Source organism: Pinus tabuliformis, chromosome 2_1 (assembly GCF_031772625.1).
Source record: "Pinus tabuliformis cultivar Carrire ecotype Pingquan chromosome 2_1, CPIR1, whole genome shotgun sequence".
Taxonomy (NCBI): Eukaryota; Viridiplantae; Streptophyta; class Pinopsida; order Pinales; family Pinaceae; genus Pinus; species Pinus tabuliformis.
The window spans coordinates 744,740,792-744,884,970 of NC_142299.1; the positions used below are offsets into that span (position 1 = coordinate 744,740,792).

At 40.1% G+C, this 144,179-nt stretch overlaps 1 pseudogene; it reads left to right on the top strand.

Moving 5' to 3' along the window:
* Positions 1-55,910: 55,910 nt before the first annotated feature.
* On the top strand, positions 55,911-117,410 carry LOC149202728 (CDK5RAP1-like protein pseudogene; annotated as a pseudogene).
* Positions 117,411-144,179: the final 26,769 nt, after the last annotated feature.

Consider the following 144,179-nt stretch of genomic DNA (forward strand, 5'->3'; position numbering starts at 1 on the left):
CTTTCTCAAACTGATCTTCTCACACCCGGAGTTTGTGGCTCTTCATCTTCTGATTCCTCCTCTGCTGTAGAGTCTGATTCTTCCTCCTTTACCTCAAACTCTATCTTCTCAGGTTCCTTTGGTTGGACTTCATGTTTAATAACATCTTTTACTTCTCTGAACACCACATCTCGACCGTACACAACCTTTCGTGTGACTGCGTTCCAAAGCTTATAACCTTTTAAACCATCCTTATACCCAATAAAGATGCACTTTTCAGATTTACTATCCAACTTGGTTCGTTTCTCCTTTGGAACATGTACATATGCATCACATCCAAATACCCTCAGATGTGAAAGAGAGGGTTTCTTACCAGTCCATACCTCTTGTGGAGTTTTATCCTCCAATGCTGATGAAAGTGACCTGTTGACTAGGTAACATGCAGTATTCCTATCCTAACATGGCACCACTGAGCATACTTCTTGCCCTTTCCATCAATGTCTTATTCATTCTTTCTGCAACTTGATTTTGCTGAGGTGTATATGGAGTAGTCTTCTGTCGTGCTATACCACACTTCTTACAAAATTCTTCAAATTCCTTGCTGCAGAACTCTCCGCCATTATTTGTCCTCAGCACCTTTATCTTCTTCTCTGTTTGATTTTCCACGAGAGCCTTAAATTCTTTAAACCTGTCAAAGGCTTCAGATTTCTTCTTAAGGAAATATATCCATGTATTCCTTGAGAAGTCATCTATAAATGATACATAGTACACAGACTTACCCAGTGATGGAACCTTCACAGGTCCAAACACATCACTGTGCACAAGTTCTAATATTTGTTTCGCCCTCTTACTACCAGAGGGGAAACTCACCCGATTCTACTTCCCATATACACAATTTTCACAGAAATCAAAATCTAGAGAGCTATTACTCATACCTTCTACCATACCTTTACCATGAAGTATTCGAAGGCCCTTCTCTCCAATATGTCCAAGCCTTTGATGCCACAACATGGTCTTCTCTCCAGAGACCACTAGATCTTCTGCTCCACTTTCAAGAACCACAGAACTATTGCACCCATCAATAACAGTGCTACCTTGTAGCTTGTACAGAGTTCCAATCCAAACTCCCCGCATCAATACCAGTGCTCCCCGAACCATCTTGCAGGTATCCTTCTTGAACACTGTTTTTACACCTGCATCATCCAGCTTGCTTACAGAAATCAGATTTCTGGCCAATGCAAGAATATGCAGAACACCTGGAAGTGTTCTAACTCTTCCACCTTGCAATTTCAACTTTACTTTTCCGCGACCAACGATTCTAGCCTTCCTATCATCCCCTAAGAAGACATCACCACCATCGTATTTCTCATACTCGCAGAACCACTCTCTGTGGGGAGTGAAGTGAAAGGATGCACCTGAGTCAATCAACCATGCCTCATGATCTACATGTGTACTTGAAGAAGCCAAGTACACATCCCCACCTTCATCTGAGGTGGTTTTTACCTCTGCAAAAGGAGCATCATTAGATCCCTTTCCTTTGTCAGGAGCTTTAGCTTTACAATCCCTTTTGAAGTGCCCTTCCTTTCTGCATTTCCAGCACACCACCTTTACAGGTTTTCCTGGAGATTTAGATCTCCCACTCGATGACTTATTTTTATTTCTGTTCTGGGACCGTCCTCGTACAAACAAGACATCACCATTCTGGCTATCCATATTTTTCCGTCTCATCTCCTCCGTCAGCAAGGCTGAGACTATTTCATCAAACTGCAAGGCAGTTGCATTGCTACCTATTGCAATAACCAGACTATCCCACAAATCTGGTAGAGAACACAACAAACTGATGCACTTATCTTCATCTGAAATTTTAATATCAACAGACGCTAACTGACTTACCACTGTATTAAATGCGTTTAAATGCTCTATCACCGAGTCTCCATCTTTCATCCTCAAGTTATACAATTTTTTTCGTAGGAACAGTTTAATCACCAAAGACTTAGATTGGTACAAAGTCCCTAACTTGTCCCACAAAGTCTTCACCGTAGCTTCCCCGGATACATTCAGCGATACTGAATCTGAGACACATAATCATATTGTGCTCTTTGCCTTCCGATCCAACTTTTTCCATTCTTCATCAAACACTCCTGTTGGTTTAGTGCCTGGATCTACTGTGATCCACTGATCTTTATCCACTAACAGATCCTCCATCTCGAGTTTCCATAACTCAAAACTCTGACCATTAAATTTCTCAATCTCTATCTTTCCACTACTCGCCATCTTCTTTCACCACCAGAATCGATCTCGCAGATCTCCCACTGAATAGGGTCTACCATAGGCCCGAGCGAAACCCCTCAGCAACAAAGGCGTCCCCTTGAAACCAAAACTGCTCTGATACCAAATGTAGGTTTTAACCCCGTACAGAAATTACCTGCATACGAATTCTAAAACACATAAAATAAACAATGCGAGAGCATAACACATAAGACACATATACACAGAGATTTTCCACTGGATCCCAAAGCCGGGACTACCAGTTTGATTTTTCATTATGTTCATTTCAATGTTACAATACATATTTATACATGCCGAAGCATCCAATACCATGGACCGAAAACCATCGCGTCCAAAAAACATGTGCAAAAATCATGCACAAAACCATCGGTGGGTCCGCCCAACCTAACATAGGGTCCAAAACCAAAATTTTCTAGGGCGCTACCCCGGACCCCATAAAGTGGGGTTATGGGTACACCTCAAAACCCTTGTTAACTACATGGATGAATATAACACAACCCAACAAAGTGCATGTAGTATTGCCAACATTTCCTTCTCATAAATAGCTTTGTGTAAATACTTTCCCTTGGTTGGATGCCTTTCGAAAGTAATGGGTCTTTCATCTTGCATTGGTATTTCATCTATGGGGCATACTAATAACAATATGGGGATAATAGGGGCACAATAATAACAATAAGGGATACAATGACAATAGTAATAGGGGAATCACTAGTATTATAAGGGCCTAACAATTTTATGCTAGTTATAAGCATGGCTAAATGATTGGTTCAAGTCATGTTTATTTCATGTATTTACTTGTAACTGTTAAATGGATGGATGAAAGACCTAATTGATGATGCAGTAGTTCAATGTAGAAGGAGGTGATCCTTTTGGTTATATTCTGTAAGTGGTTTCTATCATTTATGCTCTGTCTTGTACCCTAGCCTATAGGTTGCATTGATTCCAAGTGTTTGGCATAATTTCGGTCCCGGTTGGGGATGCTCAGGCGTAGTACAGAGGGTGGTTTTGATTGATCAACATTTTTATTATGTATTTATTGAATTCTGGAAGTTATAACAAGTTATGGGCAAAGGCCAGGATTCTGGGCTAGAAAAGTGGCGTAAATCCTGGGGTCGCTAGCACAGAACTAGCAATTTTGGTCCACAGTCGCTGACAGACATGCTTGTGAGATTGACTTTGGGTTTATGATCGCTCCCTTGCCCATAGCATGAGAGCGACTATGGCCTAAGAGCTGTAGAATAGCAGTGGGATCCAGGGATAAGCTGTCTAAGTGGCTAACTTGTCTCCTGAGGGTTCTGTTGATGATGTTGGATGATTGTATATGATATTCCATCGATTCCACTTCCTTAAGGTGACATTGAAGGTTGAATCTGATCATGGTAGCATCTCTCCTCATGTTTACCCCGGTTGGCATGATTACTTTGGGTCTACCTAGGAGGGGGTGTTACAGATTGGTATCAGAGCATGGTTGCGCTCTCTTTGGGTCATATCTGGTGCTACAGATATGGGTGAATGTGTTGGTCATGCATGCATGTCAGTTGTGTGTGTGGCTCTTACACTTGCGTTCCATGTGCTTTTTGCATTGCATAGTTGGTTGTAGTAAGGTTATTATGAGGAACTTGATGTTGATTTTATGGAATGCATCGTCAAAAGTATATGACTAGTTAAAGGATTATATGCAGCTTGATTACATCCTTGTATGTTGGGTTGCATTTTTGGTTATTCAATTACATGCATCAGTCTTGTAGGTCTATTACAAGAATTGATCACTTATGCTCAACTACATGTGTTCATGTGTATGTGTAGTTGATTAGGAATTGCTTATGCATGTCGATGGTTGCATGTGGCAATATGTACAATGGACCAATGGTTGTTGTCATGCATGAGGTCATGGTTTGTGTAGTTGATATGGTCATGCATTCATGACTGGACTCTAACTAGAATGATGTGTATATGGTTTGGTACTCATGTGCTATATGTATATATGCAGTTGTTATGCATGTATGGTCTTGGTTATAGTTATGCATGAATAGTAGGTCAAACATGCCTTGTGAAGTCATGGTATGCAATTTAGGTCATCATGGCATTATTAGTTGTTATGATGCTAATGTGTTGGTTGAGATAGAGCAGGAGATGCAAATAATCACAATGAGATTGCAACATTGGAATTTGGGGTAAGAGAAGATTGTCATACATGTATTGTATGTTTGGCATGCAGGTATGTAAGTCAAGGATCGTTATATGCATTAGGTTTATGTACATGTCTTTTGATGTTATGGTTGCATTCATGATAGATGTTAGTTGATTAGTGTAATCATATTCACATGTGTCAGATAGTCAAGAATGATGGTATCCTATGGTTGTATGCGTTTCCATTGTTGTTTTATGTTAGACAACTCGATGATTAGGTTATATGTTGTTGATGAACATGATATATAGCTTGTTGTTGTTATATTCTAGTAACTTGATGATTAGGGTATTATGTTAAGATCTTGATGTTATATGTATCACACTAAATTGGACTGGCCTATGCAGGTGGTTAGAGTTACGACATTCAAATATGAGTTGACTTATCATGTTGCATTGTGTTGTACTAATCTAGACCGATTGTACATATGTGATTGCCATGCATAAATGATATTTGTTTATGAGCTTATGTTGCGAACATGTTAGTTAGTGATTGTTATGGATAACATTATCTTATTTATGTTTAAGTTGATGTGTTGAGAATTTATATTGTGCTGACTAGCTCAATTGTGCAGACAAGATTGCCTCCCCGGAGATACAGTAAGATATGAGCTCGCTCATGTTGTATATTTGGTGCTTGATGGTTTGATTAAGTCATCTAGTTGATTTATTTAATATGGTATGTTTGGAAGTTGTTTGAACGTTTGATGAATTGCATAATATGAGTATGTGTTCAAATGATCATGTTTTGAGATGATTGCACCAATACATATATGTTGAGACAATTGATATGTACTTGAGTATAGTAGGTCATAATCATAGCATTATGTCTAAGGACTATGGGTTGACTATGGATTATGACATGATTGTTAGTCTTGGTAAAGGTTGATTTCAAATTGTTAGATATGATTGTTTTGATCTTTAGAACGTGAGGCTGACATGTGTGAGCAAGTTGCAGGGAAACATGCTTGTTATTAGTGTGACAAGGTAACAATTGATGTGCTTATATAACTAACAGTTGGGTGATGTGACAGTACACAGTAAGCCTCGATTGCAACAAGGTAAAAAGGGTAAAAGAAGGGATTTGGACAAGAATTCCTTTGGCTATGTTTGGAATCCCTAATTCCAAATGAATGAGTATTTTGAATATAGGGAGTCTATTAACCTTGATTTTGTTGACATTATGTGGATATGTGTTAGATTCATGAATATGTACTTGACAGGTAGATTAGCTAGTCTCTAGTTACAGGTGGATCTGTCAAGATAATTCGAGTCCCTTGAGAGATGGTGTGGATGTGTTCAGTTGCAAGGCAACGAGCTTGGCACAACAAGATAAGGTAACTAATGTATTGTTGTGTTTATTTATACACTGACATTATGTGTTTATGGCAGTATAATGCAGGGAGTTGCATGGCAAGAGAGATTGCCATGAATATTGAAGAAGGCTCGGGTTAAGCTTTCCTTTGGAAGCACGGGGAACCAGGGGGATTGAGTGATGGTGTATGTTGTCAGTCTTGGGATTTTGGTCTTTTGTGATTGTTGTGCTTGATTTGCGATTTTTCGTGTGTCTGGTGCATAGCTATGCCACTTTATTGTGGTGTCGTGTTGTTATTGGTTTTCATGGTTTTCTTCTTGGTTGTTTCTTGGGATTGTCTTTTGTGTTGAGTCTTGGGAATTGGTTGGGAAAGAGGAAAGTTAGTGGAGCTCGGGGAGAGTTGTGTGGTACCCAACAGGTAAGGTGAGACTCAGATGAAACTCTGTGCATGAGTAAGTGCAGTGCAAGGTAAGACTATGATAGTCAGTTGGACTGGTTGGTCCATAGTGGTAAACAGACGGTGGTAGCACAAACATGAGAAAGGTAACCAGAAAAGGTAAAGTAAATGTATCTGAGGTGTTAGATGCCTTGGCCAAGTTGGGAATTGTGGTTTTCAATGTTGTGCATGCTATACAAAAATAAGAAAGTTCTCTTAACCTAGACCTTATGTTATCTGGTAATTATGTTATGATCATGATTATGTCGACGTTTATACATGTATGCATGTATGTATGTATGTCGTTGTCTGACAAGATGATGACTTTTTTATGCTAATGATTATATATGTATGTATGTATGTTGTCATTGTCTGACAGGGTTGTTAGGGATTGTTCTTAAGGAGGAATGGTTTCTTATGCAAGTGAATGGCATGAAGAGATTCCTGGTTCATGAGGAATCAAGTGGGAAGAGTACTCACGACAAATATATGAGGTCAATATCATGTGGATATGAATTGATGTTGTATACTTGTATTATGCATAATTTTTATGACAGGTAATGTGGAAGGATACATCAATGAAATGAAAGCAGTGTGGTTTGCGACATGTTGAGACAAGCATAGATAAGACACTAGGAGCAAGGTTTCTTGGTAGAGACAGTGTGCTTTTGGATGTGAGGTACTATTGTTGTTCATGTTACATCTATGATGTTGTGCACATGCGATGTTGTGTATACATAGTGTGTGTACATGTTGTTTATGCAATGTTATGTATAGGATGGCATAGATAGCGTTGTGTGAATATTGCATATGCAGTGTTGGGTATAGATGGTGCTATGTACATGATGGATATGTGGTGTTGTGTGCATATGGTGTTGTGCACATGTTGGATATGTAGTGTTGTGTACAAATGATGCTATGTACATGTTGGATATGCAGTGCTATGTACATATGGTGTTCTATGCATGTTGTACATATGGTGTTCTATGCATGTTATACATATGGTGTTGTGTGCATGATTGTACAAGTGGTGCTGTGAGCATGTGGTGTTGTGTACATGTTGTACATGTGGTGTTGTGTGCATGTGGTGTTGTGTACATGTTGTGCATGTGATGCTATGTACATGTGGTGTCGTGCACATGTCGTGCATGTGATGTTGTGTACATTTGGTATTGTGTACATGTTGTACAGTGGTGTAGTGTACATGTGGCATTGTGTACATGTTGTGCAGGTGGTGCCATGTACATGTGATTTTGTGCACACATTGTGCAGGTGGTTGCAATGTATAGGTGGTACTATGTATATGTGGTACATATGGCACTAGTGTAGATGCATGTATTGCATGGTGTTGTATGGTGTGTGTAGTTGTATGTGTTTGATGCACACTACGTGTATGTGGACATGGCGGAGGAGAAGGCAATCGGTGTTTGTTTGGTGTGGCAACCAATCCAGAGTGCGTACAGAATAAAGACAAAGGTAGAAACTAAGGATTAATCAAAGGATAAGTATCAACATTTTATTTCAGTTTATTATGCATGTGATTTATGATGTTGATCTATGATGGTTGTGTTTTGAGATAACCTGATGTGATATGTTTATACATGATTTTTGATCAAACAGTTAGTTTGACTTGTTATGATAGGAAGCGACCAAGATTACAAGTGTACCTTATTGATGAACTACAATGAGGTGTGATTTGAGGTTATTTGAATTTATATGAATCTAATGGAAATTATGTGCTTCGAATAGGAATGCATGAACATGCCAGGTTGGGTGGTTGAAATCGACTGCAAGAATTGGCAGCAACAGGGAAAGAAATTGGAACATTCAGCAGTATGTTGGTAAAACACTTCAAGAGTAGGGTCATTGTGGGACACTGGTACCCAATAGTGTCCATCAATTTCCAGGAGCATTTTATGGTTGGTATGATGGTTTTGAGGCATGTATATGCCTTAGTTTTGTATATTCCAATACGAGGAAGCCTTGCCAAGGGAAAGATCACCTGGGATAGGGGATTTCAGGGAACTTGAAAGGTGAGTGACTGCATGGAAGGGGGTGACTGGATCTCCCCAGGGACTGTGTAGCAGAGAAGGGAAGGTCGCGGATATATTGGTTTTGTTTATTAGCATTGCCAAATGGAATCAGATGCACATTGGGAGTGCGCCTTAGAACAATGAACTGATAACTGTTCACTGAGAGGACAAGTGGTGCAGGATTGTAGTGCTAGACATTGGATGCAACTTTGACTATGACAATGGGTTCTGGACTTCTTGGGAAGGAGGTGAATCCTGGTATTAATTTGAGGGTGGATGTGTGATCCTCTGGATTCCCTTGTTGATTGATACAACATCGTATCCCTTCATCTGTTGGTTTAGAAAATGTGCATATGTGTATATGTGGTTATTGTAAATACCATAATGAGTCGTATTATAAAGCTCCAGTATGTGGTATGGTTGTTATGTCGTCATGTTATCATGATGTTTTGCTTTTGAGTAGGTAATTAATTATAAATACTGCAACGAGCTAAGATATAAAGCTCCATGGGAAGTATGTTTGCTTTTCAATGGTTTTGTTGAGGTCTTGGTGTGGTCTAACACCGAGGACGGTGTTCCCCTAAGGGGGAGGGTTCTATAACAACCCTGGTGAAAATTCCATGTAATAAAGTAAATAAAGGAAAAATAAGACCACGGGTAATGGACACATATTCCAAGCTGAATGTTGGGCAAAGATATCCTAGTGCGCATCACTAGATGTGTGTGTTTAAGGAAAATTGGCAAACGCTGAGGCAAAGGCATAAAAAGGTAAAAAGGCATTTTTAGCACATTTATTTACGAAAATAAATGAAATTAGGAGAAAAGGAAAGGAAAAGGTCATAGGTTGCATGCGAGGAGGAAAATGAAGGAAAATAATGGAAAATGAAGAAATTAGAGGCCTCATTGATAAAAAGGCTTATGAGGATCAGTTGGCAAGTTGATCAGTGTTAGGCTTGCTCAATGTTAAGCTTTTGTTGGTTCAAGTTTGGAGCTCTCTTATTATTCTCTCTGTCTCTCTCACTCTTGGTCACTTAAGGTTTTATTGGAGCACTCTAGTTTGGAGCAAGGAAAGGAAAAGCAAGCAAAGGAAAGGAAAAGAAAGCAAGGATCAAGGAAAGGAAAGCAGGATCAAGTAGTTTCAACAGGAATACTTACAGGTAACCTTTTGCATGTGTGATTTCCCAGCTGGTTTGGACATGCATGGCTTTGCATGTTGGTGTATGGTTCTCTTGTTGTTGGTGGCATGGTTTTTCTGGGTTATGACAATGGTTCTCAGCCTAGCCTTGCCTTTTTCAGGATGCCATGGTGTGTTGGGATGTTGATCTCAGTTTTGAGCTTTGGAATTTCATAATCCATGGCGAAGGTGGTCTCAAGGTTCATTCCCAAAGGCCTAGGAATCCCTTGACCAGTTTTGGTGGGATACATGGTAAGCCTGAGGGACAAGTCTCGGTTTAGGGCCTAGTGAATCGGGTTTGGATTGTGGTAAAGCCTGAGAGACTAGTCTCAATTTAGGGCCTAGTGATCCAGTTTGGATTGCGGTAAAGCCTGAGAGACAAGGAGACAGAAAATTCCTCAAGGATAGTGATGGATTCAAGATGGTATTTCAAGTTTGGTTCGATTATGATCAGAGCACTGGTTTGGTGTGATCAAAGTTTGATGAGGGTCGAGGTGTTCTAACCTCTGGATTCCCTTGGTTGTTCTTGGATTGGTTTTTCTATGAGATCCCACATTCATGCTTGGAATATGGCACGGGGGTGACTGGGTGAAGGAGTGATTTGGTTCAGCCATGTCTATGGTCGGGTGGTACGTGGAAGTCCTAAACCTTGTTAGATTTGCCTATGAATAATAAAAGCTAAGTTATCTTACTTTTGCACTGGTTTGTACGTGGATTTAATGGTTGTCTTATATTTGATATTTACATGGTTTTATGTTAGTTATAAGCATGGTTAAATGACTGGTTCATGTCATGGTTATTTCATGTATTTACTTGTAACTGTTAAATGGATGGATGCAAGACCTAATTGATGATGTAGTAGTTCGATGGAGAAGGAGGTGATCCTTTTGGTTATGTTTCATAGGTGATTTCAGTCATTTATGCTCTGTCTTGTATCCTAAACCTGTAAGTTGCATTGATTCCAAGTGTTTGACAGAATTCCAGTCCCAGTTGCGGATGCTCAAGCCTGTTCCTGAGGGTTATTTTATTGATCAACATTGTTATTATGTTTCTAATGAATTCTAGAAGTTACAACAAGTTTTGGGCAGAGGCCAGGATTTTGGGCTAGAAAAGTGACTTAAATCCCGGGGTCGTTGGCACAAAACTAGCAATTTTGGTCCACAGTTGCTAGCAAGCAGGCCTGTGAGAGCGAATTTGGGTTTCTTGTCGCTCCCTTTCCCATAACATGAGAGTGATTATGGCCTAAGAGCTATAGAATAGCAATGGGACCCAGGGACAAGTTGTCTGAGTGACTGACTTGTCTCCTGAGGGTTTTGTTGATGATGTTGGATGACTGTATGTGATGTTCCGTCGATTCCACTTCCTTAAGGTGAAATATGAGGTCGAATCTTATTGTAGTAGCATCTCTCGTGATGTTTACCCTGATTGGCATGGTTTCTTTGGGTAGACCTGGGAGGGGGTGTTAAAGTTTGATTAACATTAGGGAATAGATGAAGGGAGGGATCGAAATCAGTTAGCATAATGTGGCCGTTTTCTTGGACCAATATGTTATCTAGCTTTATATCTCTATACACTATGTTATCACTTATATTTAAGATTGTATCTTATCTAGATATAACAGAATTCATATATGTCTGAACATCTATTGAAATTATAAAACATACCAACAAATATATATGTTTTTTTCATAACATATTTGTTCGTTCTCTTCGAAAGTAATAATACATTGGGCAATTAATCAAGGCCAAAACATTTATTTGCATGTCATGCTAATTTGACAATATTAATATGTTTATAAATGTAAAATGTCGAATTGTTAGTAGCAATGACTGTATTTGCACCCAAATCACAAGATGGGATCTTGTTTACTATAATGAACACTTTCAAGATTTGCAACTTCAATAAGATGTTTACCTACATAGCCTCCAAGGTTTTGTGTCGATGAATGAATAGAGAAGCTGGTGAAGAAAAGGAAATCATGGTAAAGCTTATGCCATCAATTACATTCGTTGCAAGATGAAAGCCAAAATCTAGATAAAGTCATTGTTATCGAACAATACAAATGATGTGGAACAACATTATCATTGGGTCACTAAATAGTTCCTAATTTCCTAACACTTGACATGTTCATTTTTCCTAGCTCAAGCGTTTATCCCAACCGATCCCCTTTAAGCCACAATCTACGTAGCACTAGGTCAAGCGTCATTGGTTCACTGCATGATCTCTTAGGGGTTTCTTATTGATTTAGCATTGTGTATTGTGGGTTCGTTTCTTTTTTGTTTTCAACAATTAATAAAAAACAATATTAATGATAAAAATTATATAGTTATATCTCTAAGCAGGGTTGTTCCTCCTTCCAACAGTGTACATTCATTGCTACAACACATACAAAGTTATTTTTATTGTGCGAAAGCTCATTATGTGGAGGTCCTCAACACAATGAACTTCCCCACAATTTGTGGTGGTCCCTACAACTGGCATCTTTATTTGTGTAGAATTTTGCTTGTGCAAAAATTTCCATGCACGGAAAGCTCTGCACACGGGAAACAAACTCCCATATAATGTGCAAGTAACATATTTCAACATATTTTGTTTCATGCAAAATTTTTCTAACAATGACCCTTGGTTCTAGCTTGAGTGTGTACTGCATTGAGACCACTACGAAAATCCTTTGATTAATGTCAATGGAGACCAATATTATCATATATTGGAGCCCTACATGTTGGCCAATACTAGCAATAAATCCATGACAATTGTCCACGCTAATTACTGGGGTGCTAAATGCGATCTTTCAACTAACTATAACTTACTATGGTCAAGTTCATATTTTCATATCCGCCAAAATACATCCACAAATCTCTCGCTTTGGGGTTACTGCGATCAAAGTGGGGTGGACAATAGTAGTACTACATTAGCGTTGCGTTAGGGAAGATTTTGTGACGATGTTTGGTATTATAACTTGGTACCAGGGGCCATGGAAACATGCCTCTATGAATCACATCTTCAAATACCAATTAGTGTGAACCTATCCATTGATGGTGACTCTTTATTGGGGCAAGAACAATTCAATGATATGAGTTTTGAGATAACATGGGATATTAATAAGAATAGAGATCAAAACTGTGGCGCTTGTTTGAGGAGTAAGGGTATTTGTGGTCATGCCATTTCTGAACCTGGAAAGTTTTTATTCTATTATCTCGATGTCTCCTCGTAGCTCAACAAATGTGTATAGAATCTAGGGATCCATGTAATCAATATCCATTACACTATGCATATTGATATCGCATTATCCTCGCACTATGCATAAGATCCGACAACTATAACCCAATTCTTTTCTTTAAGATGGTGTTAGGGTATTTTTGTTGGGAATGAAATAATCTCTCCAAAAGGCTTGAAACCATAAACTATCTTTGGGATGTGTGACAATGTTTGCAAGTCTTCTCAATTAATTTTCTCATTAGCCAAAACTAAGGTTGCCACGGTCTGAAAACTACCGTTCTCACCAGACCAATCCCATCGTTACACCGTGGTGTTTCCCACATCGATCTACACATAATATTCGCTCCATAAAGGTGTTTGACTCTAGATTCGAATGAGTTGATTTATTCTATTCAAAAGAAATTTGATGGCATATCATGTCAAAGATATGGGTGTGACTCTGGTGCATGAATCTTAAATCATTTTAAGAGGTTGCACGACCACATTCTCATCGTGTTCAATCCTTGTGAGGTAGCCATACATTCTATGGATTAGTACTTACATATATGCAGTTTATTGTTATGGCGTATTGAAAGTCCAGAGAGCAAAGAACTTCGAGCAATTTAAAGCGAAGGAGCACGAGATGCAGTGAGTGATAACTCAAGTTGTAATGCTACTACAAAGTATACTTTTAAAGTTCTATGGTAGGACGTGTGCCATGCACCATATATCATACATGTTGGCATGCTTTTATTCAAAACATATTTGCAATAATTATTATGCAGGTAGAAATGATTATAAGACAGTTTCCATTGGTAGCATATTGGTTTGATTATGGTCATATCATTTTCTATATAGTAGGTCAAACCTTTTTATTGCTTTTGGCTATTGCTATAGTTGATTGAAATTGTGACCTAGCGAACATTTTTATTGCTTTAGGCCATTGTTGTAGTTGATCGAACTCATGACCTAGCTTGTAGTATTTTAAATTTTAACCACTCTTGTAGTTGACGTCGAATTTTATAGGAATGACAGGGTAGGTTCCACGTATAAATTCAATTATTGTATAGTTCAAATGCTCTACATTGGAATACTTAAGAGGACGATGCAAGAGCGCTGCATCTATACTCCCATCATGTGGAATTGCTTAGCTCCAAAAACTCAGTGATAGAGTCAACCGAAAGAGTTTGTTTCTAGCAAAGTAAGCTAAGTGACGCGTTCAAGGGATGAAAAACAACTGGTGGAAACCATTAATTGTGTAGATCACTATAGGTTCCATAGAAAACACATATGTCATCACTGTGGGATACAACGAACATCATGTCAGATAGAGAATATCCTCGAAATATTTTGAATCTAAGACACTTTTAGATGCATTCCTAGTCTTTGCAATTAAAAATGGTTTGCCCCATGATTTCACAATCTGAAAATGGATGAACCCATAAGATCTTGGAATTGGAGATATGCATACACATGCCTTGCGCAACCCGGTGCTCCATCTCAGTGATTCTCATGATGGCATTTAAAGTTAATGGGATGGAAAGTAGAACACAATGAAGGTGATGTTCTCATACGTGAGTGATTAAAAATTGATCTCCAATTTAGGTCTTTGTACATCAAAATCGGTGTCGAATTTAGAAATTAGTTGTTAGTTTAAATTAGCTTGCCACGTGACCAAGTCTCTGTAAATCTTCCATATCTTTGATATCTAGTTCTATATATACAATATCGCATCACACTCCAGAATAATTACCTTGCCTTTTAATTTCTTACCATCATTATATTTTTCTAGTTTTAATCAATTGTTTGCGTCGTGACTTCTTTCCTCGACCTATGCTTTGATAGTGAAATGGTATTAAATTACTCTGCGCATTGAGGTTTTGTAGAGGACATTAACTTTGTTTATGATGTTACCGAGTCCTAACTTTTCGTTTGAATGTAAAGAAATTGAGTAGAGCTTACTGCCTTTTTGACATAGGCCATTGAAAATACATTATTTAAAACAATTATTAGTGTTGAACTCAACTAGTGGATAAAATGAATACGTTTGTTAGACATGGTTCACTTTTATCTGCAACAATCCACCACCATTGCCAGAACTCTTGGTCCTCCACACAAGGAAGTTGTGCGGAAAATGGTAACGTGTGGGGTGCAGAATGAGTTTGTGCGGAGCTCTGTACTCCTGCACAATGAGCTAGTTCATTGTGCGGGAGTGCGGAGCTCCGCACCATGTGCTAGAATTCTAATACGTGATTAATTCAAATTAAGTGTGTTGGAATCTGGTTAAGCAGTTCTTATAGGAGAGGAAGAGGTAGTTGCTTACATTGAACCAATTAATCTCTTTACCATCATCATCAAAATTGAGTTTCTCCACCGTCGACTTAGAATTCCAATCTTAAATGTAAATGCATTCCTTACATTTTGCAGACCTTTGGATTTGACAACGTTAGTGGATTCATTTTATATTAATGAATTTTCTATGCAGATAAAAGAAAAATAGTAAAGTTAATAATTATGTGAAATGCAAAATTGCTCAATGCGATGACTTGTGAGATAAGTCTGAATAGGCGGGGAGGAGAAAAATAAGTGATGACAAACTTTTCATGAAGGACCTTCGCACAATTGCAATTGGTTCAATGTGTGGGATACAACAGTTTGAGAATGATAGGTGCAACCCTTCCCCTAGCTACACCACCATGCACATTATGGTGTCGTCTTAACTACCAAGCTTCTAGTTTATTGTAAGAGCATCGACACAGATTAACCCTCACAGTCAAAACCCTAATCGACATCACAATGATATCAACGGTCTAAAACACGCCAAGCATATCAACGGTCTAGGAATCAATACTTTAATAATCAAATAATCGATTTATAGATATATATCCACTATTTTCCATATGCTACTCGATTTCGTCTTGCTAGGGTAGGTTTGAGAATAAGTCTATTAAAAACATGGTTTGATTCCATCAACTTGGTCTCTGCAACAACACCCCTTTGTTACTCCATTTCGTCTTGACAGGAGAGGTTTGAGAATAAATAAAAATGTTAAAGACATGGTTTAAGTCCATTGGCTTGGTCTCTACAATAACATTTATAAATAAATTCATTCCTTGTGAGCAACTAATTCGTAGATAATTATCACATGGCTTCTATAACCAGACTCCATGAGTCATTATGCAGAGCTTCCTTTGCATGGTGAAAGCTCTGCACAATGAAAAGCCCCCTACTATATAAAGGACTTGCAACCGACTCAGTTCTAGCATCATTGGGCAGAGCAACAACATAATATTGTCAGTGTTAGAGCACTCACCAAGGGAATGGTTACTCACATAATTAGTTTTTTTTTTTAATGAATTGTTAGGTATTGACAACTATTGAAAATAAAACACCCTCCAATAGGGGATTTATGTCCCATCAAAGCTCACGCAGGCAATAAAAAATTAGAAGTATTCTTTCCAAAAAAAAAAAGTAGAAAATTATTTTTGAATTTACGGGAAAATAAAAATAGTCAACATTTTCCCAAAACTTTGGTTAAAATTGCAAAAAACACACCCAAATAATTAGAGTCAACGCACTTTGACCACAAGGCGAATGTTATAGTCCCTACATGCAGGGATTAATAAAAATAAAAATACATTCGGTGGATAAAAATTATGGCATTTTACATCATATTTTTTTTAATTGTTTTTCCCACTTATTACACATTAAAAATTATGGGATTGAATAGATGTTTGACACATTAAATTTGTGTAAAAAGTATCAGTTTTATTATAATTCTAACATGTTAATTATTTAAAAATACGTGAGAATTAATATTATATAGAAATTGTTTATATAAATTAGGTTTATCTAATATTGTAATACATTTTTTTAGTTGTTATATATGATAATAAAAAGGTCAATGTTTCTATCGATATTAAATTTTGATAATTTCAATCAATTTAAAATTGGGAAAAATTCTCAAGGACATTGTTCCACCATGTAAAGATCTTGGATTATTGGTAGGACTTTGCTTATACTTGATTATTGGTAAGAAATAAAGTCTCTTCACTACAATATTAGCTTACTCTTACAAAAGCTTTGGCAATCCTTAAACACCAAACAAACTTGCTTAGATCTTAACACTTTCCCAAAAGCTTGTACATATGATATTAACCATACTAAGAGATGGAGGGGTCATAGATGCAAGAGGGATCATTATTGTTGTTGGAGGAAACCAAGAAACAAACTCTGCATGGGGTCTTGGATAATTTTCAAATAACCAAACTAAAGCTTGCACTTTTCTTTAGGGCCTACTCGCATTTGAATTGGGAATAAGAAGTTTAATAATTATCTAGGGTTCAAGTTTAATAATCATACAATGGTTTCAAAATCCCTCCCTTCTAATAATGGGATTGTCTCCATTATAGCTTGATCTCACGAGGAAGCTAGACATCTCCAAAAGATCCCATTCTTTCAGGTTCCTTGAGATCAAAATTTGCCAAGTAGATAATTAAGCTAATCAGGCCTCTCAACTTTGAGAAAGGATGTTAAAGAAAAGAGGGATGTTATATTATCACCTCATCCCTTAGTCTATCTCATTATCAAATCATCATTGATACCCTCACATTAAATAGCCACATGGCACACAATCAAGATAGATAGATTGCATTTGAGGTGAAGGGATTGAACAAGACTTGTGTATAACCCTTTCACATGCATGCTCTTAACTCTAGCCTACTCTTTGAATGTTGTTCATGAATTTATTTTAATGGTGGTGGGATAATGAAATCAATCATGGATGTGCACTCTATAGGAAGGAGCAATGGCAACAATCTAGTAAGAACCTTCCCCTATCTATGGATATTCTTTGGAACTTAGGCTCAAAGGATTCTAACTTAGGGTTACATGTTTTGGTTATCGGATATTAGCTCTTGTGTGTTGAATTCCCCTATTGGATTCTGAGAGTTGGTTGCATCTTTGAGGTTAAAGGTCCACTCTATTCATGTGTCATCAATAGTGTGGATGATATTCTTATTTGTAAGTGGTATTTCTTTTTTGGGGGTTATAGTGCGCCTATTTTTCTTTAGGTCCTTCGATCTAGGTTTTCCCCTAATTGATTGGGCAAGCAACAAGGTGTTTCGTGTGTTTAGGTATAACTACTTTTCTAAGAAATATTGGAAGGCCCACTCATTTACCAGTTTTATTGATTATAGGGATGCCTAAAACGTCTAGAGAGCCCTTCATAGGGACAAACAGTCCATCCATTGTAACAAGACCTCCATTTTCCCATTCACCACAAAGCTTCATGAGAATGAACATTAGTGTTCAACTTAGAATTCATAATTATGACAACCTTGGCACAACATAAATTGCAAATCAACTCTCTTGAAGTAGAGTGTAAGATGCTCAACAACCTGGTCCACAATTTGAGCAAAAGTAATCAATCAACAACCTCAAATTTGAAGATGTCCATCAGTTCTATACATCGATATATTAAGAGAATAACATTATACACCATATGCTTGATGACATGGACATTAGCAACCAAGAACCAAAACCAACCAATCTAGGGTTGGAAGAGGCACAACATTATCATTTTTCTCATGAAAATATTATACAATGCAAAGTAGTTTGTATATTAGTAGTTTTTAAGAAAATATACTACTAATAATATATAAGATGTAATTCCTAAATAATTTTATAGTTGTGGCAGATAATGAGTTGGATTTTTTATCTGAACGTTAGGGCTATTGAATTTTGTAACTCTATTACTTAGCCTTGTCTACAACCTTTTGTAAAATATTTTTTCTACAAATTTTTATTTGAAAAAATGATATCCTAAGAGATGGATTACAAAAATTAATTTGAGCAAATTTAACCGACATGTGCAGTAATTGTTAATTTTTATAGCTTGGGAGGTACTCTTATAGATCATGGGTACTTGAATTGTGAGGAGGTGTCTAAAGTACCCAAGTCATGTGTTCTAAGCCTAAGTGAGTGAGGAAATAACCCAACTTAATATTGTAAGGGTAAGTGGGGAAGCCTTAAGAGGATATAGAGTTTTCCTAAGAAACCCTAAAAGTGAATTATAAATAGAGGCCAATGGAGAGGCCTAATGGCACATTGTGCAAGTGATCATTCATGAGAGTTATTCATGAGTGAGAAGGAGATTTGTTTGAGATAGTTTTTGTAAGCAAGATTGTGGATGGTCAGGTCATGTATGGTAGACCTAAGGTCAAAACCCTAAGAAGGAGCCAAATATGTTGCAGGTGATCATGACAGAAGAAAAGAGAGGGTTTGATGACCTAGATCTAGCCACTAGAGAGGCAAATCTAGCCAAGTTTGTTGCAGGTGATCATGACAAAAGGAAAGAGAGAGTTTGATGACCTAGATCTAGCCATTAGAGAGGCAGATCTAGCCAAGTTTGGGTAGAGGTCGACTAAAGTGAGTGTTGGAAGGTCAAATTTGTAAGAGAAAAGTCATATATAACTGTTGGAAGGTCAAATCTACAATAAGAAAGTTAAATGTGAGTGTTGGAGGGCCAAATCTGCAAGCAGAAAGCCATATCTATGATCTAAAGAAGAAAATATAGCAGTTGAGAAGTTGTAGCATTATTGCAGAGGGATTGGTTGCCAAGGACAACAACAATCCAAGGACATTGAGTTGAAGGCACTATCTCAAGTATGCATTTGATTTATTTGGTAGATTGAAGATTTGAAGGAGCAAATCTTAAGCCATAGATTAGTCAAAGGACATATTGTGTATTTTGTTGTAAATTATCTATTTGTATTAGAGATCTGAAGGGTCATGATCCTTGGTATGGGAGCCCTAGTGTTTTCTTGTTAATGGACTGATAAGAAGACTAATTTGGGCCAATATTCTTGTGTGTTGTTGTTGATTTCACTGCTAATTTGTTCTGTTGTGCTAAGTTGTTAGTTAAGGGTTCTTGGTGTGTTTATGTGCTAAGATCAGTCATAGACCAGATTTAGGGCCTATGAAAAATTAACATGGTACCAGAGCTACTCTGAAGGCAGTTGGATCAAAGTGTGCATAAGAAGCAACTTAAGAGGGAGCTAGTTGACTTGTAGTTGAAGGACAAATTGCATGTCAAAGATGATTGTTGGCTTGAGGTATGAGGACTGGTTGGATGGCTTGTCCAACTATTTTCCATGGAAAGAAAGGATCAAGCTAGTGTTGATTGTGAACAAAATCTAGGAATTTATTGAAAAGAGAATTGTCAAACCAACAAATCCGACTGATTTGGAAAAGCATGAGAAGTTAGATGTGAAGGCCAAGCTGATCATCCTTGATGGAGTCAAGGATCACTTAATACCTCATATTTTAGGGAAGGCCATGACACATGAGATGTGGAAGGCTCTTCAAGACTTGTTCCAAAATAAGAACGAGAATCGAAAGATGGTATTGAGAGAGAAGCTCAAGGAAACCAGGATGACAGAGGGAGAAGACATGACTTTGTATCTCACAAGAATTCAACTAGTTCATGATGAGTTGAGTGCCATTAATGATGATGTTTTGGAACTTGAGTTAGTGAGGATTGCCTTGAACAACTTCTCATATCAGTGGAAGCCATTTATCAAAGGTATAGTCTCTTGAGAGAAGCTACTTGATTGGAACAAGTTATGGGATGATTTCATCCAAGAGGAAATCTGGGACAAGGACCTTCAACATAAAAATAATACCAATGATGAGAATGTTGCTATTGTTGGTAGGCTGGGAAAGGGCAAAGGCAAAATCAATGGCAAGAAGAAGAAATATCTAAGTAAGGTGAAGTGTTTCACCTATGGTGAGCTTGGTCACTATGCAAGTAAGTGCCCACACAAGATGAAAGGAGGGAATTAGAAGAAGAAGGAAATGAGCATGGTTGTTGTTGAACATGATGATTTCGCGAGAAGGTTCGATGAGGACTTTTCTCTAGTCTCTCATTTCTCTAAGAGCACCATTGATGAGGGTGCATGGTTCATCGATAGTGGAGCATTTAGGCATATGATTGGTTCGAGAGAAGTGTTTGATAACCTAATAGAATAAGAGTCTGACCTACAGGTGAAGATCAACGATAAGAGTCAGAAGATAGTCAAAGGAGAAGGGACTATACTATGATGGACATAGGAGGGATGATATGAGGTCAAAAAGTACTAAGGGTATCAGAACTCAAATGCAACATGTTGTCTGTCTCAACTATTGAGGCTAAGGGGTTTGAGATCATGTTCCAGGATGGAAAAGTGATCATCAGGCCCAGGGGCTCTAACTCCGATATAGGAGAGATGATTGGAGTTAAGGAGAGTCAGTTGTACTAGATAAAGGGAAAACACATCTACCAAGGAGAGAAGAAGGTTCTTGAGACTAAGAGGGAGTTAATTTTGAGAGGGTGTTTGCATACTTAGAGGGATATTCAACAACCCGAGAAGAGTGCAACGATAGAGGGAAGAATGGAATATTCTATAGCTAACAAGAAAGGGTCATGGAATGGTTTAAAGACCTATCAAGAAAAGAAGAGGCATGAAGCTTCAAGTAGTAGGTGTTAACACTCTGTAATTTCTGAGGCTGTGAAAGAAAACACAGAGGTAACCACAAAACCAATTTGGAGCTTAGGATCTAGCCTTCCTAAACTCAAAGAGCGATCTCTCTTTTAGATTTAACTTTGTTGTATTTATATGTTAGGCTAGTTATGAGAGTTCGGAGTTTGATTTTAAAATTGATTTGGTTGATCAAATGCCTAAATTTCCATTGGGCTATGGAGTCTACAAACTTAACATGGAGCTATCTCATATTTTCAAAGGAGTTTCATAGGGAAAAGTAGCTGAACTAACAGGATCTTTTAGATTTAAATGAAATGTAATGGAAGAAAAGATATAGGTTCAATTGAAGCTAAAGAGTAGTTAAGAATTCTTTAACTTGATATAAAAAAAAAAGTGTATCTTTCAACAAATTTTGTTCATCAACTTTCTGTAAAATAATTCAGATTTAAGAACACATAAGTATGGAAAGAAAGAAATAAACACATAGACAGTGACATAAGTGTTGGGTGTGGAGCCTGATTATCTTCTATATTCAAAGGTATCGCCACATAGGACCCCAGTTCGAAATGGGGGCGGCAACGCTGCCCGTAAAATATTTGCTGCAGGGGGGGTCCAGGGGAGGGCGAGCCCCCTCCTGGCGGGGGGTTTCGGGGGCAACGCCCCTGAAGCTAAAAACAACTGTAAAATGTCCTTGTAAAAGTATAGTAATTTCTAGTCAATCTGGGCCGTTCATTAGGCGGATGATCTGACGGTAGAACTTATGTTTAGTTTAGGGTTTTTTGCCCTAGAAGGCAACCCCTCTCTTTGTATGAGGGTATTGTATTTGAGGCTGTGTGATTGATGTGTATTCAGTGAGCGAGAAATAGAGAGGTGAGACTGTGAGAGAAAACAGAAGATATTACAACGGATTTGCTGTAGGTTGTGTCTCTTCATTTTGCTGGATAATAGAAAGGAAGGACTGGTTGTTCGGGGTGGACGTAGCCCAAACTGGGTGAACCACGTATATCTGTGTCTCTCTTGTTTTGTGCGTTTTTCTGTGTTTATATTTCTGCAATATTTATATGTTCCATTGCTCCGTAATATATAATTTTCTAACAAGAATCACTTCACCAAATAACCCAACACATGAATCCTGTGAAGAATGTCCTTTTTATTACTGATCAACCCATCAAATGGAAATAGTACAATAGCTTTCTGGAACGCAAAAATCAACCCTTCATACTTCAAAAAGAGAAGTATTTATAAGTTTATTTACAAAATATCCTGTCATAATTGACGAGGATGTATTTTAGGAATTCCTAAACATAATCTATCTAACGATTACAATAATTTAGGAAAATTAAAACTGCTTGAAGTGTTGGCACTAGATTGGTGAACTTCTGAATATTTGGCAATTCGAATCCTGTTGTGCTGTTGATGCTGAGCTGTACAACAAAATAATCTTCTTATTCCAGTAACTCACACAATTGATCCCAGCGTTGTTCACTAGTGATAGATGTATTGAGTAACTTCATGTAGACCTCGTCCACTTCAGTATATTTTGAAAAAGTTGGTTTGGAGATAATGATGTGCTTGATTTCATGTTGGATGTCTAAATCATATATCAATGCTTCTAAAAATTCTTTCTGTGTTATGTTGCCTTTCACTTCTGCAAACTTAAAACCATCTTTAGCAATGGTCATCAATTTCTGGCTGTAATCTGACCATGTGATCGGCTTGTCGTTTATCACTAGTAAACTGGGAAGTCCCTTTTTGTAGAGGACTTCAAAATTGTTGAAGAACCTTTATACACCAATGTCCAGAACTTGACATTTTTCTTCTAGCTGTCTGATCAAATTCCTTTTGGTCAACACATTTTCTACCTCTAGTATGGTCTCAGTCTTATGCTCAATCTCTAGTTCTTCTAGCTACGACTTGTTTCTGGAATTAAGGAACTTGATGAGTTTTGTAGCTTCACTGGGTTTATCACCCAAATGCTCTTTGATTTCTTCAATAACTTCATTATATTTCTCAATTAATTCTTTCTGCTCGAATATGATCTATATAGATGGCCAAATTTCTATCATGGATTCATCTATCCTTTTCCAAATGTTCTCCTTGACCTGGGCTAGCATATTGTAAAAAATCTAGTTCAGGTTAACCCAATAATGCAATGTAAATCAAAGCAGAATACTATAACCTACTTCTACTATCAAATTGCAGAAGCTTAAAGATCGAGCTAAACAATATAACCAGAAGAAGAAGAATCAATGCACAATACACATGAAAATACGTTGGGGAAAGCCTCAGCTAAAAACCCCACTATTTGTATTATCATACAAGGTGGAAATACATAGGAATTATACAAAGCCTTAGTTCTCACAGCTAGCCAACTCTCAGTACAATCCTCACAGATTCTCACAGGCAATATTGGCTTCTCTCCAACCTTCCTCTCTGCCCTCCAAGCTCCTATTTCCTTGCGCTATTCCTCTGGGATGATTCTCACCTCACCAAGTGGAACACTCTCTCACACACTGTCAGAATTGCGCAATCCTCAAGGAATGATTCCTTGACTGCATGCATGAGTTTTCTTTATAGGAAAACATATGCAACTGATGGTATACTGTCCTTCACATTAATCTCAACTGGGTCTTTCTCAGAATAGACATGCATGAGTTTCTGATGAGGGAATATTCAGTTAACTGGAGTAGCACTAGTTGAGTGCATGCATGCATCAATTGGCTGTCAACTCTCTATTAGTTCCTCAAACAGTTTGGAAATAATTTAACTGGACTTAACTCAGTAAACTGAGTTACCATCTAGCAATAAGTCGAAGAACAACGTGTATCGATGGATAATGAGGACCCATACTTACCATCAGGGGGTCTTTCAGCAAGCATGATCATGTGTAACCCCTCTTCGATTCGTTTTCTAAATGAGAAAAATAGTTACAACTGAAATATAACTCAATCTTATCTCCTTAATTTAAGGGATAGCTTTTGCATGACTTCAGAAAGACTTCTAACTTGAATTTCTCCAACTAATTAATTCAAAATGAATTAATTAATTATTTCCAAGTAGCCGTTAAGACTAAATTCGATTTTCATTCAAAATTTAATTCAAGGACAAATTAAATTGGAATATTCTTGTTCCTACATTTCAACACTCCCTCTCAACAAGAAAGGGATTATCTGCCACCCCCATCCTGTCTCTATGGAACTCGAATTTACACTTTGATAATGCCTTTGTCAAAATGTCAGCATCTTGCTCCTTGTCGAAATATACTGCAACAACATGATCCTCCTCGCTACATAGTCTCTAAGATGATGATACCGGATGTCGATGTGCTTGGACCTATTCTGAAATACTGGATTCTCAAAGAGTTTGATACAGCTTTGATTATCACAATAGATCACAGTTGGATCCATCCTCTGATCAAACAAACCAACTAGGATTTTCCGCATCCAGATGGCCTCACATGCTGCCTGACTTGCATCCATGTATTCTGCCTCTGCCGAGCTGAGTGCAACTAACCTCTGTTTCCTGCTGTACCAAGAAACTGTCGCTGACCCAAGGTTGAAAATCCCTCTTGATGTGCTCTTCCGATCTGATGGACTCCCTGCCAAATCTACATCAGTGAAGCCCTGTAGCTTCACTCCCTTTGTCCGTTTGTACCATAATCCATACTGAGATGTGCCTCTGAGGTATCTCAATACATGCTTTACCGCTTTCCAGAACATCTTGGTAGGATGAACCATCGCTTGACTCAACTAGTTCACCGCATAGCACAAATCTGGTCATGTATTCACTAAGTACATCAGTGAACCCACAAGCTGCCTATACATAGCAGCTTCCACTACTTCCCCTGAAGTAGCATCGTCCTTCCTCCAGTTACCAACCAGAGGAGTCTACACGGGATTGCACTTCTCCATGTGGAATCTCCTGAGTATCTCGTTGGCATACTTGCCTTGAGACACAAACAACTCCCCATCCTTCTACCATACTTCCATGCCAAGGAAGTAATGCATGAGACCCATGTCTTTCATCTCGAATTCTCTTGCAGGGTGCTCCTTGCAAGACACGATCAACTGATCATCACCAGTTAATATGAGATCATAAACATAAAGTATAATGATCAACAACTTACCTTTCACCACAATGATGTACAGGTTCGCATCTGCTTCACTCTTTGTGAAGCCCAACCCAGTGAAGTAGTTTTCTATCCTGGTGTACCAAGCACAAGGTGTTTGCTTCAGCCTGTATAACGCTCTCTTGAGTCAGCACACATGCGACTCACGATCGAAGGTCTCAAAACCTTCCGGCTGCTCTATGTACACCTCTTCCTCAACCTCGCCATTGAGGAATACAGTCTTCACATCCATTTGATGGATCTTCCAACCCATCTGTGCTGATAGTGCCAACATAGATATGATATATGAGTACCTTGCGAAAGGAGCAAAAGTCTCATCATAGTCAATCCCCTCGACTTGTGAAAAGCCACGAGAAACAAATCTTACCTTATGCTTCTCCACACTACCATCAACAACTTTCTTTACCTTGTGACGCCAACGGGAACTCACAACTAACTTGTTCTCTGGTCTCAGAACCACATCCCAAACACTATTACTAAATATGGAGTCATACTCCTCCACCATAGCATCAAACCAAATTAGCTACTACACTGCTTCCTCAAAGAAAGATGGCTCGGTCTCAACACATTCCCCAGTCAGGGTCATGTATCCAGTGTACCTCTCAGGTGACCTCCTCTGTCTGCACTAAGAAAATGGTGCTACCTCATTCTCTCTCACATCCTCCAACAATCTGTTAGCTTCTCTTGTGCGCTTTCGTCCATCTCTGGAAGACTCTGCTTGAGTGGATGTCTCCACTCCTAGAACCTCTGCATGCGACTTCTCCACATCAGTCTGAGGCTCCTCCTCCTTAGGAACCAATAGTTCCTCCACAACTTGTAGTTGGAGCTCCCTCTCAAGGGAAACTCGCATGGCCTTCTGCTCATCAAACTTGAGATCTCTGCAAACCACTGTCCTCCAACTGGTAGGCAAGTAAACCCAATAGTTGTGAGGTGTATCAGTGTATCCCACAAGTATCCCCAACTCTGTTGTTGGCTCAAGCTTCTTCCATGCATCCTTTATCACATGGAAATATACCGATGAGCCAAAGATCCTGAAGTGACCCACATCTAGTCTCTTACCGAAGAAAGCTTCCTCTGGTGTCTTCATCCCAAGTATTCGATGCGGGCTTCTATTATGCAAATAGACCGTTGTGTTGCATGCCTCAACCCACAAGTGAAGTGGTATGCCTTGGTCATGTAACATTGCTCGTGCTGCCCCTACAATAGCTGTTCTTCCTCTCAGCCACCCCATTCTGCTGTGGGTTATGAGGTGCCGTCAACTCTCGTTTAATTCCTTTTGCTGCACAAAAGTCCTTAAACTCTTGAGAGACATATCCTCCACCATTGTCACTTCTCAAGGCCTTGATCTTCTTCTGTGACTCTTTCTTGACCAAATCTTTGAACTCACAAAACTTTGTGAAAGTTTGGTCCTTCTTCTGCATGAAATAAATCCAACATTTACGAGAATAGTCATCAATGAAAACCACAAAATACCTTTGCTTCACCATGGATGCCGTCGAGAATGGTCCACACACATCAATACGAACTCACTCTAAGATAGCCTTTGCTTGACTGTCTCAATCATGAAAGGAAGACTTGGTGTACTTTCCCAAGGTACAACCTTTGCATGTGTCAACTTGCTCATGTTTACCTTTGGGAAGTCTTGTAGATATGTACTGCATTATCTTCAAAGACCCATGATGCAAATGGCCCAACCACTTATGCCAAAACTCGCCAATGTCTTGGCTTTGCACCAATTCTGCTTTCGTACTCAATGTTGCACAACCATCTACCTCTAGTTTATAGAGATTCTTCACCCAAATCCCTATCCTCTTGGTTTGACCCATGGCTATGTGTCATAGGAACGCCTTTCCTTTACTGAAGACAATTGTAGCCTTTGTCCTCCAACATCGCGACCGATACCAAGTTCTTCTTCAGTCCAGGCACATACACATCTGTCAAGGTGATAGCAGCTCCATGCTCCCTCTGAAAAGCAACCGTGCCCACTCCTGAAACACTATACCTTCCGTCATCACCCATCTCTATCCGCATCTTGAGGTCTTTCTCCTCCATGGCACTGAATAAACTTTTATCTCTGGTCATGTGGAATGAGGCTCCGCTGTCAAGATACCAGACATAACCCATCATCAATGACACCATGCATGTGATGAGGGTAAAGTCCATTTCGAACTGAGAGGCTAATGCCTCACCTTCCGATCCTTCCGAGGATCCCTTCTTAGACTTCTTTGATGGGTAATTAGTCGCATAATTTCCCATCTCGTGACAATTAAAGCATCTCACTTTAGACATGTCACCCTTCTCCCCTCCATGAGAAGAATTCGATTTGAAATGGGAAGCCTCCCCCTTCCCTTTCCTTGCCTTAGTTGCTAAGGCCATATTTCCTTCATCATCATTCTTGGATGAAGAACCATCTCTTGTGCTCCTCCTGATCTTCTCCTGCATAAGATCCAACCATAGTAATTTCCAATTCGGCAGTTTCTCCCTTCCATTCACAGAGTCTTGGTAGCTATTCCAACTCTTTGGAAGGCCAAGGACAACGAGGATCACCATATCATCATCGACAGTAGTTATTCCCACACTATCAAGATCATCTCTGCAGGTGGTGAGCTTGTTCAGATATGTGGAAATAGTATCGCCCTTTTCCATCTTGACTCTTCGAAGCTTATCCTTGAGCGCCAATTTCCTTTGGTCGCTATTGTTCTAGTAGAGGTCCTTCAATGTCTTCCACATTGAAAATGGAGTATCCTTCCCATGGAGAGTTGAGACAATATGGTCTCGAACTCCCTCAAGGGTGATCCGTCTCGCCTTCGCCACACACTTCTTCCACTCAACCAACTCTTGTACATTAGTTGAAGCTGGCTATGGGATTTATTTATCAACGAAATCCTTCAAGCCATTGTCTTCTAACGCAACCTCCATTCTATCTTTCCATGCTATGTAATTCAAGCTACCTTCCAAGGCATACTCGAGTCTCAAGCCATAGAACGCCATTAGCCAACCCTGAAGTATGATATGAATTCGATTTGCACCTGCAACCCCGAACTTCAAAATTCAAATTCTCTTCTCAGTATACTTTTCACAGCTCTGATATCATGTAGAATATTTCTACAAATCCAGCTCTGATAGCATGTAGAAAATCTGGTGCAGGTTAACCCGATAATGCAATATAAATCAAAGCAGAATACTATAACCTACTTCTACTATCAATTTGCGGAAGCTTAAAGATCGAGCTGAACAATATAACTAGAATAAGAAGAATCAATGCATAATACACATGAAAATACTTTGGGGAAAGCCTCAGCTAAAAACCCCACTATCTATATTATCATACAAGGTGGAAATACATAGGAATTATACAAAGCCTTAGCTCTCATAGCTAGCCAGCGCTCAGTACAATCCTCGCAGATGCTCACAGGCAATCTTGGCTTCTCTCCAGCCTTCCTCTCTGCCCTCCAAGCTCATATTTCCTTGCTCTATTCCTCTGGGATGATTCTCACCTCACCAAATGGAACACTCTCTCACACACTGTCAGAATTGCGCAATCCTCAAGGAATGATTCCTTGACTGCATGCATGAGTTTTCTTTATAGGAAAACATATGTAACTGATGGTACACTGTCCTTGACATTAATCTCAACTGGGTCTTTCTCAGAATAGACTTGCATGAGTTTCTGATGAGGGAATATTCAGTTAACTGGAGTAGCACTAGTTGAGTGCATGCATGCATCAATTGGCTGTCAACTCTCTATTAGTTCCTCAAACAGTTTGGAACTAATTTAACTGGACTTAACTCAGTAAACTGAGTTAACTAGTTACAACTCAAATATAACTCAATCTTATCTCCTTAATTTAAGGGATAGCTTTTGCATGACTTCAGAAAGACTTCTAACTTGAATTTCTCCAACTAATTAATTCAAAATGAATTAATTAATTATTTCCAAGTAGCCGTTAAGACTAAATTCGATTTTAATTCAAAATTTAATTCAAGGACAAATTAAATTGGAATATTCTTGGTGCCACATTTCAACAGGTATTACCCATGGTAGTTTCCTTTTCTATTTGTTGCACTCTCTGGGTAAGCCTCTAGGATTTCTGCAGCTCTGTTAGGAGAGAATTCTCATATCTGGTGTTCTGTTCCTGTAGGACCTTTACATCTTCTAACAATTTTTTTATTTTTTATTTATTTATTTATTTATTTTAAATTTTGTCTCCTTGTATCGACATATTTTCCATTGATTGGGCCAGTTTGATAGAATCATATGCAGTTGAAGTAGAGGGTACTGTAGAGGTGGATGCTCCTGTAGTTGTAGCTGATGTAGGAATGCCTGTTTGAAGTATTGATGCAATAGGCACTGCATCAAGAGGAACCATAGCGAGATGAGAATTATGCTCCTTTTCTTTGATTAGTTTATCCATCTTTGCCTCCATCTCTTTAATTTGTGCACTCTGTTCCACCAGTAGCTTCAACATTTCCTCTTTCTATATTTCTGTTTCTCCTAATTCCTTTGCCTGAGGATCTTCAGTGGCAGGGAGCTTCAATTGCTTTCTCAGGGATGCTATATCAACATTCTTCTTCTTAATAATCTCTTCCATGGCCTTTGAATTACTTGGATCAAAACCTGCTTTGATCACCATCTCCTCTAAATATTTGATTCTATTATCTTTGGCCAGAGAGGAAATTTTCTCCAGTTTGAGCTGTGATTGAACATTGTTCAAAGATAGTTGTAGCTTGGAAGTAGTAATGGCAGTCTATGTGAAATTTGAGTACACCATCTCTCCTGTTTGCCTGTGCATGTCCATCTGGTCCAAAGGATGGACATCTTTTGCCTCAAACTCAAATGTGGTCTGCTTGAAATCAGCTGCTGATTTAGGTTGAGGTACTTGGGCCTGCAAGAATGCCATGTGCATTCTCCCTTTCTCTATATCATAGGCTGAAATGAGCCTGTGTTGAATTGAGGAAGACTGTTTCCTGAATTGAGTATAAATGTTGTCATGGAGGGCTTCATTCCTCTGTTTGATTTCTTTATACCTTTGAAATATGTCCAACTGCCTCTATTCTGTAAATGACCCTATTGTATGAGGTGTTGTGGTTGGATTCTCTTTAGTGGTTGAGGATGATGGAGAATTAGTGGTACTACTACCAAATTGTAAAGTATGAAGACCAGAGAGTACAATAGTACCCTGTGTTTCCTCCCCTGGTGTGAAATCTACCTTGGAGCTTGTCTTTGTTTTCTTCGTGTAAATCTTGAATTCCTTTGCTGAGACTTCTATTACTAGAGAAGAATCATCTTCTCTTTTCCTTTTCTCAATTTTCTCTCTAGGGGTAGGAGTCTCTGAAGTGGTTCTAGACAACACCTTCTCCTCGGCCTCCTGCAATGTGTTCTCTACCCAATCCTATTGATTCATATATTTCTCAATTTCTGGTCTTTGGGTATGTACATAAGGGGTTGTCTTCTGCTCCACCCTTAGCTTAGAAATTACCCCAAAGGGGTCATAAGACCATGTGAAGCTGAGGGGAAAATTCATCTGTTTTAGAAGGAGGTCTACTTCCTCTCTTGCTGCTCTACTATTACAGATAAATGGCCCTATCTATGTTTTGATTCTGAACTGTGACTTTTTCTTGGCTGCCACAAAGTGAATGTTATCTGATTGGATTATTTTCCTAATGTATTCTAAGGAAAATATCCTCATAGGAAGGTATTTTGGTAGTTTATAGGGTGGCATTTCGAAGCCATAAACCCTGATCTCTGTATAATTTTGGTATAAATACCAATCACTTGCTCACTAAGATGCAACACCTTTTGAATGTCTTCACTGATCTTAGGAATTTGTTGGCTGCTCAACAAACAAGTTGTTGGATATATGAATTGGTCAATGAAGTCTTTAAACCTGTACTCTTGTGAATGCTTTCTGATAATTGAAGTCCAAAAAATTATAGATTGAGGCTCACCTTGCTGACTGAGTTTTTGGATTGCAAAAGGAAACCTATCTGTCTGGAAGAAAAGAAACATATACATGAGAATAGAAGAGTATCTAAACATTCATTCCGTTAGAAACTGAAGGAATTGTTCGCATATGATATTTGCAAGAAAGTGGCCCTAGTAAAAAATGACTCAATGTCCTTCTTCTGTGGAAAGGATGGACAGGAAGCCTAAAATAGGCTCATCTACCCATTCATCTGAGAAATATCCAAATAGGCAAGACAAAACAAAGATGATATGTATGGTTCTTTGGGGGAAAATAGAAGAGGGATAAGGAGGGTTCTTGGGCAATTGAGAATCTTCTGGCAGGAAGACTTCAAAAATCCTGGCTCTCTGGGGAAAAGTGAGCTTTTGGTAAATCTCTTTGAGAGCATCAATTGAGAAGGGAGTCAGGGATTCACTGTGTGGGATCTGCAACATCTAGTTTATACTCTCAGGGGTAATGGTGAAAAGGATTTCACCATTAGGGGATATGATGGCTCTTTTGCTTGAGAGGTAAGAGGCTTGGCATTTGAGAAAAAACTCAGGGAAATAATAAGATTGGGGAAAAATAAATAGGGGTAATCTGGACTGCCAAAGCCTAATCTCATCAGACTAGTCTAGATAGGTGTCTCGAAACCAACAGTGTAATTCAAAGAGGTCGAATTCACACTGTGTTTCGGCAATTTTGTAGTCTTTGTCGGCTAAGGGAATGTGGTCTAAATCCATAGAGGGAGAAAGCATAGGGTTTATCATAGTGGCATCAATTTTGGTTTTGGGGTTCATTGTGATAACGGGGTAAATTGCAAAATTGCAGAGGATGACAGTGTTAATTTCCCAGGAAAAACAACTTGGAGGTTATTACTTTGTCAGCAATGAATTCAAGGCGAGGGAAAATGAAGCTCGGATAGATACTACCAAGAGGATGCTAGAATGAGGAAAGAAAGTGATCACAGGTGAGTGCATGGATTTATAAGTTGGTGATGGAGTAGGACTATTAGATAAGACAGTTGTTTAGGGGATCATTTACTCTACAATGGGAAAACCGCAATGGGAGGGTGTAACAGCGAGAGGGTGTAACAATTAGTTGACATGGCGCCAAGCGATAGGCAGAAAAAGGCGCGAGACTGTTGGCGGGAAAGGGAGTAAGGGCTGAGCAGTTTTTGGAGGGGGGTATGAGCGGTAAGTGGGGGGGGGGGGGTACGAAATGGTGTGAGAGGGACACGTAGCAGTAGGGCCCGGTGGGGAAATCGCTTTTTTGGACCCCCCCGCGCCGATAAAGGGAGACACGACCGGGGGGGCGAAAAGGCTTGGGAGCCATTTGATCAAACATGTGATGCGATTGGGAGTAGGGAGATGTGCGCCGTTTAAAACGCCAACAAAAAAATGTCCCATCGTGCATAAATTTTTACAATAAGGTTCAAACTTTGGATAAATAACACCACATATAACACTTTTTATAATAAGCTCAATATCCCCCCTAAGCTAATCTAACTAAAACTAATTAGGGTCCCTTTATGAGTGAAAACCCTTATTTATTTTTACAATTTAAAAAACTAAATACATGTTCAAAATGTAAAACTAATCTAACAATTTATTAATCTAGATTATGTTTTTGGATTAATTTCTTCACCTAATCTACCTAATATAATCTTAGCCAAGATTACAATGTTTGGCTAAATTATTCATTCTAATCTAATTGACATAAATCGAAAATTGCTTGAACATGATTAAATAGTATGTTTCAAACAAGAAAAAGGATTGTGGCATGTTGAACAAGCTACACACAATTTCTTGAATTTATTCTTAAAAAATTATAATCAGTGGCACTTCAACTGGCATCACTTTCACATTTTTTCCTTTTCTGTGGGGTTCTTTTATCATTTCTTTTCCATTTTTTATATATATGCCCTCTTTTCATTTTATTTTTTGTTTTTTATATATCTTTTTTTTTGGAAATCATTTGCAATATACAATATTATTTACAATTGGAAATACTGAAAGACAACACTCAATCATCATTTGATCCTATGAATCATGGGACCCTAACAGTAGGGATGCTTCCAAGCATAATATTGTTCATGCTTCTGGTTATGCTGTTATGGTAGAGGTAGATAAGGATGCATGGTGGAAAGCATTCCTAGAGGAGAATCATGTTCATGTGTGGGCAGATGATGTACTTTTGTGCAATGGAAGTACCTCCCTCACTAAGAGGGAGTGTTAATTTTTGTACCTTGGGAGGTGCTCCCCTAGATCATGGGTACTTGATTTGTGGGGAGATGACTAAAGTACCCAAGTCACGGGTTCTAACCCTAAGTGAGTGGGAAAATAAAGCAACTTAATATTATAAGGGTAAGTGGGAAAATCCGTGAAAGTGTCTAGCGTTTTCCTAAGAAACCCTAAAACTGAATTATAAATAAAGGCTAATTGAGAGGGCTAAAGGCACATTATGAAAGTCATCATTTGCGAGAGTTATTCATGAGTGAGAGAGAGATTTATCTGAGATAGCTACTACAAGCAACATTATGGAAGGTCAAGCCATGTATGGTAGATCTAGATTTGAAGCCCTAAGAAGAAGCCAAGTTTGTAGTAGGTTGTAACAACCCCAGGTTAAAAGTTCATGTAATAAAGTTAATGAAGGAAAAATAAGACCAAGGTCATGGGACACATATTCCAAGCTAAATTTTGGGGAAAACATCCTAACGGGTGTTCACTTTAGTTTATTAATGGTTAAGGAAATTGGTAATGGCATTAAAAGGGCAAAGAGGCATTAACTGGCATTTTAATTATGGAAATAAGGGAAAATAGGAGAAAAGGAAGGTGAAAGGTCATAGGATTGCATGTGAGGAAAATTAAAGGAAAAATAGAGGAAAATGAAGAAAATAGAGACCTCAATAATAAAAAGACTTATGTGGATCAATTTGTAGCTTTTTGTGAGTGTTAGATACCTATACCAATAGGTTTCATATTTCATGATTGGCAAAGAAAGTTCCAAATATGCTCTGCTTTGGTGATGCAAAGATCCCATGTTTTCAAGAGAAGGTACTATGTGTACATAGCTTGATATTGACTCAATTTTGGATGGGTGATCCAACAGCTTAATCTGGATCATGCCATGTTTCAATTTCTTGTTGTAGAATAGAGAAAGAAGTCTGTCCAAACTGTTCAATCTTGGCAGACCAGTAGTTAGGTAGAGAATTAAGGTTCGCAACTGTTTAATCTGGGACCTTGGAAGCAATAAGGGTAGTTCTAGATAGAAAATCAAAAGAAAAAGCCAAAAGAAAAGAAAAGGCACATGAGAGTCTGCAAGTCTAAGTGCACCCTCCATGAAGAAACAAAAAATGCTAGGCAAGTTAATGGGTAGGTAGAGGAGGTTGTAGAAATGTCATTCCTTTCAATTGAATTTTGCTGGTCTAACATAAAGGAAACATCAGTGGATAGAGAAGTTCCTCTTCTCCATCATCTTGCAGCAATACATAGGAGCATGTCTAACTTCCTGATTCCCCCCCCTCACATTCACTATTAACATCCCATTACCAGTTATGTTCATGAAAGAAAGTCAAGGTCTTATGGTGGTTCTTGTCTCTTTAAAAGCCACATTTCTTGTGTAAAATTCTTTTCATTTTGATCTACTCCCTAAACTAAGTTGATTCCATATAAAACTTAGTGTTTCCACTCCTCATCCACCTCTTCACTCATATTAACCCCTAACTTCTACTATTTAACTCCCTATACCCCTTATTCCCCCTATTACTATGTAAATTATGCAAAAAACCCCGAAATACCTATGTATCCCCTTCCCCGAGCATTATAGCTCTAAGTTTGGTTTTTAATGATTTAAGCGCTAAAACATTAGAGCGCGACCCAAAGAGCGCTGATATATTAATCCTGGGATTAATCCAAGATCCGCTTGGATTAATAACCTTAATCCGGCTTTGTTAATAAACCCGCGCATAATACATTTTGCCCGTAACACAGCTTGAAAACCCACTTTTCTAAAGTTTCCGCCGGGCGCGCATTTCACAAAAAACATTATTTTATTCTCCCGCCCGCTGCCGTATCGCCCTGACAAGTTGATGACCCGTCGACCGTCGGATCTGGGCCTTCCCATCCGACGGCCCATATCCATATCGGGTCGGTCCCGATGTACTGCCGTTATCGCCCGAGAAACTGTCAGAGGGTGACGTCAGGCCTCTGCCACGCGTCACCCCCATATTCTCTCGGGCCGCCCTCTGACAATACTGCTTCCGTATCCAGAGCGGTCCGAGAACTTACCACTTACCACTTCTGGTTTTCGCTGACCAGTCACGCTCACGTCACGTCCTCGTCATCGCCACGTCGTGCACACGTCATGCCACATCGCCGCCGCATCAGCGCCCCCGTCCGACAATGCTCTGACCTGTCTGCCACCTCACCATTCCCCGTGGACCACTCACAGGCCACCACGTCACTCGATGACATCATGCTGACGTCACCCGACCCTGACCCCACCTGATGACGTCATCCAAAAAAGGCGCCAATGACCCAAAAGTCCATATTTTCGCCGAAAATTGCGTTTTTTGTCACTTTTGCCAAAACAACTATTACTCTGCTTTGCATGCATTTTACGACCATTCTGTCGCCAACCAGCAGAAATCGCTACAAAGACCGTGGGCGCGTCCAATCTACCTGCATATGTGACCATTGCCGGCAATACACAAGGTATTTATCCAAATCATTCCCTCTGCGCCTGGTTTTGTCCATAATTCTCCAAAGATAGCTTAAAACGAGTGAAGAACACTGTACCTACCAGCAAATTCCAGTAACCAGTGCCTATTTTCAATAGTTGGGTCGAAATTCATCTACAGAACCTGCATTTAATCAAATTTACCCAAATTCACAGTTAGTTCGCGCATTCGTGAACTTAAAGACCCGAGCTCCACTAATTCACCTTGGAGAGAGTTTACCAGTCCCGACATTCGCTCTATCAGTCCTCTGTGCAGTTTTTCAGTTGCTGCCACTACCAGTTACCCTCTGTTCCTTTGCAATTCACCTCTCTGTTCCAGAAATACCCCTCTGTGTTGCTCTGTTCAGTAACACCGGTTCACATACAAATCAGAGGCCTTATTAGCCATGGAAACACCAATAGCATTAAATATAGCACCTCTCAATGCCCCACAGAGAGAGTTAGAATGGAAGGCCCTGGGGGATAAAGATTATCAGATGATAGACTCATTTCCAATGAATTCCAAATTTAACATCCATCTGTTGAATGAGTTAAAGGCCCAACACCTCAGTGGAGCTGATATCTTGGGGATTTGGGACTCCAATTTGCCCATTTTTAACCTTCCTCAAGTCAACTCCCTTCCAGACTTGATCCATAGATGCTGTGAATGCTATGATCCATGTCAGAGAGCTGTTCTCAATCCCACAGGCTCAGTCTTGTTTCATATTACCCCTGAGGCCATAAAGGAGATGCTGCACTTTCACACTGCAAGATCATTGACTCCTCTCTCCATGTTGGATTTATTAAAGAAGGGGGGCAGCCTGTCCAGTGCCCAAATCATCAAAATTAATCAGTTATTCATTAAGCCAAGCTCTGAAACTGTGAGAATGCCTCCTATTGGAAATCCATATCTCAATGACTTGGGCAAAATGCTTGTAGATTTGATTAGCTATGTCCTGGGCTACAAGGGAGTTGAGGATGTTGATGACACCATTATGGCCATGCTGTCCATATTTTCTCCTGGGAAGCCTCCTGCTGTGCACTATGACTATGCTGAATACATTGCAAACAAGATTCATGAGCAACTGATGAATCTAGAAAGGGAAAAGGTGTTTAGATACACCTCATACATATATCATCTGTTCTTATTCTATCAACCTGACAGTTTCCCTATTCCTCTCAAGAAACTTGATGCCCAGGGAAATCCAAGGTCGGTTGTGTTTTGGACTTCAGTTTTTCATCACACCTCTTGCTCACCATACACATACTGTGAATTCATAGACCTTTTCATTCATCCAGCTTTGACCTTGTTATATGGTGTTCCTCCTCCAAGATTGACTGATGAAATGCAAAGAATTCTCCATCTCTCTAAGTCCTACAGCATTGGTGATTGGTACTTTTACCAACACCATACAGTAATCAGAATATATGGCTGTGAGTTGGACCCTTATAGGCTGCCAAGATATGTCCCTATGAGACTATTTGCCTTGGAGTATTTCAGGCAGTTTGGAAATGCAGACATGATCCATTTCCATAGTAAAAACAAGAAAGTGCAACTAAAAGTCAGGAACCAGCTAGGCCCTTTTCTTTACAACATAAGGGAGGAGGGATGGAAGGAAGCAGATGGCATGCTAGAACGCCTCCGATTGGAAACCAGTTTTCGCTGGGTACCTTATGACCCTAATCATTTCATTTCTCTCAGGAGGGTAAAACATAAATTGGGTGGCTATGCTCATGTCAGATTGCCTCACATTGAGAAGTATGCCAACTTATTGAGTTGGAAAGAGGGCACCCTAGAAGAGGCAGTTACTAGAGAGAAAATGATACAAAGAAATGCAAAGAATATTGAAAAGGAGGCTGACTTGGAAACTTGTGGACAGGTTTCCTCTTCATATCAAAGGCAACTTGGAGCAGCTGCCTCATCTTCAACAGCACATCAGCAAGCAGCCAAGGCTACTTATCAGGCTCCCAGCAAAGGCAAAGAGAAGCAGATGGAGCAGGAACAGCCACCTCCTGTAGTAGAACAGCAAGAAGAAGGGCAAAAAGAGGGGCAGCCAATACAGCAGCAAGAACAAACAGCTGAAGCCCCAATATCCACTGAGCAACAGGCTCAAGAGAATGTGCCTCCTAGGCAAGAAAAGACAGTGGAGGCCTCAGTGCTACAAACTCCACAAAAAGAAGAAAAGGGAAAAAAGAGGGATAGAGAGCAGGAGACTCCCCTCACCACATCCACAAATCAAGGGGAGAAAAGGCACAGAATGAATCCCCTCTCTGAGGAAGAAATGCCTATTGGGCAATCTTTGGGCATGGGCCCACCGAGTATGGAGGCATCTGCAAGTTCCTTTCAGCAGGAACAAGAAAGAACAGTTGGAGGAGAAGTCAGCTCCTCAAGCCACCAAAGGGGAGCTGAAGCAGGCATCAAACAACAATTTATTGATATCAAAAGGAGGAATGAGCCACTCAAGGTGCAGCTCTACAACCACTTATTAAAGATGGCTCCTACAAATCAACAGAGATTGATGTCTGCATATGATGTACATGAGGGCAAAATGATAATGAGTCATTTCATGCCAACCATGCTGCAGCCACAGTCAGCTGCAGACTACATAAGGACCAACCTTGAGGTCCTTGCAAAAGACATCCACCCCATGGATCAGATTGAATTACACAAGCAAACGGGTGAGATGGTATATGCCACTCTGGCAGACAAAACTTTGGTTAATTATAGGCTGGAAAATAGCCTAAACAACACAGCTGCCCAACTTGAGTTGGAGAAAGCATCCTCCCAGGCAAAAGACAACCGAATCAAAGCATTGGAGGATATCATCATAGAGCTTGGGCATGATCCCAAGGACACCAAGGCTATACAAGCGCTGTTGAAATTAAGAGATGCAGACATGGCAGCACTAAGAAAAATGATCAAGATCCCAGCAACTCTTCATCCTCAGACAGAAGAGGTTGCCCAGCTAAGGCATGACCAAGATGCAGCAGCTATGCTGGTGTCATTATACAAACAGCTGATCTAGACACAGGAGAAATTGGGAGAGTCAGAGGCTGCGCTGCAAGCAGCCCTACAACAGAAGGAAGGAGGCCAAACATCACAGCCCCCTCCACAAATAATCAACCTTGAGGAATCTCCTCAAACTACTGCTCCTCCTACAGAGCAGACAGCTCAAACAGCGCCATCTACATCAGCACCAGCACCAACAACGGAGCAGGCTCCAAGCCTTGATATGCAGAAGCTGAAGAATGAAATTCAGGCCTTAGAAGCCCAAATGACAGAGTTAAATGAAGCTAGGGAGAATTTAGCTAAGATGAATGAAAAATATGACAAGTCAAAGCAAAGCATAGCTGAAAAGGGAAGAGAAGTGAAGGCTCTCAAAGAGAAGATAAAGGAGCTGGAGAAAGAGCTCACCCTTGACAAAGTGGTGGCTGAGCTCAAGACAGTTCTATGGGCCAACATTGGCCAATCAATCACGGATCAGTGGCAGTATATAGAGACCATTCATGAGCAAATGGAGCTCATAGGCAAAGCACACAGGGAAGTCCAGAGAGCAAGGGCATCTCTAGGCAATATGCCTGAGATAGCCAATAGAATGATTAACGTGCTAAATAACCGTACAAGTCCTCAGCTGGCAGCAATAGGAATCCCTAACAGAACTGAAACTATCCTGCTGATAGAGAGGGTCCTTACATTGAGAAGCCTGGTACAAACACTGGAAAGAAGAAGCCAGGACATGCAGACAGAAGTAAACAAATTTATGGATAAGTTTGCAGCATTACAAAGCAGAGGTCTTCCTGGCTTACTGAACAACGCAGGGAGACTACTTTCACATGAGAACTATGCTAAAAGGGTCAATACATTTGCTACCAATCAGATCACTGAAAGACCAAGTACCTCAGAAGAAACAGGGCCAGCATCTGGGCAAAGTCTCTATAACAGAGTAGAGAACTTATTTTTCATTATGAATGAGATCAAACATTTGTTTGAAGTACCTCCAAACTTCTACAAATATACAGAGGCAGATGAGACCTTAGATGCAATTTTGAGACATCAATTGCCCACACAGGAATGGTGGACCAAAATGATACAGCTGATACTATGAAAAAGAGCCTCTCATCAGGTTTTTTATCAAAAACATAAGTCACCAGGATCAGAAAATGTGATGTATACACTATGACTGGAGAAGAATGGACTGAGCCAACTCAGCAAACCTATTCGGCCACTAAAGCAATACTGACAGCTGCAAATGACAGGGCCGAGAAAGCTACAGCATGACAGAGGATAAAGACACATCATTCAGCATTTATTCAGAACGCTCAACCGACTCAGTGGCCTCCAGAGGTCAAAAAGACTTCTGATAGAAATAAAGAGCATTCATTTTTGTATTTAGAGCAGCAATAACTTCCTTATCTGCTATTTTGTAAAGTTGGTAAACATATTTACTTCTCAAGTGACTCAGCGGTTCAGATATTTTTGTAGAACCGATTGTATATATTCCCCCTCGCATAAGCTTGCAGGGGTTGTTGTTACTTGTTCAGAAAGAGAACTCGGCTGTATTTTTGAGAGTTAATACAAAGAAGCTTCGGGATTTCAGAGATTGTTTTTTCTGATGCATGCTGTGTTGGAACCATTGAATGCTGCAGAATTCTAGTGCTATAGTTTGATACAATAAGTTTCTCTATCTCTGTCTGTGTTTAATTTTTGTTTATTTCATTTCTCATGTATGTGGTCTAATCTCAACAAGAAAGTAGAAGAATAACTCAGGATTTGTCCATGGAGACACCCTGAATTCAATCTTTCCTTGTTATAAATGTTTTCTTCAGGTTTATCTGTTAAATTGGAATTCTTAAATGCTCCAACTTACTATAAATCTTTAACAGTTTCTGTGCAGTAATTCTTAGATGCTACTGAATAGAATCTGCCCTTTTCAACTTACAGTCAGACTATGTATAAGTTTCCATTTCACTCTGTTTCATTTATAAACCAAAAATTGTATCATGAATAGCTGTCTAGCTCTGCAGTAAATCTTTCTCCATCACAGACATCAGGACCTACTCAATTTCTGACTCCATATGCCCAATGGACTAAAAATCCCTCAAACATTTCATGCCCTTCTCAAAACAACATTTCACAACCAAAACCTTAAAAACAAAAGCTGAATTCATAACTAGCCTGAATTTTCACAAACAGAGCTAAAATTTAAAGAGAGAGCCCTCTCTGATTATAGGTAGGCTAGGACCTATAATCCAAAGCTTGGTTAGTGGTTACCCCGGCCGTATTCCCTTGGGAGTCAAAGGGAACAACCTGGGTGTTAACAGTGAGTTTGGCTTTGGAATTAGTCTTAGAGAGAGAAGAGGACCAACATGAAAAAACCAAGCAAAGGAAAGACAAGGAAGGAAAGGAAAGCAAAGGAAAGACAAGGAAGGAAAGGAAAGCAAAGGACAAACATTGAAAAGTTGGATCAAGCAACTTCAACAGGAATACTTGCAGGTAACATGTTGCTTGATTTGAAATCTTGGGAAAACTTGTAATTGCTATGCAAGCTCCCTCATCATTTTAAAACATGTTTTGATTTGTCTCATTTACCCAGTTATGAAAGAGGTTTATGTGTCTTTTATATGTCATTTATGAGAAAATTATAAATTAATTATCTACTTAAATAACATGAAAAAGAAGTAATATTGTAGACATAACACATAATACACTCACAACACAAAACTGATCAAGGAGTTCACCCTCCAATACTGGGCCACATCTCCTAGGACCTCCTTCAATGGCTATTGGAATTATTGGTCAAATGTCTGATTACAAGCTTCTTCTCAACTCCAATTACTTTGCAGACTACACCATTGGGTTCAGAGGACCCAAAAACCCCAAAAATAACTATTAGATATTTGAAACCTGACTCTAGCTGAACCGTGATGGACCGCCTCCACTGGTGGTCATAGGCTTCATTAACTTCAACATGGGAATATCATGCTCAAAAACTCTCCTTTGCCTCTGTAACCTGAACTAATGAGTTCAAAATGTCCAAATTAGCCAAGAACACCTCTTTCTGAGCTCAATTTGGTCGAAACTTGACTTCTCTAGGGCTTAGTCAGTGTTTTCCTATAAAAGCTCCACTAAATTTGGAATGCCTCCAGTTAGCGCACTAATTTTGGAGGCAAGCCAGAATTTGGGGGCACCACCAAATCCGTCGTCGTTTTAAACTCGGAGTTAAATTGCACCTAATTAGAGTTAAACCCGGATTAGTGTTAAACCCTGTGATTAGCTCAACCACAGTCTTAACTTCCTGCAGTTTTTGTTGGCCTAGTCACATGCGATAAACATCACATTAATTGTTGGAGCGGAACCGTCGGAGTGACCGTTTGAGGTTAAAGTAATTGCATTCACATGCGATGTTTTAAACTGTCCCAGGGATGTTATGCCAGAGCCGCCAGTTCATAACCGTAACCGTTGCAGGTTGTGGTGTTGCATTCACATGGGTAACTGTTTGGTGTTTGGTGGATCGCCGCCATAACAACATGTAACCATTGTAATTTGTGACATTGCGTTCACATGGGGGGAGGGTTGGCTTGCGGGCTGGCCCTCCCCTAATCGCCAACTCATAATTCATTACATTTCAAATATACACAGAGTTGTAACATGGTAAGAACCACGGTGTAGAGGAAACGATTAAGGTGTATGGTTGGTGGGTAGGAGGTTGTGGGTTCAACCCCAACTTCCTGCAATATATTTTGCTCCACTATGTAGACCTCCAACCTGATCTTTGGGAGGTGCCACATGGCGGCCTCTGGGCTTGCCCCGTCGCATTCTTCCATTGGTATATAAATGAACCAATAGAAATGTGCCAACACACCACTGTACAAACCAACCAAACATTGCTACTTTTCCATCCTCGATTGACCATTGACCTGCATTGACCATGCCTAGTCACTTGCCATGTCAGTAGTCTGACATTTTTTTGTTGCAAATTTCACCTGTTCAGCAAAGCGATCAAAACACAATAACTTTCTCATACGAACTTGGTTTTTGGCGAAACAAGTTGTGTTAGGATTGTTTTTCTGAGACGAACGTGGTCGTTTAGGTTTCAAGCCATTATGAGAAAATTTATTCTTAAGCTATTTCTTGCCCCTAATCTAGATTCCGATCACTCCTTCCCACTGACAGGTTTTTGGACCCAAAAAAAGTTGGTTATTTGATGAGAGTTAAACACTTCTCCTTCCCAAGTTCTATCAACTAATTCTACTTGAAAGGTCTCCATGACAACCACTTGGGTACACTGACATGCCTTGCATTGCAAATGGTTGTCCCTCAACCACTGTTCTCCTACTGCTCCTAACCCAATACAACACTTGCTGGACACGTACTGGCTGAAAAATACCTTTGTTGTACCACATCGATCCCTCGGTGCTTGGAAAACTGATAAAATCTAATAGCCTTCCCACTTATGATCTTGGCGTCAATACACACAACGATCTACAATCGCTGAAAACTTTTGTATCTCATCCACTTTTTGCTTCTTGCCTCTATCATCCTCCAGTTCAACATGCTGCTCATGTCATGATTTTGAGAATGAAGGCTAAGCATGAGCATCTTGCTCAAGAATGGACCTTCCACAATCCTGTAACATCTTGTCACAAGAAACACCCATTAAATGGAAAAACACATTATGCAAGAAATTGTAAATTGGCGACCTCTTCTTTTGCTCCTTCGAAGTAACAATTGTCACATTATGTAACATCGCCATGTAATCTTGCATCTTGGTGTACAAGTCATCGATTAAACACAAATCGACAAAACATCATTGACCAACCATAAGTCGATAAAGATGCTCCAACAATTGACTTCATTTAAGAGCCAAACATAAGCATGCACATAAACTTTACGTTTCTTTGCATAAACAACAAGAATTCTACATTCTCATGCAATAATCTATCAACCTCTCCCTTTCATCTTCGGAGACAAAATCAACTCTTCCAAGTCGATATGACATACATGTGACAACAATCGACACAAGTCGCCACTCATGCATGTATCTAGTTTCATTGTTCACACACACACAAACTCTCATGTATGTGTACAATTCTTCAACTCTCCCTCAAGTACAACACAAGTACAATAAACCCAAAAACATGTATGGGTACATAAGAGTTGAATTAACAAATTTGCTGCAAGTGAAGTGAGTAACATACTCAACTTTCACACACCTTCATGGCGAAATTATGCAACAACAAGAATGCTTTCAAAAGAACTGCATTCACCTAAAAACTTGCAACCAAAAATTGCCTTCTTTGCTATATTAAAGTGAGTCAAATAGAACTCTACTTTCAACATCTTGCATCATACAAGTTGCAACATACTTTCAACAGAAAAGTAATGCATTCATAAGGCAAAGAAATGCATTTATCAACAAGCCAAGCTAGCATTGCAATGCTTTAAGAAAAACATTGTTGCTTATTAGTGATTTATTTATGAACATCACTTTTACAAGTTACCCAACTATGGGGCTATGCAACTAGGACAAACGAACATTTACAAACTTCACCTGGACAAATAGTCTGCCCATTTCTTACCCAACCATGTGAATGAACCCTCTATTTGAATTTTTTCTTCTTCTGCAGCTGTTTCAAGGATAGTCGCATCTTGCGCCACTTTTTCTGTTGTCGCTTCTTCTTTCGGTGCTTGCATGATCTATTTGCCCTTACTAGGATGAAGATGTGGAAACAATTTCCAACACTGCTCTGTTGAGTGATAAAAGGTGTCTTTTTAACTCCTAATTATCTTCACATTAGTTGTCAATCCGGGTAAGACTTTCTATTTCAAGAGTGTACACAGTATGTGGCGGTTATTTACTCAAGAGTAATGCTTCTAAATTGCAGTACAGTTCTTTCAAATATGAGAGTAAATGGATGCAGCTAGTGAACTCTAATTACGATTAAAAGAAAGATTATTTTGCTAATGAAACCAAATCAAACATTCATTCAAGTATCAGTCAAGAATACAATAACAATAACTCATTTCTCTTTGAACTGATTGATTTTCCAAATGCAATTTCTAATCTAAACAACAGGGATCTCGGTCTGAGAGTGTAGACAACAGTAGTCAATACTCGTTACAGTAAAGAGTCTCAAGATAGCGCACTGAGCTAAATAATTGGATTGGAAACAATGATAATAGAACACTGAACTAAATGACTAAATCTGAAATAACAATAACAGAGTGCTGAAGTAGATAACTAAATTGGAGATAAAAACAACTTGAATCAATATTACTGCAGCATGTAAAACGGAGTAATTTCGTTAACACTGGAAATATGAAATAGCAAAGCGATGTGATTACAGTAAGTGGAAATCAAACCAAACCATCACATGGTAGAAATCATAAAAGAATGGTACAGGAACAACAACTGAATCCACCAGGGCCGGGCCCTTAGCCGCCAATGAACATCGCCGGATTACTTCAGTAGATGAGAAGGAACAACAACTGCTTTATATATCAATCATTGCAAAACAATTACAGCCATTTCATACTTTACTTTAATTGCAAGAGTCGATGATCAAAGTTACAAATACAATAGTAATTCTCGAAAAATGTCTCTCCCCGTCTCAACTCAATTGTTTCATTTTACAATGGCAAATAGGTAAAAGATAAATTGTAAAAACGATCCCTCAGGATCAAGAGATCTTGAGGGATTCACACAATCTTCCATCTTTAGTTTTCTTTTCCTCCTTGCACTGATCCTGTGATTCACTTCGTTATTATCCGTAACTGCCACGCTCCTCGTTGGGCTTGCTGTCTCTTTGCTGTATCTTGGTTAGGGAACAACAATTGTCCCGTTTCGTCCATGACTCATCATAGGAACAACAATTGTTTCGTTTTGTCTTTTTCCTGCATAAAGAACGACAACAATTAGCTAAATCGTGATTACAGATAATTTCCTCATTCTTAGCATAATCCTTTGATATATTAGCACTTTGGGATATAAAAAGGATATAATTAAAGAAAAGGATGATGAAATAAATAACATATGCATACCTTTTCCATGACTCAACATACTCTCCTGCTTACCCTTTTTCATGTCCTCATGAAAACCATGTAGTTTGTATGCAGAGTAGTCAAGGAATAGGCTGGAGAAGGAATGTCATAAGATGGTCTGAACCCATGATTCTTGGCCAAGGTTTAAAAAATGTGTCCTGTCTGTCCTTCAGGTAATTCATATATAGCTTTATAGCCTTCTGCAGGATACCAGACAATAGGACTACGAAACCGACAGCCTAGCCAATATGGGCCTTCCCTTAAGATGAGGTTGCTATAAGTAACAAAGCGATCTGCAACCAATTTAAATTCTTTATAGTTAAATGGTTCTCTATCTTGTACATTACGATTGGAAACTGTCCATCTGAATTTAGCTGCAGCCAAGGAGCTGTGTTTAATAGAGAGAAAATACTCTACCCCCTACTGGACAATTTCCTTATGAACGAGACCCAAGATCTAGATTACTCATTCCTTCTACATCAAACTTTTGTGTTTGGCCAGCATTTGTAGTGGGTTCTTCTGTTCACCTCTGACCCAAAGGTTCAATCCATTTTCCTGCCTCTGGAATGTGTTATGGGCTTTAAACCATTTCAATTGGTTAGCAGCAAATGAAATGAAGGCTTGAAATTGTACATCCCCCACAAAAGGGCTGGGATTCTTCTCCAATTCTTCTTCCAATACAAAATTATGCAAGTAAAACTCACAGAGTAATCGTTGAACTTTCACTCCATGGTGTTTACAGCAGTTTATGAAATCTTCAACAATTTTCAATTCTATGGGTTTCCCTGCCCTGACAGCCTTGATTTTTAGCTGTAAATACCTTTCTAACAAAAATAAAGCGTAGTTATTGGCAGGGGATCTGCGTGCCAAAGCATTCGTGTATAGTGAACAAAGAGTATTCATTTGATGCATGACTGTCTCCAGTATGATCTTTATTTTCTCAGTTCTCTCTTTTGCACTTTGATATTTATCGAAGGCCTCACTTTTCGATGCATTGATATCCCGTAGTTGCCTTTGTAATTCTTGGTATATCTATTGGGGAACTGTTTCTTCCTCAAGACTTTCTATGGTCAGTCGAGCCTGTGTCAGACTCTCTTGAAGATTTGTTATACAAGGGTCACTGCACATCAAAATATCTTTGTCTTGGATATTTGTCTGGGTGTCCATGCTGTTGGAGGGTATCACCTCCATTTGAATAGCTATATTACAAAAATGTACATTCTCTGTTTGTGTAGCCACTTCTGCAACAGTTGCATGCTATTCCTTATCAATTTGAATGAATATGGGCTTAGCTTGAGTCCCAATAACCCTTGTATCATGAAATTCGGTTTGAACGATTACGTTCACCATTTCCAGGGTTCTGCTTGAAACTTTCCCTCTTTTTAATGTCTTTATCTTTTGACGAAGTCTTTTAATTTATTTTTGCAACCTCTGCTGTTCCTTTCTAAACTTTTCAATTTTGCTTTTCTTCTTTTTGGGAGGAACAACTGTTTCACTAACCGTTTCTGTTCTTAGCGAGCTTGGTTGCTCACTTGGGCTTTGCTCTCCAAGGGCTATGTCTTTGCCCTGACTGGTTTCTGATTCTCCTATTTGGCCCACATCCTTTGTGTTTAAATTGACCTGACTAGGTTCTTCTGGATGTGTACTCCTAGTTTGGTCTGCGTCTTCCTTAGTAACTTCTACCCTTGTTTCTTCCTCACCAATTACGTTTTCCATCATGCTCTTATTGTGGGCAGACTTTAATTGCTCTACTTCAACATTAAGGTTGAGTGGGCTTTCGGGTTGTATAAATTCACTCATGTTGGCCAAAATCTGGGCGAATTCAACATCATGTAAAAAGTCTTGTGGTGGACTTGTGTTGGAGTTAAGGGAAGTTCTGTTTCATCCCTCTCCTCTTCACTAGTATGCTCTGTTTCCTCCTCAAGTTCTGACTCTCGGTTATCTCTTCCTTCCAGCTATAAAGGTTGCTCATTTTCAGGGCTAGAGAGTTCTAAGGGCTGGCTGCTACTACCATCGAGGTTTTCAGCTGTTCCAAATCTTGTCTTTGCCGAGCGTCTACGTTTTTGTGGTATATTTGCTGTGCTGGTAGTCCTTTTCGTTTTTGGAGTGGGTAAGGCTAACCCCCTTTATAGTAAACACTAATTATTCCCAACTAGTTTGCTGCTGGGCAAGGTTGTAGCTTACTATCAACGTAATTAAACAATGATGACTTACAACAACCTCTATATGCCGGAATTTCTTTATGCTTCGAGGAGTGTCATGCAACAAGAAATTCAAATATGCAGGCAAGTTTACAGAACATTTCTGTTTTAGAACTGCTAATAATTTAAGGTGGCATGGCCTTACCACATCTTTTCTTCTGTCGCATGTGATATAGCTCTGAACGACTCTAGCCAGCTCTGTCCATGGTTCTCCCAGAGATGAAGGTTGAACTCCTTTGCCTTTGACAATCAGGTTCTGTCCCTCATCCCGAAAGGTGGAAATGGCGTCTTGTAGCCTCAATTTTTTATGCGTCCATATTGGTCCCACTGCTGGTAATCCAGATGCCTAAGCTATTACAGCATTCGTTACTGTCATTCGCCTTCCTCTTATTATAGAATTATCATCCTGTAAATTCTGTAAAAATTCGATAGCAATGGTTTCATTGGGTTGCCGCAGTCATGTAAAATATGCGACCCATTCGGACCGTGCTAGAATTTCTCGGGCGACATCAGAAACAACTAGTATGAGTGGCTCCCTGCACACTGATCGTCCTCCCATTTTGTCTGAATTCTGCACACTGTTAGCTTAACACAGGTAACACAACAATACACAGAGCCAACAATGGAACAACAAGCTATTAATATCGAATAATACTTTTTCAACATAGATACCGTTAAAACCTGCTATTATGAGATATCATGCAGCCCGGTACAACCAAATAAAGTACTGACACGCATGCAAAAGTGCTTTGAAAGTCACATGCACCCCCCTTAAAATGATAGGTCGCCTTCGACCGGTTAAATGAAGAGATGACGTACTAGCGGCAACGTACAGGAGTGGTAAAAATGGCAAGGTATACATATTTATGATAAGATCACAAAAATATCGGGTTGCTGAAATCGATGCATAGAATGAAAATTATGAATAAATGTGGAGATGTCGTGGAGTGATTCGAAAAGGGAGAAAGGAAATATGACGTGGATGAGATGTTATGCGGTCATTATTTCACTTAAACTGTTATGATTGACTTTTTAAACGATATCTCATGCATAAAGGTTCAAAAAATGAATTAGGAACATAATCTCTCTGTAATAAAGATAAAGAAATAAGAAAAGGGAGTTATAATCACTATTGATGTAGGAAATATGACTCCAATAGCATCAGAGCTTCTGTTACCCATAGGTGTTTATAACTTCGACAGAGTTGTTTTTTCACCCTTTGGAACAATGATCCTTTATGTATAATTAGGAAAGTGCCTTGTGATGTTAGAATGGAGGCCATTGCGCTGGCTTGGTGACCAGATGGATCACAATGCCATTCATTGAGAAGGAGTGAAAGGTGGGCAGGCTGGCTCGTGATGATACCTCCTGTTCCAAGGACTTATTTTTTTGATGTATCCATTGGATCATATCCCTGGTGTGGTGGCCATAGTGGGAATGCCACTTCACTGCTTCCTTATGATCATGGTAGGCTGGCTCATGATGAGACCCCCTATCCTCTATCTGACAAATCATAGAATTGTTAGTAAACATATATATATATATATATATTTTTTTTTTCTTTTTTTTTTTTCTTTCCTTCTTTTTCTTTTCTTTTAGATAGCACTTCCTATTTATATATAGAGGGTGGCTCAACACTCCTTAAGAGTAGGGATGGTGGAAGAAGTCTGAACATACCAATAGAAGAAAATATGCCCTTACTCTTATTCAATGATAATAAGCAGAGAGAATTATGGGGATTAGGGAAGAACCAGCATGGTACAAATAATCAATCAATTTGAGTTATAGTGAAGATAAGGACAACAAAGTGATATAGATGGTTGTGTCCTCCCCTTTTCTAATCAATACAAAGCAATCTCATTAAGGATGATAATTTTCTTTTTTTTTATTTGCTTGTTCCAGTAACCTTCAAATTTTGTATCTTTACATATACATTTGTATTCTTGCCCTATAGAGGATGATAGAGAGTAAAATAATTTTGACAAGATGCTTATTTTCTAAAAAAAACCCTCTCAAAAAGAGTGTTGTTCTTTAGAAGGAATAGTAAAAAGTACACCAAAAAAAGGTGTTGTTCCTTAAAAGGAACCACAGTTGTTCCTTAGGGGGAGCAACAAAAAGACAAAACTACACACGAAACTGCTGTTCCTTAGGAGGAGCAATCGTTGTTCCTTAAGATGAACATCAAAAAGAAAGAAAAATAATAGGATGCGAACTTGCTGTTCCTTACAGGGAACAATCGTTGTTCCTTAGGAGGAACAATAGAAAAATAGACGCAGGTGAAACTGCTGTTCTTTTAGAGGGAACACCATTAAAAAAAATCTAAATGAAACTGTTGTTCCTTAGAAGGAACAACAAAAAACAAATAATCGATGAAACTAATGTTCCTTAGAAGGAACGACAACTGTTTCTTAGAAGGAACGGCAGCTGTTCCTTAGAAGGAACGATAATTGTTCCTTAAATGGAACAGCGCGAAGCAATCGCACATGAAACTGCTATTTCTTAGATGGAACAGTTGCTATTCCTTTAAAGGGAACAACAACTGTTCCTTAAACGAAATAGTGAAAAGCAAATGTAAACAGAATCGTCGTTCCTTAGAGGGAACAATTGCTGTTCCTTAGAGGGAACAACAATTGTTCCTTAAATGGAACAACAAAAAGAAACACGCAAAACTATTGTTCTTTAAATGGAACAATAAAAAGAAGACACACGAAACTGTTGTTCCTTAGAGGGAACAATAGTTGTTCCTTATATGGAATAGCGCAAAAAACATGCAAAACTATTGTTCCTTAAAGGGAATGATTGCTGTTCCTTAAAGGGAACGGTTGTTGTTCCTTAAATGGAACAACAAAAATAAGACACATACAAAACAACTGTTCCTTAAAGGGAATGACTGTTGTTCCTTAGAGGGAACAACAATTGTTCCTTAAATGGAACATCACGAAAATCGTATATACAGGGAACTGTTGTTCCGTAAATGGAACGGTAGCTGTTCCTTAGAGGGAACAGTAGCTGTTCCTTAGAGGGAACAATAGCTATTCCTTAAATGGAACAACACGAAAATTTGTACACAAAATTGTTGTTCCTTTAGAGGAACGACATTTGTTCTTTAGGAGGAAACAACAACTGTTATTTAAATGGAATAGCAACAACAAAAAAAGAGTTTATTTACAGTTTATACAAGCAAATTCAAATAGAAAGAAAAGTTTATATACAAAATTCAAGAACAAATGAATTATGCACTGGATCGATGCTGAGGATGGGTTGCCTTCCTTTGCGAGAATTTTCATGGTGGAATCTTCCCGTAATTGTTGGCAAAAGGACTCCCTAGTAAGCGGTTTGCGATAAAGTCGTACTCGATGACCATTCGCTTTAAAAGAATAGCCAGATCCATCAATGGTTGCTAATGTGATGGTGCCATTATCATGGACCTTTTGTATCTCTTAAGGTCCTAATCATCTGGTCTGGAGTTTTCCGGGGAAATCCTGAAACCTAGAATCATATAGGAGTGCCCAATCTCCTTCGTGGAAGATCTTCTTTTTAATAAGGACATCATGCCATTTCGCTCTTTGTTGTTGGATTAATGTAGTGTGCTAAAGAGTTGATAGCCTGATTTCATCTAATTTGTTGATTTGCTATAATCTATTGATCTTAGCTTCATTTAGGTTCAAACCTACCTCCTGAGCTATTCTTAATGTCCGAATTTCGAATTCAATTGGAAAGATAGGCTCCTTTCCAAATATTAGTTGATATGGTGAATATCCCGTGGAATTTCTCCATGTTGTACGGTATGCCCACAAGGCTTCTGGCAATCTGGAGGCCCAGTCACGTCTGTGTGATGCAACTATTTTTGTGAGTATTGCCTCGATTACCTTATTAGTGCTTTCTACTTGGCCATTTGCCTATGGGTGGTATGGAGTTGTAATTTTGTGGAGAATATGATAATTTCTCAATGTTGCAGCAATTTTGTTGCCTAGGAATTGTGGTCCTCCATCTGTAATTATGTCTCTCGGCAGGCCATATTGCATAAATAGTTGGAAAAGAAAATGTATCACTGAATCTTTGGTTGCCCTTGGTAACGCCTCTGCCTCAACCCATTTAGTAACATATTTTGTTACAACCAGTATGTATGTTTTTTTATTAGATGATGGGTTGATAGGACCAATAAAATCTAGCACCCATCGTTCAAAAGGCTCGATTACTAATTGCGGGTTCAGAGGCATCTCATCAGATTGTCCAAGGCGTCCCACCCTCTGGTAGCTATCACATGCTTGAACAAACTTTTTAGCGTCTTTAAAGATAGTGGGCCAGTAATAACTTGTTTGTAAGACTTTGTGACCAGTTCTGCGGTCTGCAAAATGTCCACCGCACGGCCCATCGTGGCATGCTTTTAGAATTTCAAACACTTCATCTTCCCGGACGCATCTTCTAATGTGCATATCTGCTCCTGTATGGAATAAATAGCCCCCGATCCAAGAGAATCGGGTACTGCGCTGCACTATTTGTTTTCTTTCATTAGGCGTCAGGTGCTTGGGTAATTTGCCTACTGCCAAATAATTTGCAACGTCCGCATACCATGGCGTTCTGACAGTAACAAAGAATAAATGTTCATCAAGAAATTGATCCTCAACTACTGCTGCGTCAGCTGGCTTTGGCATGCGTGAGAGAAAATCAGCTACAAGATTTTCTTTTCTCGGTCGATCCTTAATTGTGATGTCAAATTCCTGCAAGAGAATCAACCATCTTGTCACTCTTCCATTTGTAACAGGTTTATTCGCTAGATATTTAATGGCAGAGTGATCTGTATATAAAACTACAAGATATCCAGTTATATAATGTCAGAATTTATTAACAGCATATATTACAGCTAAAAATTCTTTTTCAGTCACAGTATAATTTAATTCAGTAGGAGATAGATTTTTGCTGATATAATATATTGCATATGGCTTTTTATCTTCTTCCTGGCCGAGAACTGCTCCGATTGTTGTGTCTGAAGCATCAGATGAAATTTGGAATGGCAAATCCCAGTTTGGGCCCCTTAGCACTGGGGTTGTTGATACAAGCCTTTTTAAATCCTCAAAAGCGTTGTCACATTTATCTGTCCAAATGAAATCAATATTTCTTGTTAGTGCATATAATGGTGCAGTAATCTGAGAAAAATTCTTTATAAATCTTCTATAATAACCAGAAAATCCCAAAAAATTGCATACCTCTGTTTGTGTGGAAGGGGTAGGTATTAAAAGAATTATCTGAATTTTAGCTGGATCTACCTGTATTCCAGCTACTGAGATATAATGTCCCAGGATAAGGCCCTCGGTCATCATCATGTGGCATTTTTCATTGCTTAAACAGAGTCTGGTGGCAATGCATCTTTGCAGAACTTTCTCTAATGTTTCTAATGTTGGCTCAAAGTCATCTCCGTAAGGTGTAAAGTCATCCATGTACACCTTGAGCCCTTCATTTATCAGATTTGAAAAAATGCTGAGTATAGCCCTCTGAAATGTGGCAGGGGAATTGCACAGCCCAAAAGGTAGGAACCTGTAAGCAAATGTTCCCCAAGGGTAGGTAAAGGTAGTCTTATCTTGATCTTCAGGGGCAATCTGAATTTGATATTATCCGCAGAACAATCTAGGAAAGAAAAAAAAATTTCCTGCCAAAGTGTCCAAGACCTGTTCAATGAACGGAAGGGGAAAATGGTCTTTTGGGGTTGCTTTATTAAGCTCTCTATAGTCAACACATATACGCCACTTTCCATTCTTTTTCAACACCACTACTAATGGAGAGACCCATTTGTTGTCAGATATTGGGTAGATAAAGTTTACATCTAGCAATTTTTGTAGTTCGGCTTTAACAATATCTTTAAGATGAGGATTTAACCTCCGTTGAGGTTGTCGAACGGGCTTGGTATCCTTCTCTGTATAAATGTGGTGCATGCATAATTGGGGATCAATCCCTTTCATGTCCAGGTAATCCCATGCAAAGGCCTCTTTATATTTTCTTAGGAGTTGAACAAGCTTCTGCTCTTGGTCAGCAGTCAGGTTTTTGTTAATATTCAAAGTTTTTCCTCACTCAATTTCTATGGTTTTGCTGTTATAAACAGAGGTAGTTGGTATTGATTAATCGTTAATATCTTTTAGGGGATCTTCTTCTATTTTGCTATCGAATGCTGCTTCGATCATGTGACATTTTATATGGGATCCAGCATTTGGTTGGTTAATGTAGGTGTTAATGATGTCATCTTTTGTTTGATCTTTAAATTCAAGAGCATCTTCTATGGTTAGCGGTGATCTAATGTTTTCAGTTAGATATGATACAGGTTGTTTTCTGGTTTTGATTATTGTTAAACTTGGCTGAGCTGGAGGATATAAGGCTAAATTCTTTACATTGCTTCCTCTTACTATAGTCATGCTGCCTGTTCGACAACTAATGTAAGCATCTGCAGTTGCTAGCCAAGGTCTACCTAGAATTAAGGGGTGTCCATCGAGTCAGTTTCTAGGATTGATGATCAGAAAGTCTGCAGGGTATTCCTAAGAGTCTACAGACACCATTACATCAAGTAATATGCCTTCTGGTTTGACTATCGATCGGTCAGCCAATTACAAGATGCCATTGCCAACTTTCGGGATGAGGGACAGAACCTAATTGTCAAAGGCAAAAGAGTTCAACCTTCATCTCTGGGAGAACCATGGGCAGAGCTGGCTAGAGTCGTTCAGAGCTATATCACATGCAATGGAAGAAAAGATGTGGTAAGGCCACACCACCTTAAATTATTAGTAGTTCTAAAACAGAAATGTTCTGTAAACTTGCCTACATATTTGAATTTCTTGTTGCATGGCGCTGCTCGAAGCATAAAGAAACCCCAACATATAGAGACTGTTGTAAGTCATCATTGTTTAATTAGGTTGATAGTAAGCTACAACCTTGCCCAACAACAAACCAGTTGGGAAGAATTAGTGTTTACTATAGAGGGGGGGTTAGCCTTACCTGCTCCAAAAAGGAAAAGGACTACCAGCACAACAAATAGACCACAAAAATGCAAACGCTCTGCCAAGACAAGCTTGGGAACAACTGAAAACCTCCAGGGTAGCAGTAGCCAACCCTTAGAACTATCTAGCCCTGAAAATGAGCAACCTTTACAGCTGGAAGGAAGAGATAACCAAGAGTCAGAACTTGAGGAGGAAACAGAGCATACTAGTGAAGAGGAGAGGGATGAAACAGAACTTCTCTTAACTCCCAGCACAAGTCCACCACAAGACTTATTACATGATGTTGAATTTGCCCAGATCTTGGCCAACATGTGTGAATTTATACAACTCGAAAGCCCACTCAACCTTAATGTTGAAGTAGAGTAATCAAACTCTACCCACAATAAGAGCATGACGGAAAATGTAATTGGTGAGGAAGAAACAGGGGCGAAGTTACTCAGGAAGAGGCAGACCAAACTAGGAGTACACATCTAGAAGAACCTAGTTAGGTCAATTTAAACAAAGAGGATGTGGGCCAAATAGGAGAATCAGAAACCATTCAGGGCAAAGACACAGCCCTTAGAGAGCAAAGCCCAGGTGAGCAATCGAGCTCGCTAAGAACAGAAACGGTTAGTGAAACAACTGTTCCTACCAAAAAGAAGAAAAGCAAAATTGAAAAGTTTAGAAAGGAACAACAGAGGCCGAAAAAATTAATTAAAAGACTTCGACAAAATATAAGGACATTAAAAAGAGGGAAAGTTTCAAGTGGAACCCCGGAAATGGTGAACGCAGCCATTCAAATCAAATTTCATGATACAAGGGTTACTGGGACTCAAACTGAGCCCATATTCATTGAAATTGATAAGGAACATCATACAACTGTTGCAGAAGCAGCTGCCCATATAGAGAATGTACATTTTTGTAATATAGTTGTTCAAATGGAGGTGATACCCTCTAACAGCACAGACACCCAGACAAATATCCAAGCCAAAGATATTTTGATGTGCAACGACCCTTGTATAACAAATCTTCAAGAAAATCTAACATAGGCTCGACTGACCATAGAAAGGCTTGAGGAAGAAATTGTTCCCCAACAAAGATACCAGGAATTACAAAGGCAATTGCGGGATATCAATGCGTTGGAAAGTGAGGCCTTCGATAAATATTGAAGGGCAGAAGAAAGAACTGAGAAAATAAAGATCAGACTGGAGACAGTCATGCGGCAAATGGATACTATTTGTTCATTATACACGGATGTTTTGGCATGCAGATCCCCTGCCAATAACTATGCTTTATTTTTGTTAGAAAGGTATTTACAGCTAAAAATCATGGCTGTCAGGGCAGGGAAACCCATAGAATTGAAAACTGTTGAAGATTTCATAAACTATTGTAAACACCATGGAGTGAAAGTTCAAGGATTACTCTATGAGTTTTACTTGCATAATTTTGTATTGGAAGAAGAATTAGAGAAGAATCCCAACCCTTTTGTGGGGGATGTACAATTACAAGCCTTCATTTCATTTGCTGCTAACCAATTGAAATGGTTTAAAGCCCATAACACATTCCAGAGGTAGGAAAATGGATTGGACCTTTGGGTCAGAGGTGAACCGAAGAACCCACTACAAATGCTGGCCAAACACAAAAGTTTGATGCAAAATGAAGGAGTAATATAGATCTTGGGGCCCATTCACAAAGAAATTGTCTAGCAGTGGGTAGAGTATTTTCTATCTATTAAAGACAGCTCCTTGGCTACAGCTAAATTCAGATGGACAGTTTCCAATCGTAATGTACAGGACAGAGAACCATTTAACTATAAAAACTTTAAATTGGCTGCAGATCGCTTTGTTACTTATAGCAACCTCATCTTGAGGGAAGGCCCATATTGGCTAAGCTGTCAGTTCCGTAGTTTATTGTCTAGTATCCTGCAGAAGGCTATAAAGCTATATATAAATTACTTGAAGGATAGACAAGACACATTTTTGAAACCTTGGCCAAGAATCATGGGTTCAGACTGCTTTATGACATTCCTTCTCCAGCCTATTCCTTGACTACTCTGCATACAAACTACATGGTTTTCATGAGGACATGAAAAAGGGTAAGCAGGGGAGTATGTTGAGTCATGGAAAAGGTATGCATATGTTATTTATTTCATCATCCTTTTCTTTAGTTATATCCCTTTTATATCCCAAAGTGCTAATATATCAAAGGATTATGCTAAGAATGAGGAAATTATCTGTAATCATGATTTAGCTAATTGCTGTCCTTCTTTATGCAGGAAAAAGACGAAACGAGACAACTGTTGTTCCTATGATGAGTCATGGACGAAACGGGACAACTATTGTTCCCTAACCAAGATACAACGAAGAGGCAGCAAGCCCAGTAAGGAGCGTGGCAGTTACGGATAAGAACGAAGTGAATCACATGATCAGCGCAAGGAGGAAAAGAAAACTGAAGATGGAAGATTGCACGAATCCCTCAGGATCTCTTGATCCTGAGGGATCATTTTTACAATCTATCTTTTACCTCTTTTCCATTATAAAAGGCAACGACTGTAGTTGAGACAGGGAGAGACATTATTCGAGAATTACTATCGTATTTGTAACTTTGATCATCAACTCTTGCAATTAAAGAAAAGTACGAACCGACTGTAACTATTTTTCAATGATTAATATATGAAGTAATTGCTGTTCCTTCTTATCTACTGAAGTAATCCGGCGGTGCTCACTGGCGGCTAAGGCCCGACCTTGGTGGATTCACTTGCTGTTCCTATACCATTCTTTTATGATTTCTGCCGTGTGATGGTTTGATTTGATTTCCACTTACTATAATCACTTCGCTTTGCTATTTCATATTTCCAGTGTTAATGAAATTACTTTGTTTTACATGCTGCAGTAATATTGATTCAAGTTGTTTTTATCTCCGATCTAGTTATCTGCTTCAACATTCTGTTATTGTTATTCCAGATTTAGTCATTTAGTTCAGCGTTCTATTATCATTGTTTCCAATCCGATTATTTAGCTCAGTATGCTATCTTGAGACTCTCTACTGTAACGAGTATTGACTACTATTGTCTATGCTCTCAGACTGAGATCCCTGTTGTTTAGATTAGAAATTGCATTTGGAAAATCAATCGGTTCAAAGAGAAATGAGTTATTGTTACTGTATTCTTGACTGATACTTGAATGAATGTCTAATTTGGTTTCATTAGCGAATTAAGCTTTCTTTTAATCGTAATTAGAGTTCACTAGCTGCATCCATTTACTCTCATATTTGATAGAATTGTACTGCAATTTAGAAGCATTACTCTTGAGTAAATAGTTGCCACATACTGTGTACACTCTTGAAATAGAAAGTCTTACCTGGATTGATAATTAATGTGAAGATAATTAGGAGTTAAAAAGACACCTTTTATCACTCAACATTTTGGTGCCGTTGCTGGGGAGAGTGTAGCCATTTCTAAAGAGTAGTATACATCTGATGCTTGTCTGTTAGGAGAGAATTGGGTATTAAAAACAAAAGGTAAGAACCTGCGTACGAAGCACGTAAAATGCCTGCTCCCCCTCCCGCTTTCTAGCAGAATTGTTAAAAATTTAGGGTAGAGGTAAATATTTGAATTGTGTGTATGACTAAGAAGAAAAAAAACCTGAAAATAATCCAATTTCCCTACCCAAACCCAACAGATATAAGGGATCTGTGACCCTTGGACGATCAACTTTCATAGATGACATTATAAAGAAAGCCGAATCTCAGCCATCAGTAGGTCCTAGAAAAGTTGCTTCTAGACAACCTACTAGCTCCCTTCGGCCACAGGCTCACCATCTGTAGCCTTCACCGAGGTCCACAGCAAAACAAAAGAGACTGAGCAGAGTTTTCACGAAATTGAATATTCTCGCCCAATTTCTTTACAAGAAGGGAATTCTAGTAATCTTCGTGAAGGAGGAGGAGAAATAGGGGAAACAGAGGAACCAAGATCCCCTTAGGTAATAATTCAACAAGGAACACTCAACACCCCAGATAAAGGGAGTGCCTTTAAGTTCATTCAAGAAGAATCAGGGGAAACATAGGAGCCAAGATCCCCTCAGGTAGTGGTTCAGCAAGGAACGCTCATTATTTCCGACCAGGGAAGCATTGTTAAGCTCATTCCTACCCCTTCTAGTCATCCTAGGAATAACTCTTCAGAGATCCTAGAAGGGTATTGGCACATATTTGATCAAATGGCCAACAACCCACAAGCACCTCAGACTTCCACCCTACAGTATACCATCGTTGACACAACAGTCAATGCACCTATTAAAACCATTCCTCTCCAAAATATTCCTACCTTTCATGGGCTGACATCAGAGGATCCAGACACATTCCTGTTTGAGTTTGATGTATTATGTCGAGGGTATGATTATACCACCGATCCAAAAAAATAAATTTATTTCCCTCCACATTGAAAAGAGCAGCCTTACGATGGTCTATGGGATTAGGTGGAAGCACAATAAACGATTGGGATCAAATGAAAACCACTTTCCTAAAAAAGTATCAGGACTATTGTAGATCTAGGGAATTGAAAGATGAAATATTTCAGATGGTAGCAAGACCAAGTGAAACATTAGAAGAATATGTGGAACGATTTCAATATAACCTTCAGCGGTCTCCCTATGCAACTTTGCCTTTACCTGATAATGTGCTAAAAAATACATTAATTAAAGGGATGAAAGAACAATGGGTAGAAACATTAAATATTATGGGTAAAGGTGATATATATTAGGAAAATTTTGCTGACATCATTAATTTGTGTATCAGGTGTTCAAGAGGCAGCATAAGATTGAAGCCAGTAGAAAACGACATGATCACAAGGGATAACAAAATCTCTGGTGGAGGTATAATTCACGCAGAAATTGGTAATCTGCTAGAGGATTTCAAAACTGATATTCTAGGGACTCTAACAACGCAATTGGACATTATGCAAACCAAACAAAAGCAAGTAGAAATAGAACAAAACTTGGTGATATTCTATCCTAGATGCAGAAAGAAGCATAGCCACAAAGAGTGCCCGTTGGATACGTTCCAAATCTGTGCCATATGTATGAAAGATCATGCCACAGAAAGCTGCCCATCACTCCCAGGATTAAAAGCAGTTTATAAAGAAGCAGAAGAAGAAATAGAACTGGTATACCTGATAAATCAATGCCGCCAGTGGCAAGCATGAACAACAGGTATGCTCATTGACCCATCCTCTTCTTTCGAGCCTCCTCAGTATAATGCTCAACAATACCTGGGAACCATGGGGCAGAAGCAACCATCTTTTTCCAATTGGTCACAACAACCATTCCCTATGCCACCTTGGCCCGACCAACCGAATAAAAATAAAAATTGGCCAAATTCCTCTTACTTCCCACCGTTTTGGAAAAATAATGCATATCAATCCCAATGGCCACCCTCAACTTCACAGAATCAAAACTGGCAGTCAAGCTGGCAAAGACCTACAAATCAGCCAGCAAGAACAATCCCCCTACCTCAACCCACACTGCCAGCACCTTACACAGTGCAACAGAACCCCCAGACCAACTTAAGACCGTAGCTCCCCATTGACCATACCTTTTCCATGACTCAACATGCTCGACCCAATGTCCACTGATATTACAGTGAGTACAGAAGTTTATGAGAGATTTTTCGGCGTAAATCACATGATATTTCATTTATCGACGTGTTTCAAACCAACTAGTGTGGTTCATCGTCAGGACGATGAACCACACTGGTTGGTTCGAAACGCGTCGACAAATGAAATATCATGTATTTACGCCGAAAAATCTCTCATAAAAATGAGTACATAAGTTCTTTTGAGCTCCTCTTGGCTCACTTGCCTTTATCTTTGGATGAGATTTTCTCCTTTTAGTCTCACTTCCAATAGACATAAACAACTTCTTGATAATTGCTTTCCTCTTCCACACTTAGCTACACAATGGTTAGATTAAATGCAAAAGGTACATGGAAAATGTTTTCCTTAACACGTTATTCAAATCTGTGTTTTGTTTTCCACCATAAAAAGCATTCGATTTCTGAGCACTTGAATTAACAACACTCGAATTAACATAATGATTATACCCCTTTTTGGAGTCCTTTGGCTTACACCTCGTGCATGAAGAACTTGCATGGCAAGAAGAACTTAGCTTTGTTTCTTCCTCAACTCTCTTCTTTCAGCTCCTCGGATTTGGGTGCTGATAGAACCTCATTTTCCACATCATGCGGACAAGAGGTACAAACTTGTCCATTTGTCTTCTCTAAAGGACTTTATACACTAGCATCTTGCATAATAGTTGTAGAAAAGCATGAAGATTGTGGAGAAAATGGTGATTTATAACCACTCTTATTACCTTCTCCCCTTGAAGAACATTCTCCTCTCGGAGGTCTAAATCCTTCACCTTGCAAATTGGTATTCCTCTCTTCATAGAGGACTTTCACCATTTCTTCCATGTCTAAGAAACCCTTTCTAAAATCCTTCACATCCTCTGACATTCTTGTAGGTTCTTCTCCTTGGGACATGCTTTGTTTGAAGCTTCTACTGCAATTTGAGGTGGAACTTGGTGATAGAGATTGAAACAATCTTGCTCGCCTTTCCAAAACGTTCTCCTCAATGAGCTTCAAAACACATTTACTTGCAAACAACAATCAATTCCTCCTTGCACAAAGAAAAACCTTCTCTGATACCAACTTGTTATGAATTCTTGCGAAAACTTGTAATTGCAATGCAAGCTTCCTCATCAATTAAAACATGTTTTGATTTGTCTCATTTACCCAACTATGCAAGAGGTTTGTGTGCCTTTTATATGTCATGTGTGAGCAAATTATAAGTTAATTTGATGATTAAATAACATGAACAAAAAGTAATATTGCAGACATAACACATTACACTCACAACACCAAACTGATCAAGGAGTTCACCCTCTAGTATTGGGCTACATCTCCTAGGACCTCCTTCAATGGCTAAGTCCTATTTGGAATTATTGGTAAAATGTCTGATTAAAAGTTTCTTTTCAACTCCAATGACTTTTCAGACTACACCATTGGGTTCAGAGGACCCAAAAACCCCAAAAATGACTATTATATCTCTTAAAACTAACTCTGGCTGAACTGTGCTTGACCTCCTCCAGTGGTGGCCTTGGGCTTCATTAACTGCAACATGGGAATATCATGCATAAAATTTCTCTTTTGCCTCTGCAACCTACACCAATGAGTTCAGAATGTCCAAATTAGCCAAGAACACCTCTTTCTTAGCTTAATTTGGTCGAAAATCAACTTCTCTAGGGCTAAGTTAGTGTTTTCCTAGAAAAGCTCCGCTAAATTTGGAATGACTATAGTTAGCACGCTAATTTTATAGGTTGACCCGAATTTGGGGGCATCGCTAAATCCGTCGTTATTTTAAAGTTGGAGTTAAACTGTGCTTAATTAGAGTTAAACTCAGACTAGTGTTAAACCCTGTGGTTATCACAATCGCAGTCTTAACTTTCGGCGGTTTTTGTTGGCCTGATCACATGCGATAACCGTAGCATTAATTGTTCGAGCAGAACTATCAGAGTGACCATTTTACGTTACAGTAATCACATTCACATGCGATGTTTTAAACTGTCACGAGGTTGTTATGCCGGAGCTGCCAGTTCATAACCGTAACCGTTGCGGGTTGTGGTGTTGTGTTTACATGGGTAATTGTTTGGTGTTTGGTGGATAACCGCCAGAACAACCTTCTAACCAATGCGCTTTGTGACATTGCATTCACATGGGGGGAGGGTTGGCCCTCCCCTAACTGCCAACTCATAATCCGTTACATTTTAAATATACATGGAGTTGTAACATGGTAAGAACCATGGTGTAGAGGAAACTATTAAGGCATATGGTTGGTGGGTAGGAGGTCATGGGTTCGACCACGACTTCCGCCAATATATTTTGCTCCACTATGTAGACCTCCAACCCGACCTTTGGGAGGTACAACGTGGCGGCCTCCGGGCTTGCCACGTGGCATTCTTCCATTGGTCTAAAAATGAACCAATAGAAACGCGCCAAAACACCACTATACAAACCAACCAAACATTGCCACTTGTCCATCCTTGATTCATCTTTGACCTGCATCGACCATGCTTAGTCACCTACCATGTCAGCAGTACAGACTAGTAACTGGGCATTTCTTTTGTAAATTTCGCCCGTTTAACAAAGCAATCAGAACAAAATAAATTTCTTATAGGAAACTCTGTTTTCGACGAAACAAGTTGCGTTAGGATCATTTTTCCAAGACGGACACGGTCATTCAGAATTTGAGCCATTTTGAGAACTTTGATTTTTGAGTAATTTCTTGCCCCTAATCCGGATTCCAATCATTGCATGTGTGATTTCCTAGTTGGTTTGTGAATGCATGGTACATGCATGTGTGTATTTGGTTCTATTTTTGTCATTGACATGGGTTTTTCCAAGTGTGACAGTGGTTTCAACCTTGCCTTGCCACTTTCGGATAGCCATGGTGTGATGGGTTTCTTTCATTTGGTTGAGATTTGGAGTATCATATGGTTTTGGAACTAGGTGAGGTGGTCTTTGGAAAATTTCCAAGGGTCTAGGAATCCCTTGACCAGTTTTTGTAAGATTATGGTAAATCCAGAGGGCGGAGATGGACAAATCCCTCAAGGTATTGGTTAAGAAATTTGGAGACATCTAATATTGTTTTGGGCCTAGTAATCCCTTGATCGGTTTTGGCAAGATTGTGGTAAAGCCTGGTTGTTTATGTGCTTGTTTGGGTCTAGGAATCCCTTAACCAACTTTGGCGGGATTGCAGTAAAGCCGTTAACAAGGGATACATAAAGCCAAGTGTATTGCCTTGGGGTGCACCAGTATTGTTCGTGAAGGAGAAGGATGTACTCTTAGACTATGGATTGACTACATGCAGTTGAACAAAGTGACCATCAAGAAAAGGTATTCGTTGTCGAGGATTGATGACTTGTTTGACTAGTTGAAGGGAGAAACAATGTTCTCGAAGATTTATTTGAGATCAGGATAACACCATGTACGCATTAAAGAAGAGGACATCTACAAGACTACTTTGCATACCAGCTACATGCATTATGAGTTTTTTGTAGTTCCATTTGGTTTGACTAATGATCTAACTACTTTTATGTCCTTGATGAATAGTGTGTTGTGTCCTTACCTAGACAAGTTTGTTATTGTGTTCATTGATGATATATTGATATATTCTAAGAATGAGGAAGAGCATGTTGTATGCCAAACTTAGCAAATGTAGTTTCTTTTAGATAGAGGTACATTACTTGGGGAATGTTTTTTATAAGGAATTCATAGCAGTGGATCCAAAAAAGATAATGGCTATCATGGATTGGGCAACTCCTAGGAATGTGGATGAGGTAAGATCATTTATGGGGTTAGCAGGTTACTACAGGAGGTTCATTAGGAACTTCTCATAGATTGCATATCCTATCACATCATTGCATAGGAAAGGAAAGAAATTTGAATGGACAGAGGAATGTGCAACAAGTTTTGAGTAGTTGTTGACAAATGCTCCAATTCTCAAGATTGCAAATCCAGATAAAGAGTTTCTGGTGTGTACAAATGCACGCAAGAGAAGGCTTGGTGGAGTCCTATTGTAAGAGGGACAAGTCGTATGTTATGAATCAAGAAAGTTGAATAATCATAAGCATAATTATGTTATGCATGATCTTGTTGGGTTGTGTTATATTATTTCCACGACTACCCCACGCGTGGGGGAGTCACAGGGGGGCGGTAGCCCCCTTGCACCGGGTTTGGGGCAACGCCCTGGGAATTTTTTTTTAGACCCTATATTAGGTGGACGGACCTACCTATGGTTTTGTGCATGGATTTCACACTTTGGTTTGGGCATGGTGGTTTTCTGTCCATGGTATTTTGTAGATCCGGTCAAGGAAACTACGATTATGTTCTAAAACCAAGGTTAATGGATTGGGGTTTATGGATGCTTGGACATGTATATATATGTATTGTAAAATTGGAAGGAAAATAATGAAAAATCAATCTGGTAGTCCCGGTTTTGAGATCCAAGGGAAAATCTCTGTGTATATCTATTTTATGTTTTATGCTCTCGCCATTGTTTATTTTTTGTTGTTAGAATTCATATGCAGGTAATTTATGTACGGGGTTAAAACCTACATTTGCTATAAGAGCTGTTTTGGCTTCAAGGGGACGCCTTTGCTACTGAGGGGTTTTTGCTCGGGCCTATGGTAGACCTTGTTCAGTGGGATATCTGCGGGATCAATTCTTTTGGTGAGAGAAGATGGTGAGCAGTGGAAAGATAAAGATAAAAAAATTTAATGGTTAGAGTTTTGAGTTGTCGAAACTCAAGATGGAGGATCTATTGATGGATAAAGATCAGTGGATCGCGATAGATCTAGGTAATAAACCAATAATAATGTCAGCTGAAGACATGGAAAAGTTGGATTGGAAGAAAAAGAGCACAATACGATTGTGTGTCTCAGATTCAGTTTTACTGAATGTATCATGGGAAGCTTCGGTGGAGGCTTTGTGGGACAAGTTAGGGACTTTGTACCAATCTAAGTCTCCGGTGAATAAACTGTTCCTTTGGAAATAGTTGTATAACATGAGGTGAAAGATGGAGACTCGATGACAGAGCATCTGAGCGCATTTAATACTGTGGTAAGCCAATTATTATCTGTTGATATTAAAATTTCAGATGAAGATAAGTGCATCGGTTTGTTGTGTTCTCTACCAGATTCGCGGGATAGTCTAGTTGTTGCAATAGATAGCAATGCAACTACCTTGTAGTTTGATGAAATAGTCTCATCCTTGCTGTCAGAGGAGATGAGATGAAAAAATATGGAGGGACAGAATGGTGATGCCTTATCTGTACGAGGACAGTCCCAGAATAGAAACAAAAATAAGTTCTCGAGTGGGAGATATAAATCTAGAGGTAGATCTAAATTTCCAGGAAAACCTGTAAAGGTGTGCTAGAAATGCGGAAAGGAAGGGCACTTCAAAAGGGACTGTAAATCTAAAGCTCATGAGAAAGGGAAGGGATATGCCGATTCTCCTTCTGCAGAGGCGAAAACCACCTCAGATGAAGGTGGGGATGTGTACTTGGCTTCTTCTTCAAATACACATGTAGATCATTAGGCATGGTTGATTGTCTCAGGTGCATCCTTTCACTTCACTCCCCATAGGGAGTGGTTCTACGAGTATGAGAAATATGATGGTGGTGATGTCTTCTTAGGGGATGATAGGAAGGCCAGAATCATTGGTCACGGAAAATTCAAGTTGGATTTGCAAGGTGGAAGGATTAGAAAACTTCCCGGTGTTCTGCATATTCCTTCATTGGCAAGAAATTTGATTTTTGTAAGCAAGCTAGATGATGCAAGTGTAAAAACAGTGTTTGAGAAAGATACCTGCAAGATGGTTTAGGGAGCATTAGTATTGATGCGGGGAATTCGGATTGTACTCTGTACAAGCTTCAAGGTAGCATTGTTATTGATGGGTGTAACAGTTCTATGGATCCTGAAAGTGGAGCAGAAAATCTAGTGGTCTTTGGAGAAAATACCATTGTAAGTTTTAACCCCTTACAGAAATTAACTGCATACGAATTCTAAAAACAAAAAATAAACAATAGCGAGAGCATAACACATAAAACAAATATACATAGAGATTTTCCCCTGAATCGAAAAGCCGGGACTACCAGATTGATTTTTCATTTCGTTCCTTTCAATGTTACAATACATATATATACATGTCGAAGCATCCAATACCATGGACTGAAAACCATCGTGCCCAATACCATGTGCGAAAAACCATGCACAAAACCATAGGTAGGTTTGCACCACTTAATATAGGGTCCAAAAAAAAAATTCCCCAGCGCGCTGCCCTCGGACCCTGTAGAGGGGGCCTAACTACCCCCGTCTAACCCCCTGGTTCAGCTAGGGGGGCTAGTCGTGGAAAGAATATAACACAACCCAACATTCTCCCACATGTTGTCTTCTTTCCACAGGGGGCCACAGGAGAGCTTAGTCATTTATCTAGCCCTGCAATGCCCATTGTTTCTCTACACCAAGAGAACTTCTCAGAGCTCATAGATTTTGTCAATGCATCTGCAGTATTCTTCAAAGTGTCCACCTTTACTAGCAACACCTTTTTGTCTTCTATCATATCCCTCACAAAGTGATACTGAACATCAATGTGCTTTGTCTTTGAATGATAAGCAGGGTTCTTTGCCAAGAAAATTGCACTTTGGCTATCATAGTCTATCCTTATAGCTCCTTGTACTAACCCCATACTTGAACACAATCTCTGCAACCAAACTGCTTCCTTGCTTGCATGAGTGGCTGCAATGTATTCTGCCTCTGTAGTTGATAGTGCCACTACAGATTGTTTCTTACTCATCCAACTGACTGCACCTCCAAATAGGTTAAACACATACCCACTTGTAGATCTTCTCTGATCCAGATCTCTAGCCTAGTTTGCATAAAAAAAGCCACGAATATCCAAAACTCTGTCCAATCCTGGCCTTCCTTGGTAACATAAACTATAATCACTAGTGCCACGTAAATACCTGAAAACCCGCTTCATTGCTGTCCAATGCTCCTTCCCTGGTTTTGACATAAACCTGCTCAATACTCCCACAACGTTTGAAATGTATGGTCTAGTACAAACCATCGTATACATCAGGCTATCGACCGCACTTGCATATGGAACACGGGGCATGTCCTCTTCCTCTTCTTGTGTCTTGGGACACTGTTCAACAGATAACTTTACACCTACAGGAATAAGAACCTTCATCTGTTTACTATCATGCATATTAAACCTCTGCAGTATTGTCTCGACATACTTCCTCTGGTTTAACCAGAGCTTCCTCTTTGCCTAATCTCTTTTAATTTCCAAGCCCAAAATATAGTTTGCTGCACCAATATCTTTCATGTCGAATTTGGAGGAAAATTGGGTCTTCAAATCCTGGATAGTTTCTTTGTCATTTCCAACCAACAACCTATCATCCACATACAAGACCAAATAAATAACATGGTCACCAATTAATTTAAAATACACACTGTGATTTGCTTTGCTTCTGGTGAATCCAAGTCCCTATATAAATGTATCAAATTTATGATACCACATCCTTGGTGACTGTTTTAACCCATACAAAAACTTTTTTAACTTGCATACGAATTCTTTCTTACGCTTCACCACAAAGCCTTCATGTTGCTTCATGTAGATCTCTTCTTCTAGGTCCCGTGAAGAAATGTTGTCTTCACATCCATCTGTTCTACCTCAAAATCAAAAGTAGCAAAAACATATAAAATTAATCTAATAGAAGCTACCTTGGCAACAGGAGAAAAAATATCACCAATATCAATTCCCAACACCTGGGAATAACCTTTTGCTACCAACCAAGCTTTGTATTTCTCCACCTTTCCTTCTGCATTCATCTTCTTCTTGAACACCCATTTGCTGCCAATGGGTTTCCTTCCAGCCACCAACTCCACCAAATCCCAAGCCTCATTTTTGTGCAAAGATGCCATTTCATAAACTATGGCCTCTTTCCAAAGTTTTCCATCATCTGAATCTATTGCTTCCTTCATAGTTTTGGGATCATTATCAATAATAGATAAAGAAAATTTTGAACAGAAAGCAGATGGACTATATCTTTCTAGATGCCTTCTTTCTCGAACTGACCTTCTCACAACCAGAGTTTGTGGCTCTTCGTCTTCTGATTCCTCTTCTGCTGTAGAGTTTGATTCTTACTCCTTAAGCTCAAACTCTATCTTCTCAGGTTCCTTTGGTTGGAATTCATGTTTAATAACATCTTTCACCTCTTTGAACACCACATCTAAGTTGTACACAACCTTCCTTGTTACTGGTTTCCAAAGCTCATAACCCTTTAAACCACACTTATACCCAATAAAGATGCACTTTTCAGAATTACTATCCAACTTTGTTCTTTTCTCCTTTGAAACATGTACATATGCATCACTTCCAAATACCCTCAGATGTGAAAGAGAGGGTTTCTTACCAGTTCATACCTCTTGTGGAGTCTTATCCTCCAATGCTAATGAAGGTGATTTGTTGACCAGGCAACATTTAGTCTTCACTGCCTCTGCCCAAAATTCTTGTCTTAACCCGACACCATTGAGCAAGCTTCTTGCCCTTTCCATCAACGTCTTGTTCATTCTTTCTGCAACTCCATTTTGCTCAGGTGTGTATGGAGTAGTCTTTTTTCCGTGCTATACGACACTTCTTACAGAATTCTTCAAATTCCTTCTTGCAAATCTCTCCACCTTTATCTGTCCTTAGTACCTTTATCTTCTTCTTTGTCTGGTTTTCTACCAGAGCCTTAAATTCCTTAAACCTGTCAAAGACTTTAGATTTCTTCTTGGGGAGATATATCCATGTATTCCTTGAGAAGTCATATATAAATTATATATAGTACATATAATTACCCAGTGATGGAACCTTCATAGGTCCAAACACATCACTGTGCACAAGCTTTAATATCTATTTCACCCTCTTACCACCAGAGGGGAAACTCACCCGATTCTGCTTCCCATATACACAATTTTCATAGAAATCAAGATCTAGAGAGCTATTAGTCATACCTTCTACCATACCTTTACCATGAAGTATTCGAAGGTCCTTCTCTCCAATATGTCCAAGCTTTTGATGCCATAGCATGGTCTTTTCTCAAGAGACCGATAGATTTTCTCCTCCACTTTCAGGAACCACCGAACTGTTGCACCCATCAATAACACTACTAACTTGCAACTTGTACAGAGTTCCAATACGAACTCCCCGCATCAATACTAGTGCTCCTCGAACCATCTTACATGTATCTTTCTCGAACACTGTTTTTACACCTGCATCATCTAGCTTGCTTACATAAATTAGATTTTTGGCTAATGCAGGAATATGTAGAACACCCAGAAGTGTTCTAATCCTTCCACCTTACAAATTCAACTTGACTTTTTCGCGACCAATGATTCTAGCCTTCCTGTCACCCCTCAAGAAGATATCACCACCATCATATTTCTCATACTCACAGAACCACTCTCTATGGGGAGTGAAGTGAGAGGATACACCTGAGTCAATCAACCATGCCTCATGATCTACATGTGTACTTGAAGAAGCAAAGTATAAATCCCCACCTTCATCTGAGGTGGTTTTCGCCTTTGCAGAAGGAGCATCATCAGATCCCTTTCCTTTTTCAGGAGCTTTAGATTTACAGCCCCTTTTGTAGTGCCCTTCCTTTCCACATTTCTAGCACACTTTTACAGGTTTTCCTGGAGATTTAGATCTGCCTCTAGATTTATATCTCCCACTCGATGATTTATTTTTGTCTTTGTTCTAGGACCGTCCTTGTACAAGCAAGGCATCACCATTCTGACTCTCCATATTTTTCCATCTCATCTCCTCCATCAGCAAGGATGAGACTATCTCATCAAATTGCAAGGCAGTTGCATTGCTACCTATTGCAATAACCAAACTATCTCACGAATCTGGTAGAGAACACAACAAACTAATGCACTTATCTTCATCTGAATTTTAATATCAACAGATAATAACTGACTTACCATAGTATTAAATGTGTTCAAATGCTCTGTCATCGAGTCTCCGTCTTTCATCCGCAGGTTATACAACTTTTTTTGTAGGAACAATTTATTCACTAGAGACTTAGATTGGTATAAATTCCCTAACTTGCCCCACAAAGCCTTCGTCGTAGCTTCCCCTGATACATTCAACAATACTGAATCTGAGACACACAATCGTATTGTTCTCTTTACCTTCCGATCCAACTTCTTCCATTCTTCATTGGACACTCTCGTTGGTTTAGTACCCGGATCTACCACGATCCATTGATCTTTATCCACCAACAGACCATCCATCTTGAGTTTCCACAACTCAAAACTCCGACTATTAAATTTCTCGATCTCTATCTTTCCACTACTCGCCATCTTCTTTCACCACCAAAATCGATCTCGCAGATCTCCCACCGAATAGAGTCTACCACAGGCCCGAGCAAAACCCCTCAACAATAAAGGCGTCCCCTTGAAGCCAAAACAACTTTGATACCAAATATAGGTTTTAAACACGTAGAAAAATTAACTGCATACAAATTCTAAAAACAGAAAATAAACAATAGTGAGAGCATAACACATAAAACAAATATACATAGAGATTTTCCCCTGAATCCCAAAAAAGGGAGTACCAGATTGATTTTTCATTATGTTTCTTTCCCTATTATAATACATATATATACATGTAGAAGCGTCCAATACCATGGACCGAAAACCATCGTGCCTAATACCATGTGCGAAAAACCATGCACAAAACCATAGGTAGGTTCACTCCACCTAATATAGGGTGTTTCCCCAGGGCGCTGCCTCAGACCCTGTAGAGGGGGCCTAACTGCCCCCCTCAAAACCCCCGGGGGGCTCCCGCCCCCCTATGACCCCCTACTGCACATCGGCACAATGAAGGGGGGGCTCCGCCCCCCTTCTAACCCCCCGGTTCATCTAGGGGGGATAGTTGTGGAAAGAATATAACACAACCCAACAACCATGATATGGAATCAAAGGCTTGGACATACTAGGGAGAAGGGCCTTCGAATAATTCATGGTCATGATATGATAGAAGGTATGTCTAATTTCTCTCTGGATTTTGATTTTTGTGAAAATTGTGTATATGGGAAGCAAAATTGGGTGAGTTTCCACTCTGGTTCTAAGAGGGCAAAACAGATATTAAAGCTTGTGCATAGTGATATGTTTGGACCTGTGTCGGTTCCATCACTGGGTAAGTCTGTGTACTATGTATCATTTATAGATGAATTCTCAAGGAATACATGGATATATTTCCTCAGGAAGAAATCTGATGTCTTTAACAGGTTCAAAGAATTTAAGGCTCTGGTGGAAAACCAGACAGAGAAGAAAATAAAAGTGTTGAGGACAGATAACAGTGGAGAGTTTTGCAAGAAGTAATTTGAAGAGTTCTGTAAGAAGTGTGGTATAACACGACAAAAGACTACTCCACACACACATGAGCAAGATGGAGTTGTAGAAAGAATGAACAAGACGTTGATGGAAAAGGAAAGAAGCATGCTCATTGGTGTGGGGTTAGGACAAGAATTCTCTGTAGAGGTAGTGGAGACTGCATGTTACTTGGTCAACAGATCACCTTCATCAGCGTTGGAGGATAAGACTCCACAAGAGGTATGGACTGGTAAGAAACTTTCTCTTTCACATCTAAGGGTATTCGGATGTGATGCATATGTACATGTTCCAAAGGAGAAAAGAAAAAAGTTGGATAGTAAATATGAAAAGTGCATATTCATTGTGTATAAGGATGGTTTAAAAGGTTATAAGCTTTGGAACCCAGAAACAAGGAAGGTTGTGTACAACCGAGATGTGGTTTTTAGAGAGGTGAAAGATGTTATTAAACATGAATTCGTACCAGAGGAACCTATGAAGATAGAGTTTGAGTTAAAGGAGGAAGAATCAGACTCTACAACAGAAGATGAATCAAAAGATGAAGAGCCACAAACTCCGGCTGTGAGAAAATTAGTTCAAGAAAGAAGGCAACCAAAAAGGTATAGTCCATCTACTTTCTATTCAAAATTTTCTTTATCTATTATTGATGATGATCCTAGAATTGTGAGGGAAGCAATAGATTTAGAGGATAGAAAACTCTGGAAAGAGGCAATGGTTGATGAAATGGAATCTTTGTACAAAATGAGGATTGGGATCTGGTGGAGTTGATGGCTAGAAAGAAACCCATTGGCAACAAATGGGTGTTTAAGAAGAAGATGAATGCAAAAGGAAAGGTGAAGAAATAGAAAGCTCTGTTGGTAGCAAAAGGTTATTCCCAGGTGTCAGGAATTGATTTTTGTGATATTTTTTCTCCTATTGCCAAGGTAACTTCTATTAGATTACTTCTATATGTTGTTGTTACTTTTGATTTTGAGGTAGAATAGATGGATTTGAAGACAAATTTCTTAATGGGATCTGGAAGAAGATATCTACACAAAGCAACCTAAAGGCTTTGTGGTGAAGGGGTAAGAAAGAACTGTAATGCAAGTTAAAAAAGTCTTTATATGGGTTAAAACAGTCATCAAGGATGTGGTATCAGAAATTTGATACATTTAAACGGGGACTTGGCTTTAGCAGAAGCAAAGAAGATCACTGTGTGTATTTTAAATTAATTGGTGACCGTGTTATTCATATGGTATTGTATGTGGATGATACCTTGCTGGTTGGAAATGACAAAGAAATTATCTAGGATTTGAAGACCCAATTGTCCTCCAAATTGGACATGAAAGATCTTGGTGTTCAAAATATATTTTGGGCATGGAAATTAAATGAGACCGGGCAAAGATGAAGCTCTGGTTAAACTAGAGGAAGTATGTCGAGACAATACTGCAGAGGTTTAATATGCATGATATTAAACCAGTGAAGGTTCCTATTCATGGAGGTGTAAAATTATCTGTTGAACAATGACCCAAGGCACAAGAAGAGGAAGAGGACATGACTCGCGTTTCATATGCAAGTGCAGTTGGTAGCCTGATGTATGCAATGGTCTATACTAGACCAGATATTGCACATGCAGTGGGAGTATTGATCATGTTTATGTCAAAACCAGGGAAGGAGCATTAGACACAGTGAAGCGAGTTTTTAAGTATTTGGTTGGCACTAGTGAATATGTTTTGTGCTACCAAGGAAGACCAGTATTGGACAAAGTTTTTGACATCCGTGGCTTTGTTGATGCAGACTGGGCTAGGGATCTAGATTAGAGAGGATCTACAAGTGGGTATGTGTTTAACCTGTTTGGAGGTGCAATTAGTTGGATGAGTAAGAGACAGTCTGTGGTGGCATTTTCAACTACAAAGGCAGAATACATGGAAGCCACTCATGCAAGCAAGGAAGCAATTTGGTTGCAAATTTTTTGTTCAAGTATGGGGTTAGTACATCGAGCTATACGGATAGACTCTGATAGCCAAAGTGCAATTTTCTTGGCAAATAACACTACTTATCATTCAAAGACAAAGCACATTGATGTTTAGTATCACTTTGTGAGGGATATGGTTGAGGATAAAAAGGTGTTGCTAGTAAAGGTGGAAATTTTGAAGAATACTACAGATGCACTGAGAAAGTCTGTGAGAACTGAGAAGTTCTCTTGGTGTAGAGAAACAATGGGTGTTGCAGGGGGGATCAATGACTAAGCTCTCATGTGGAATGAAAACAAAAAGTGGGAGAATATTGGGTTGTGTTATATTTTTTTGTCACTACCCCACGTGTAGGGGGGTAAGCAGGGCGATAGTAGCCCCCCTGCACGGGGTCCGGGGTAGCGCCCCCAGATTTTTTTTGGACCCTATATTAGGTGGGAAAACCTACCTATGGTTTTGTGCATGGATTTCACACATTGTTTTGGGCTTGATGGTTTTCTGTCCATGGTATTTTGTAGATCCGATCAAGGGAACTACGATTATGTTCTAATCCAGGGTTATTGGTTTGGGGTTTATGGATGCTTCGACATGTATATATATGTATTGTAACATTGGAATGAACATAATGAAACATCAATCTGGTATTCCCAGTTTTGGGATCCAAGGGAAAATCTCTGTGTATATTTGTTTTATGTTTTATTCTCTCGCCATTGTTTATTTTCTGTTTTTAGAATTTGTATGCAGGTAGTTTATATACGGGGTTAAAACCTACATACCTTGAGTTGGTAGCGATAATCCATGCATTGAAAATGTGGAGGCATTATCTTCTCGGCATGAGGTTTGTATTGATGAGTGATCACAATGAACTGAGATACTTGTTTAACTAGTCGAATCTGAATTCCAAGCAGTATAGATGGTTGGCCATGATCAGTGGGTTTGACTTTGAGATCAGGTACATTAAAGGGAAAGAGAACAAGGTTGCAGATGCTATTAGTAGAATAATACAAGTAAATCACATAACAACTATGAGCTCATATAAGACAAATTTAAAGGATCAGATCTTACAAGAAGGACAACATGATGATAGGTAGAGGGACCTTAGGCACAAATTACAACATGGCACAGTTGAACAGGATGTGGATTATCTTCTTACATCACATGGTTTTGTCAGGTTTAGGGAGAAGATCTATGTGTCAGAAAATAGTGAGCTCAAGAGGCTTATCTTGAGGGAAATTCATGTTAAGTCGTATTTTGTTATGAAAGTAGCTCACAAAAATATAGAAAAGATAGATCAACACCTTCAAAATCAGCCTCTTCGAGGGGGCAACCTCCTTTACATTACACAAATGAACAATTCTTGGATGATACAAATGAGAAGAAATCCTTTCTATATATAGGAGTCTAAGGGGTCCCAATACAATCAGAGCCTACACAACAATAATATTGTGGGGGTACAATAATAACAATAGTGGGCTTCTATGGGGCATAATAATAACAACATGGGAACTAATATATGGGCACAATAATACAATAAGGGGGTTGCACTAGTAACAATACGGGGTTACACTAGTAGTATAGGGACCTAACATGCCCCTCTCCTTCAAAAAGTGTTGTCCTCAATGCTTGAGTAGTTCTAGATGCTTCTTTATAAAATTCTTGTCCTCCCATGTAGAATCTTCAACGGGTAAGTTCTTCCACTTGATGAGATACTCTGAAATTGATCGATTTCATAGTTGTCAAGTTCTTGTTTCTGTGACTGCTTCAGGTTTCAATATGATTTTTCCTTCTTCGTCAAGTTCTGACAATATTGTTTGAACTGAGATCTTGTCACCTATAACCTTGTTTAAGCATGAAACATGGAAAATTGGGTGCACTCGGGAAGATGCAGGAAGCTCCAATTGGTATTGTACCAATATTTTGTAACACCTTGTATGAACCATAATACTTTGGTGATAATTATTATCCTTCTTAGCTTGCTTGAGGGACAATTTTTTGTATGGTTGTAGTCTTAGAAATACCCAGTCACCTACATCAAAACTTATTTCGCTACGATATTGATCTGCCTGTTGTTTGATTTGATTTTGCACCAAAGTGAGGTTATCCTTTAAAAGTTGAAGAACTTGCTGTTGATGCTCGATGTGATCTTTCATTGCTTGAACCTTTTTCTTCTTGATATGACCTTCTATATTAAGAGTTTAAGGAGTGGTACTTCCTGCCAATGCATTACAAGATATGGTTAGATTCATTTCTTCTTTCTATGGGGTTGGTTCCTCGTGAGTATCCTTTTATTTTGATGTTTCTTGATCCTTTTCTTCTTGATAGTTCACTGCTTGAACCTTCTTCTTCTTGATATGTCCTTCTATCTTGAGCATTTGAGGAGTGGTAATTCTTGCCAATGCAGTACAAGATATGGTTAGATTCATTTCTTCTTTCTCTAGGGTTGGTTCCTGGTGTATATCATCTTCTTTTGATGTTTCTTGATCCTTTTCTTCCTCCTCTTCACAATCTATGTAAAATAATTTCTTCTCAGCACACTTATGACCTTTAATGTATTCTCTATTACAATAGTAACAAAGCCCTTTTGCTCTTTTTTCTTCCAATTGTTGTGGTGTCAACTTTGTAGGTTGTGGAAGGCTAGGAGAAATAACACTTCCATATTTATAGTTGTGAGTGGTAGACTTCCTTGTTTCCATAATTTTTCTTTCCACTTTTCTTGCCAACCTGTATGCCTTCTCCAATGGATCAGGTTCCCAAAGGCGAACCTCATGTTGGATGTTATCCTTTAAAGTCCCTATGAAGACATCAGTCCTCTGCTTCTTTGGAATATCATTTACCCTTATATTCAATTTTTGGAATTCCTCAATGTACTCTTCCATTGAACCCTTTTGTTTGAGATTTATTAATTGGCTAAAGAAGATGTTGCTCTTTGTCTCATAATGTGTTATCATTTCTTCCATGAAAATGGACCAGGTGACAAGTGCTTTACGAGAACAAAGCCCTCTATACCATACAAAATGATTCGGTTCTAAATATAAAGATGCAATACGTACCTTTTGTAACAGTTTCACATCATGTAGATAAAAATATTGCTCCATCTGTAGTATCCATGTTACCGGATCCTTGCCATCAAAATTCCTGATATCTTTTTTTCTTACTTTTAGGATCTCGATCTTGAAATGAAAGTAACTCTATAGTTTCAAATTTACAAATTATGAAATTGCGACCTGCAGTAGTCCTCTGTGTCCTCTTTCCAAAGCCACCAGTCTGATCAAAATTGGATTCTCCAAGAAATAATTATGACCAATCTCCCAGGATGACCTGATTATATACTTTTTCAGTAGAATGAAGTTGTACGAAGTGCCACGTGTTATTGTTTCGACCTTAGGACCTGAAACAAACACAAAGAAAACTACATACAGTCCTCTTTCTGTAACTTCTTATGAAGTTTCAATCTGATGCTCAGAGAGAAAGTTATGATGATTTTCCCAAGGTCATGTGTTTGGGATGTAATTTGGGAGCCTACAGAAACCCTAAATGTCTTGGACTGTATCTCCAAAAATATAGTGAAACAAGATCTGAAATTTGGGCTCGAGATTGACCACGATTTTGACTCAAAAGGGTTTTAATTTTGGAGTCTGTAATTTCGTAGAAAACAAATTATAATGAAAATTCCACGATGACCTATTTGAGATGGAATTCTGGAGCTTGCAAAAACTCTAACTTCCTAAGATCATATCTCCGAAAATATAGCGAAACAAGATCTGAAATTCGGACCTGAGGTTCATAACGATTTCAGCTCAAATGGATTTTGTTTTTAGCTTCTGAAACTTTATAGAGAAAAAATTATAACGAAAATTCCACGATGACTTGTTTGGAGCAGCGAAACCCTAGAATCCAAAGCTCTGATACCAAATGTTATGGAACCAATTCACAAAAAGATAGAAAATATAGATCAACGCCTTCATAATCAGCCTCTTCGAGGGGGAAACCTCTTTTACATTACACAAATGAACAATTATTGGATGATAAAAATGAGAAGACCTCCTTTATATAAATAGGAGTTTAAGGGGTTCGAATACAATCAGAGCCTACATAACAATAATATTGTAGGGGCACAACAATAACAATAGTGGGCTTCTATGGGGCATAATAATAAAAACATGGGGACTATATGGGCACCATAATACAATAAGGGGGTTGCACTAATAACAATAAGGTGTTACAGTAGTAGTAAAGGGACCTAACATATTTAGGTCACCCAGGATACCAGAAGACATTGATAGCGGTGAAGAAGTTCTACTATTGGCCAAATCTAAAAAGGAAGTGGTTGAGTTTGTGGCTAGATGTTTGGATTTCCAATAGGTAAAACCAGAGTGTAAGCATCCAGGTGGACAACTACAGCCGATTCCAATTCCATAGTGGAAATGGGAGGTCATTTCCATGGATTTTATTACAGGTCTACCAGGGACATCTAGACAACATGATCCTATCATGTTTGTGGTGGACCGGTTGACAAAGGTAGCACACTTCATTATGGTGAAGTCTATGTATTCAACTAGTGATGTAGCACATGTCTACATCAAGGATGTAATGAGGTTTCATGGTGTTCCAAAGAATATTATGTCAGACAGGGATGCTAAGTTCACTTCCAAGTTTTAGAAGGAGTTATTTGCAGGTTTGGGTACAGAGTTGGCCTTCAACATAACTTATCATCTGCAGATAGATGGACAGACAAATATGGTCAACATGATACTGGAAGCTATGCTGAGGATGTATGTGATGCATCAACAATGGAAGTGGGAAGAGTATCTTCCAGTAGTTGAGTATGCTTACAACAATGGGTATCAAGAGTTGCTGAGGATGAGTCTACTTGAGGCATTTTATGGGAGAAGTTGTAATACTCCCATAAGTTGGAGTGATCCATTGAAAAAGGTATTCATAGGGTTGACATGTTAGAAGACATGGAACAAGAAATCCAGGTCATGAAGAAGAATCTGAAGGTAGCACATGATAGACATAAAATTTATGCAGATCAGCATAGGGCATTTAAGGAGTTTCAGGTTCAGGAACATGTGTATTTACGCATCAAGCCCAAGAAGGTGTCCTTGAGGATTGGGCCATGGGCAAAGTTAGCACCTCGATATTGAGGACCTTTCAAGATCCTTGAGAGGATTAGACCAATGGCTTCAAACTTGCACTACCTTTGACAGTGAAAGTCCATGATGTTTTCCATGTTTCATTGCTTAAAAGATATGTAAAGGATGTTGATAATGTTATTGATTGGTATGTATTGCAGGTGGAGCCAGAAGGAGAATTACAATCAGAACCTCAGTGCATTTTGCAGAGAAATATGTTCATGCTCTATAACTGAGTAGTTAAAGTGCAGTGGAAGCACTTTGGGCTCGATGAAGCTACATGGGAGATGGCTGATTAGATGCGAGCTATGTATCCTTCATTGCTTTCCTGTTGAAGAAAATAAATTTTGATATATGTATATATGTACATGGATGTAAATACTGTAATGAGTTAAAGCTCCAATAAGTGGTATGGGTGTCATGTCATTATGGTTATCATGTTATTATGTTTTCCATGTTGGTTTTCTTTTCAGCGGGTTGATCATTGTAAATACTACATTGAGCTAAGTTATAAATATCCATGGGCAGTATGTTTTTGTTTTCAGTGGTCTTGCTAGTTGTAGGTGTCATTGAACACCGAGGATAGTGTTCCCCTAAGGGGGAGGGGTTTGTAACAACCCCAGGTTAAAAATCCATGTAATAAAGTTAATAAAGACAAAATAAGACCAAGGTCATGGGACATGTATTCCAAGATGAATGTTGGGAAAAACATCCTAGCGGGTGTTCATTTGGTTTATTATGGCTAAGGGGAAATTGGAAAAGGCAATGGAAAAGGATTTGAAAAGGAAAGAGGCATTAATTGGCATTTTATTTATGAAAATAAAGGAAATTAGGATAAAAGGAAGGTGAAAGGTCACAGGTTGCATGTGAGGAGGAAAATGAAGGAAAAATAATGGAAATTAAATAAAATAGAGGCCTCATTAATAAAAAGACTTTTGAGGATCAGTTCACAACCTTTTGTTAGTTTTATCTTGGAGCTCTCTCTCTATTCTCTCTATTCTCTCATATTCTTTCACACTTACAGAATTATTAGAGCACTCTTACATTGGAGGAAGTGAGGCAAAGGAAGGACAAGAAAACGAAGGGAAGCAAAGATCAAGCAAGAAAGAGTTGGATCAAGCGACTACAATGGGATTACTTGCATGTATCAAGTTGCATGTATGCTTTACTTGCTAGTTTTTGCATGCATGGTACATGCATGTGGGTATTTTGTTCTGTTGTTGTCAATGACATGGGTTTCGCGAGGTGTGACAGTGGTTTTCATCCTTGCCTTGCCATTTTTGGATAGCAATGGTGTGATGGGGTTATTTCATATGGTTGAGTTGGATTGTCAGATGGCTCCAAAATTGAGTGAGATGGTCTTAGGAAAAATCACAAGGCCTAGGAATCCCTAGACTAATAAACGCGGGATTGCGGTAAATCCTATTTGTGTATGCCCTCGTTGGTCCTAGAAATTGTTGACCAGTAAATGACGGGATATACAGTAAAACCTAGAGGGTGGAAACAAACAAATTCCTCACAGTATAAGTGGAGAGATTTGGAGGCATCCTTGCTTGTATATGCCTAGTGATCCTTAGACCACTGTATTGTGGGATTGCGGTAAAGCTTGGTGGTGTATGTTTCTTCTTTGGGCCTAGGAATCCCTTAGCGGGATATATGGTAAAGCCTGGTTGTATTGGTGCTTTCTTCGGGCCTAGAAATCCTTGACCGATTTGGCGGGATATGCGGTAAAGCCTGAGAAGCATGGTCGGTTTGTTGTGAGTCCCACATTCATGCTTGGAATATGGAACGATGGTTGTTGGCTGAAAGAAAGATTTGGTTCAGCCCAATATATGGTGTGGTGGTACGTGGAAGTCCCTTACTTGGTTGGCTTTTGCATATGAATAATAAGACTATCTCCTCTTGAGTTTTATGAGTAAATGTGCTTGTTATGATGTGATTTTAATGGTTGTTCTATCATTGTTAATCTGTTGGTTTTATGTTGGTTATAAGCTTGGTTTTATAATATAATTTGGTTGTGGCTCTCACCATGTTTTGTTTAGTAAATGAAATGTTAATGAATGTATGACCTAATAGATGATAATGTAACTATTATGAGAGGGCATCAAACATTTTTGATGAATCTCAGATAAGTATGAGGTCCCTATGCTCATATATGTTTATATGGCCTGTACATTACATGTTTATAATGTGTTTGATGAAATTCTTGTCATGGTTAGGATGAGTATGGTCAGTTCCTTCTCCAAGTTTTGCATCAGAGACCTTGTCTTCTTGTTATTTATCATTCCTAAGAGTTTCATCAAGCTCTAGGCAGAGGCCTGGGTCCTAGCTTGAAAAAGTGGTTTAAATCCTACAGTTAATGGCACAAAACTAGCTGAAAAGGACCATAGACGCTGGGAAGCAGGCTGGTGGGAGCGACTGGAAGGTTTTAGTCACATGGAGCGATTTTCATGGGAGCGACTGGAGGTTAGCTTAGTTAAAAAGAAAGTTAACTCAAGGGTTGGGCACTTGGAGTGGTTGGTTAGCCCCTGGGGGTCCTATAGCTCCTGAGGATGGTCAGTTTGGTTTTGGTTTGTCGATTCCACTTCCTTAACTATACTTGGGGAGTTGAATCATATCATAGGAAACCTTCATCACATATTTACCCTGATGGGTCAGTTAACATGGGTAAGTGTGGGAGGAGGGTGTTACAAAACATATAACCGTATTAATAACCATGACAGAACAACCATCAAATAATCACAATATCAATTACAAGTGCTCATAGAATACAATAGGGAAATAACTCTTATTAATTTATGAAAAATCCAACCAAGTCAAGGACTTCCATGTACCACCCGGCCATAGATTGGGTTGAACCAATTTTTTCTTTCATCCAATCACCCCCGTGCCATATTATAAGCATGAATGTGAGAATTCAGGACATAAACAACTAGAGCTTCCCAGAGATTAAACCACCTCCACCCTCAGGCTACTGTGATCCTGCCAAAACTAGTCAAGAGATCACAATGCCCAAAACAAGCTTGCATGCCTCTAAGTTTTTTCACCAATAGCTTGTGGAATTTTCTTGAGGGCTTCCTGGAGATTAAACCACCTCCACTCCTAACCCCTGGGAATTTTCCTGAGGCCACCTCACATGGTTCTAAAACCTTCCGACAATCCAAAGCTCAACCAAGAATTGAATCCCATCACACCATTGCTATCCGGAAATGGAAAGGCAAGGCTGAAACCACTGTCACACCCAACAAAATTCATGGCAATGACAACAAAATAACCAAATACACAAATGCATGTACCATGCATTCACAAACTAGTTAGGAAATCACACATGCAACCTAATACCTACAATGTCCTCCTACCGAAGCTGCTTGATCCAACCTTCCTATACTTTCATTGCTTGCTTTTTTATTTCTCCTCTTGGTGCTCTTCTCTCTCTTTCTCACTTAGCCCAAGATAAAACTGAAAAAAAAACTTTTGCCTCTATTTTCTTCATTTCCTCTATTTTTCTTTCAATTTTCCTCTCATGCAAACCTATGACCTTTCATCTTTCTTCTCTCCTATTTTCCTTTATTTTTATAAATAAATTCCAATTAATGCATGTTTTCCTTTTCCAATGCCTTTGCCAATTTTTCAAGCCATAATAAACCAAAAGTGGCACCCACTAGGATGTTTTTCCCAACATTCAACTCGGAAGACGTATCCCATGACATTGTTCTTATTTTTCCTTATATTAACTTTATTACATGAAATTTTAACCCGGGTTTGCTACAAATCCCTCCCCCTTGGGGGAACATCATCCTTGGTGTTCTATGACACCTATGACCAATAAATCGCTGAAAACAAAACATACTGCTTATGGAGCTTTATAACTTAGCTCGATGCAAAATTTACAATGAGAAATTGTTGAAAACCAATACCAACATGACAAACATGATAACATGACAATCATATCGCTTATTGGAGCTTTATAACATTATTCATTGTGATATTTATAATAACATCCATACATAGATATGTAAATATAACATAACTGCTTTGCCTCAACCGGAAAACAATGAAGGATACAAAGCCCACATTTGATCATCCATCTCCGATGTAGCTTCGTTGGGCCCAAAGTACTTCCACTGCACTTTAACTTGCTCGATTGTTTAGTTCCAGAGCATGAGATGTTTCCGCTGCGATATGCACTGAGGTTCTGGCTGGAATTCTCCTTCTGGCTCCACCTGCAATATAGACTAGTCAATCACATGATCAACATCCTTCACATATCTTTTAAGCAATGAAACATGGAAAACATCATGGACTTTCACTGTTGGAGGCAGTGAAATTCTGTAGCCCACTGGTCCAATTCTCTCAAGGATCTCAAATGGCCTGTAGTACCGAAGTGCCTGTTTAGCACATGATCCAATCCTCAAGGAGATCCTCTTGGGCTTTATGCACAATTACACATGCTCCCCAACCTAAAACTCCATAAATATCGTGTGATGATCTGCATAACTCTTGTGTCTGTCTTGTGATGCCATTAGATTCCTTTTATTGTTGGGTGTGTGTTATATTCTTTCCACAACTACCCCACGCGTCGGGCGGGGGAGGGGGGGGGTAGCCCAGTTGCATAGGGTTTGGGGTAGCACCCCGAGAATTTTTTTTTGGACCCTATATTAGGTGGGCGGACCTAACTATGGTTTTGTGCATGAATTTAACACATGGATTTGGGCATGATGATTTTATGTCCATGGTATTTTGTAGATCCGGTCAAAGGAACTATGATTATGTTCTAATCCAGGGTTAATGGATTGGGGTTTATGGATACTTCAACATGTATATATATGTATTGTAACATTGAAATGAATATAATGAATAATCAATTTGGTAGTCCCAGTTTTGGATCTAGGGGTAAATCTCTGTGTATATCTATTTTATGTTTTATGCTCTCACCATGGTTTATTTTATGCTTTTAAGAATTCATTTACATGTAATTTTTGTACGGGGTTAAAACCTACATTTGGTATCAGAGTTGTTTTGGCTTCAAGGGACACCTTTTCTACTGAGGAGTTTTGCTCGGGCCTATGGTAGACCCTGTTTAGTGGGAGATCTGTAGGACCGATTCTTGTGGTGAAAGAAGATGGCGAGCAGTGGAAAGATAGAGAGAAATTTAATGGTCAGAGTTTTGAGTTATGGAAACTCAATATGGCTGATCTTCTAGTGAATAAAGATCAATGGATCATGGTAGATCCGGGTACTAAACCAACTACAATATCAGCTGAAGACTGGGTGAAGTTGGATTGGAAGGCAAAGAGCACAATACGATTATGTGTCTCAGATTCAATATTGATGAATGTATCAGGGAAAACTCCCAGACCCCGGGACGGGACTTACGTATACGGAACACAGGGATTTATCGCTTGACCATAAGGGAGAGGGACGGAGTCACTCACTATTCATATGGTGAGGATTTGTGGGACAAAATAGGGACTTTGTACCAATCTAAGTCTTTGGTGAAAAAACTGTTCCTACCAAAATAGTTGTATAACCTAAGGATGAAAGATGGAGACTTGGTGACAGAGCATATGAAGGCCTTTAATACTGTGGCAAGCCAGTTAGTATCCGTTGATATTAAAATTTCATATGAAGATAAGTGCATCAGTTTGTTGTGTTCTCTACCAAATTCGTTGGATAGTCTAGTTGTTGCAATAGGTAGCAATGCAACTGCCTTCAGTTTGATGAAATAGTCTCATCCTTGCTGTCGGAGGAGATGAGACGGAAAAATATGGAGGCCTAGAATGGTGATGAATTTTCTATATGAGGATGGTCCCAGAACAGAAACAAAAATAAGTCCTCGAGTTGGAGATCTGAATCTAGAGGGAGATTTAAATATCTAGGAAAACCTATAAAGGTGTGCTGGAAATGCGGAAAGGAAGGGCACTTCAAAAGGGACTGCAAATCTAAAGCTCCTGAGAAAGGAAAGGGATCTGATGATGCTCCTTCTGCAAAGGTGAAAACCACCTTAGATGAAGGTGGGGATGTGTACTTGGCTTCTTCTTCAAGTACACATGTAGATCATTAGGCATGGTTGATTTACTCTGATGCATCCTTTGACTTCACTCCCCATAGGGAGTGGTTCTACAAGTATGAGAAATATGATGGTGGTGATGTTTTCTTAGGGGATGGAAGGAAGTCTAGAATCATTGGTCACATAAAAGTAGAGTTGAAGTTGCAAGGTGGAAGGATTAGAACACTTCTGGGTGTTCTGCATATTCCTTCATTGGCTAGAAATCTGATTTCTGTAAGCAAGTTGGATGATGTATGTGTAAAAATAGTGTTCAAGAAAGATACGTGCAAGATGGTTCGGGGAGCACTAGTATTAATGTGGAGAGTTCGGATTGGAACACTGTACAAGCTTTAGGGTAGCACTGTTATTTATGGGTGCAATAGTTCTGTGGTTCTTGAAAGTGGAGCCAAAAATCTAGTGGTCTTTGGAGAAAAGACCATGTTATGGCATCAAAGGCTTAGACATATTGGAGAGAAGGGCCTTCGTATACTTCATGGTAATGGTATGGTAGAAGCTATGTCTAATTTCTCTCTGGATTTTGATTTCTGTGAAAATTGTGAATATGGGAAGCATAATCGGGTGACTTTCACCTCTAGTGCTAAGAGGGCGAAATATATATTAGAGCTTGTGCACAGTGATGTGTTTAGACCCATGTCAGTTATATCATTGGGTAATTCTATGTACCATGTATCATTTATAGATTACTTCTCAAGGAATACATGGATATATTTCCTCAAGAAGAAATCTGAAGTCTTTGACAAGTTTAAAGAATTTAAGGTTCTGGTGGAAAACTAGATAGAGAAGAAGATAAAGTTGTTGAGGACAGATAACAGTGGAGAGTTTTGCAAGAAGGAATTTGAAGAGTTTTGTAAGAAGTGTGGTATAGCACGACATAAGACTACTCCATACACACCTCAACAAAATGGAGTTGCAGAAAGAATGAACAAGACGTTGATGGAAAAGGAAAGAAGCATGCTAAGTGGTGACGGGTTAGGACAGGAATGCTGGGCAGAGGCGGTGGATACTGCATGTTACCTGGTCAACAGATCACCTTCATCAATGTTGGAGGATAAGACTCCACAAGAGGTATGGATTGGTAAGAAACATTCTCTTTCACATCTAAGGGTATTTGGATGTGATGCATATGTACATGTTCCAAAGGAGAAAAGAACAAAGTTGGATATTAAATCTAAAAGGTGCATCTTTATTGGGTATAAGGATGGTTTAAAAGGTTAGAATATTTGGAACCCAGAAACAAGGAAGATTGTGGACAGCCGAGATGGGTGTTTATAGAGGTGAAATATGTTATTAAACATGAAGTCCTACCAAAGGGATCTAAGAAGATAGAGTTTGAGCTAAAGGAGGAAGAATTCGACTCTACAGTAGAAGAGGAATCATAATATGAAGAGCCACAAACTCCAACTGTGAGAAGATCAGTTCGAGAAAGAAGGTAGCCATAAAGTCATAGTCCAATTGCTTTATGTTCAAATTTTTCTTTATCAATTACTGATGGTGATCCCAGAATTGTGAGGGAAGCAGTAGATTTAGAGGATGACAACTCTGAAAAGAGGCCATGGTTGATGAAATGGCATCTTTGCACAAAAATGAGGCTTGGGATTTGGTGGAGCTGTCGGCTAGGAGGAAACCCATTGGCACCAAATGGGTGTTTAAGAAGAAGATAAATGCAGAAGGAAAGGTGGAGAAATACAAAGCTTAGTTGGTAGTAAAAGGTTATTCCAAGGTGTCATGAATTGATTTTGGTGATATTTTTTTCTCCTGTTGCCAAGGTAGCTTCTATTATATTACTTTTATCTATTGTTGCTGCTTTTGATTTTGAGGTAGAATAGATGGATGTGAAGATAATATTTCTTCACGGGGATCTAGAAGAAGAGATCTACATGAAGCAACCTGAAGGCTTTGCGGTGAAGGGTAAGAGAGAACTGGTATGCAGGTTAAAAGAGTCTCTGTATGGGTTAAAATAATCACCAAGGATGTGGTGTCAGAATTTTGATACATATATACAGGGACTTGGCTTCACTAGAAGCAAAGCAGATCATTGTGTGTATTTAAAATTAATTGGTCACTGTGTTATTTATTTGGTATTGTATGTGGATGATATGTTGTTGGTTGGAAATGATAAAGAAATTATCCAGGATTTGAAGAACCAATTGTCCTTCAAATTTGACATGAAAGATCTTGGTGCTACAAACTATATTTTGGGCATGGAAATTAAATGAGATCGAGCATAGAGGAAGCTTTGGTTAAACCAGAGGAAGTATGTTGAGACAATACTGCAAAGGTAAATTAATATGGAGGAGAGTAAACCGGTGAAGGTTTCTATTCTTGTAGGTGTAAAGTTATCTATTGAACAATGTCTTGAGACACAAGAAGAGGAAGATGATGTAATATCCCATATCAGGAATATACCCCAAACACAAGCAAACTCCAACCAGAGATGGACTGGGAGGGCATTTACCAGATATGTCTCCTCTAAAAAGAGGACGAGATCCAGAGGCTACCTGGCCCTTTCCAGACTCTATCTAAGAGTATAATAGAAATACACAAGTGGTATAATAGTCGAGAATGCTCACAGAGATACAAGTAGCAATGATACTATATATATCAAATAAACCATAAACAGATACACAAGAAATGCAGCGAGAAATGCTAAGCCATTTTATTATATTGAGCAATAAATGAGTACAAGAGGTGATTAGACAGATGGCACCTTGACTTGCATAAGGCAAGTGAAGAAATACTCTCAGAATGACAAGAATGGCCTCTCTACGTGGATGCCGTTGTTGCTAGAAAAAATGATGATTTGGGGCTGCTCCCCTCCTTGGAAAAAGTTGAAACTCTGGATTCGGGCTCTACTCAAGAAACCCAGAAAACCCAGAAATCTTTCTTGGAATGGCCTCACACTGATCTGCGTCCCAGGTCTTGGAAATCGAATGAGGATTTGGGGATGCTCCCCTCCTCAGAAAAGGTTGAAACTATGGAATCAGACTCTACTAAAAAAACCCAGAAAAACCCATTTTTTTTTTCTAAAATGGCCGACCCCTGAAAATCACTCCCGTGGGGTTCTACGCAGTTCCTCAAAGACGCTGATGAAACTGCTGCTGAAATGCTGATGAAACTGTTGCTGAAATGCCGATGAATCTACTGCTGGAATGCCAATGGAAATACCTTTCCCGAGCAGGCACTCGAATTCCCCCAGGGCTAAGGATGGGATCTCCGAACGGAGACACTCAATGCACTAAACAATGCTGCAGACTAGCTAAATAGCCAGCGTGCTCTAAGTCGAAATAGTTAGAGTCGGTCTGGTCATCCCTCCATCAGAGATCAAAACTTCTCTTTTGCATTTCATTTTTTAGGTGTCTCACTCGATTCACTTAGTTGCATTCCACTAGGGACATGCCAATATCTGATGGAAGGGTCTTGTCATGTATCTGCTGGCTTGTGTCTAATCATTAAAGTTAATCAAAATTCATCAAAGTCAATGTTTCAGTGATTCATAGTCATGGATCGTCTTTTGGTCTGTAAAGAGTTTTAGGTCTAGGGTTTTGTCGATTTAGTCTTCAAAATGCCAAATAATACCAGCAGAGCATGAGAGGTTCCAAATCAGTTTCCATTGCAAAATCCCATCGTCAATAATGCTTGAGAACGATTCTTCTTCAAAACCCTGTTTTGCAGAAGAAATCGTCAAATTTGTTTTTTGTAATGAATATGTAATTCTCAAAGCTCCTTCATGTTGTGAAATTTTTCAAGCGCAACCCTGGTCTCCTTTTCCGAATCCGATAACAGCTATCCCTGCACAAAAAGACCAAAGTTTCGTCATCATTTCAACAAATTAAATGGAAACAAAATCAAAGTTTGTATTAAAAGGTGAAGGTGCCAAAGTTATGCAAATATTATGAAAGCAGGTGTCATGGGCCAAAATTTCAAAAGCTCTTGGTTTATGAGCTATTCCTTCATTGGTTAAGCTCATTTGCAAAAAACAAGCAAAGCCAAGCGATTTTGGTGAGTCTGAGGAAAATCTGGGTGAAAATTTGCTGTAAGCACTAGGCGCGGCGCACTGGGCCTCAACATACAGTGCATTTTTCCTCTGGCACGACGCATCCAGGAGGCACGGAGCATTGGGTATTATGCGCGGCGCATACAGTTAAAAGGCCAGAAACTGCTAACCTTTGCTCCAAATCACCCAGAACTTGCACGGATTTGATAGGTCTTTGGTTGTTGGAAATTTACTAAAAGCACAGATCTACCATGAAACATATGGATGTCAAATGAATATCAATGACATGGAAGTTATCCTGGCAGTCATGGAAAGTGCTGGATATACAGAGGTTGTAGATACACCAGAGAATGCTGAAATCATCTTCATCAACACATGTGTGATTCAAGAAAATGCTGAACAAAAGGTGTGGCAGAGGCTCAACTATTTCTGGTTTTTAAAGAGAGAGTGGAAAAGCAATGTTAAAAAGGGACGAGCAAAGTCAGTTGTGCCTCCGAAGGTGGTTGTGCTAGGGTGCATGGCAGAATGCTTGAATGAAAAAATAATTGATTCAGACAAAATGGTTGATGTAGTTTATGGGCCTGATGCTTACAGGGACTTGCCTCGCTTGCTAGAAGCTGTAGATTATGGTCAAAAGGGAGTTAATACACTTCTGTCCCTTGAAGAAACATATGCTGATATCAGTCCAGTAAGAATTGCTAGCGATTCAGTTACAACATTTGTCTCCATAATGCGTGGCTGTAACAATATGTGTTCATTCTGCATTGTACCTTTTACACAAGGGAGAGAGAGGTCACGACCAGTAGAGTCCATTGTGAGAGAGGTGGGAGAGCTTTGGGAGCAAGGTGTGAAAGAAGTAATGCTTCTTGGTCAGAATGTGAACAGTTATAATGATATCTCTATCCTTGACGGGAATGGTGCATTTCCTACAGGGATCAGTTGGGGTTTTAGTCAGGGATTTTCCAGCGTATGCAAGATCGATGGAACATCTGTAAAACCATTCATCTACCAGCACAGAGTGGGAGTACAAATGTTCTTGAAAGAATGCGACGAGGTTATACATGAGAAGCTTATCTGAATCTTGTAGAAAGAATACGGGATATTATTCCTGAGGTTGGCTTAATTCCCCGGTGTTAAAGGAGAATTTGCAATTGGAAAATCTTAGTTCAAAATCATTTTTATTAAAAGATAGTTTTTATTCAAACGACAAAAAGGAAGGTGAAAAGTCAATGACCGAAAGCCAAAATTAGAACTACAACGGAGAGATAGGAACAGATTGCCTATTTTGTCCTCAGTCATGGGATCCACGCTACAATTTTTTCCTTTTAATTGGTCAATCAGAGAAATTCAAGTGGAACGTTGTTCTGTCTTTAGAACAGATGAATGACTCTTTTTCTATTTTCATGATTTTAGTTGAAACAGCTCCCTATTTTCATCGATCTGTTTTCCCACCTCTAGGTTTATTTATTGTATTGAAAATCTTTTGTAAAGGGTCTGAGTTTTGGGAAAGGTGTGGAGGAAAAACTCAGCGCTTCACTGTACAGTTTGGCCAGGAAATTAATAAAATGATGCAGCTCTGATTCATGAGATTCATGTGGTATGAGTTTAGCATATGTTTCTTCTTTCTGTTTCATATGTATCTTGTTATGTTTTACAGTTCATTCATAATCATTTCCAGTTGAATGCTTTTAAGTAAGAAAGGTAGAATCCAGTTTACTGCTCTGCCTTGGGAAGGCATTCATGCTTTGTGTGTCTTCTTCTGTTTGAAAAGGATTCATGTGTATGCCCTTTTCAGCTTCTCAATAGTCTTTCCAGTCCATATTATTTCAGTTTGATTGCTAAACCTCCTGCCTATATTTCCTCATGAAATACTCTGTGTCTTTGATTTAATTTCCCAGCTCATGCTGTCCTTTGTCCCATACAACCCAGAAAATTCAGTCATTCAATAAATTACCTCTTTCATATTTATTTACTAGCCTAAAATCAGTTCCCATTTTAAGTCATCTCAAGCCCCATTGAAACACTTTTCGCTGAGATTGACTCGGAGAGAGCCCTCTCCTGTCCTCGTAGGGCTAGCTACGAGGCTGAGCATGGTTTGATGTGGACCTAGAACCTTGCCTTTTCAGCCTGAGGCAAATCTAGGCTCTAACAGAAATGACTATCACAAATGCTCATAACTAAAATGATCCAAAATGAGGGGGCTCCTCTCTATTTTATAGCCTCTGCCTCTCACAATCCCTAGGCTCACCTCCTCTTGCGTGATTTCCCTCTTGCCATGTGTTCTTCCCTCCTGCACAGTCCCTCCATGTGTCTGCGTGGGCCCCATTTCTACGTCACCCTTTGGCCTCCTTGGCTCCTCCTTAAGTCACAACGTTGTGCTACTAGGAAGTGACTTTTTATTCTTAAAGTGAGTTATGTCCCCCGTCCTCACTTTTTTATTTATAAATAACTATAGAACGCAAAAATTGGGCAAAATCGAATATTCCAATTAGCCATGGCTAATTAGGAATATTACAGTCTCCCCCTGCAAAATGTTGCTTGTCCTCAAGCAACTGAAGTGATGGATGCTGCAAGATCTTCTCACTCTCCCAAGTGGCATCCTCATCTGGCAAATTGTTCCACCTCACTAAGAATTCCTGGACCGTCCTGCTCCGCAACCGCCTCTCCCCAGTGTCAATGATAGCCTCTCACTGCAATACCAAATGCCCCTCATCATCCATGGGTGGTAGCTCATCTGTCACGGTCACCTTCTGCCCCAATGCCTTCTTCAGGCATGATACATGAAAAATGTTATGAATCTTGCTGCCTTGGGGTAGCTCCAACTCATATGCAACCTGTCCAATCCTGCGTATCACCCTGTATGGCCCATAAAAGCGGGGCTTGAGCTTCTCATCCCTCTTCTGCTTCAGTGATGATTGTCGGTATGGCTGTAATTGTAGGTAGACCATGTCCCCTACCTTGAACTGTCTCTCCACCCAACCCCTGTCGGCATACAGCTTCTGTTGGTTCTGTGCTGTAGCCATGTTATCCTTGAGAGCTCGGATGATATCCTGACTCTCTTGCATCCAAATCTTGGTTCTAGGAGCCCTGCTATCACCAAACATCACGTCGACAAAAGATAAAGGATGTTACCCATATAAGGCAGAGAATGGTGACATACCAATGGACATGTGATGTGAAGTATTGTAGCAGTATGGTGGACTCTATTATTGCAGCAATAATGCTGCAACTCCTGGGACTCCCTTCTTTACTCTTATCAACTCGGTAGTTCGTAACAAACTTGGAAGCGACGGTGCTGTATGCACAAGTACTAGCTCTTGCCGCAGCTGTCACTTGGTCAGCTGGCACAAGTCTGCTAGGAGCTTAAGCCAACTTCTATGAGCTCTGAGAAGAAGCTTTCTAACTGATGGATGGAAGCTAACTCAAAGGAGGCTAATCTACTTGCAGAAAGAAACTGGAAAGCTGAAGGAAATGCAAACCCTAGCAAACCCTAATTTTACCAGCTAATCCTACTGATGCGGGAAAGAGGATGAAAGCTACTGAAAGAGATGCCATTGACTTCTAAGAAGGTGAAATGCATGTGTCTAAGCTACTTCTACAGTAAAATCTGAAAAAACATCTTTTTGTATTTTTGAGTAAAGTGTCAGAATTGTCACGCATGTGCTTTAACTAGTTTTTGACTGTGCAGAGGTGGATTGGCGAGAGGAAATGCTTGCAGGAGGTTGGAAAGGTTGGAAGAGGGCCTAAGGGGTCCCTAGCACCCTTCCAGAGAGTTTCACAGAGTTTGGCTATCAAGAAACCGCTTTCGTGAGCTTCTACAGGAAGTCTGCAGGGGTTCTACAGGATGTTCTGTATTTTCTACAGGATGTTCAAAAATGGGATTTTGGAGGGTGGATGGAGAGAGAAAGGTGGAGAAGTGAGTATGGGGGTAGGATAAGGGTGTGAGGAGGTCTAGGACTTGGTGGATGGAGCTGAGGAGTGATGAGGATGGCTGGATTTGTTCAAGGAGGAGTAGAGCAATGTTGCACAAAAATATGGAAATTAGGTCAAAGTGAGGGAACGTAGTAAATGTGAGGCAAGAATCAGAGTTGGGGGGATGGAGTAGATGGGATTGATGGAGTACGGGTAGATGGAGAGGTATTACAGGCACTCTGCAAATTATTTCTCAAACTGAACAAACAATGACTTGGAAAACCAATGACCTAGCTACTTTACTCTAATCTGACCTGAGTAACAGCAAAGGAAATGAACTGAAGTTTATTTCCAATGAAATCACGTGAAACAACTATGCAAACTAAGCAATCATGCACCTAAACGCGTAACCACAACTGGTATCAACTTCTGCAAATGAGAATCTACACTAATAATTGCATGATGAAGCAAAGACAATGTTTTTGGTAGCTGCAAGGACACCTTGGTCTCAGATCATGGTCCCACTGAGGGAGAGGTGAGATCAGAGGTGCTTGAGGGCCTTTTTTTGAAGATCTTCCCTGTTATAAACCTATCAACTCAATCTGAACATAAAAATCCTTTCTAATCACCAACAATGACCTAGGTAACCAGTAAGATGTTAATCTACTCAACAGAAATTATTTTGCAAAGACATAAAAAAACAAATAACAGTACACAAAGGAAGCCTTGGCACTTGGGTTGGGCCCAACCCCAAGAGCCATAGACTCCCAAGAGAAACTCAGAACTAATGCCAAATAAAGCTGCTTTTCATTACTAAAAAAGAATCATGTCATAAGAAAGTTATACAACAGTAGCTACGAAAATGAGTTGAGAAAATGACAGCACTATAGTGCAAAACCCAACAGTTCAAAAAGTAACCTACGAAGGCTGAAAGCCTTCCTATTTATGCACTACGAGGGTCCTTAGCAGCCCTCCTTAACTCAAGGGGCTCAGCTGTTCAAACTGCCAGTAAACAGTCACTTTTCACAAAGCTGCTCGACTACCTTTAGGATTCGTTTTGGTGGCCTGCTGAGCTCTGAGTTGAGGGTGGAGATTTTGAGGAAGGGCCATTTAATGCAAGAGACACCCTTCCTATGAATCCTCACCCTTGTTCCTTCATGCTTGGCTGTCATCTGGCTCATAATTGCTTGGCCTTGTTCCAAAATTTGTCCAAAAAACCTAAAATAACCACGTATTAGCCTTCTTGGTAAAGTGACCACCCTCATTCGTTCAAATAACATAAACATACTCAAAAAACATGCATAAACTATGAAAAATGGTGGATTGATGAAGAACAGTAGGCAAAATGAGCCCAATAAGTTACCCATTTTTGGGGCTCATCATCACCCCCTGCTAAATGGGTTGCTCATCCTCTGAGCAACTAATCTAGCTCATCATCCTTGATAGCTTGGATTGCCTCTCTCACGTCCCTGGCCTCCACGGTAATGTCTTCTTCCCAGTCGTGAAATCCTGCTTTTCTTTCCACTTCCTCCCACTGTCTGTTTTCCTCCTCTTCCTTAACTCCTTCTAATAATCCCAAAAGCAAAGGAGGAATGAATTTCAGGCCGATCCAATTGGCCTGCAGATTTTGCATTGAATGTTTGTAGAGGGGTACCCTTGCCAAGGCCTCCCTCATTCTGGTTGGAAAGTGGTATTCTCTTATCTTCAAGCTGTGGGGCAGTGTGTTCCATCGCCTTGTGCAGGCATGAAGGCAGTTATCCCCCAACAGCCTCTCCATGTCCTCAAAGTGGGCAATAGCTTGAGCCTGTTGCTCAATGTAATCTGGTAAATCCTGAGGGTTGTTGGCCAAGTGCTGGTGGGCGCTTATCACTACTGAGGGATCCTCCGGCTCTGCTCTAATCATTAGTGGCTCACTGAGTTCCCTGCTCATAATATTTCGGACCTCTACTGCTCTTTTTTCCTCATGATTCATCCAAGAGGCATTGGCCATAAGTTGGACGTCCCCTACCACAGTGTTGGGATCCCATGAATTCATATTTGGAAGGGCTTAGTTGTGCAAATAAAACTCTGATAATTTAGCCTTGTCCTCTGATGAGCTACTGTCACATAAAGCCACAAATTGATGATAATTTTGAAATGGAGTGATGCCCCTTTGGGCCAAGGTGTTAATCTGAAACTGCAACCACTGATCCTTAAGGTATAGGGCGTATGATTTGGCAGGTTGCCTACACTGCAGAGCTTCCATCACCCAGCTGGCCATGCAGGCCAGTTGGGCCTCCTTTTCTTGCACCTGCTGTTTCAGAGACTGTATCTCCTGGGCTGCTTGCAAGTCCTTCTCTTGTAGCTGTCTAGTTAGTGTCTCAATTTCAGCCTGCAACCCATCTCTTCTCTGCTGTTCATTAGGGGTTTCTTTGTCTGTTGTGGGCTCCTCCTGTTGTTGTTGTTCTCCCAAGATGTGGGGCCTGTCTTCCTTATGTTGTCCCTGTAGCTGTAGCTGTTGTTTAAGCAGCTCGTTTTCTTCCTGTAGCTTGGCCCGCTGGCTGCTTTCCACATGCCATACCATAGCCAATTCCTTTCTCGCCTCTTTGAGTTGTTCCTCCAGGGGACCTATATCTGCCACACCCTTGGACTTAGCGATCTTCATCAAAGTGTGGGTCCTCACTCTCTCTTCTTCTAGTGCAAGGAAAAGTGGCACTACGAATTTTTGGGGAATGATCTTTCCGGCCTCTAACAAGTTATAGTAGGAGCCCAAGCTGGGCTGGGGGCTTGGTTCCACAATGTTCTCCGCCTTTTCTTCCTCCTGTGATGATTTAGCTGCCTTTCCTTCCAATTCTTCGGTCTCCTTTAGCCTAGCTAGCGTTTCCTGTAGAACAGTCTCAGCATCCTGTAGAGAGGTCTTTGTGTCCAACATTTTCATCCTTTCTCTCCAGGTGGATGTTTTCGAGCTTCCCCGTTCATAGGTGATGGATGCCTTTGAAGGAGATCTTTCCTTTTGTTTAGTTGGGGTGTCCACAATCGTAATTGGCTCCTTTGACTGTGGCTGGGGTCTGCCAGTTTTTATCCGCATGCTCCTTCTTGCCTTAAAATACATGGAAGGCTCCCTTTTTCGCTTCCCTTTTTGCTTTGGAGATGTGCTTAAGGCAGCCAGCACAGCTGCCGCCTCCCTGGCCAAAATCTCAGGTGATTTCTCCTTTTGCTGCTCCGTTTCCATGCTTCCTATAGAAAGTCCTATGTCGACTGTTTTCATGCTTCCTGTAGAAACTGTTTTCATGCTTCCTGTAGAAACTGTTTTCATGCTTCCTGTAGAAACTATTCCAACTGTTTCGGTCTGCTTGGTTGGATGTGTCTTTCCTTTTAATTTCTGTGTGGTTGCCTTGGTTGTGCCCTCCTTTGTTTGGACCTTTTCAGTCCTCTCTGCTCTACTCCGCAATCGTTTCTCCTTGGGTGTTTGTGCCATTGTTCCTCCCACAGTTTTAGGCCCAGCGACTTGGCCTTTCCCTCGTTTCTCTTCTTGTTTTTTCTGTGGTGGTCTGTCTTGTGTTTCTCTACCACTGTCTTTCTCTCTTGCCTCAGTGTGTTCCCTTTCTTCACTGCTGGGTGAGGTGACTTCCTCGGCCAGAATTCGAATATCGTCATCTTTGGTCATATTGTGGAAAATCTCTTAAGAGAGAAGGACAGTGTAGGTGTGGAGGGCATCTTCCACTAAAAGCTTGATGAGCCCATGATGGGCTAGCTGATCCGGTGTCCCTTCCTTCAATTTTGTGCCACACTCAATTAATGATTACAGAAGAAAATAGGGGATGCTTAACTTCTATTCTGGAGGTAAATCCATCCCATGTCTGAGTTCACTCAGCAACCGGAAATGATAGCCGTAGACAATACTGAACCGCCCCTCACAGGTAATGTATTTCATGATCTGGAAACTGACTTCGCTCCAAAAAGGATGTAGGTTGGCTCTCCGAGCCCCGTTCTTGTCTTCTGCAAATTGTTCCTCAGGTAGGAAGAATTCTTTCTTCGCTTTTTGGCCCAATGCCCTCTCCTCTTTGCTCCAGGGTATCCCCAATGGCAGATCAGTAACTCGACTAATGAGTTGTGGGGTAAGCTTTAGGGTCAACCCTCTGAAATTCACAGTGGCCAGTGTCTTCGATTTAGGTTGCAGGGACATTAAGAAATCCTTTGTTATCTCATCGTCATGACCCTGAATTCTGTCACAAAAGGTCATTCAATTGGCACGGGTGAAGAGGTTCACCACCTCGGGATCTTCACGTAATTTCCTAGAATCCGAGGGTTCCTTCCTGATAAACGCCCCTGGCATGGTGAGAGTGCTCTGTTTTATGCTCTGAGAAGAGAGGAATTGCAGTTTTACGGTTTCCTCCTTTGAACTTCAGGACAGTATCTCTCAGGTGTTTATATTTTTACTTTGCACCAATTCCTTGGTTCTAATGCTTTTGCTGCCCAAAACTCGACTGTCCGTGTATAAAAGGAAGAAGTAGGTTTCCTCAGACAGAGTGCAAAGCTCAATTTTCATCCCCAGCATACATACAACCATGTAAAATTCACATCCTTCATACACAGGTTAGCCCTGATAGTGCTTTATCTTTTCTACAGGAGGAATTTTCGTAACAGGAACTGTGGAGGAGAATTTGGACGTAGAACCAACGAAGAAATTTCGTGCAACACACAAGTAAACTTCTATTTTCGACTCACAAGTAGACTTGTCTCTAACCCTCCAATTCAAGATAGCTCAATTCACCATTTTTTCGAAATATACCATGCATGGAAGAGTGTTTTTGAGCCTACCTCTCTTGGAACTCCAAATTTGATGAAGAAAAGTCAAGGCTTCTATGCTCCGAAAGGCTATGCCGTATTTCCTGTAGAGCTTCTTCCTGTAGAACTCTTGCCGGCTTCTGTAGGATGTCATTGAACTTCTGAACGAGCCTGGTATGCGGGAGAATTTTGAAACAGGCCGAAAATCTTGGCAGAGGATGATGGGTTAACAGATTGTGGAAGTAGAGGACACGTACTTCGACCGAGAACGGTTGCAAGTGCAAATGAACAACGTTAATGCGAGTCTTCAGTCGAGCATTTTTGAACTACGGCGCAATTCGTGGCAAGGGGGTGAGGTGGCCGGGCCAAACCGTTAGCCAACGTCACGACCATCATTCCTCTACGTGTCCCTGACTGCCATTACCTCTCCTCTGTCATTAACCGCCGCCACCACTGCCAGTCTTGCCGATTTTCCCCGACTGGACACTCCACACATGTCGGCTGCACGTCTCGTTGGCAAATTTGAACGTAACCGAGCTTGTTCGGATCCCACGAAGCTATGTGACTAGCTGTGGGTGGCCAGTTGACTAGCCACCGAATTCGTTCAATCTGAACCATTTTCACAGACATGCAGTTTTCGAAATATAGTTTATGCAATTTGATGAATGAGGTTAGACACTTATCTGCGTGGCCGTGTACGTGTTATGCAGACTTCAGGACTTGGAACGACTGCTTCGCTTGCTGCTGCCTCGTGCGCAGGTGCTAGAACCCATTCTTTCATTTGTTGATGTTATATGCACGAATTTGGAACCCGATCCTTTGGTTGGCAACGCTGCATGCACATGTTCTGTTTGGTTTCAGCTGTTGAGGATGTCTTCACGTCTAGGAGGAGCCTTTTTACATGTTTCCTTTTGTTGGTTTCGGCTGCCCCTGCCTCTAGAGTATGTCTTCCAGAGGGATCAGCCGCTATGGGATTCCTGTAGGATGTCCTGTAGCTGCTTCTCCTCCTAGGATGCAGGCTAAACGAGCAGGGATATATTCGCTGATGAAGAGTCTAGATGGAGCTTGAACAGGTAGAGTGTGTGGGCCTTTGCTGCTTGATTTGTCACTTGAATTTTTTTTTTGTCCATCTGAAGAAAACAGGGTTTCTTGTATGACTGTGCAGGAACACATAACCAGGTGGGTGCAACAGGGGTGACATACGGTGATGGATGGAATAGAGGGGTGGCTGCAGGCCTAACCAACAGATTCCAAGTTCCAGATCCCTTTCCAAAATCGAATTTGGCCCGCCCAAAGGTTCTACAGGATGTTTCCTATAGAAATACAGAACTTCCCGTAGAAAGCCCAAAACTTCCTATAGAAATCCAAGAACTTCCTGTAGGAGGTGGAATCTCGACCTGAATGTGATCAAATCTTGGGAAAGGCGAGTGGCCATGGAGGAAGTGTATGTAAGGATGTCCTGTAGCCTGGTACAGACCCCTATCCTCATCTTGTGCGACCTTCTTTACCTGCAATGTATTCCCTGCAACCTGCAACAATTTTACAGAGATTATGCCTGTTTCTTTTTTCTTTTCTCTTTTTTCTTCCCTTTTTTTTTTGAGAGAGACCGCTGGGGCGCCTCCATGAGGTTTTCACTCGCACTATCTGCCCTGGGTGCCTCGAAGAGATTTTCACCCAAGGATCTTTTTTATTCCATTTCTTTATTTTTTGAGAGATAGCTGGGGCGCCTCCATGAGGTTTTCACCCGCACTGTCTGCCCTGGGTGCCTCAGAGAGGTTTTCACCCAAGGATCTTTTTATTCTTGTTTTTATTTTTTGTTTTTTTTGTTTTTTTGTTTTTTTGTTTTTTTTGTTTTTATGATCAAGGTGTGGGTGGAATAGAGGCAGAGCCCTGCTCTACTACCAACACTGATTTTTCCAAAGTTTCAATGAACTCCTGCCTCGAAAGGGGTTTCTTGTAGATTTTCAATCGATGCCCATTGACAAGCATGGGGATGACTTCTTCATCAATGGTCTTGATAAAGCCTGAACCATTGTCATTGCATTTTTCCACTGTATATGGTCCTAACCATCTGGCGCTCAGCTTCCCTTTGAAATCCTTGTATCTTGAGTCATACAACATCGCCCAATCTCCCGGCTGGAATTGATTTTCATTAAGGTGCCGGTCATGCCATATCTTCCTCTGGAGTTGAACTACTTTTGAGTGGAGGAGGGCCTGCATTCTATGTTCATCTAATCCATTCAACTGCAGTAATCTTTCACGTTGAGCATGGCTGATATCTAAGTCCAACTGAGCTGCCACCCTCAATGTGTTGTACTCAAACTCTATGGACATCAAAGCTTTCTTCCCGTAGACCAGATCATAAGGTGTGAAACCTATGGTAGTCTTCCAAGTGGTGTTGTAGGCCCAGGTGGCCTCAACCAGGCGATTTGCCCAATACTTTCTGCTGCTGCTCACCACCTTAGTCAAAATCCCTTCCAATGCTCTATTAGTGACTTCCACCTGCCCATTTGCTTGTGGATGATATGGGGTGGAAGTCCTGTGCTTGATCTTGTGATGAGCGAGCAAGTCTTCAATTAGGTTAGAGGTGAACTGGCTTCCTTGATCGGTGACTAACTCTCTCGGGTAGCCAAACTTGTAGAAGATATTTTCCCTTAAAAACTCAGCCACCTTTTCTTCTGTCACTGCTTTGATTTCCTTTGTTTCTGCCCACTTTTTCAAGTAGTCGGTGCACACAATGACGTAAGACCTTTGCTTTGAAGGAGGGTTGATAGGACCCACAAAATCCATGCCCCCTTCTGAAATGGCTCGAAGGTCACTTGAGGTTGGAGAGGCATTTCATCCCTTGGAGTCGGTTTCCCCATACTCTGACATCGGTCACACTGGCTGATGTATCTTCTGACATCTTGATGAAGAGTAGGCCAATAGTAGCCTGCCTGTAGAATTTTGAAGGCAGTCCTTTTTGATGCAAAGTGGCCTTCGCAGGGCCCATCGTGACAGGTTAGGAGGATGTCAAAGACTTCTTCCTCCCTAACACAACGCCTCAAGATCTGATCTGGGCCAAGTTTGAACAGGTTGCCCCCGATCCAAGTGAATGGGGCACTCTTCCTCACAATTATGCTCTTCTCCTTTGAGTATAGATGCGGAGGGAACTGTGCTGAGACCAAGTAATTTGCTATATCAGCAAACCATGGAGAGAGTACTAAGATAGCAAACATGTGTTCATCTAGCATTTGGTCATCCACTGTCCCTTCTTCACCTGTAGGCAAATCCAATCTAGACAAGAAGTCAGCAACAACATTTTCCTTACCTGGCTTGTTGACAATAGTTAGATCAAATTGTTGCAACAAAAGTAACCACCTAATGATACAAGAATTTATATCAGGCTTATTCATTAAATATCTAATCACAACATGATCAGTGTGTACGAATGTTTGATAACCAGTGATGTAGTGTCTGAACTTGTTTAGGGAATGGACTACGGCCAGGAACTCTTTCTCAGTTACATTATAGTTCATTTCTGCCTTGGACAAGTTTTTGCTGACGAAGTATATGGCATATGGTAGTTTCTCCTCAACTTGTCCTAAGGCTGCCCCTATGGCTTTGTTCGAGGCATCAATGTGGATGTGGAAAGGTAGGGCCCAGTTTGGACCTCTCAAGATTGGGGCAGACACCAGCTTATCTTTCAACTCATCCAGAGCCCCTTGACAGTCGTCAGTCCATTTAAACTCAACATCTTTCCCTAAGAGGCCAAATAATGGCGAGGCTAGCTTACTGAAATCTTTAATGAATCTTCTATAATACCCTGCTAAGCCTAGGAAACTCCCAACATCTCTTACCTTTTGAGGAGGTGGGACCTTCTGGATGATAGCAATCTTGTTAGGATCCACTTGTAATCCTTGCTGAGAAATTGTATGACCTAGCACAATCCCTTCAGTCATCAGGAATTTGCATTTTTTGGGACTGAGGGATAGGTTCATCTCAATACACTTGGTTAAAACTTTTCCCAGGTTAGTCAATGCTTCTTGGAAATTGGACCCATAAGGAGTAAAGTCATCCATATAGATTTCTACCGAATCGTGGACCAACTCAGAAAATATGCTCAATACTGCTCTCTGGAAAGTAGCAGGAGCGTTGCATAGCCCAAAGGGAAGGACTCGGTAGGCAAAGGTACCCCATGGACAAGTGAAGGTGGTCTTATCTTGGTCCTCTGGGCTGATTTGGATATGATTATACCCACTGAACCCATCTAGGAAAGAGAAGAACTTCTTCCCTGCCAGTCCATCCAACACTTGATCTATGAAAGGCAAAGGGAAATGGTGTTTCTTGGTGGCTTTGTTAAGTTCTCGGTAATCTACACAGATTATCCACTTCTCATTTTTCTTGGGCACAAGCACTAGAGGTGAGACCCACTCACTATCGGAGATGGGGTAGATGAATCCTGCATCCAACAATTTTTGCAATTCTTCTTTGACGATGTCTTTAAGGGCTGGATTCATTCTCCTCTGAGGCTGCCTGACTGGTTTACAATCTTCTTTAATGTAAATGTGATGGGTACAGACCGAAGGGTGGACTCCTTTCATCTCCTTATAGCTCTAAGCGAAAGCATCCAGATGATTGTTCAGTAAGCTACACAACTCCTTCTCCTGGGAGGGAGATAGGGAGGAGCTGATCTTTAAGGTTCTTTCGGGGCAAAATTCCACATTCTTAACTCTAGAATTCAGATCAGTCACACAGAGGTCCACTAAAGTGCTGGCTTGGGTACCTTCCACCAACTCTCTAAGGACAGTGCACTGGGAGGTGGTTTTGAATCAAATTCTCAATCAAGTCATCCTCGGTTTGAGGGCCTCCCCTGGTGGTTTCTACTGTGAACAATGGTTTAGAGTAGACCTCATCCTCATTTCCCTCTTCCAACCAGAGTGGTAAGTCATGTTCTAGCAGAGGTTGGGCAGGAGGGTATAGGACTAGCTATTTGGACATAGGCCCATTCTTGATGGTCATGCTTCCAGCTCGACAACTGATGTAAGCATCCACAGTAGCTAACCAAGGCCTTCCCAAAATGAGGGGGTATCCAATGAGCTTTACCTTTGGCTGAAGGACCAAGAAGTCCGCAGGGTACTCCCAAGAGTTAACAGAGACCAGGATGTCTTCCACAATCCCTTCGGGAGTCACGGTGGAGCGGTCTGCTAACTGCAGTATTGTCGAGGTCTTCCTTAAGGAACTCTGAAGGTTGAGGTTAAGCATAGTGTCCCTAGTCATCACATTAATTGCAGCCCATAGATCGATCAAGTTATGGGGGATTATGGTGCCATTGATGTGGACATCAACTACAAGACTCCCAGGGTCCAAATACTTTAGACAGATTACTTGCCCCAACATTAGATTGGACAATTGTCCCATGACATTGATAGTCGAGGCATCTCTCTTTCGCCTGCCTGGGTGCCTGAAACACTTCTCCTTGATCAATTTGTTGTATATTGGTACATCTTTTATGGCCTGGAGAAGTGGTATTTTCACACACAACTGTTTAAGTTCTCCTAGAAGTTCAGTCTCCTCTGGGTTTGGTTGCGTGGTTATTGTTAGTCGCTCAGGAAAGGGTGGAATGGCTTTGGGTTCACTTTCCTGTTTCTCTTCCTCGTCCTTCGGGGGAGGAGGTTGGTGATCTGGAAGGACCTTCCCAGATCGCAAGTTGATCTCCTGGATCTCCACAGCATAGGTAGGGCATGTTGTCTCCCCAGTGTATACCTGCTGGGCTTGTCTGTTGTTGGGGTTCGGGTTCGGTTGAGCAGGCATCTGGGGTTGTCTTGGAGGAGCAGGAGGTAATGGTTGTGGTTGAGCCGGTGGTGGAGGTAGAATGGTGGGAGGAGAGTTGTATTGGGGCCTCCACCCCGGTTGAGGTGCATTCCACTGAGGTTGTGGCTGGACATGTGAGTGAAACGAATGAGCAGTGGGTTGAGTATGGTATTGAGATGGATAAGACCACGGAGGAGGTGTAGACCAGGAAGGATGAGCAGGGGGGCCCCAAGAAGGTATGTGAGCAGATTGGTTGGGGCTATAATAAGCTTGGGATGTCCCTTGCATCCCCTGCTGGTAAGTGTTGAAAAGTGTGCAACAAGAAATGCTTGTTGAGAATGCAACAAGATGATGGAGCTTAGTGAAAAGAGTCGCCTTCACTAAGTGGGCCCGCAGGAAAATTATGGCGCAAGTTCTATTTTTGATCACAGTGTGGATGATCACAGTGTGGGTGATCACAGTATGAGTGATCATAGTGTGGGTGACCACAGTGTGAGTGATCACAGTGTGAGTGATCAAAGTCTATTTTTAGACTGGCTGTCAAAAATAGAAAAGTCAAATATTATTGTCTCATAATAATATTTGGACTATAAACCTGATCTTATTCTCTTGGAGCACTTCAAGATGAGCTACGGATGTGGTACATGTAGATCCCAGAAGGAAATACGTGGTTACCTATGGGATGACTAATATTTTCATGCAAGACTTCAGTTAGAACTCAAGTGAGTTGAGTTTAGTGGACTGGAGTGTTATAGACATTTTTGTGCCTTACAACATGAAGCATGAAATGTCCATAATCTGAGGGATCCAAAGTCCCTAAACATGTTGTTCCTACCCCTAGAGGAACAAGGTCAGCAAACCACAGCACTGAATATTAGTTCTCCACCTAAAAACACTCAAAAACAAGGCAATTCTGGATCATGTCAACTGCTCCACTGAGCATCTGCGCTGAATGTCAACTGCTCCACTGTCTACCTGCGCTAGGCGAGTTGGGACATGTGGCACAGTCATTCCTCAAGGTGTCAATGCCCAGGAAGCTTCCAAAATGACACTTGGATCAGGGAATTCGACTGGTGATGAGTAAGAGGGTCTAGATCTCCAAGTGGAAGCAAGAACCTCCAAGTGGACTCAAGAACTGAAGAATAACTGAAGTGGGAGAGGACACTAGTCAGCTTCATGCCAGATTCAAGCTGACTCATCCTTTCTCCAAAACTCCTATATATAGAGCTCTCTCATGAGGTCTAGGGAGGCTGGGGAATCTTATGAATGTAAGGAAGTGCTGTTGGTTTGAGTTTAGAACTATTGGGTGATTTGATTTGAAGGAGGTGAAGAGGAGATTTCTTTCTGCTGGGAGGTGATGCTGGATTGGGCCTTTTATGGTTGTATCACTTCCTGAACTTTACTTCTTCCATTAATAAAGCATTTGAGGTTCTTCTATATGCATGTGTCTCAATGGTGTATTGTTATACTTGTGTATTTGATTTATTCTAATCCTTGAATCAATTATGAATGTATGCTTCTTGTAGTTTCCCTTTCTTGCCATTTTGCAGGATCTTGGTGTAGCTGGGCCAGTGAAAGAGCAAGGAGCTCGGAGCAAGCAGCAAAGAGAGAAGATTGGATCAATCATTAGCGGAAGACATCGGTTAGTGGATCTCTTCCTCCTCTCTCTTACATCTCATAAAGAAGTAATCTCAAATAGCTTTGCTTTGATTGTTGCTGAGGTACTATCACCCTTAGAGTGGGATAGGGTCATTCCGTATTGGATACTTTTCCCAACAACATGGAGGTGCAGTTGATGGAGTTGTGTTTAGTTTAACTTTGTTAAACTAGTTGTATTTAGTCTAACTCATCAATAGACTAGAGATGAGTTGGGTGAATTAGTTATTAATTAATTCACAAGTTATTAACTCATAATGCAACTAATGAATACATCAGTTAACTCAGTTGCATGTCAGTGCATGTTCAGTTCAGCAGGGACAGGTGTTAGAGGATCAGATTGCTATCAGTTGTGACTATAGTTGTGCATGATGATTTGCACAATCAGAGGGATTGAGTATGCCAATGAATTGGCCAATATCAAGAATTGTAGCCTGTGCTCATGTCCAATAGAGTGTGAGTGATTATTTGCATGTCAAATACGAGTTTGGTAAGCCATTCTCATCAGTTCTTGAGCAGGTATTGAGCTGGAGAGGCAGGCAAGCAGTGGAATAGATTTGGAGATCAGATCTGAGCTGTATTGTGTGTAACAGGTGGAGCTGGTACTAGATTTCTTGTCATAAGCATTGTACTTTGTAATGTTACATGATTCAATCAATATAATATATAGATAGTGTGGGGTTTTTAGCGAGATGCTTTCCCCGGGATACATACTGTGTTAATGAGTTTGATTGATGCTTCTATGTGTGCCTGTGAATGTTTCTGCTTCTGTAAATTGATGATCAACGTAGAGGAGATTATGTATTATACATGTTCCGCTTATAATTGTATGATCAGGATAATCTCTGTGAATATGTGTTAAATTATTCAAAATTTCTACATGGTATCAGAGCTGCTTGATTTGTAGAAGAGATTTTTACAGGATATCAAGCGAGGATTGATCATCAGATCTATTATTCAGGAAGTGTTTACATTTTATTTCTTCAGGCAGAGTCTGTAATCGGGCCAGGTAGCCTCTGGATTCATCCTTCTTTTGGAAGGTGAGATATCCGGTGAATGCCCATACAGTCGATCTCTGTACAAGAAATACTTTGTTCTCACGAATTCTAGATCGGAAGCGGTTGAGTTTTGAGCTGGTGGAATTCGAATTTAATTCCAAAGCAAGGGCGAAACTCAAAAACATTAAGTGTGAGAATGGAGACAGTATGCCCCAGTATCTCACGAAGTTCACCCAATGCCAGGATGAGCTGGGAAGTGTGGGGGTGACTGTTGGATGAGGATGGTGAATCTAGCACTCCTTGACCTTCCTAAGAGTTGGCATAGCTACTAGGACTCAGTGAATGGAAGGGAGAAATTGTGAGGATGGGAGAGACTTTGGTCGGATCTTGTGCAGGAGGAGATTAGACGGAGCACCAGAGGCGGTTCTTCATCCATGCAGGATGAGGAGAACTGTGCCTTAGCGAGTAAGGCGAAGAAGGGGAAGGAGAAGGTTTCTTTTTCTGAATCCAATTCTTCCAATGATGGGAAGAAGGTTGACAAGGCGAAGGTGAGATGCTTTCGTTGTCATGAGTTGGGTCATTATGCTACTAATTGCCCAAAGAAGAAGTCCAAGAAGGGATCCGGGGAAGGATCTGAAGGTGAGGCACTTGCTTCACAGTTTGAGTTGGATTTCACACTCTTCGCATGCATGGTTTCATCCATGATGGGAAGTGGTTGGTTTCTTGACAGTGGAGCTTCTTTCCACATGACCGGCGACAAAAGTTTGTTCAGTACTTTGGAGGAGAAAGATCTCCAGATACTCATAGGGATGGGTAATGATGAGAAGTATAATGTCTCAGATGTAGGCACGGTTATTTTTCAGAGGGAGCATGGAGCTTGCCTTACCTTGACTGATGTCAAGTATGTACCAGGACTGAAGAGAAACTTGGTGTCGATCACGATGCTGGAAGACAGAGGCTATGATGTAGTATTCAGTAAGGGAAAGGTTTTCCTTAGACACATCATCACCAGACAGGTGAAGCAGATTGGTTCTCAGGTCAAGAACCTGTATGCTCTTGAGGTTCAAGATGCATACAAAGCCTTGAGCAGCGAGGCAATTGATGGAGACTTGGTGGTTGAGAGGGAGCATATATTACCTCTCAACATGTAGAGCCAGAAGAAGTCTCAGACGATTGTGGAGGAGCCACGATTGGTGCAGCAGCTTCAGGAGGTTGTGGAGGAGCCACAACAAGGGAAGCTGAGAGGAGATCGAGTAGAGACATCTACTCATCCAGAGACCTCCAGTAGGGGGAAACTTCGAGCTAGGTGGGCTGAGGGATCGCATGCAGCCATACCTCCAGGGAGGAGGTGGGGTGATGTGGATTGATCGTCCCAAGGAGGAGGGGCAAGATCCTTGAGGTACCCAACCTCTCGGATGAGACCTTGCTATGAGAGCCCCAATGTGGAGTAGCAGGAACTGACTGATTGGGTAGAGACAGATGCGGATGGAGTGGCAGAGAGAGCGATAGTGCAGGGAATCCCAGGACAGCGCATAACTAGCAGGCTGCAGCAATGCAAGAGGCACAAGTGTTTTGCATAGTGCTAGGTGGCACAGAGAGGTGTGCAATGGTGCAAGATGCATGGAGATGTTGCAGTAGCGCAGATGTCAGAGAGGGAGCACTTGTCAGCAGCAGGTAGAGCTTCAGCATCAGAGGGTGTTTCTAGCCCAACAGGGAGGTCAGTTGGGAGGTGCAGTGCAGATGCAATGCTGGGAGATAGAACCAGCAGTAGCACGGATGTAGTCAGATATCAAAGTGATAGAGGCTAGAGTAGTCAGATACTGAAGAGCACAGAGATGTAGAGTTTTCAGTTGACAGAGGCAATAACAGTCAGAGACTTTGATGACAGAGCAAGTGGACCGGCCATATGTGTTGCATGGAGAACATTCCAGAGTTACAGGATCGGGTTTGAGAGGAAGCCTTTCTTGTTGAGAGGGAGTGTTGAAAAGTGTGCAACAAGAAATGCTTGTTGAGAATGCAACAAGATGATGGAGCTTAGTGAAAAGAGTCGCCTTCACTAAGTGGGCCTGCAGGAAAATTATGGCGCAAGTTCTATTTTTTATCACGGTGTGGATGATCACAGTGTGGGTGATCACAGTATGATCACAGTGTGGGTGACCACAGTGTGAGTGATCACAGTGTGAGTGATCAAAGTCTATTTTTAGACTGGCTGTCAAAAATAGAAAAGTCAAATATTATTGTCTCATAATAATATTTGGACTATAAACTTGATCTTATTCTCTTGGAGCACTTCAGGATGAGCTACAGATGTGGTACATGCAGATCCCAGAAGGAAATACGTGGTTACCTATGGGATGACTAATATTTTCATGCAAGACTTCAGTTAGAACTCAAGTGAGTTGAGTTTAGTGGACTGGAGGTGCAGTTGATGGAGTTGTGTTCAGTTTAACTTTGTTAAACTAGTTGTATTTAGTCTAACTCATCAATAGACTAGAGATGAGTTGGGTGAATTAGTTATTAATTAATTCACAAGTTATTAACTCATAATGCAACTAATGAATACATCAGTTAACTCAGTTGCATGTCAGTGCATGTTCAGTTCAGCAGGGACAGGTGTTAGAGGATCAGATTGCTATCAGTTGTGACTATAGTTGTGCATGATGATTTGCACAATGAGAGGGATTGAGTATGCCAATGAATTGGCCAATATCAAGAATTGTAGCCTTTGCTCACGTCCAACAGAGTGTGAGTGATTATTTGCAGGTCGAATACGAGTTTGGTAAGCCATTCTCATCAGTTCTTGAGCAGGTATTGAGCTGGAGAGGCAGGCAAGCAGTGGAATAGATTTGGAGATCAGATCTGAGCTGTATTGTGTGTAACAGGTCGAGCTGGTACTGGATTGCTTGTGATAAGCATTGTACTTTGTAATGTTACATGATACAATCAATATAATATACAGATAGTGTGGGGTTTTTAGCAAGATGCTTTCCCCGGGATACATATTGTGTTAATGAGTTTGATTGATGCTTCTATGTGTGCCTGTGAATGTTTCTGCTTCTGTAAATTGATGATCAACGTAGAGGAGATTATGTATTATACATGTTCCGCTTATAATTGTATGATCAGGATAATCTCTGTGAATATGTGTTAAATTATTCAAAATTTCTACAGTAAGGCCTGGGCCCATGCGGCCTCCTTTGGTTGAGGAATTAAAGAGGTTCAGTGGTTGCCTCAATCCCTTGGTACATGGCTTTAAATCCGGGTAAGGTTGGGCATTGGTTTGTGGGGTGGTCTTCCTCACAAACAAAACATACCTCTACTGAGTGCAATGGACACTCGTTCTTAGGGTGCTTCCTTGTACATCTGGGACAGAAAATGGCCAAAGCCCTCTCAGCTTACTCTTTCTTTTGTTGGATTCGGAAATTATCAAGTTGCATGGCAATGGCCTATCTCATCTCGCTTTTGAGGTATTCCATCTGATTAGAAAACTCATGCTTGGAGAAGGCAACACTAGCTGAAAGCGGATTACCCCTACCTCTTTTCTGGGCTACCCTAGAATGGTTTCTAAACACAGTCTTTATGTCCTCATAAGGTAGTTGGTAGATGTCCCCTCCAGCTAGCAAATGAAGGGTATCTAGAAGGTCTTCAGGGACTCCTCAGAGCAGAACCAACTTCAGAGATTCAGGGTCAAGTGTGCACCTAGCCCGTTTATAACTAAGTTGGAACCTCTCCTCGTAGTCTTCTAAAGACTCATCATTTCCCATGGTCATCCAGAAGATTTCTCCCTTTGTTTCCTTGGACCTACAGTAGTCCCGGTATTTGTTGTTAAAGGCTTGCTGCATCTGAGCCCAAGTGGTGATACTGTTTCCAGGTAACCCCATGAACCAGCGTAGTGCTGCGTCCTTGAGGGTAGAAGGAAAGAGTTTCAACTTTTGCTCGTCCTCAACATAGTCATAAGTTCGACAAAGGACAGAAAACTCAAACAGGAAGGTATCAGGGTCTTCAGTAGTCAATCCATGGAAGTGAGGTAAGGCTGAGGGACTTATGTTTTTCATTTTCATGTCCCCATTGGTCTCTCGGATGGGGAAGGCACCTTCTATTCTCTCATCATCCTCTCTACCGTTTCTGTTTTCAGCCATGGTTTCAAAAGGAATGTTTTCTTGCTCTTCTTATGTTATATGATCTTTGTATATCTCAGGAGGTTCACTTATAGGTTCTTCTGGATCGCTGCCACCAAAGAAGAGGGAAGGGTGACTCAGTGATGTGTTGGGGGTGTTGGGTAGGAATTTTCCGGTATTATCTCTGTTCCTACGAGGCATGAAAAGATTTTTGGTTTTTTTTTTTTTTTTTGCTTGTACCTGCAAAACTGAAACAGATGGAATTGCAACTAACTAAAATCTATCTTGTAGAAATGAAAATGTGGAATTGAAATGAAAGTAGGAAATGACTAATCTATTTTGCTGAAATGAAACTGTGGAATTGAAATGCTAATCTACGCTTGCAGAATTGAAATGCTATTCTATGCTTGCAGAATTGAAATGATATTCTACACTTGCAAAATTGAAATTGCGTAATTGAAAGGCTAATCTATGAAAGCAGGAAATCTCTAATCTACTTTTGCAGAAACAAAATTGCAGAATGGAAATGCAATAAACTACTTAGCAGAAAGTTGGAGTAGAAAAATAGAAGAAAAGCAGCAATCACAAATACTCTAACACTTCCCCGGCAACGGCGCCAAAAAGATGGTGGGCTACAGTATTGCAGCAATAATGCTGCAACTCCTGGGACTCCCTTCTTTACTCTTATCAACCCGGTAGTTCGTAACAAACTTGGAAGCGACGACGCTATATGCACAAGTACTAGCTCTTGCCGCAGCTGTCACTTGGTCAGCTGGCACAAGTCCACTAGGAGCTTAAGCAAACTTCTATGAGCTCTGAGAAGAGTATTTCTAACTGATGGATGGAAGCTAACTCAAAGGAGGCTAATCTACTTGCAGAAAGAAACTAAAAAGCTGAAAGGAAATGCAAACCGTAGCAAACCCTAATTTTACCAGCGAATCCTACTGATGCGGGAAAGAGGACGAAAGCTACTGAAAGAGATGCCATTGACTTCTAAGAAGGTGAAATGCATGTGTCTAAGCTACTTCTACAGTAAAATTTGAAAAAAAAAACATCTTTTTTTATTTTTGAGTAAAGTGTCAGAATTGTCACGCATGTGCTTTAACTGGTTTTTGCCTGTGCAGAGGTGGATTGGTGAGAGAAAATGCTTGCAGGAGGTTGGAAAGGTTGGAAGAGGGCCTAAGGGGTCCCTAGCACCCTTCCAGAGAGTTTCATAGAGTTTGGCTATCAAGAAACCGCTTTCGTGAGCTTCTATAGGAAGTCTGCAGGGGTTCTACAGGATGTTCTGTATTGTCAGACCAGGAGTAACTCCAGACTTGGCAGAAAAACTGATTCATTTATTTCATTAGGTAGCTATTGTTATATACATGAATGTGACTGATCAGTTCATCTTCTTGATGACTGTTCACATTCCAAATTCACCCAATCGCAGAGGATTAGGTGTCAACATTCCCCCCCTTAATCTGAAGGGATGTTGGTGAGTCCAAGCATCGTTCTGAATCTTTCAAGCTTTTCTCTTCCAAGCGCTTTGGTGAAGATGTCTGCAATTTGCTCATTTGTGGAACAATGACGGAGATGGATTGTTTTGGCCTCAACATGATGTTGTATCATATGATATTTAGTATTGATGTGCTTTGTACGATCATGGAACTTTGGGTTCTTGGCCAACTTTATTGCAGAGGTGTTGTCAATCATGAGTGGAGTTGATTGTACTTTTTTTACCTGCAAATCTTAAAGAATTTTCCTGAGCCACACAATTTCTTTCGTTGCTTCAGCTGCTGCCACATATTCTGCTTCTGTTGTGGAATCTGCTGGAACTGATTGTTTGCGTGATCTCCAAGAGACAGCTCCTGATCCAAGACTCATAGCATATCCTGAAGTAGATACTCCAGTTTCTTTGTCTCCATCGAAGTCTGAATTAGAGTATCCAATCAAGCTGAAGTTGTCCACCTATGTATACTTGATTCCAAGGTCTTGAGTTCCCTTCAAGTACCTTAGAACTCTTTTTGCAGCAGACCAATGTCCCTCACAAGGTTTTTGCATGAACCTGGAGAGGATTCCAACAGTAAATGAAATGTCTGGTCTGGTAGTAGTGAGGTAGATGAGACTTCCTACAAGATGTCTATACGTTGTTGCATCCTCAAATTCCTTTCCTTCAATAGATGTGATCTTTAAGTTTTGTTCCATTGGAGTAGAAAGAGGATTGCACTATGTCATGCCAAATCTGTTTAACAAATCTCCAATGTATTTCTTTTGAGAAAGAAATATGGATTTTGGATGTTGGGTTACTTCAATGCCAAGATAGTAATGAACATAGCCCAAATCAATCATTTCAAAACTTTTTCCTAATTCTTTCTTTATGGTTGCAATATAGCTTTAATTGTTCCCTGTCATTAAAAGATCATCTACATATACCACAAGATATACAACTGTTTTGCCAACTTTCTTGACAAATAAAGTTGCATCATCAAGATCAAAATGATTGAAGTTGAGTTTCAGAAGATGCTCAATTAGTTTTTCATACCAGGCTCGTGGTGCTTGTTTGAGGCCATACAAGGACTTCACAAGTTTGCATACTTTATGTTCATGTCCTTTCACAGCAAATCCTTCAGGCTGGGACATAAAAACATTCTCTTTTAGATCTCCATTCAAGAATGCAGTTTTTACATCCATTTGATGGACTTTCCAACCGTTCTGAGCAGCTAGTGCAAAGAGTGTCCGGATGGTGGCCCATTTTGCTGTGGGGGCAAAAGTTTCCTCATAATCGACCCCTTCCTTCTGTGCAAAGCCTTTTGCCACAAGCCTAGCTTTGTGCTTGTCAAGTGAGCCATCAGCTTTGTATTTGTTCTTGTAGACCCACTTGCAGCCAATTGGTTTGGTTCCAAATGGAGGATCAACCAGCTTCCAAGTGCCATTCTTTATGAGGGCATCATACTCCTTTTTCATCGCTTCTTTCCATTCATCATGAGAAGTAGCTTCTTTGAAGGAAGTTGGTTCAAAATCTGTAGACAAGTTCAATTCACAATCATAAGTAACATCCATATCAACAGGTGAATTAGAGTCATCTCATCACCTCCATTTTGTCGGTTTGAATTTCTGGTTCATGTTTTTCCAATTTCATCAGGATAAACACTTTCAAGTGTCTTTGTCAGCCACTTTGGGGGACCTTTCTGAGATGGTCCAGGCTGCTCTGTTGATTGAGTTGGGACTGAATCAAGATTGAGTCTCCCAATTCTATCAATTACATCACTTAAAGCATCATCCATTGTTGGAGTTTCATGCAGGGGAGATTGTTCTTCAGAAGAAGATTCCACATGTTGATCTAGTATAGGAATCCCCCCTTCAAGATGTGGAATCTGATTATCAAATTCTTGAAATGATTTTGTTTTTGTGAATCTATCCAAGCGATCAAGTTGCTGCTCAACAACATTGTCAGATTTGGATGATTCCAGAAAAATGACATCTCTAGATACAACAAACTTTTTATTTACTTCATCATAGAGGCGGTATGCTTTAGAGGTGTTTGAATACCCCAGGAAGATACACTTACGACTTCTAGCACCAAGTTTGTTTCTATGTACCTTTGGTATCAAAGCATAACAGGTGGAACCAAAGATCTTGAGATGTTTTACCGAAGGAACATGTCCATACCACAATTCATAAGGAGTCTTGTTTCTTATAGCATTAGATGGACATCTATTCTTTATATATGCAGCACATAGAACAACATCAGCCCAAAACATTATCTTTACATTTTTGAAAAAGAGCATGGATCATACCATATTCAAGATTGTTCTATTCATTCTTTCAGCTACACCATTCTGTTGGGGATTATAAGGCACAGTTGTTTGATGTTTAATCCCATGTTGGCGAAGATAGTGTTCAAATTCATTTGACGTATATTCTTTTCCATTATCAGTGCGAATAGACCCAATATGAGATTGTGCATCATTTTCAATCCATTTATGAAAATTCTTGAATGTTTGAAAAGCATCAGATTTGTTCTTCAATAAATAAACCCAACACATTCTGGTGTAATCATCAATAAATGTCATGATATATTTATTTCCATTTGCAGAAGGAACAAGCATTGGACCACATAAATCTGAATGAATGAGTTCAAGCTTCCTATGTGCTCTTGAATGTGAATGATGAAAAGACTGTTTGCTATGATTTCCTAGAATGCAAGCATCACATTGCTTATGTTTCCTAGGAATTGTAGGCAAACCAACAACACCATTTTTCTTCAATAAGCGGAGACTGTCATAGTTTAAATGTCCAAATCTAGCATGCCATAATAAACTTGATGGAAGTGTACCTTCTTCATGATGAGAAATATATGAGAAATGTTGTGCATGAGCAGAGGTTCCTTGCAGTTTGAGAAGCCTTTCTTCTTCTATTCCCCTCATGACAAGTGAGTGGTCAGATGCTTTTCTTACCTCAAGCTTGCCATCAAACATATGAATGGAGTGACCTTGCTAGCAGATGTGGACCAAGGAAAACAAGTTTCTCTTGAGCTGTGGGAGATATAGAACATGATCCAGAAGAAAGTCTAGAAGACCAGGCAGTTTAAGCCTGATTGTGCCAAGCCCTGATGGCTTGATTTTTGACTGATCTGCAAAGTATACTGCTCCATCAACATTGTCAGTGAAATCTTCAAAAAAATCTTTCCTATGAGTCATATGACAGGTTGCTCCTGAATCAAGCAACCAATCATTTTTCGAAGAAGCAATTGAAGCATTAAACAAATCTTCATTTACTCCAATGTTAAATTGTGCCTCAATATAGTGAGCGGATTCAGGTGCTTTACCTTTGTCTGTATCATCAGTTTTACCTTTCTGCTGGTTTCTTTTTTGCTCAATTTTGTCCCATGGTAGCTTGCATGTAGAAGCATCATGTGATCCATTTCGTTTGCAGCGAATGCAATGCAGATCTGCTTTTTCTACTTGAGAATGTCTGCCCCCCTGCCTCTGAAGTATCTTCCTCTTCCTCTTCGTCCACCTCTTCCTCTTGTAGAATCTTGAGCATGATGCTTTTCTTTATGAGCAAGGCAAACAGTCTCTTCAGAAGATTCAGGGACTGTCTTCTTTCCAAAGGCTTTCTCTCTTTCAGCAAACTTTTTCACAAGAGAATCAAAGGTTATATCTTTAAGATTTCCATTTGCTTGTAGAGACTCAAGATAATTGGAGTAAGTAGGATAGAGTGCCTTGAGAAAAGCAATAAGAGGGATATCCAGCTCAACCTTAGTGGATTTAATATCATGCATTATAGACTTTACTTCAGATGCAAGAGCAAGAGGATCATTATTTTTCAGTTCAAGAGTGAAGAGTTTAATCATGAGCTGAACAACTTCAAGTGCAGAATGTGAGTCATAGAGTTCTTTCAGCTTTTGTAAAGCTTCAAAGGCAGTTGAATATGATGAAATATGGCGACTTACTTCTTCATTTACAGATGCTGCGATTAATGCATAGGCTTTGCTGTTCTTGTTTTCCCAAATGACGAGCTCTTTGTCTGATGTAGGCTGCACTGGGTCATTTTCTCCTTCTCCGACACAGACTCCTTTCCATAACTCATTGAAGATGAGGGTGTGTTTTATCATCCGGGACCATTCAGGATAGTTCTCCTTGCCAGTGAGAACTATTCCTACCATAGAGATGATTGAATGCATTCTATGAAAAAAAAATAACTTCTGCTGATAGAATAATACTTCTAATGGCAAAAAGAATGTGCTTTTGTGGAGAAAAAAACTTTTGCTGCTAAAAGAATGATTCTGATTCTGCTACGCCATTTATATATTATTGACTATTGAAATGAATGCTGATAACATGCTACCACTGTAACATATATCACCACATATATATCACCGCATGAACAATTTGAGCGCTTGTGTTAAACGCTGCCACTGTAAAATATGAGCACTGTGTTGAACGCTATCATATATCATAGCATATATATGTCACATAAAAATTGAGCATTGCTACTGTAACATATATCACTGCATACATAAAAATTGAGTGCTGCATATATCACCACATATATATATCACATGAAAATGTAACATATATCACCGCATACATAAAAATTGAGCGCTGCATATATCACCGCATATATATATCACATGAAAATGTAACATATATCACCGCATACATATATATCACATGAAAATTTAAATGCTGCCCAAACCATGTCAGTTCATACCAGTCTTTAGCCGCATTTGATACCATTCATAAGTATCGATCAATAGTATTTATTTGAAACAGGCTCCGATACACGAATTCGATACCATTCATCCAATATTTAGCCGCATTATACGATCTCTGACACCAAGCTTTTCACAAAGTTTGAGTCGGAAAACCACTCTTTTATGCTCATGAGCTACTGCTCCGGAGGGGACCTCAATACGCTCAGGCAAAGGCAGAAGAACATGAGGTTTGAATCTAGCAGCAGAAGTTGTGCTTGCACTAGAGTATTTGCACTAGCATGGAATTTTGTACAGAGACTTGAAACCTGAAAACATATTGCTTCAAGCAGATGGGCATATCATGATCACTGATTTCGATCTCTCGCTTATCATCAACAATCCACGAGGAGAGTGTAAGACAAAGGATTCTTACAGGGATCAAAATGGATCATTTAAGAAGAAGAGCAAGTCACTCATGGCGAAGTTGAATCCCGGGCATCAGTCTTTAGCCACTTTGGGGGAGTGTTCGAGGCTTGATGTGGAGCGCCTCAGGTATCTTGACTGTTCAATTTCAGATGTCAGGCCTATGCAGGTCAGAGACAAGCATTATGGACAGAGCGCAGTGGCAGAGGCAGATTATTTTAAAACAAAAGGGAATAAAGCAGAGGCAGAGGTAGAGGTCAGGACAAAAGAGTTACAAGGAGCATAATAGCTAAAACAAGGAGCTGGCTTTGATACCATGTCAGACCAGGAGTAACTCCAGACTTGGCAGAAAAACTGATTCATTTATTTCATTAGGTAGCTATTGTTATATACATGAATGTGACTGATCAGTTCATCTTCTTGATGACTGTTCACATTCCAAATTCACCCAATCGCAGAGGATTAGGTGTCAACATGTATTTTCTACAGGATGTTCAGAAATGGGATTTTGGAGGGTGGATGGAGAGAGAAAGGCGAAGAAGTGAGTATGGGGGTAGGATAAGGGTGTGAGGAGGTCCAGGACTTGGTGGATGGAGATCAGGAGTGATGAGGATGGCTGGATTTGTTCAAGGAGGAGTAGAGCAATGTTGCACAAAAATATGGAAATTAGGTCAAAGTGAGGGAACGTAGTAAATGTGAGGCAAGAATCAGAGTTGGGGGGATGGAGCAAATGGGATTGATGGAGTACAGGTAGATGGAGAGGTATTGCAGGCGCTCTGCAAATTATTTCTCAAACTGAACAAACAATGACTTGGAAAACCAATGACCTAGCTACTTTACTCTAATCTGACCTGAGTAATAGCAAAGGAATTGAATAGAAGTTTATTTGCAATGAAATCACATGAAACAGCTATGAAAACTAAGCAATCATGCACCTGAATGCGTAACCACAACTGGTATCAACTTTTGCAAATGAGAATCTACACTAATAATTGCATGATGAAGCAAAGACAGTGTTTTTGGTAGCTGCAAGGACACCTTGGTCTCAGCTCATGGTCCCACTGAGGGAGAGGTGAGATCAGAGGTGCTTGATGGCCTTTTTCTGAAGATCTTCCCTGTTATTAACCTATCAACTCAATCTGAACATAAAATCCTTTCTAATCATCAACAATGACCTAGGTAACCAGCAAGATGTTAATCTACTCAACATAAATTATTTTGCAAAGACATAAAAAAACAAATAACAGTACACAAAGGAAGCCTTGGCACTTGGGTTGGGCCCAACCCCAAGAGCTATAGGCTCCTAAGAGAAACTCATAACTGATGCCAAATAAAGCTTCTTTTCATTACTAAAAAATAATCATGTCACAAGAAAGTTATACAACAGTAGCTACGAAAATGAGCTGAGAAAATGACAACACTATAGTGCAAAACCCAACAGTTCAAAAAGTAACCTACGAAGGTTGAAATCCTCCCTATTTATGCACTACAAGGGTCCTCAACAACCCTCCTTAACTCAAGGGGCTTGGCCGTTCAAATTGCCAGTAAACAGTCACTTTTCATAAAGGTGCTCGACTACCTTTAGGATTCGTTTTGGTGGCCTGCTGAGCTCCGAGTTGACGGTGGAGATTTTGAGGAAGGGCCATTTAATGCAAGAGACATCCTTCCTATGAATCCTCACCCTTGTTCCTTCATGATTGGCTTTCATCTGGCTCATAATTGCTTGGCCTTGTTCCAAAATTTGTCCAAAAAACCTGAAATAACCACGTATTAGCCTTCTTGGTAAAGTGACCACCCTCATTCGTTCAAATAACATAAACATACTAAAAAAAACATGCATAAACTATGAAAAATGGTGGATTGATGAAGAACAGTAGGCAGAATGAGCCCAATAAGTTACCAATTTTTGGGGCTCATCACAGTACTCCCCTAGATGCAGCCACTTCAGCCATGCTCGCTGCTGCCCACTGACATAGTTACGTAAGTATCCCTCCAGCCACTTGTTAACTATCTCCGTCTGTCCGTCTGTCTGTGGGTGATAGCTGGTACTCGGTGTCAACTCTGTCCCCACCAATTGGAAAAGCTCCTACCAAAACCCGCCCATGAAACGGTTGTCCCTGTCACTGACGATGGTCTTAGGAAGACCATGTAGCTTGAAGATCTCCCTGAAGAACAGCTCGGCCACCTATGATGCTGTATAGTGTGCGGATATGGCAAAGAAATGTGCGTACTTTTTCAGTTGATCAACGACGACAAAGATACAATCCTTGCCCTGTACCATGGGCAACCTTGTGATGAAATCCATCGAAATACTCTCCCATTTCCCCTCCGGAATGGGAAGAGGCTGCAATAATCCCGCGGGATGGCTCATCTCTCCCTTGTTCCTCTGGAAAACATCGCACTCCCGGATGTGCTGGAGTATGTCCTCCTTGAGGCCCTTCCATGAGAACCTCTCTCTAATGGCCCTATAGGTTTTGGTAAACCCCTGATGTCCTGCCAAAGGTGAATCATGTGATGCCTAGAGTATCTTTTTCTTGAGTTGAGACCCCTCAGTCAAGAAGATATGGTCCCTGTAATAGATTATCTCATCGACCACCCTGTACCTGTCATCTGCCACCTAATCCAGAACCTCACATGAAAACCTGTCCTTGGAGTACTCTACTAAGAGTCGAGCCCTCTAGTCTGTATCCAAGCTCATAAGAGACAACGTGGTTGGTCTACGTGAAAGGGCATCTGCTACCACGTTGTTCTTACCCTTGACATACTCAATGTCAAAGTCATATGCTTGGATCTTGCTGATCCACTTCTGCTGCCTCTCCTGTAGCTGCTTCTGCTCCAAAAAGAACTTGAGGCTGTTGTGATCAGTCCTCACCCTGAACCTGTTACCCACCAGATACTGCTGGTACTTAGCCAATGCATGCATGATGGCCAACATCTCCTGGACAACTCACTCAATCTCATCCCGATAGGGCTTGCGGTGCCTATAGGGGGTGGTGATCACTGCCTGGATGCCCTGCTCAAGCTCGATAGTGTGCTCAAACCCTCGATCCGGTGGTTTTCCTGGTGGAATCTCTCCAACACTATGGCATACTGATCAAGGATGGACTGGATCTCTGGATGTATCGTCTGCCATGTAGTCCCTACTCTGATGCACGCAGCTCCACTGCCCACTCTATGTCTCCCTTCTGGAAGACTACCTCCATCCGATGAGCTGACACAGTCTGAGGCGGATATGTGTGTTGTCCCCATATCTTCTCATGCCTCCCTGTCTTCTCATCATCCCACTCCATCTCTAGGGCCTTCCAATCTATCGTGGCCTTCCCTAGAGTGATAAGCCACTGAACACCCAATATCATGTTGGTGTTCAGAATATCGACCACGAAAAAGTGGTTAGTCAATGTGTAGGTGCTCATCGTCACTGAAAGATTTGGAACATAACAAGCACACGTCATGGTTTGATCACCTGGGACCAAGACTGAAAACCCATCGAAGCTCTCTGTCTGTATACCTCTCCGCTCAACCATCTGGGTTGCCCCTCTGTCAACCGAAACTGATACGTGATGGCCACGTACTATCCCTCGTACGCGTAGCGTCAGATACTTTGGAACTCCCCGCAACGTTGCAACGGTCCCTCTGGTGGGTGCAAAAGATGCGCCACCTGCTACTGGTGGTGGAGGTGGCAAAGGTCCCTGTATGGCATGGCTATCTCCTGCCTCCACATCCTCCTCATCATCCTCTTCTCCATTGCTCTCGGAGAAGACCTCAATAAAATGTGCTTTACCAGCAGCACATTTATGTCCTAGTGCCCATGGCTCCTGACAAGTGAAGCACAACCGCTTCTTCTTCAACACCCTCTTGGCATCATCATCAAGATGTACTCATCCTAGATTCCCCGTTGGAGGTGGAATCCTCACATCCTTCCCCTTAGACTGGAAAGTCTGTCTTTGGGGGTAAGGTGTCCGGGTCCTGGGTAAGACATCTTGTAGGTCCCGGGTCCTACTGATAGCATCCTGAAGGGTGGTCGGTCTGGTGGATCTGACTAGACCCCGAAGTGGCTCTGCTAACCTCTCAACATACATATAGATCCTCCGTGCCATGTATAGATCTGGCACCATCACTGAGACGCTCAAGAAATCTACAATGTAGGTCTCTGGGCTCCCTGTCTGTTTGAGCCTTGTCAACTCAACAAAATGTTGCTCTGGATCCCTTCGATCAAATCGCTCCATCAATCTCCTGGTGAACTCGACATATGTCGTCACCATGGAGTGTCCTAGTGTAACCATCCCATGAAACCACCAATCCTGGGCTTCACCATCCAGATGCAATGTCGCCACCTTGATGGGCTCTATCTTGGACATCTGGTTAAGCTGGGAATAAATGTCTAGCTTCTCCACCCAAGACCTTGCCGAACTATTTGATGAGCCATCAAACGTAGGCAAGTGGAATCTACTCGCTGCACGGTGGGTGTCACCATCATGATAATATCGGTACCCTTTGTGATGGTCGCAGGGTCTATTATCCCGCTGGAGCTGAAAAAAATCACAGAATGAGAGGGCTTCCTTGAACTGCTGCCCATAGGCCTGGTACTCTGCAAAATAATCACCCATGTGTCCAGGCTCTGCCTCCTGCTGGGCTACGACCCCCGTGTCTGCTCCTAAGAAAATGGGCATGGTAGAGCGTGTAGGGGCATGTGAGGCCACCTGCTGTGCAGTATCACGCTGCTCTGGCAAATGGTGGGATGCACCCGATCCCACACCAACCTGGAAAACCCGTGGGCTCTCACACTGTCTGGCCTCTATTGTTGTGAATCTCTGCCCCATCACCTCAATCTGCCTCGATAGATCCTACACTGATTTGAGGAGCATATCCACAAATCTCTTCCCGCCATCATCTGCCATTAAAGCCTCCTGCTCTGCGTCCACCACCGGCTCCCTCTATTCTGCGTCCACCACAGGCTCCTCTTGTTCTACGTCCATCATCGGAACACAGTCTCCCTCTCCGTAGGTATTCTCCCACCTACGCCCAACGTCTTTGTATCTCCGGCTTCTGTAACAGATATAGGGTTTCTCCCCTAGTGTCATAGATTGCTAGCTCCACAAGCTGAGCCAGATCTATGCTCTGATACCACTGTAATATCCCATATCAGGAATATACCCCAAACACAAGCAAACTCCAACCAGAGATGGACTGGGAGGGCATTTACCAGATATGTCGCCTCTAAAAAGAGGACGAGATCTGGAGGCTATTGGCCCTTTCCAGACTCTGTCTAAGAGTATAATAGAAACACACAAGTGGTATAATAGCCGAGAATGCTCACAAAGATACAAGTAACAATGATACTATATATATCAAATAAACCATAAACAGATACACAAGAAATGCAGCGAGAAATGCTAAGCCATTTTATTATACTGAGCAATAAATGAGTACAAGAGGTGATTAGACAGATGGCACGTCGACTTGCACAAGGCAAGTGAAGAAATACTCTCAGAACGACAAGAATGGCCTCTCTGCGTGGATGCTGCTGCTGCTGGTAAACAAATGATGATTTGGGGCTACTCCTCTCCTCGGAAAAAGCTGAAACTCTAGATTCGGGCTCTACTCAAGAAACCCAGAAAAACCCAGAAAGCTTTCCTGGAATGGCCTCACACTGATCTGCATCTCAGCTGCTGGAAAATTGTCGTGTTGTTGTTGTTGCTGGAAATCGAATGAGGATTTGGGGCTGCTCCCCTCCTAAAAAAAGGCTGAAACTCTAGAATCAGACTCTACTAAAAAAACCTAGAAAAATCCGTAAATCTTTTCTAAAATGGCCGACCCCCGAAAATCACCCCCTTGGGGTTTTGCGTAGTTCCTCAAAGACACTGATGAAACTGCTGCTGAAATGCTAATGAATCTACTGCTGGAATGCCAATGGAAATACCTTGCCTGAGCAGGCACTCGAAGTCCCCCGGGGCTAAGGGTGAGATCTCTGAACGGAGACACTCAATGCACTAAACAGTGCTGCAGACTAGCTAAACATCCAGCGTGCTCTAAGTTGAAATGACTATCACAAATGCTCATAACCAGAATGATCCAAAATGAGGGGGCTCCTCTCTATTTTATAGCCTCTGCCTCTCACAATCCCTAGGCTCACCTCCTCCTGTGTGATTCCCCTCTTGCCATGTGTTCTTCCCTCCTACACAGTCCCTCCATGTGTCTGTGTGGGCCCCATTTCTGCATCCCCCTTTGGCCCCCTTGGCTCCTCCTTAAGTCACAACATTGTGCTACTAGGAAGTGACTTTTTATTCTTAAAGTGAGTTATGTCCCCCGTCCTCACTTTTTTATTTATAAATAACTATAGAAGGCAAAAATTGGGCAAAATCGAATATTCCAATTAGCCATGGCTAATTAGGAATATTACAGATGACATGTCTCATGTTCCATTTGCAAGTGGAGTCAGTAGCATGGTGTATGCAATGGTATGTACTAAACTAGACATTGCACATGTAGTGGGATTATTGAGCAGGTTTATTTCAAAACCAGGAAAGGAGCATTGGACTACAATGAAGCAAGTTTTCAGGTATTTGTGTGGCACTAGTGATTATGGTTTGTGCTATCAAGGAAGACTAGGATTGGACACAGTTTTGGACATTCGTGGCTTTGTAGATGTAGACTGGGTTGGAGATCTGGATCAAAGAAGATCTACAAGTGGGTATGTGTTTAACCTATTTGGAGGTGCAATTAGTTGGATGAGTAAGAGGCAATTTGTAGTGGCACTTTCAACTATAGAGGCAGAATACATGGTAGCCACTCATGCAAGCAAGGAAGTAGTTTGGTTGTAGAGATTGTGTTCAAGTCTGGGGTTAGTACAATGAGCTATAAGGATAGATTGTGACAGCCGAAGTGCAATTTTCTTGGCAAATAAACCTGCTTATCATTCAAAGACAAAGCAAATTGATTTTCAGTATCACTTTGTGAGGGATATGGTTGAGGACAAAAAGGTGTTGCTAGTAAACGTGGGAACTTTGAAGAATATTGCAGATGCATTGAGAAAGCCTGTGAGCACTGAGAAATCTATTGGTGTAGAGAAAGAATGGGTGTTACAGGGCTGGACCAATGACTAAGCTCTCTTGTGGAAAGAAAACAACAAGTGGGAGAATTTTGGGTGTGTGTTATATTCTTTCCACGACTACCCCATGCGCGCGTGAGTCGGTAGCTCCTCCTGTACGTTGCACTGGGTGTAGCAAGGGGGTGGTAGCCCCCTTGTGCAGTGTCCATGGCAGCTCATTGGTAATTTTTTTTGGGGCCCTATATTAGGTGGGCGAACCTACCTATGGTTTTGTGCATGGATTTCACACATGGTTTTATGCATGATGGTTTTCTGTCCATGGTATTTTGTAGATTTGGTCAAGGGAACTATGGTTATGTTCTAATACAGGGTAATGGATTCTTTGGCATGTATATATATGTATTGCAACATTGAAAGGAATATAATGAAAAATCAATCTGGTAGTCCTGGTTTTAGGATACAGGGGTAAATCTCTGTGTATATTTGTTTTATGTTTTATGCTCTTTCCATTGTTTATTTTCTGCTTTTAAGAATTCTTTTGCAGGTAATATATGTACGAGGTTAAAACCTACATAACCTACGTTTCCTTTCCATCTCTTTCAACACATTTGGTCCAATCAACTGATCCAGTTTTTATGGGCCAAGATCTGAGAAACTTGAACACTAAAGAAGAAAACACACAAAGAAACTCTTCATTAAAATAAAGGGAAAACAATTACAACTACATTGTAGTGGAAAAAATTGTCCTTTTACAAATGAGGCCCAAATTTATAGCCTTTTGAGTTATAATGCCATGGGTGGATACCATGGGTAAATACCATGGTGGATGCAAGTTTCCATTCAGATCATTCCTCCCTCCTTAGGAAGAAATGGTCCCCATTGCGTAGAGTTCCTTCTTGAGAAGCTTTTGTTGAACATGAGCCGATGAAAAGGATGGTTTTGTATGGTGGACCCATAACCACGAGTTTGCGGATGACCCAAAACCAAGTGTTGTTGAAGACAAGGGTTTTTCATGGTTGACCCATAACCATGGGTTTTTGAATGACCGATAACCATGATGAACAAAGATTTGAGGATAGAGATACCCTGTTATGCTTGTGAGCCAATTGTGATAGTTATAGTGTGTGACATAGCAAATGGACTTCGGTGGAAAGGGTTTTGTGTGGTTGACCCTAACTATGATGAACGAAGATTCGAGGGTAGAGATACCCAGGAATGCTTGTGGCCAACTTGCCACTGACAATGTGCGGTCTAGAAAATGAACTTAGTTGGCAAGGGTTTTTTTGCTTGACCCATAACTAAGATGAAATAGCCTACTTGCTGGTTTTTCTGGTAGAAGTTTGATGGCATATCTTTGCAAATTATCACCATCAAATGAGATGTTGTAAAGGCTTCCTCCAAGTACTCAAGTTTCCCATTTTTTATTCCCATTGTTGTGATTTGATAGTGCCACCATGACATATCCTTGGCATCAGGGGGGGTATTTTGTCGCAGCTAGAAGTGCTTCATGATAGTAAACAAAGATAGTCCAATCACCATGGCCACCCCTAACTTCCAAATGCATAGCTAGAAAGGTCGAATGCGAAGCTGCAACATGCCTAGTCTTTGTTGCAAACAAATAATGTACCAAGAAGTACGATGCCCGAAGGATGCCAAGTGTTGCTGGCCATTTTAAGGAGAATGATTTAGATGAATGCGAAGGTGAGAAAATAAGCTACAAGGATGATTGTGATGACATTGAATATGGAGAAGTTTTGGGCTTTCTCTATTTCTTCTATTTCATTTGTGACAAAAGGCACAAGGTTCATAAATGTCACTAAAGTCACACACACGATGCCATGTATGAGGGTGAGCATGAGCAAAAAAAGAAGCAACGCTACTAGCGTTGCGGATACCTGTGAAGATTGAAGTGTTGAGAGCGATGTAACCCTTGAGAATTTCGAACACATGACCTTTATTCCTGTGAAAGTTCCTAATGCACATCGCCAATATGGATGTGTTTATCCCCAAATGACAACATTAGTCTGTTATGAAACCAACTCACAAAAAGATAGAAAAGATAGATCAATGACTTAGAAATTAGCCTCTTCGAGGGGGCAACCTCCTTTACATTACACAAATGAAAAATTCTTGGATGATACAAATGAAAAGACCTCCTTTCTATATATAGGAGTCTAAAGGGTCATCATATAATCAGAGCCGACATAACAATAATAATGTAAGGGCACGACAATAACAATAGTGGGCTTCTATGGGGCACAATAATAAAAATATGGGTACTACATGGGCACAACAATATAATAAGGGGGTTGCACTAATAACAACAAGGGGTTACAATAGTAGTATAGGGACCTAACATAGTCTTAACAACTCTACTAATGGTGACCTTGGCTCATTTTCTACACTCTAGAATTCGTCTTTGCAGGGTCCTCTCTCCAAATGCAGAATTATGAACAAACCTAAGAAATGCCACTAGATATCTTTAAGACCTTGATTGCCATGGAATCATAACCCGCTCTGATACCACTAATCCGAATCTTAGGGGCCAATATCTGAGAAACTTGAACACTGAAGAAGAATATGCACAAAGAAACTCTTCATTAAAATAAAGGTAAAACAACTACAACTACATTGTAGTAGAAAAATATGTACTTTTACAAAGTGAGACCCAAATTTATAGCTTTTTGAGTTGTAATGCCATGGGCGGATACCATAGGTAAATACCATGGGTAATTACCATGGTGGATGTGACGTTCCATTTAGATCATTAACAACCTATTCACTAGAGCACTCCGAATGATGGGAGTATCACAACTCCACCCATAAAGTGCCTCAAATGGACTGATCCTCAAGGACTCCTAATACCCATTATTGTAAGCAAACTCTACTAATGGAATATACTCCTCCCACTTCCTCTACTGGTGCATAACATACATCCTCAACATATCCTCTAGAATCCAATTAACCCTCTCTATCTTTCCATCTATCTGTGGATAATAAGTTGTATTGAAAATCAAATTTGTCCCCAAACCTATAAACAACTCCTTCAAAAACTTGGAAGTGAACTTAGTATCTCTGTTGGATATTATCTTCTTAGGAACACCATGTAATCTAACTATCTCCTTGATGAAAAATTGTGCTACCTCAATAGCTTAATTAGTAGACTTCACTAGAACAAACTGAGCTACCTTGGTCAAACTATCAACCACAACCATGATGGAATCATGTTGCCTAGATGTCTTCGCGAAAATTGTAATGAAATCCATGGAAATAACTATTACAGGTCATTTTGTCACATCTTCTCAAAAAATCTCTAAACCGGATCAATCAATATCCTTGAATACTTTGTCATAATCCCTTTATAAATCCCTAAGCATTATGTCTCCAAAAAGTCCAAGTTTATGGGTTTATCTGTTGAAAAATCGATTTTTAGCCTTAGCGCACCCTCTATGCCTGTTCACCTACTATGGTTGCAGACTACATAATATGGTATATGCGCTGATTAGCACATGTTTCTCTACTTTGCAAGTGTGTTGATTCTAGAATTTCGGGATATTAAAAAAAAAATTTAATCTTCTTCTTCTACAATCTTCTATGGTAGTTTTAACCATTTACCATGGATAAAGATCTCAAATTCCTATAGGATCCTATAGTCTACTCTCCTAGAGCTTATCCTCCCTCATATGTGGATCTCAATCCTAGATTGGTAAATCATAAACTACCATTTTCACCCTATAAATTTACTACCTCCCAGAGAGTATGGGTTGGATTTTGGAGATTACTAGTGCCCTCATGCTGCTACTTTGAGCTTAAGGAATCCATCCATTTATGAATTAGGGTTGAGTGTGAAGGTTTGCTTTGTGGCAAGGAAGGACAAGACAATTGGGAAGACATCTACAAAGTCAACTTCTATATATGGTTGTAACTCTCTCCTTTATTTATTAATACAAAAAGCACTTTGTTTTCCTATACTTGTGTCATGTTGATGCTTATGTATTTTGAAGCCATGTTGACTCATTGATTAGAGATATTGGATTATGTTATGTGGATATTGTAGTTCCCTTTCTTATTTTATTCTTTGTTGTAGGTTCCATTTATAGCGTAAGGAGCTAGAGTTGGAGCTTATAAGCAAGGAGAAGAGGAAGACTTACTATAGATTCTAGGTAGGTCTCTTTTCTGTATTCTAATCTCTATAAGGAAAACATAAATATTTTTTCTCTCTGTTGTTCTAGATCAGATCACTAGATCTAGGAGTTCATTTTTGTCCACACAAGTGAATTTTCCATATAACAATGACCTCCCATTTCCACTTCAGAATCAAAATCAACTGCAATAGACCATCTGGATGCTTGCACTCTACTTTTACCTGTTGGAAATCCAAACACCTTGCGATGAACTTAGTTATCTCTTTCTTCAGATTCGACCAATGGTATAACTTCTTCACAACTGTCAATGTCTTATGATATCCCAGATGAGCTGAATATGGTTTGACATGAAATTCCCTCAAAATAAGATTCTTGAGCTCATTGTTGTTCGACACATAAATTTGGTCCATAAATCTTACTGAACCATCTATCGTGTGATGATAATCCACATCTTGATCACATGTACCCTGCTATTGTAACCTGTGCTTAAGCTATTGGTACCTGTCATCCTATCATCTTGCCTATAAGATCTGATTGTGTAAATCTGTCCCATATGAACTCATAGTTGCAATGTGATTTACCCACACACTTCTGCTAAGAGAATTTGCAACCCTATTGTCCTTACCCTTATTGTACCTGATTGTAGAAATTCCTTATAGATTCAAACTACTAATTGTAATATGCTAAAACAATAGAATTGAATCTACTCTACTCATTAGCAGAAATAATTAAATGATCGTGAAATCATGAAGCATACAAGAGAAAAAAAATTACATAATGATTTGTTGGGAAAGCCACAACTAAAAACCCCTGCTATTTGTTTATTGCACTAGTCAGAAAATATGAGAAGATTACAATGCTTTTATCAAGCCCGAGAAACCTCTGCATTATCTCTATCGGTCTCACTGCTTCTTAGACCAACCTTGGCCAATACTTAACCAATTTTCCGCTTTCCCAAGTCCCTATTTCCTTGCATCGTTCAATGAGGAATTAGGCCCTTATTTAATAGGAATTTTCCTCCATTGGATTGCGCAGTTCCTTTAGGCTCTTCTTTTTACTGCATGCACCACATGTACAATTCGGATGATCATACAACTAATAGTACACTGTCCCTGAACTCCAATATCAATAGGGTCTTTCTTTGATCTGGCATGCATGAGTTAATTATGAGTGAATCTTCAGTTCACTGGTTGATCACTGCAGGAAACACCACACTCGACTGCAGGTAGCACCACACTGCACTTCAGGGAGCACCACATTACACTTCAGGTAGCACCGTACCGCTCGACCTCCCACTAGTTCCTCCAATAGTTAGAACTAGTTTAACTGACTTTAACTCAGTTAGACTGAATTAATTAACTACAACTCAAAATAAACTCAACCAGGGCTCCTATAATATATGATACACTCTACATGACTCTAGTTAGACCCTCAACTCAAATTAACTGAGCCAACTAAGTCAAATTAACTTAGTTAACTAATACAAGTTGTCATGAGATGTGGAATTACAATTTTATTCCCAATTTAATTCAAGGAAAAAATAAATTAGGATTTTTCTTGTTGCAATTTTAAACACTCCCTCTCAACAAGAAAGGGATTCACATCTATCCCAATCTAGTACATTTGGAATTTATTTCATGTAACACTTCTCTCTCTTATTGTTTCTATTGCAACATATGCAACTGAAAAGCATAAAAAAACAAACTGAATCAACTGTGTATGCAGTTACTGTCTACTGGGAAAAATGTGTTGTTGTTGAATCTACTACGGAGCCATCCTTCTCTGCTTTCAACACTGCCCTTCACTCCTCAGTATCTGACTAACATTGATCCTCATCTTACTGAATATTGTGGGTCCCCATAGCAAGGTAATGATCCATGAGACAAAAACACCTCAATGGATCCTACCCAATTTCTGAAACTCTTGGACTAAGGTTTCATATCACCTCACCTCACACCTGGAGGTATGGGTGTATGAGCTCCCTTTGCAGACATGGATCGAACTCTCCTCCTACTGGAGGTCTCTGCTTGAGTGGATGTCTCCACTCTTCCTCTTGTTTTCTTCTCCATTTGTGGCTGCTCCATAACTTACTGAGACTGCATGTTGAGAGGTCTAACATGCTCCCTCTCGACCACCAAATATCTAGTATATGCCTTGCTCCTTAAAGCTTTGCATGAATAATCTAAATATGATCTACTCATACTGCTGCTGCTACTGCTTTGCTGTTGCTTTCGCACTGTTGTTGTAACTACTGCAATAATGATTTTGATCTCCCCATATCCTGAAGTACTAGCTTCCATAGGGATGTTCCCTCTAAAAACAGACTCCCTCTAAGTCTCGATATCCCTGTGGGAAATCTCTATGCTCCTCATTCTACCAATATAAATGACAAAAACTCCTTTTCGTGTCACTAAACATTGGCTCGTTGATATGCCCACTAGAAACCTTCTTACTCCATTAAGAAGTTTGCACATAGGGTCTTCTGGATCTGCCCTGAACTAGAGCTCCTTACAACTTTGCATGAATAAGCTAAATATTATCTACTCATATTGCTGCTGCTACTGCTCTACTATTGCTTTTGCACTGTTGTTGCAACTACTGCAATAATGATTTTGATCTCCCCAGATCCCGAAGTAGTAGCTTCCATAGGGATGCTCCCTCTAAAAATAAACTCCCTCTAAGTCTCAATCTCCATGTGGGAAATCTCTATGCTCCTCATTCTACCAATATAAATGACCAAAACTCCTTTTTGTGTCACTAAACATTGGTTCATTAATATGCCCACTAGAAACCTTCTTACTCCATTAAGAATTTTGCACATAGGGTCTTCTGGATCTGCCCTGAACTAGAGCTCCATCAATCTACAAGGACAAATTCAAATTCTTCTCTTTTATTGTGATTTCAGATCTGATATCATGTAGAAATTCCATGTAGATTCAAATTGCTAATTGTAATATGCTAAAGCAATAGACTTGAATCTACTCTAATCATCGGCAGAAACAGTTAAACGATCGTGAAATCATGAAGCATACAAGAGAAAAAAATCCAATCAACACATTACACAATGATTTCTTGGGGAAATCCACAAGTAAAACCCCCTGCTATATGTATATAGCATTAGTCAGAAAACATGAGAAGATTATAATGCTTTGCTTAAGCCCGAACAACCTTTGCACTATCTCTATTTGTCTCACTGCTTCCTAGACAAGCCTTGGCCAACACTTAGCCAATTTTATGCTTTCCCAAGTCCCTATTTCCCTGCCTTGTTCAATGAGGAATGAGGCCCTTATTTAATAGAATTTTTCCTCCATTGGATTGCACAATTCCTTTAGGCTCTTCCTCTGACTGCATGCACCACCTGTACAATTCAGATGATCATACAACTAATATTACACTGTCTCTGAACTCCAATCTCAACTGGGTCTTTCTCTGATCTGACGTGCATGAGTTAATTATGAGTGAATCTTTAGTTTACTGGTTGATCAATGCAGACAACACCACCCTTGACTATAGGCAACACCACACTGCACTTCAGGTAGCACCACACAACACTTTAGAAAGCACCACACTGCACTTTAGGGAGAACCACACTGCTCTTCAGACAACACTACACTGCTAGACCTCCCACTAGTTCCTCCAATAGTTGAAACTAGTTTAACTGAATTTAACTTACTTAGACTGAATTAATTAATTACAATTGAAAATAAACTCAACCAGGGCTCCTGTTATCACCAAAATAAGACCCTGATAGGCTGCTCATCAAGTCAATCTCAGTGTAACTATTTCAAACCAATCTTTTGGCTGAGGCTTAGCCTCCTCAGCCTGAGAGGGCTCTCTCAAGGGTTAATGATATTGATTAAAGATATAGATAGATGGCTAACTCTATGGTTTGTGATTTTATATGTTTATAGGTTGAAAGATGGAGACTTGCTACCATTGGGCTATGGAGTCAGTGACAGAGATAAAGATAACAAATAGCTCTTCTTATAAAACTGAGGCTTGTATATACTTCAATGAAAGAGTAACACATTCAGGAAAGTCTCAATAACTTGAAGTTCATAGAAGTCAGAGCATGTGGGCATGAATTCTGAGTAATGATACATCAAGGTATTCAAAAGGAAAGTATTAAAAGTGATTCATCAAAGTTTAATACTTAAAGGAAGTCAAAGCATGAATAACCATGAATTCTGAGTAATAAGTATTAAAACATTGAAGAAAAACATCCAAAGATAGGACCCAAGAACTCAATTCACCATAGTTTAACACTTAAAGGAAGTCAGAGCATGTTCCTCCATGAATTCTGAGTAATAAGCGTTAAGACTATGGAAGTAAAACATATCAAAGATAAAAGATAAAGCTCACTGAAGTACACTAAGAATCTCAGCTTTAGAAAAGTTAAATTGCCTCTGTATATATTAGTCCCTTCCTAGCATTTACATAAAAATGGACAAAAATGTATAACTAGTTGAATTATAGATTAGAAAACATCTATTGGGCCATGGAGTCAAAGTAGTCTTCAACAAAACATCATAATCAGCTAAACATGGAAGTCAAGGCACTTGGAGTTTAGGTTTATAAGTGAAACAGTAACACAGTGAATAAACACAGTCTACAAGCATGTGAAGGAAGTTAGAGCATTTTCCAGTGAATTATAAGTAACACATGCTTATACCACTGCAAATAAGTAATTGGAAAAATCCATAGAAACATCTAACACATAAACCCCTTGTGAATCTTGAGTAGTAAAACTGATCTCTGTATTAAGTTGAAAAACACATAGTTTGCTCCCATAACACAACTTCTTTTGCTAATACAAATGCCAACCTTGAGGAATTCGACCTCATGCTTCATATAGAGTCTTTAAAACCTTGGATTCTATGATCCATCCTTAGGAGAATTCAAATTTCTAAAATTGACACCTATCTACTCATAAAACAAACTCTTAATTACAAACTGACAACTAACTGTCTTTTAGGAGTCCTAATACAAATAGGAGTGAAACTCCTAAAACATGTTTCAACAACCTTATATAAGACTTAAATACATTCTTTGACAGCTGAAAATCCATTTCTTCGACCTTTATTATGCCTCCAACATTGTTACCAACCTTGCTGATCCATGACCTAACTGTCTAGAAACTGTCTTTGAACAACATGTGTAAAACTGGAAAATTCTGATTTCTAAAAATATGGCTTCAAAGAAAGCCTTGTTTCTCTCAACTGGTAACACTTTTTAGGAAAGTGAGAGAGGTTATTGTAGCTGGAGATTTTATGAAAAGAACCTCTTTCAGAATTATAAAATACTTATGCATTTGGCCAGAAACTGATCATGAAGTGAACTACTAAAACCAGAAAACAAAGTTTTTCTCTCAATGACTTTCAACAGTTTCATAGTGCAAGTTGAGTCATCACTTTATCCCACCTCATAATGAATTTAAATAAACTGAGAGAGGTTTTTGTAGTTAATTATGTTAGGAAGAAAAACCTCTTTCAGTTTTTAAAAATGAGTTTTAAATTGCTCAAGAACCCCCTTGGAAGTTGACTACTAAAAACAGAAAAAAAGTGCTAAAAGTTCACCTTCAGCAATTTCATAGAAACTGTTGCGTATGCTCTTTTTTCAACACAGTTTTCAAAAATTTGAAGTTTGGGGATTTTCAAAATTTCATAAGGAGTGATATGATCACCAAGAACCAAAACAACTTAACTTTATAATATGTTCCTCTTCAAAAATGATCTTCTTTTTAATATCAAAACTGATTTAAGATATATGTTTTACTACCCTTTCTCATCACACTGTTTCATTGTTGCTGTAGCCTCTCTTCAGATTTTGTTAACAATATTTCTAGGTCTTCAACCTATTTTTTCAATCTCCTGTTAGTAGCTCTCAACTAAAAATTCATCATCCTTACAAATATGGCTTCTTTAATTGCAGGTATGATTGCAAAAATTTAACCCTAAACTTAGTGGAATGATTTCTAAATGGAAAATGTGACCTATTTGACCATGACGTGAACCTGAAGGACTTTATTTGGAAATGAAAGATGACATTTTAAGACTTCAAACTCTATCAATTACCTTTTTATCAAGACTAAAATGACCTTTAGACTTCCTTGAAATCATGACCAAAAGTAGAGTTGACACAATGATGTTTTGAGAATTTTTGGGTGCTAACAGCTCCTATAATGTAGGATACACTCTACATGACTCTAGCTAGACCATCAACTCGAATTAATTGGGCCAACTAAGTAAAATTAACATAGTTAACTAATACAAGTTATCATGAGATGTGGAATTTGTTATTCTCTTGACCTGCGAGAAATTCTGGAATACCAGAAATGCGAAGAAATATAGCCTAGAACACAAAATAAAATGAGAACAACAACAAGTATTTTATTCACTTGCCTCTTCGAGGGGGCAACCTCCTGCAGAGCAGAACTCGATTACAATAAGACTCGATGATCTTTCCTTTACTAACTAAGACTATTTATAACTAAATGACATCCAAAAGCCTAACTACTAGTGGTTCGTTGCATAAAACGGGTTAACCGCTTTATCTATTAACAATGGCCCGTTTACAACTAACTGTGGTCCCTTTCTCTAATGCAGGTCAACCACTTACAATTATTAATGCAGGCTTTATTTACTCTCTAACTAACTATGATTATGACTCGAACCATTGGGCTTATTACATAAATAAAGAGGTTAGGATTGGACCCTAATATGCCCTCCCCCATCAAAAGCAACCTTGTCCTCAAGGCTGAAGCTGTGGAAATTGCTGAAGAATAATGGTTGGTTCCTAGGTCACATCTTCTAGAGAGGTGTCTTTCCACTTGATGAGGACTTCCTTGATCGTGCGGCCGCAGAGATGTCTTTCACGAGTATCGAGGGCTTGTTCTGGTTGGAGCCAGAGTGAGCCTTCCTCATCCAATTTGGGTAGACTGGTTTGAATTATGCAATTGTTCCCCACCAATTTCCTTAGGCATAATACATGGAAGACCAGATAGATTTTTAAAGTTGGTGGCAAGGTGAGTTTGTAGGTGACTGCTCCAATGCGCTGAAGTATCTGATAAGGTCCATACAATTTTGGTGCTAGTTTCTGGAAACCCTTTTATTTGAGATATTTTTTCTTATATGGTTGTAGTAGCAGGAATACCTGATCCCCTTCATGAAATGTGTGCTTAGAACAATGTTGGTCTGCCTATTGCTTCATTCAATTCTGAGCTTGATGTAGATTATATTTGAGATGAGCTATCATGGCGGCACGGTTCTATAGGAGTTTATCAACTACCTGCACCTTAGAAAATCCATGGATATAAGAAATAGGTGAAGATGGGAGTTGGCCATACATTGCCTCATATGGAGCCATCTTGGTGACTTCATGATAGTTAGTATTATACCACCATTCAACTAAAGGTAGCCACTGTACCCAATGATGCTGCTTTTCTAAAGTGAAGCACCTTAGACATGTCTCCAAACATTTGTTGACTACTTCTGTTTGACCATTGGTTTTAGGATGATAGGCGGTACTTAGTTGGAGTTGTGTGCCTTGTAGCTTGAAAATTTCTTGCCAAAATTTGCTGGTGAAAGTGGGGTCGCGATCAGACACAATGGAAGTCGACATGCCATGCATTTTGAAGATTTGGTCCACGAAAGCTTGAGCCACCAAAGTGGGGGTAAATGGGTGGGGTAGGGTGCAAACATGAGCATATTTAGAATGTCTGTCCACAACCAACATGATGACGAATTTGTTGCCCGAATTTGGGAGACCATTTATGAAATCCATGGAAACATCTGTCCAGACAGAGGCAGGGAGTGGCAATGACTATAAGGTTCCCAGTAACTTGTCTGTTTATCCTTTGTTGCATTGACACACATCACATTCAGCTACAAAAGTAAGAATGTTGTTTTTCATGCCAGTCCAAAATAAAGAACAACGAGCGTGAGCATAAGTCTTCTGAAAGCTTGAATGCCCTACAGTTGGAGATGAGTGCAACTCTTCCAAAATGCGGGTTTTGAGGGTGGATGCCAGCGATATAACTACTCGATCCTTGTAGCGAAGAATATCATCCTTCCAAGAGTAGTCAGCTAAGGAATTAGGATCTTCTCTCAAGTTATTAATAAGTTGGGAGAGAGAGGGGTGTGAGAACCATTCCTTGCGGGCCTCTTCAATCCAATCTGGTATGGGCAGAAATATTGATAGCAAGGTGCTTTCATCCTAAAATTGGCACGATAAAGCATTAACTACTACATTGTCACGCCCTTTCTTGTAAATTATCTTATAATCATATCCCAACATTTTGGCCAACCATTTATTTTTTTGTGGCAATGATAGATGTTGCTCCAAAAAATAATTTAGGCTTTGATGGTCCATGTGGATTCCGAAACGCCACCCCAACAAGTATGGTCGCTAGGTGTCTACTGCATGTAAGATGGCCATCATTTCTTTCTCATAGGTAGATTTTCCCAGATATTTTCCACTTAGTTGCTGGCTGGTGAAGGCCAATGGTCGACATTCCTGCATTAATACAACACCAATACCAGTACCGAAAGCATCACATTCAATCAAAAAAGATTTGGTGAAGTCTGGTAGGCCAATACGAGAGTGGAGCACATGGCCTGTTTGAGAGCCATGAATGCCTATTGAGCTGCATCAGTCCAGAGAAATGAATTTTTCTTAAGAGGATCAGTGAGGGGTCTAGCAATGCATCCATAATTGCTGAAAAAATTGCGGTAGCAGCCAGTGAGATGCAAGGATCCCCTCAAAATATTCAAGGTTTTTGGTTGGGGCCAATCTTGCATTGCCTTTATCTTTTTGGATCAACCCTCACTCCTTCACGACCCACAATGTGTACCAAATATTTTTCTTCTTCTACGCCAAAAGAACACTTGGACAATTTGACAAATAATTTGTGATTCCAGAGAAGTTGCAAGATCAGGTATACATGCTGAAGATGCTTGTCCTAGGTTAGGTTGTAGATGAGAATGTCATCAAAAAGGACAAATTTTGGAGATATGGTTTTAGTAGTTGGTTCATGAGACTTTGAAAAGTAGATGGAGCATTACAAAGACCAAATTGCATGACCAAGAACTCATAATGGCCTTCATGATTTCAGAAGGAAGCCTTGGGAATGTCTACTTCTTTCATGTGTATTTGGTGATAGCTAGAGCAAAGATCTAGCTTGGTAAAGAATTGAGCACCATGTAGTTCATCAAGAAGATCATCAACAACCGAAATAGGAATTTTGTCTTTGATAGTGAGCTTGATGAGGGCCTGAAAGTCTGGACACATGTGCCATTCTCCATCTTTCTTTAGCACCATGACCACTGGTGATGAATAAGGACTGATGCTGGGACGAATAACACCGGCTTCGAGAAGTTCCTTGATGATTTTTTAAATTTCATTCTTTTGGACGAAAGGATATCGGTATGGGCACACATTAGGCGGTTGGGCCCCTGGGACCAAAGGGATTCTATGATCATGTTCACCCCTAGAGGGTGGAAGCTCTTTAGGTTTGTCAAATACCTGTTGGTGGTGGTCTAAGACCTGTTTCATCTCAGGAATATGAGGAGTAGTGGTTTTAATGGCCTTGATGGCCTTAAATTGGGCGATGACTTTGTGATGGCCCTTTTTCAAAATCTTTTCCATTCGATGTGAGCTGATGATAGTAGGAGTACCTGCCTGGGGTCCACATAATGTAGGAATGTGGTTGTTCTACTTAAAGCTCATATATAACTCCTGGAAATCCATTTTGATCGGGCCCAGTGTGCGAAGCCATTCAACACCCAAGACAATGTCATAACCACCCATTTCAATAGCAAACATGTGGGTATTTAGGTGGTAGTCTCCCATTTGAAGCTTAATATTTTCACATCGGCCTTCACATTTCATGGTCCCCCCATTGGCGATAAGGACTTGGAAATTAACTATTTCCCGCACAAACAAATGAAAAGCTTATGCAACTCACTTATAGATAAAGCTATGAGTGTTGCCACTATCAATCAATACCACGACTGGTCGATGTTTAATAAAGCCTTGAATTTTGAGAGTTTGAGGCGAAGAAATGTTGGCCAAATCGTGTAGTGAGATAACTGATTCATCTAGTGTAGCTGTGAGATTATTGTCAGTTTGGGTTTCCCAAAATTCTTCCTCGGGCACCTCAAGGGATGTAGCTTCCTCATGTGAACTGTTAACAATATGTCCAAGAGAGTACTTGTCATCATAGTAGTAGCACAGTCCTTGTTTTCTTCTTTCAACCATTTCTATTGGTGACACCTTTTAAACCTTAAGTGTTTGGGTGGGGCCATGAGCTGGGGTGGAACACGCCTTGGCAAAAAAAATTGGATGATTGGACTGGGTGGTTAAGGCAATTTCCATTTCTAAGGCCTTTTTACAGGCATCCATTCAAGTAGCTAGGTGGTGCATTCGGACATGGGCTTGGATGGCTTCTTTTAGGCCACTGATGAAACACTCCGAGTAGAAGTCATCTGCTAGACCATTAGTTTTGATGGCCAATTTCTCAAAGGCTACAATGTAGTCCTTTACTGAGCCTGTTTTCCTGAGTTTAGTGAGATGACCCAAAAAATTAGATTTGCAGTCAAAGCGATCACATATGGATTTTGAGAACATGTTCCAAGTCAAGTTCCCTGGATAACATTTCTAATGCCACTACCACCATTTCCATCTCTCTTGGTCCAAATAAAGGGCTCCCACATGTAGTTTAGTTTGATCTTTTGAGATGTCATTAAGGGAGAAATACTATTCCATTTGTGCTACCCATATTGCAGGGTTAGAGCCATCAAATTTGTACATGTCCAGCTTGGGTGTCCGGTGGTGGGAAGAGCAGTGATTTCCATGGAAGTGAATGTGATGGCTAGATTCTCCTTCTATGTGTGCATCAACACTAGGCTCCTCCATATGAGGCAGGCTTAGAAGGGATGATAAACGTGAGAGCTCTTTGAGAATTGTGCCCTCAAATGTGTCAAATTTTGCTTCAAGGTTGTTGACCCTCTCGAGTGCCTTTTCTGTAGCCATAACTTGAGATTTGGTACCCTGCATATACCAATTTGAGACATTTTTTTTTAGCTTACTTAAGAGTAGTCTGCTTGGAAAGAGCGCAAGCTCGCGATTCTAATGACGTGGATCACTTGAGGCTGCTTAGGGAAAAAAATGGGGTTTACAAGTGAATGGTCCACTGCGACCAACTTTCCATCTATAATCTTATGGGCTAAGTCTCTTGCAGGTGCCCCAAGATGATCTCTCACTTTTTGTTTGTTTGTTTGTTTTTTTTCCTTACTCCAAAAGGAGTTTTACTCCTTGTTGATCAATACTGCAGTGGCCGAATCCTAGAAAACTTGAGCCTACCTAATGTCAAGTGAAAATAGGGCCTAGAATATAGTAGCAACAAGCCTCACTGCACAAATATTTTGATCGGCACTGTGAAACCCCAACTGTTGAATGTGAGTTACATGGTGGCGGCAGAACCCCAACTGTTGGATCTAATTTGTATGGAGGCAACAGAACCCCAACTGCTAGATTTGATTTGCAATGCAGCGGTAGAACCCCAACTACTGAATCTGATCTAGAAGATAAGGTAGTGGGCGATCTTCAGATAGCAGAGGGAACTATGGTCACAAAGGAGTGTCAGGTGCTACATATCATAATATACACAAGGGTCCAACAATAGTACTTGACCCAATATTTTAGGGTGCTAACTAAGGAGGATCGACCGTACCCTTAGCTGTACTACCCGACTACCCTATTGTATGCGTGAGTAATCTCCCCGAGTGCTATTCTCAGTGTACTGTAGTAGCAAGATGACCAACGAATTATCTAAGGCTAGGTTTCAGGTGAGCTTAGGGGGCTTCCAATATACCCATGGGTAAGTGGAAGTGCAGTATGTGTGCGGTTCTGTCTAATGTGCTACTACTCGAAGGGGTACCCACAAGGGTTACAAGGGAGTCCAAAAAGCGTGACCATCTCTTGTAGTTCCTATGTGCATGCCTCCCAAAATATGCGAGTTTAGGTGCTCAATGACAAATCCCGTGGTTTAAAGACGCCGGAACACGTCTCTAGCCTAAAACAAATATGCGAAAATTGGAGGTACAACTAGCCCTAGAAAGTGTTCTGATACCACTTGTTATGCTCTTGATCTGTGAGAAATTCCAGTATACCAGAAATGCAGAGAAATATAGCCCAAATCACAGAATAAAATGAGAAAAACAGTAAGTATTTTATTATTCAGAAATAGATTCAATGTTCACTTGCCTCTTCGAGGTGGAAACCTCCAACAAATCAAAGCTTGATTACAATAAGACTCGTTGATATTTCCTTTAATAACTAAGACTATTTATAGCTAAATGACATCCAAAATCTTAACTACTAGTGGTCCCTTGCATAACACGGGTTAACCACTTTATTTATTAACTATGGCCAGTTTACAACTAACTATGGTCCCTTTTCTCTAATGCGGGTCAACCACTTACAATTATTAATGTGGGATTTTTTTAATCTCTAACTAACTATGAATATGACTCAAACCATTGGTTTTATTACATAAATAAAGGGGTTAGGGTTGGACCCCAACAAAATTACAATTTTATTCCCAATTTAATTCAAGGAAAAATTAAATTAGGAATTTTCTTGTTGCATTTCAAACATTTCTTGTTGTAATTTTCAACACTGATCTTGAAGTCAAACTAATTGAGCGTGGCCAACCATCTAGCTTGTTTGGAATTCAGATTAGGTTGGTCAAAAAAGTATCTTAGTCCACTATGACCACTTATCAACACAAATTCCTACCAAGAAGATAGTGCCTCCACATCTTCAATGCATGAATTATTGTTGCCAACTCAAGATCATACGTCACATAGTTATACTCATGCACATTTAGTTTCCTTGATTCATAGCATATCGCATGTCCCTCTTGCATCAGGACTCCACCAATTCCTCTCTTGCAAGCATCTATACACAACACTAACTATTTATCTGGATTTGCGATCTTTAGAACTGGAGCGTTTGCAAGCAACTACTTCAACTGCTCAAAACTAGCTGCACATTCCTTTGTCCATTTAAATTTCTTTCCTTTCCTCTGAAAGATGTAATAGGATAGGAAATCCATGATAAGTTCCTGATTAAACTCCTATTAATAACCTACTAACCCCATGAATGATCTAACCTCATCCACATTCCTAGTAGCTTCTCATTCCATTATAGATCTGATATTTTCCAGGTCCACTGTTATGCCTTCCTTGGAAACAACATGTTCCAAGTAATTAACATTTGTCTGAAAGAAAATACACTTACTAAGATTGGCATACAACTGATGCTCTTTAAACAATATTAACATTGCTACTAGGTGTTTTGCATGCTTTTCCTCATTCTTAGAATATATCAATATGTCATCAATGAATACTATCACAAACTTGTCCAAATAAGGATGCAACACACTATTCATAAAACACATGAAAATAGATGGAGCACTAGTCAAACCAAAAATGAACCAAAACAAACTCATAATGCCCATACCTAGTTTGAATGAAGTATTGTAAATGTCCTCTTCTTTGATGCATACTTGATGATACCTTGATCTCAAATCAATTTTTGAGAACACTACTGCTCCCTTCAACTGATAAATCAAGTCATTAATCCGAGGCAACATATACCTTTTCTTGATTATCACCTTGGTCAGCTACCTATAATCAATGCATAACCTAAGAGCACCCCAAGGCGACACACTTGGCCCAAAGTATCCCCTTTCAAGCATTTCCTTCAACTGCAGCTTCAATTCCACTAACTATGGAGTGCTCATCTTGTAAAGTTCCTTTGATGTTGGCGTTGCTCTAGGTACGAACTCAATAGAAAAGTCCACTTCCCTGTGAGGAGGAAACTATGAAATATCTGCTGGAAATACATCCTAAAACTACTGCAAAACCGGATACCTCTTCAAGAATTCAACATCCTCGACATCCTTACCTTTATCACTAGAAACATGCACTGCAAACAATACACACCCTTTCCTACAACTAGTTTTTCCTGCATAGTTGTAAACATTCTCACTGACATAGGATTCTTCTTACCCTACAAGATTCTCTTCTCTCCATCATCATCCAAACACTCGATAGCCTTCTCATAACAATCCACCTTAGTCTTGTGAAGGTACAACCAATCCATACCCAAAATCATACTATACGATCCCAATGGAAGCACATTTAGATGTGTTGATGTAGGCATACAATTCAACTCAAATGCATAAGATCTTACTCAATGATGAACTCTTTTCTTAGTACATATAGCCAACTGCATCAACCAGGACTCTGCATGCACTTCTTTTCTCAAACCACACTTATCCACTAGGTCAAGATTAACATAACTATAATTAGATCCAAGATCAATCAAAATGGAAACAACTCGATTACAAAGCTTACCTTCCATATCAATAATAGATTCCTAGTGACCCCCCTGCTTGTTAAGCTGCATAGATACAAGGAATGCTCTAGCCCACATCCCCAAATATCTATGCCTCCTCAACACTGTATATTTAAGGTCTGCCACCCTGATACAATGGACAATCCTTCTTGCGATGATCTTTGCCATAAGTCCAACACTGCAACGGTTCTCTACCGCTACCCTTATTTTGCTGCTCTCTAGACTGAGGTCCATGTTCCTTCTCTACCGCATTAAAATTCTTGTAAGGAGTAACATTTTCCTTCTCACCTACATCCTGAGGTCTTCCCTGCTTTGGTGGCCACTTTCCGTTAGTCTTGTCATTCCCTGTCCAACCCTGCTTAGATTCATTCTTACGCTTTGATTTCTCGCAATAGTGCTTCAACTTTCCAATGACTTCTTCGAACCACTGAGGATCATCATATTCAATCGATCCTTGAATGCTAATGACAGTCCACTGATAAATCTATGAATTTTTGTCTTCTCATCCTTGAGGAAAGGCACATACCTCAATGAATCCAGGAACTTAGTCATATATTCCTTGTTTGTCATAGATCCCATCTTTAGCTCATAGAAATCCTTGGCCTTACCATAATAGTACCTCTCTGAAAAGTACTTATTTTGGAAGAGTCTTTTGAATTCATGCCAACTCAACTCCTCTATCCTGATACCTTTGACACACTTTACGCCTTCCCACCAGATGTCTGCTTTCCCTTTGAGATTGAAAATAGCTATATTGGCCTTCATGATATTTGTATAGTCATGCAGCTCAAAGAACTTTTTGATCCCAAGCAACCATTCCTCTGCATATTCCAACTTCTTCAACTATCCTTCGAATGTAAGTGGTTTGGCTTTCTTGAACTCATTCGGAAATAATCCCCTCTCACTCCTCGTGTAATGATGATGACAATGATTGTTGGGTGAAAATATTATCGTTTAATTCTGTTGTAGTACTTGCCCAACTATTTAATTTGTCAATCCGAGGTTCGTAGACTTACGAGACACATGCACTATATATGTAGGACTGAAGTGGAACTAATCTAATCTAATCTAAATTACTGAAATCAAATTAATCTAGAAGGCATTGAAATACTAACTAGGAAAGCAGGAAATTGCATAAGGGGAAAGCAGTACCACATGTGAAGAATTGAATGACAAACAACATATGTGAGCTCACAACAATAAAACTATCTCGAATTATATTACAAGAATCAAGTTACAAATCATGGAAGCATAACAATAAAATATGAAAAACTAAGAATTCCTTTCCATTATTCATATTATCAAAATGAAGAGAGAGCACTCTCTTATATACATGAGGAAGATAACCATCTCATAATTACATATCCAATATTCTCTCAAGCATTCTCAACTAATTTCCCATTATTACAAGATATGATCCCTTTGAATCCTCCACAAA